The following is a 144179-nucleotide window of genomic DNA, read 5'->3' as shown; positions in this document are numbered from 1 at the left end:
TGGAGTAGCGGATGGTTGGTGGACAGGCCACCCTGTCATGTTTTGGGCCGTAATCATGGGACGAGAGCTGGTCGGCCCCTTTAGGGTACCAGAAGGTGTAAAGATGACCTCTGCAAAGTATGTGGAGTTTCTGACTGACCACCTTCTTCCCAGTACAGAAGGAAGAAAATCATCTTCATGCATGACAATGCACCATCTCATGCTGCAAAGATGGCTTCTATAGGGATAAAAGGAGAGAAAGTCATGGTGTGGCCTCCACCCTCCCCGACCTCAATCCTATTGAGAACCTTTGGAGTATCCTCAAGTAAAAGATCTATGAGGGTGGGAGGCAGTTTACGTCCAAAAAGCAGCTCTGGGAGACAGCTAGTATATAAAGACAGCTAGTAAGTATATATATATATATATATATATATATATATATATATATATATATATACACACACACACACACACACACACACACACACACATATATATATATAAATATATATATATATATATATATCTTGAAGTGACATAAGTCAGAAGTATTCATTGGAGGTTGGGGGATGCTGCTGACATATACCTCGAATACTTAAAATAAACACAGGATGAGCATAATTTTAAATACCACAGTCAATAATAAAGTGGACACCTATGGGTGCAAAAAAGAGCATAAATAGGACGTCAAGAAGCAAATATGTTACCAAATTTTTTTTGTAGTGTTTTAAGCTGACTGAAAAGTATCTCTTATGTTCGTCTTATTTGCCTTTTTCATGGTAAAGATGGACAACTGTATTGGCAACCAAAACCTCAGGTCAGAACAGAGGATCCATTTTGGAGACAGGCTTCATCTACAGAGGTGGAAATGACATCTTATGTGCTCCTGTCTCTGCTCTCAGCACCTACTAAAAACCTGGTCTATGCAGCAGAAATTGTGAACTGGTTGAGCAAGCAACAAAATGCTTTTGGAAGCTTCTCATCAACTCAGGTACTAAAGTAGTTTTTCATATTCTTTTAAAGACATTATTAAAGTGTTCATTAATATAATTTTGACACATCTGAGCGTTGAGACACATCTCGACCAATTACTAGAACAAGCTGCAAGAGGTTATTTCTCTCGCCACTCTCTGTCTATGGGTCCAAGGTGTTTTTAGGTCACCACATTAGTCACATGGTTTAGAGCCAAAGGAGAACACTTTTTAGGACATACCTCTTCCAAATCTATCTATTTATCAGTTGGAGTTTTTTGTTGTCATAATGTCTATTTATCTTATGTCTGCGCTTTAGATTTGAAGCTCTGTATTATAAAAATGAAACAACATAGAATATATAGGATGATTTGAGTATTAAGATTTGTAAGAAACCCAGGGTTCAACTTATTCACCTGTTTACTTAAATTTAAAGGGGTATTTCAACCTTAGACATCATATCCCCTATCCAAAGGACAGGGGATAAGATGTCTGATCGAAGGCCATCACACCCCCTCCCATAGACATGAATGGAGGGGGGCGTGGTGTAACATCACAAGGGGGCGTGGCGGGATGTCACATCTTCATCTTGGAAAACCAGTGTTTCCGAGACTGAAGCAGCTCCCGGCACAGAATGCCGGGTGCTTCACTGAGATCATGGGGGTCCCAGCGGCAGGACCCCCACAATCAGACATCTTATCCCCTATCCTTTTTGATAGGGGATAAAATGTCTAAGGCTAGAATACCATGCAAAAAGAGGCCTGCATTTTTCAGAAACAGCTTAACTCTTTTCCATGACTAGTATGTGGTAGTACACATTCACTTGAATGGGGATGACCCCCAATACACAGCTATTGGGGCTCTGTTTCTGTAAACAACTCATTTTTTGTAGTCTTCAAAAAAACTTTTTCTAGACACTAATCATTTTTGGTTTTGCAAAGGACACTATTGTGGCTCTTCAGGCCTTGGCTTTATATGCAGAGGCCACGTTCAGTGACAAGGCAGATGCAACGGTAACCGTGACTTCAACCAGGGGATTTCGAGAAGAGTTTAGTATGAACAAGGACAACCGACTTCTGCTTCAGAGAACATCACTACCAGATGTGCCTGGAGAGTACACAATAACATCAAGTGGGAGTAGTTGTGTCTATGTACAGGTCAGTGAAATGTCAATAATTATATATCCATTTTGAATGCAATTATACCTTTTACATATAGACATAATCTACATAAATGTTAAGTAACATTACATTACTTTTACATTTCCTTTTTATATTGAATAGCAGTATTATCATGAACTTACCCTACCCAGTTCCAGCATCTCCCTGGTGCGCTGTCAGATTCCTCCCAAGTTGTCCTTGACGACTGGTTTTGCTCTGCACAAGATCGCTCGTCACTGTGAGGGACAATCTCCTTATTGTGAGGTTGGAGCGCCAGACCATTTAGTGGCAGTGCTGGCACTCACACCTTCTGGTGCAGGGAAATTTAAACTGGGCAGCTGTTCAGTTCTATGCCGTGATTATGGTTTATCCCTTCACCAGTATTTCTGATTTTGTTCTGTGGCTTAACCTGACTTGACCTCTGTTTGTGACCTGACCTTGCCTTTGCCTGTGGATCTTTTTTTTTTTTAAGTTTGACTCTTGCCTTTCCTGACTTCTGATTATTTAATATGCTCCCCTGTAGGTTTTCACTCTCTGGCTTGTCCATGATAAACCCCTTGTTTGCTAATTTGGTACCTTTATTGCCTGTCTTCTTTGATGCCCCTGTGGTGTCCCGGTACCATATCCTATCCGGTACCTGCGTGTGGGTCCCCTTAGCCAGAGTCCCTAGGACGTCGGAGTCCCCATTGTCTAGTTCACCCCTTGTCACCTCTCATCCAGATAGTTATTGCGCTAGTAGTTTATTTAAGCATGTAAATATGATATCAATGTCTATAAATAGTTAATTACCGGTCTATAGCGTAGCAGAACCTGCGGGTCACGTGGTCAGGTGAACTCTATGGTATTTCTGCTTAAGGACCTTTGGAGGTCCCTGTGACGTAGTCAATCCCATCACACTGTGTAACAGTGAATGACAGATGTTCAGACCAATCAGATTCGCCCCGCCCCTGCCCATATAAGGGAGCGGCGGCCAACGTTCTTTCTCTTGTTCCCGGGCTGTCAAACAAGCAGGATCTGCGCAGCTGTCTATCGCAGTGAGTTAGGCCCGAGCCTTGCGGCAATGGCTGATATATTCAGGATCGTGAGTGTATCAATCCCTAAGCACTCTGCAGGATCACCGGACCTTATCTGTCCCCTAAATCCGGACGGAACTGCAATAATTACCCTAAATTCAGAGACTTTAATTTCATTCAAGGTCCGCAACAGTTGTCAGTCATTGAGATATATAGAGACTGTTTGCCTGAGACTGTTATTGTTCATTGGATGTACCGCAAGCATCTAAGTAAAGTTCTTCAAGTTAAAGTTCAACTACTCTTTGGATCTTCAGTCATTTTCTTACATGCACCTATCGTTACTGGGAAGGGCGGCGATAGGCCGGAGAATTACCTCAGTTACCTCAGAATCACAATTCCTCAAAGCTGAAATCCACTTGCACTCCTTACTCAGTGTGCACTAACTCTGAGTTCACTGTGGTTATAGCCTAGGAAGTAAAGTATTTACCTCAGGCTCCACATCATAATAGAAAGATGGGCATTAGAGAGGTAACTTTTTTCTCTTTCTTTTTTATGCAGAATACAAATGAAATTGCTTTTCCTTTTAATAATAGATTTGTTGACGCATTCCAATACCAAACCCACAGAATTTTTTACAGCAGCTCTCGATTATGGACACTGTATAACAGAAAGAATATTACCATCTATTTATCTATATATTTATCTGTTCAAGGCTCAATATTAATATCAAACAGAAAAAAAAGCAGAAACATATGTTAAAAAGCCGCTCCCTAGGAAATGTGTTTCTATGTTATGAACCTCTATGCCATAGCAATGGCACTGCCGCTGTTTCTGTAATAAACCAGGTAGTCCTGTGTAAGCAAAATAAATAAGAAACCAAGAAAATTAAGAAAATGTTTCCAGTCCTGGGGTCCAGAAAGATAGCTGTTACCTACATTTACAGTATGCCAGAAGTAGGACGTAACAACTTTTATCCACATAAAATAAACAATAGTTTTTTTCTATTCACTGATTCACTAAATATTGCAATTGGGAAGTAAAAAATAATAATTTAGAAAGTTGTGTAAAATTTTATCATATAGAGAAAACTTTTTTTTAAAATAAGACAGGAAAACTCTTTTTAAATGACTTTCTTTTATTCATGTGTCTGTTTCCTTCTCTTTATGCAATTGCTAATTCAGCCCATTATTCCGCAGGCACTCCTGAGATATAATGTTCCCCCTCAGAGGAGTGATGCTGCCTTCATGATCCGATTGGAAGAGAGAACTATTCAGTGCACCAGAGGCAAACCCACCAAGCTTCAAATCAACATTTTTGTAAGGTGAGCCTGAATGAAAAACGTTATTACAATAACCCAAGACAGGGTACCCCATGATGTTAAATGCACTATAACCATTAATGGAACTTCCTCATCTTAACCTGGAATGGCTCATCCCTACGATGTAGTACGGTATCTCTTGGTGATCAACTACAGGAACCGCACTGATGTGCATGAACTACAGTGGAAGTGAAGAAGTTGAGCTACATAACCTGCAAAGAGCCAAGATGTGGTAATTTAGAAGGAAAAGTAGGGGTTTACAAACCACTGTAGCTCCATTACTTTAGCAAACAATGGGGGGGGGGGGGGGGTCCCAGTAAGCAGACCCCCCCCTAACCTGCTCAATAGGGAGAAAAGAAGAGATTCAACTGTCACCTTTGAAATTTTGACCTACAGTGCCCCCTGTGTATTTTGAGCATTAAAGGGGTTGTCCAGTGAAAAATATTTTATCTCCTATCCACAGGATAAGTTTCTGACCACTAGGACCCCACTCGATCTCCAGAATGGGGACCCGGGTCTCCTAGAGAGAGCGTGTGCTGTAGACACAACACGCTTTATTCATTTGTGTGCCAGAGATGCCCGAGTACAGCACTGACTTTGTGAAAAACATAATTTGTGTTGGTTAGCGCTGTGAAATAAGGGATAAGATATTTTTTGTTGGACAGCCTATTAAACTACAACCATTTGCCAGTGTATGAGAAATGGGTTACCATGGTGCAAAATGTTATAATTGACAAGGGTTCTCTACTGAAAAGCTGCAGACTGGGTCTATTAAACCCATTGGAGATAATCTGCATGCTGATCCGTGGTAAAATCCGAATTTCACCCATAAATTATCCAAAGTGTATTCTCGTGGTTCAAATCCTGATCATGTACACATACATACAGTCATGTCAAAAAGTTTTGAGATTGATACAAATATTGGTTTTAACAAAGTTTACTGCTTCAGTGTTTTTAGATGATTACGTCAGATGTTTCTTTGGCTACTGAAGTACAATTATAATCATTTTTTTTTTTTTTTTTTACTTCTACCAACAAATACATCAAGTTTATGCAAAGACTGGATATTTTCAGTGTAGACGCTTCTTTTTCAAGACTTCTGCAATTCGCCCTGCCATGCTGGATATCAGCTTCTGGACCAAATTCTGTTTGGCTATATGGTTTTTGAGGATTGACCATGCGTTATTAATGGGAGAGAGATCTGGAAAGTTTTCTGGTCATGTACCTAATATTTTAATGTTTTGTTCAATAGCATTGTATATCACCAAATTGCTCCTGACGTGATGGGAGAACTTGCTCTTAGAGGATGTTTAAATATCATTGTTTATTCATGACAGTGTTTTTAGATGAATTATGAGTTATCCCACTCCCTTGGATTTACGGAACTCTACACTTGAATGGTCTTAGAATGCTTAAATGTCGGGATGACACAGGACTCATGGTAACTCTCACCAGATGTCCCAAATAGTCTGGAGGGGGCTTTATCAGTGAACTCTGCAGTCCCTGCACTTTCTGCTGAATGTCAGTCTGTCCCTGAAGTTTTTCTTGAAGATTATTGTCTTCTTTGCCGATCTTGACACCATGTCAGTCTTCCAACGTCTTTGCTTCACTGTGTATCTAGATGCACTCACACCTGCCTGCTGCAGTAGCATTGAACCATTCCAGTAGCTGAATCCTCTTTAGTAGACAGTCCTGGCACTTGCTCAACTTTCATAGGTGCCCGGATACTTGATTTTTTGCCACATTTGAACCTCTCTTTCTAAATTTCAGATTTGTGAACATTACAAAGGTTGGGCTTGGCAGGTTCCCCAAACTTCATCAATAGCCCTAAAATTCATACATAACATAATGTCTAAGAGCCCTAAAAAACATAACTGTGTCAGGTCACCTAGGAGTGTATCTTTATACTTTTCAGCTGTCTTTGAAGCAAAGTTGGTGCCAGAATTACAGCAACATGTATGACTATGGGTACCCAGTGGTAACTAACAGGTTGTTTAAAAACACACTGCACTAGCAGATTTTTTGACGCTTTTCAAAAAAAAAAAGAAATGCTCCAAATACTATCCCTTTTTGGTGGCAGATGCCTAATGCACATAAAGGTATCAGAAGAAGTAAGCAATCTTTCCAAGTGGTCCAATTTTTTTTCCTTTTTTAAAGCATTTTCACATCTGGAAAGCAAAGAAGCAGTGGCTTTTTTCAAGCTGTCAAAACCTTATTTCATTTTGGGGAGTAGCAATAGGATTGACTTCCTGGAAAGCAAGCAAAAGTCATACAGATCCCTCTGCTTTTTCACAACAATTATGATCATGATAAACATCCCTCTGCCCTTTATTTTTTTAGTGTTCTACCTTGATATTGCTCTGTATTTTCTGCTCAGCCACTGGTTAAAGTTTACAGACTGGGAAGGGGCGTTACCGAGCAGGCGTGGCATATGAAGCCATACAGGGGAGAACTTCCTCCCTCACTCCGTTACCAACTGCGAGTGTGCAGTTTAGTGTGAGAGGAGCTATGATTGGATAAAGCTAGACACATCCCCCTCTGCACTCCAGACTGTATTTCCTGTGTTTGGACTTCTGCCAGGCCAGCAGGAGTCCAAAGTCTGTTTAAAAGATGGGGGGAAATGTGCTCTGGGCAAGTAGGGAGACACCTAGTGGCAGCTTTTTTAAACACAAATAAAACATAGAAAACTTCATTTTTTAACCCCTTAAGGACTGAGCCCTTTTTCACCTTAAGGACTCGGCCATTTTTTGCAAATCTGACCACTGTCACTTTAAACATTAATAACTCTGGAATGCTTTTAGTTATCATTCTGATTCCGAGAATGTTTTTCGTGACATATTCTACTTTAACTTAGTGGTAAAATTTTTTGGTAACTTGCATCCTTTCTTGGTGAAAAATCCCCAAATTTGATGAAAAATTTGAAAATTTAGCATTTTTCTGACTTTGAAGCTCTCTGCTTGTAAGGAAAATGGATATTCCAAATATTTTTTTTTTATTCACATATACAATATGTCTACTTTATGTTTGCATCATAAAATTGATGAGTTTTTACTTTTGGAAGACACCAGAGGGCTTCAAAGTTCCGCAGCAATTTTCCAATTTTTCACAAAATTTTGAAACTCGCTTTTTTTCAGGGACCAGTTCATGTTTGAAGTGGATTTGAAGGGTCTTCATATTAGAAATACCCCATAAATGACCCAATTATAAAAACTGCAGCCCCCAAAGTATTCAAAATGACATTCAGTAAGCGTTTTAACCCTTTACGGGTTTCACAGGAATAGCAGCAAAGTGAAGGAGAAAATTCACAATCTTCATTTTTTACACTCGCATGTTCTTGTAGACCCAATTTTTGAATTTTTGCAAGGGGTAAAAAGGAGAAAATTTTTACTTGTATTTGAAACCCAATTTTTCTCGAGTAAGCACATACCTCATATGTCTATGTTAATTGTTCGGCGGACGCAGTAGAGGGCTCAGAAGGGAAGGAGCATCAAATGGATTTTGGGGGGCATGTCACCTTTAGGAAGCCCCTATGGTGCCAGAACAGCAAAAAACCCCACATGGCATACCATTTTGGAAACTAGACCCCTCGGGGAATGTAACAAGGGGTAATGTGAACCTTAATACCCCACAGGTGATTCACGACTTTTGCATATGTAAAAAAAAAAAAAATGTTTTACCTAAAATGCTTGGTTTCCCTAAAGTTTTACATTTTTAAAAAGGGTAATAGCAGAAAATACCCCACAAATTTGAAGCCCAATTTCTCCCGATTCAGAAAACACCCCATATGGGGGTGAAAAGTGCTCTGCTGGCGCGCTACAGGTCTCAGAAGAGAAGGAGTTACATTTGGCTTTTTTGAAGGAAATTTTGCTCTGGGGGCATGCCGCATTTAGGAAGACCCTATGGTGCCAGGACAGCAAAAAAAAAACACATGGCATACCATTTTGGAAACTAGACCCCTCGGGGAACGTAACAATGGGTAAAGTGAACCTTAATACCCTACAGGTGTTTCACGACTTTTGCATATGTACAAAAAAATTTTTTTACCTAAAATGCTTGGTTTCCCAAAAAATTTACATTTATACAAAGGGTTAAAGCAGAAAATACCCCCCAAAATTTTAAGCCCAATTTCTCCCGATTCAGAAAACACCCCATATGGGGGTGAAAAGTGCTCTGTTGGCGCACTACAGGTCTCAGAAGAGAAGGAGTCACATTTGGCTTTTTGAAAGCAAATTTTGCTCTGGGGGCATGCCGCATTTAGGAAGCCCCTATGGTGCCAGGACCGCAAAAAAAAAACACATGGCATACTATTTTGGAAACTAGAGCCCTCGGGGATTGTAACAAGGGGTTAAGTGAACCTTAATACCCCACAGGCGTTTCACGACTATTGCATATGTAAAAAAAATAAAAAAAAATTTACCTAAAATGCTTCTTTTCCCAAAAACTTTACATTTTTAAAAAGGGTAAAATCAGAAAATACCCCCAAAAATTTGTAACACAATTTCTCCCGAGTACGGCGATACCCCATATGTGACCCTTAACTGTTGCCTTGAAATACGACAGGGCTCCAAAGTGAAAGCGCCATGCGCATTTGAGGCCTAAATTAGGGATTGCATAGGGGTGGACATAGGGGTATTCTACGCCAGTGATTCCCAAACAGGGTGCCTCCAGCTGTTGTAAAACTCCCAGCATGCCTGGACAGTTTTAGTTTTGCAACAGCTGTAGGCACACTGGTTATGTATCACTGAGTTTGTGACCTTACTCAGTGTTTCAAAACCAGTGTGCCTCCAGCTGTTGCAAAACTACAACTCCCAGCATGTACGGTGCATGGTGTAAAGTGACTGCTGGAAGTTGTAGTTTGCAACAGCTGGAGGCACACCAGTCGTGAAACACTGAGTTAGGTAAAAAAAACAACTCTAAGTTTCACAACCAGTGTGCCTTCAGCTGTTGCAAAACTACAACTCTCAGCAGTCACCGACAGCCAACGGGCATGCTGGGAGTTGTAGTTATGCAACCAGCAGATGCACCACTACAACTCCCAGCATGCACTTTAGCTGTTTGTGCAAGCTGGGAGTTGTAGTTATACAACAGCTGAAGGTACACTTTTCCATAGAAAAAATGTGCCTCCAGCTGTTGCAAAACCATAAGTCCCAGCATGCCCATAAGGGAATGCTGGGAGTTGTGGTGGTCTGCCTCCTGCTGTTGCTTAACTACAGCTCCCAGCATGCCCTTTTTGCATGCTGGGAGCTGTTGCTAAGCAACAGCAGGAGGCTGTAACTCACCTCCTGCTGCTGCTCCATCGCAGGACTGTCCCTCGCCGCCGCCGTCGCTCCTGGGGCCCCGATCCCAACATGGACGCCGGGGATCGGGGTCCCCAGCACCCGGGGTCGTCTTCCAGCACCCGCTCACGCCCTCCGAAAGAGGGGCGGAGTGGGTGCGGGAGTGACACCCGCAGCAGGCGCCCTGATTGGTCGGCCGGTAATCCGGCCGACGAATCAGGGCGATCGTGAGGTGGCACCAGTGCCACCTCACCCCTGCAGGCTCTGGCTGTTCGGGGCCGTCAGAGACGGCCCCGAACAGCCAGTAATTCCGGGTCACTGGAGACCCGATTGACCCGGAATCGCCGCAGATCGCTGGACTGAATTGTCCAGCGATCTGCTGCGATCGCCGACATGGGGGGGCATAATGACCCCCCCTGGGCGATATGCCGGGATGCCTGCTGAACGATTTCAGCAGGCATCCGGCTCCGGTCCCCAACCGGCTAGCGGTGGGGACCGGAATTCCCACGGGCGTATGGATACGCCCTGCGTCCTTAAGGACTCTGAATGCAGGGTGTATCCATACGCCCTGCGTCCTTAAGAGGTTAAACAAAGTGCATTAGAAAGATTTTTATTTACCATAAGGAGTGCAATAGCAAAAATGAGTTTTAATGAGAGTGACCATTTAACATGCAATTACAGCCCGCAGAGGACCCCCCCGTCACATTCGGGACATCCCTGTGTCCCAAAAGATCTTTTCTGGACACAAGGATGTCCCGGTTACCTTTCTACAGCGGCCCCCGTGTTAACTTTAAAAACACAGGGGCTGCCGGGAAGTAGCGCACGCAGGGACGTCATTGACGTCCCGTGCGTGCGCCCATAGCAACGGATTCAAGAAAGAGGATGCGCGCGCCGGCCGGAATGGTAAGTGACCAACACGAGCTGGCAGCACGTCGTCTTAAGTGTTCCGACCACCGGTCCTCCAGTCCCGGGACCTACTGCTATGGTCTATAGGCCATAGCATTAGATCGTGACCCCGGACCGGAGGACCGGTGGTCGGAACACTGAAGTGGGGCAGTACACAGACATACAGCCTCCAGCCATACACTGTATATGGCTGAAGGCTGTATGTCTGTGGGGAAACTGTACTGCACCTAATGTGGGGAACTATACTGCACCTAATGTGGGGAGCTATACTGCACCTAATGTGGGGGAAATATACTGCACCTAATGTGGGGGAACTATACTGCACCTAATGTGGGGGAACTGTACTGTACCTAATGTGGGGGGCTATACTGTACCTAATGTGGAGAAAACTATACTGCACCTAATGTGGGGAGCTATACTGCACCTAATGTGGGGGGCTATACTGTACCTAATGTGGGGAAACTATACTGCACCTAATGTGGGGAACTATACTGCACCTAATGTGGGAAACTATACTGCACCTAATGTGGGGAACTATACTGCACCTAATGTGGGGAGCTATACTGCACCTAATGTGGGGGGACTATACTGCACCTAATGTAGGGGAACTGTACTGCACATAATGTGGGGAACTATACTACACCTAATGTGGGGGAACTGTACTGCACTTAATTTAGGGGAACTGTACTGGTGCAGTACAGTTCCCCCTCATTAGGTGCAGTACAGTTCCCCCTCATTAGGTGCAGTACAGTTCCCCCTCATTAGGTGCAGTACAGTTCCCCTTCATTAGGTGCAGTACAGTTCCCCAACATTAGGTAGCACATAATATGGGGGAACTGAACTGCACCTAATGTGGGGGAACTGTACTGCCAACCTAATGTGGGAGAACTGTACTGCCAACCTAATGTGGGGGAACTGTACTGCAAACCTAATGTGGTGGGACTTATACTGCACCTAATGTGGGGGAACTATACTGCACCTAATGTGGCGGGACTTATACTGCACCTAATGTGGGGGAACTGTACTGCACCTAATGTGGCAGGACTTATACTGCACCTAATGTGGGGGAACTATACTGCACCTAATGTGGGGGAACTATACTGCACCTAATGTGGGGGATCTATACTAACTGTGTGTATGTGTGCGTATATATATACATATATATATATATATGCACGCGTGCGGCGTGAGTTTGTGCTTTAGGGTGCACACCCTAATGCAATAGGCTGCGCACGCCTATGCATGCAATGATAAAGAACACTCTCTGCAATGCTGCTTTAACTGCAGTTATTATATAGTGTGATCCTTAATCTATCTGTGTTATTCACTGCTCACTGTAGCTCAAAGAGATCCTTTCCTAATGGCAGCTTTCTCTAAAATGGCTGCAAAAGGTATGTACATAGCCTTTTATAGTGGCATTGACATCACCTGTATACTGCTTCCTGATTAACTAGGAGAGCTATTTGCAAGGCATTATGAACCACCCAGAGGTCATTTGATTCTTCTTCCTTTTCCTTTCTACCATATGGTTGAAGCTATTTTAGCAGATTTGGATGAAACAACATGCCCAAGATTTGAGTTTGCTCTTAACCAAACTTTTAGAAAAGTTTGGACTGAACCCACCAAACCCAAATTTTTCAGGTTTGGTTCTCTCATCTCTATTCTTGATGATCTGATATATGGTTGATTTAGGGCAATCTTACAGGAAGCAATGCCCTTGCCTGTAAAGTCTTTTTGATGAAAGCAATGATAACCGCATGTGTTTCCTTGAAAGTAACTGTGGTAAACAAACAAAAAAAGACAATGATTTCAAGGACCATCCCCGTATAAAAACAACCAATCAGTTATAATTCAATCATCATGACAGAGTATTATCAGCTGCCTTGTCCTCAATAACACTTTTTTCCCTAAGGTTGCGATAAGATCAACACAATGATGTTAGTAGGGGTTGTTGTTTCTGAAATTAAGTGGAAATATGATTTTTGTGGTTAAGTTATTTCTGATAGCATGGAAGGACTTTGCTATTTATTACAATTCATAGGATCACTCTTCATAGCAATCTAAAGATGATGCAAATTGCCACTATAAAAACTGAAGGAGCAAAGTTTGTGAAAACTAAAATTTGTGTCAGTGTCAAAACAATTTGGCTATGACTATACTAACTACAGGTTCCCACTATGCTGCTATATTACAGGTTCACACATGACATAAATCATTGTTAATCCAGCCTAAAAACACACACAAAATATTTGAAAATATCTGCATGTACTAAATGATTTAGCCCCAAATTTCAACAATTGCTTTGCATATAGGGCATTAAAGAAAAATAGGAAAATGTACTTATGTTTCCAGACTTAAAGCCCACTGACTTATTGCCGTATTACACGGTGTGGCATTCTTTATTACTGATCTCTGTGTGCTAATCTTGTAGATCAGAGCTCATTTAAAGAGCCTATTCAAAGGTTTGCTGGTTCGTTGGGTGGTTTATGGCCCTATTACACAGGACAATATCAGCCTGAGTGGGTGATAATTGTTTCATCTAATAGGGCCCTTAGCTTGTACTGTTGAATTTGGTTGTGAATTCAATAAATATTGTAAGGTGTTACCAGGCCTGAGGACCTGACAGAATCAAAATTATTTCCTAACATAAGTAGATCTCACAAATGAAGAATCCTAATTATTACCTTTTTTTCTAGATATACTGGATCACGTCAGAAATCAAACATGGCTCTTATTGAAGTGAAGATGTTGTCAGGTTTTTTTCCACTTAAGAGCTCAATAGAACAGGTGAGATCTATTAAGGGAAAAGGGAGGACTAAGAAGCATCCTTTCTCTATTAGGCCAACCAAAGATGTATTGGTTTTCATAAACACCGGAGACAAGGCAAGAAAAACTTTGTTGGAGGTCCAGGTGCTGGGACCTTGTCAATCAATGAGTCTCCAGATATATCTGTAACAACTGTAATATGATTTCTGGAAAAAATCCTTCCTGATTACATTTAACGAGATCTGATCTAGTTTTGAGCTCTTAAAAGGGTATTCTTTTTCCACAGGATACTGCTGGTATCCCCCGATCTCTAAAACAAGGACGGTCGAGCATGTGCACCCCTGATCCATTTTATTCTCTATGTGAACTGAAAAGTACTTCAGTTTAATTTATGGAAAATAAAGTAGAGTAGAGATGTCAAGATCACAGGGGAATAGATAGATAGATATGAGATAGATATGAGATAGATAGATATGAGATAGATAGATAGATAGATAGATAGATAGATATGAGATAGATAGATAGATAGATAGATATGAGATAGATAGATAGATTTGAGATAGATATGAGACAGAGAGGTAGATAATAGATATGTAGGTATGTGATAGATAGATAGATAGATGATAGATATATAGATATGAGATAGATAGATATGAGATAGATAGATATGAGATAGGTATGAGATAGATATGAGATAGATGTGAGATATATATGAGATACATATGAGAAAGATATGAGATAGATATGAGAGAGATAGATAATAGATAGATAATTATGTGATAGATAGATAGATAGATATGAGATAGATAGATAGATAGATAGATAGATAGGGGCAGTTTTTCATTCAGTTTTTTGAGCAAAAGCCAGGAGTGGGTTCAAATAAATAAAAAAATAAAATAAAAGCATATACTTTTAGGTTATGTAATCAAAAACTGTCTAATAACAAAAATGTCATAACAACCGGTCACAATGCAGCGATCGGCTGCCACAACAGTTGTGTTATTGTTTAGAAGAAAGTGTGACAGGTTTTGATTATCTCCCCCAGAAACTATCCTAATATTGTTTCATAACAAAATCGTATTTAAGACCAAAATAATTCAAATGAATGTCTATGATTTGTTGTTTGTTTTGGACACTTCAATGTATTTCTCCTTTTGTTTGATTAAAGGGCTATTCCGGGATTTAAAGCTCAGTTTAATAGTTTATTATACAAAGTAAAAATCCCCAGTATATAGTAATGAAATCTTTTTAGTAGTTTGTCACATGACCATCGCTTACTGGACTAAAATGTGTTTTAGCTCATTACCTGGGGTAACAACCTGAAGTTTAGCTTTAGCTTGCCAATCAGACACGCAGATCTCCGGTATACCACTTTAACTTACTATTTGTTAATACTTCCTTTTTTTTTACATAGTTAAAGGCTTACGGCATAATTAAGAGGGCAGAAGAAGAGGATGATACATTGACGCTCTACATGGATGAGGTCTGACCTAAAGTACTTTATACTAGTGTATATTAGGAAACAGTAGAACCATGTCATAGTATCATTGCTGTTTTTTAAAATCAGAGCTTTATAAATTGTTCTATTTAGTAATCTGCTATATTGACAAAACAGAAACCAATATTATACACATATTATACATGCAGATTTGATACAGTTCCTATACTGTGGCCTTACTTGGAGGTGTTAGCCAGCCATCTCCCAGAGAACCTGTACTCTAATGGTATGTTTACAAAGCTGAATTTCCGCAATTCCATAGAAATTTCGATCAGCAAAGCTTGATAGAACATGTATTTACGGAGAAATTTCCGTTAGAATTCTTCAGCGGAATTCCGCACAGAAATTTTGCCATGTGTACATATCCTAATACAGTGGCTCTTAACCTGGGTTCGATCGAACCCCAGGGGTTCGGTGAGTCAGTCCCAGGGGTTCGGCAGGGGAGGTCACAACAGGATAGGCAAACCAAGCAATTGCTTGGGGCCCCGAGCTGGCCCGGGGCCCCGAGCAGAGCCGGTGTTTGCCCGTCCTGTAGCGACGGGGCAATTCCCACCATCACTTTTAACTTCCTGCAGCCCCGCGTCAAGTTTAAAGACGCTGGGCCGCCGGGACATAGCGCACGCCGGGACGTCACTGACGTCCCGTGCGTGCGCCCATGGAAATGAAGGCGCCGAGGACCTGAGGATAGAGAAGGAGGAAGACGCACGCTGGCCAGCTTGGTAAGGGACCAGCGGCACGTCATCTTCGGTGCTCCAACCACCGGTCCCGAGACCTACTGCTATAGCCGGAGCAGTGGTCGGAGCACTGAAGTGGGCAGTACACAGGCATACAGCCTCCAGCCATACACTGTATATGGCTGGAGGCTGTATGTCTGTGGGAGAACACTGCCTGCATCAGTGGTCTTCAACCTGTGGACCTCCAGATGTTGCAAAACTACAACTCCCAGCATGCCCGGACAGCCAACGGCTGTCCGGGCATGCTGGGAGTTGTAGTTTTGCAACATCTGGAAGTCCACAGGTTGAAGACCACTGGCCTGCCTAATGTGGGGGGCAACTCTACTTGCCTAATGTGGGGGGGAACTCTGCCATTGTTGCGAAAATGACATGAGAGTGGCACTTGCCAAGGTAAAGCCGTGCATTTCTGAACTGGTCTCTGAAAGACAACAGCAGAAGTCACACTGATTTGCAGTAAATATTCATTATGTTTTTGTGTGAAAATCATGTTTTCATGGTTTTGTTCTTTGTTCTTAATGGTTTTGTTCATTTTGTGCACCTATGTATAAATATATACTTAAATATATACCTCCTATGTTTTGAATTTGAAAAAATCCTATTTTAATTTTCCAATTAAGAGGGGTTTGGTGAATGCGCATAGAAAACTGGTGGGGTTCAGTACCTCCAACAAGGTTAAGAACCACTGTCCTAATAGATTCCACCAGGAAACACTCATTAAAGGGGTACTCCACCCCTAGACATCTTATCCCCTATCCAAAGGATAGGGGATAAGATGTCAGTTCACCGCGGTGCCGCTGCTGGGGAGCCCTGGGATCCCCGCTGCGGCACTGCGCTATCATTACAGCACAGAGCGAGTTCGCTCTGTGCGTAATGATGGACGATACAGGGGACAGAGCAGTGTGATGTCATGGCTCCGCCCCTCGTGACATCACGGCCCGTCCCCTTAATGCAAGTCTATGGCAGGGTGGCGTGACGAGGGTCGGGCCGTGACGTCACGAGGGGCGTAGCCGTGCCGTAACGATGCTCCGGCCCCTGTATTGCGTGTCATTACGTGGAGAGCGAACTCGCTCTGTGCTGTAATGATAGCGGGGTGCTGCAGAGGCGATCCCAGGGCTCCCCAGCAGCGGCACCGCGGCGATCTGACATCTTATCCCTATCCTTTGGATAGGGGATAAGATGTCTAGGGGCGGAGTACCCCTTTAAGATTCCACAACTATAAAATCTTGTCTTTCTCTAATATAAACCCAAATCCAATGTCTGACATTTTTAATCACATCACAATAACCAAAACTAAAGAACATATGATTGTCTAGTTATTATCTATAGTAATTCTTACATCTTCTTGTCCAACTTCCTCTTCTTTCCCTATATTTCCTGCAATCCTTAGCTTGGACACACAGTCACCAGTTTTGCATTATTAGTTGAGCAGGAATATCCAGTGAAGAACTTAAAGCCAGCAGCTATAAAGATCTATGATTACTATGAGAACGGTAAGTGTGTCTATTTGATCCCATTGGAGTACCTACTATAGAGATTTGGTACACAGCTGCATTGGGGCCTGTGGTGGAAGGGGGTCTGACACTTTACTGAAGGTACAGCCTACCGCATAGATATTTATACAGCTGCCATTGAAAGCAGCAAATATTACATTATTAATTAAAGCAGAAAAGAAGAGATACCCTATGCATATATATTATAAAATTAGACATTATTAGTAAACCTATAAATAGGCAATGCACTGGAGAGGAGGTGGAATGGCTGGCGAGAGACAAAGGCAGACAGAGAGAATCAATTAAAGTGCCTAGTAAGTGTTATAACTCACCCAGTGCTGGATTCAGAACTTACACTGCTTATCACTGCTCTATAATGTCTTTCATGCTGCTGTCACGCTGGAAGATGTGCTGTAGAGATAAAGGGGAGTAGGGTCCCCTCTTCTGTGTGTATTGTGTATGAAAACTATCACATGACCTACCCTACAAAACCCAAGCTCAAAGATAACTGAAACTTTGAGATGGAGCCTGCAGAAGAGAAACCTGATGAAAAATGCTTATAAAAAGTTATACATGGCCAGAAATAATGCTTCTACTCATGTACACACAAAATAGTTTATCCTGGCATTCTTTCAGGAGCTAGCCTTTTTTGCATTAAAGATTGAAAAATAATTAAATTTTTGCAGTGACATATTTATAGCACTATTACATTTTCTGTCAACATAGCCATACAAGGGCTCCTTTTTTTGCAGAGGGGGTTGTATTCTTTAATTGAACCATTTTTCTGATCATGTGTGATTTAAAGGGGTTATCCAGGAAAAAGCTTTTTTTATATATCAACTGGCTCCAGAAAGTTAAACAGATTTGTAAATTACTTCTATTAAAAAATCGTAATCCTTTCAGTACTTATGAGCTGCTGAAGTTGAATAGTTTTTTCTGTCTAAGTGCTCTCTAATGACACGTGTCTCGGGAGCTGCCCAGAGTAGAAGCAAATTCCCATAGGAACTGCACAGAGCAGAATAGGTTTGCTATGGGAACTTGCTTCTACGCTGGACAGCTCCCGAGACACGTGTCATAGCACTTAGACAGAAGAGAACAACTCAACTTCAGCAGCTGATAATTATTGGAAGGATTAAGATTTTTTAATAGAAGTAAGTTACAAATCTGTTTAACTTTCTGGAGCCAGTTGATCTAAAAAAAAAAAAAAAAAAAAGAAGTTTTTCCTGGAATACCCCTTTAATGAAGCAACTTACTAAGATAATGTTATTAGCCATAGTGCGAAGATCTTCCATATCAGCTATGCTCTTTTTCTTGTAAGCTGTGATGTTACACCACAAGCTCTGAATGCAGAGAGCACCCATCCCTCCTGCCGTCTCCCCTTCTGTCAGCTCAGGAGGAGACTTGTGATGTGAAGGTGGAAGCTGGTATTACTGCTTATTAGATTTATGAACATTAGACTATTAGATAAGGCAGCAGGTAGCCTGTTCTGATGGAAACTACTGTGACTGCACTACTGGTGCCTTACCTAATGAGTCATTAATCTAATGGGCAGTAATAACAGATTCCTCCTTCACATCTTGTGCCATGCTGACAGAAGGGGAGGGGGAAGGAGTGATGGGATCTAGAGCACAGCTGACAGAGCACAGCTGATATAGAAGATCTGTGCAGGATGGATAATAACATTATATTAGTAAGTTCCTTTATTAAATATTTTGACACCACACACTGACTTTCTTTTGCTGGACAATCCTTTAACATTTTTTTAGCCTTTCTAGAGGACTTCTAAATGCAATCTCCTGATAATTTATATAAATCTTCTGTATACTCTGCATAGAAAAAAGCATTATTGCCCATCCGTAATAATCTTACAGGTAATCTTGTAAGGTTGTCGCTGAGGATGATGGGTTCCCCCTTGAAGAATTATCCACAGTTAATATTAACTATTAAACACTGAATTTGATACAGAAAATTACCTCCTTACAAACTATGACCTTTGGCAGAGCTGAAAAGGCACATCACCGTGAGTGGTCTGGGAATCTTTATTAGGCCCCCTGCTGTCATGGCGTATCCTCCCTTTATCTAACCACATGTTTGCCATAGTTGTTATGGTCAGGATTTTACCATTCATGCTCATTACAAGAACTCAGCTGTTAACAGACAGACACCTACTGCTGATCACTTGGGCACACCATGAGTCCATGGGCACACCATGAGTCCATGGGCACACCATGAGTCCATGGGCACACCATGACGGCTTAAGGGTGTATTCACACATACAGTATCCTGCCCAAATTTATTGCTGCAGATTTTATTCTGCACAATTTAATGTAAACTAAATGACTGAACACAGCTTCAAACATGCAAAATTTAAGGTTTATCCAGGAATAGAAAAACAGAGCTAATTTCTTTCAAAAACAGTTCCACGTCTGTCCCCAAGTTGGACGTGATATTACAAATTGGCTCCATTCACTTCAATGGAACTGAGCTTAAGAACCACACCAACCTGGAGACAAATGAGGAAAGTTTTTTTTTTTAAAGAAATTAGCTCTCTTATTCTATTCCTGGATAACCACTTTAAATATACAGGATACTGCTGGTTTGAAGGAGTGGGGCCCATTCTCAGTTTTTCTATATGGTATAATAATTATATGGCCCTATGATTTCTGTGTACTTGTCACTTCTGAGCTATAAATGTTGATTTGTTAATAGATGATAAAGTATTTGCTCAGAGATAATGCTTTCAACCATTATACATTTTCATTTCAGATGAACAAGCCACTGCAGAATACAACTCACCCTGTACTTGGTGAGAAATTTGAGAAATCTTTTTAACTCTTTAAACGATTATCTCTTAATTGCTGTGATAATTTTAAATAACAAACCTCCCACCATGAGGTCACAGTTAAATTTGACTATTTTTGTTTCAAATTTTTAGTTTAAAGTTAAAAAGAAAGTATTTATAAGACATTAGGATATGTGCACACTACATTTATTTCTGTACACTTGGGGTGTATATTTGCACCCTGTCAAAAAAGGTTATCAACGTATCGTGCAGCCTACTCCAGACAGGTCAATTGAGTGACGTAGTTTACTGATTATAATTAGTTTACTATAGAGCATTTTCTGCATGGAAAAGTTAATTTTTGTGTGACTCAATAGCATGGCCTGCTACAGAACTGAGTTACATAAAATTAAAAGAAATGGAGATCAGTCCCTTAAACTGTAGGAGTTCAATTGAGAGTGAGCTGTGGTATACGGCAGGCATTGTTTTTGACAAGTTGCTAACGTATATCCTAAATATATAAGAAAAGCAAGATATGCATATGGGGAAGCTGGGGAAATTTCATTTAAGATGTCAGGGAAGGGCAATGTTCCAAATAAGGACAGATAAGCTGAGGCATAAGGCTTACAAAAATTCTTCTAGGGGATGACTTACACAAGGGGATCTGGGATTTTACGGTGACTAACACTAAGGACATTTTGGATAGCTTTTAGGAGGCACAGTGTAGCTAAAACATTATGTGATGCCCTATGGCTGGTGCTTTATACCCCTTGTATATAGGTCCACACGTAGGTAACTTCTCCCCTCCCCCTGTAAATGGTTACTTTCCCCTAGTTTACCACCCCTTCCACCATAGGTAGTCCTCCCCCTGGAAATAGGTCCCTCCTATAGGTAGTTTATCCACCATATAGGTCCTTATGTAGGTAGTTTGTCTGCATTGTAAGTAGTCACCTCCATATAGGAAGTTTGTCCCCCTGTATATTGGTATTTTCCCCCATACGTAGTTCCTCCCTGTATATAGGTCCCAGTATATGTACAGTGGGGATCAAAAGTTTGGGGACCCCAGGTAAAAATTTGTATTAATGTGCATAAAGAAGCCAAGGAAAGATGGAAAAATCTCCAAAAGGCATCAACTTACAGATTAGACATTCCTATAATATGTCAACAAAAGTTAGATTTTATTTCCATCATTTACTCTTTTAAAATAACAGAAAACAAAAAAATTGTGTCTGCAAAAGTTTGGGCACCCTGCAAATTTAATATCTTGTACTGCCCCCTTTGGCAAGTATCACAGCTTGTAAACGCTTTTTGTAGCCAGCCAAGAGTCTTTCAATTCTTGTTTTAGGTATCTTTGCCCATTCTTCCTTACAAAAGTCTTCCAGTTCTTTGAGATTTCTGGGCTGTCTGTCACGCACTGCTCTTTTAAGGTCTATCCATAGATTTTCAATTATGTTGAGGTCAGGAGATTGCCATGGCAAAACCTTAAGTTTACGCCTCTTGATGTAATCCCCCGTGGATTTCGAGGTGTGTTTAGGATCATTATCCATTTGTAGAAGCCATCCTCTCTTTGACTTCAGCTTTTTCACAGATGGCATCAAGTTAGCATCCAAAATTTGCTAAAATGTTACTGAATCCATTTTTCCTTCTACTCGTGATATGTTCCCTGTGCCACTGGCTGCAACCCCAAAGCATAATTGATCCACCCCCATGCTTAACAGTTGGACAAAGGTTCTTTTCATTAAATTCTCTTCCCTTCTTCTCCAAATGTACCTTTGCTCGTTCCGGCCAAAAAGTTCAATTTTAACCTCATCGGTCCACAGAACTTGTTTCCAAAAGGCATCAGGCTTGTCTATATGTTCATTTGCAAAGTTCAAACGCTGATTTTTGTGGTGAGGACGTAGAAGAGGTTTTCTTCTGATGACTCTTCCATGAAGACCATATTTGTACAAGTATCTCTTTATAGTGGAATAGTGTACCACAACTCCAGTGTCTGCCAGATCTTTCTGGAGGGATTGTGCAGTCAAACGTGGGTTTTGAATTGTTTTTCTCACAATCCTGTGAGCTGTTCTGTCTGATATTTTTCTTGGTCTTCCAGATCTTGCTTTAACTTCCACTATTCCTGATAACTGCCATTTCTTAATTATATTCCGAACAGAGGATATTGACATTTGAAAACATTTTGCTATCTTCTTATAGCCTTCTCCAGCTTTGTGAGCGTCAACTATTTTCAGTTTCAGATTTCTAGACAACTGCTTAGAAGAACCCATGGTGCTGATTGTTGGGGCAAGGTCAGATGAGTCTGGGCATTTAAAACCTTTGAGATTGACATCACCTGGTCTTCCCAGATGATGATTGAGAACAATCCATGACACTGGCAGGTCTCAGCATTGCAAAGTGGGCAGTGCATGCTATCAATTCTGCAAGGTGCCCAAACTTTTGCAGACGCCATTTTTTTGTTTTCTGTTATTTTGAAAGTGTAAATGATGGAAATAAAATCTAACTTTTGTTGACATGTTATAAGAATGTCTAATCTTTAATTTGATGCCTTTTTGAGATTTTTCCATCTTTCCATTAATATTTTTTTTTTACCTGGGGTGCCCAAACTTTTGATCCCCACTGTAGTTTCTCCCCTCCTGTAGGTAATCCCCCCCATGTAAACTAAACATTCCAAAGGGCTAGAAGTGAAGGGATCGGGTAAAGTGGTGTGGAAGTTTTTTTTTTTCTTAGACCACCCATTTCATTGTGAGTAATTTTCCCAGGTACATTCTATGCGCTCACCTATGTCTGTTTTAACACCTGACACAGCCCATTGACCACAGTGACTGTTTTTTCAAACAACCAATTTTTTAGGAATTACACGTGCCAGCTGACATGTTTATAACCAGGTCAGTGGCACCCAAGGCAGACTGCACTCTTGGTCCCTCCATAAGTACGCCATCTATCTATAAAACATTATATCTCATTTTCTTTAGGATTTGAAAGACGATTGAAGAAGGATTTGCTAAATGTTAACTTCAGATTCCGGCCGACAGAATAAATGTTCCACATATTGAAAATGTTTATCTATAAATTATTCTTAAGCTTGTAATGATAATAAACACATTTAATCTCAAGATGTTTCATTCCTTGTGATTATATTACAGCTAATGCAGATCGCACACATTAGAATAAGGGAGGTAATCCATGTTTTATAATGACAATGAGGGAGATTTATAAAAATTTTAAAAAAAAACTGTGCAGAGAAAGAGTGGTGCAGTTGCCCATAGCAACCGGTTTGCTACTTTTAATTTTTAAAAAGGCCTCTGAAAAATGAAAGACGCAATCTGATTGGTTGCTATTGGCAACTGCACTACTTTTCCTCTACACAAGTTTTCATAAATCTTCCCCATGGTGAATATTTCTGGGAAATAGCTTTGTATGGGAATTAGGTGCCCTGTTTGCTGGGTAGAGTGTAGCTAGAATCAGGTTGGTAAACATTAAACCAGGTGTTGGGTGCTCAGGGAGGGTGCACCATCAAGATGCTTGATCAGGGTATATCGATATAGAACTGGGGTAAGGAACTGAACTTTCATGTATAACAGCTTTTATGGACAGTAGGTGAGCGAAGATGGGTGAAATCTATAGAACAAAACGTCAACATTCTTATAACCATAAGCAAAAAAGAAAGGTTTGTCGGAGTGATATATGTGGTTCCTTTATCTGGATGAAGCAGCTCCTCCTACACGCCGGACCTCCCGATGTAGATGGCAGCATCTCTGCTTTCTTCAGCAGTACTCTAGGAGTGCTGAACATCTTTAGAGGGAAACTACACATGAACACATTTTAACATTATAAATTCATGCTCAAACTGTATTAAAACTGTCTTACACTTTAAATTCACTCCTTAGTTCTAAAGTGCAGACACCTATCACCGGCCTCTGTGCCGAAGACTTGATCTCCTTATTCAAAGCTAAAATAGATAGCATCCATCAGGTGATCATCTCCCAGTCCCCTAGTAATATTGATCACATTCTCTACCACAGTTCCTCTTCATCATTCTAGCTCTCTCGCTCCTATCATCGCCTTCATTCATCTCTTCCTCTAGCCCTACTATCTGCACTGGTGACCGTATGCCATCACACCTTATCCAGTCTCTCTTTCACACTAACACCAATCTCTTAACTAAATATTTTAACCTCTCCCTTTCCTTTGGTATCTTTCCCTCCTTCCTTGTCTCTGGATCCATCCTGTGCAAATATTGACCAGTCTCTAATCTCCCTTTCACCTCCAAACTCCTAGAACATTTGGTCTATTTCTGCCTAATCTATTATCTCTACGAACTCGTTCTTTGACCCCTTACAGTCTGTTTTTTGCCCACTACACTCCACAAAACCTGCCCTTACCAACAGGGCCGGCATCTGGGCGGGGCAACCTGGGCAATTGCCCAGGGCCCCCATCCAAAAGAGGTCCCACTGAACATATTTACCTCTATACTAGTGTATAATAGTGTATTTCGCTGCGATTTGCACAAAAGCGCATTCAAATCGACAAATTTTTACCACGATTTTGCGCAAATCGCGGCAAAATACAGTCAGGGCCGGATTTGTAATTTTTCAGGCCCTGGCAGGGCCAATTACAACCCTGACTGGCAGCAGCTATGGGACCCATGGCTGCTCTTACATGCCTATGCTTTATGGCCAAAAGGCTGGTTTAGACCTGCAGGAGCACGTTGATGACATCACAGGTCCGACGCAGGCAGCAGGATGTAACCAGTTCATTGCACCATCTGTGTCAGATCTCAGAGGTCATCAGCATAGGCGTGCACACGGTGTGTGCCGGGTGTGCATGGGCACATAGTAATCAAGCCCAGGGGGGATCCGCGGCCACCACTGAGTGGCCCACAGGGGGCCCCCGTCACATTCTGGACATCCCTGTGTCCCGAAAGATCTTATCGGGACACAAGGATGTCTGGGTTACCGTTCTGCGGCGGCCCCCGTGTTAACTTTAAAAATGCAGGGGCCGCCGGGAGGTAGTGCACGCAGTGACATCACTGACGTCCAGTGCGTGCAACCATAGCAAAGGAGGAGCGGAGCATCGACGAGGAGGATACGCGCCGGCCGGCAACATGTCATCTTCCGTATTCCGACCACCGCTCCTCCGGTCCCGAGCGGTGGTCGGAACACTGAAGTGGGGCAGTACGCAGACATACAGCCTCCAGCCATACACTGTATATGGCTGAAGGCTGTATGTCTGTGGGGGAACTATACTGCACCTAATGTGGGGAACTATACTGCACCTAATGTGGGGAGCTAAAGTGCACCTAATGTGGGGGAACTATACTGCACCTAATGTGGGGAGCTATACTGCACCTAATCTGGAGAACTATACTGCACCTTATGTGGGGGAACCGTACTGCACCTAATGTGGGGGAACTATACTGCACCTAATGTGGGGAGCTATACTGCACCTAATGTGGGGGAACTATACTGCACCTAATGTGGGGAGCTATACTGCACCTAATGTGGGGAGCTATACTGCACCTAATGTGAGGAGCTATACTGCACCTAATGTGAGGAGCTATACTGCACCTAATGTGGGGGAACTATACTGCGCCTAATGTGGGGAACTATACTACACCTAATGTTGGGAAACTATACTGCACCTAATGTGGGGAACTATACTGCACCTAAGGTGGGGAGCTATACTGCACCTAATGTGGGGGAACTATACTGCACCTAATGTGGGGGAACTATATTGCACCTAATATGGGGAACTATACTGTACCTAATGTGGGGGAACTATACTGCACCTAGTGTGGGGGAACTATACTGCACCTAGTGTGGGGGAACTATACTGCACCTAATGTGGGGGAACTATACTGCACCTAATGTGGGGGAACTATACTGCACCTAATGGGGAGAACTATACTGCACCTAATGTGGGGAGCTACACTGCGCCTAATGTGGGGAACTATACTGCACCTAATGTGGGGAACTATACTGCACCTAATGTGGGGGAACTATACTGCACCTAATGTGGGGGAACTATACTGCACCTAATGTGGGGGAACTATACTGCACCTAATGTGGGGGAACTATGCTTCACCTAATGTGGGGGAACTATACTGCGCCTAATATGGAGAACTATACTGCACCTAATGTGGAGGAACTATACTGCACCTAATGTGTGGGAACTATACTGCACCTAATGTGGGGGAACTATACTGCACCTAATGTGGGGGAACTATGCTTCACCTAATGTGGGGGAACTATACTGCGCCTAATATGGAGAACTATACTGCACCTAATGTGGAGGAACTATACTGCACCTAATGTGTGGGAACTATACTGCACCACATTTGGTGAAGTATAGTTCCCCCACTTTAGGTGCAGTATAGTTCCTCCGCATTAGGTGAAGTACAGTTCCCCCACATTAGGTCCAATACAGTTCCACCACATTAGGTGCAGTACAGTTCCCCCACATTAGGTGCAGTACAGTTCCACCACATTAGGTGCAGTACAGTTCCCCCATATTAGGTGCAGTACAGTTCCCCCATATTAGGTGGCAGCTAATGTCGCAGGTGGGGAGTTTGACTGGGGCAGCACACCTGTCAAACCGTAATGCAGGTGTCCTAAGGTGTCCTCCCGTGGAGCAGAAGGGCATCTCCATAGCACCCATCTCCAGTGATGCGACCCAGTGCTGTAGAATTACATTATGTTGGTTCTCATCACTGGTGATGGGTTCTATAGAGACGCAGTGGTAACCTCTTGTTACACGGCACATCAATACACAGCTGAAAGCATCCAGGAGAAATCTTACTGTTTGGCTTTTTTGGCACTGATTTTAAAATAAATCATATTTAGACAAATGAGTATGAGACACAGTGCTGCATCATAGCCGTATGTGAAAAGAACTCTAGAGATACATTTTACCACTCTGAAATGCAAAGTTAACTTGTGGCTCTGCTGCGCTTTAACTTCTGTGGGATTAAAAGTCTCAGCATTACCCACTTTGCTTCTGTGAGAATTAAAGGGGTACTCCACTGCCCCAGCGTCTGGAACATTTTGTTCCGAACGCTGGGTGTGGGCTACGAGGGTCGTGACATCATGCACACGCCCCCTAGTTACGTCACACCATGCCCCCTCAATGCAAGTCTATGGGAGGGGGCGTGACAGCCACCACGCCCCCTCCCATAGACTTGCATTGAGGGGGCGTGGCCATGAAGGCGGTTTGGGGTGGAGTGAGAAGATGGGAAAAGAAAATAACTCCTGAGGGGTATTAACACTAACAGTATCCTGCACATATTTGATCCATATAATTTGAAGCTTCAGATTTTATGCTGCAGATTTCAATGTAAACTAATTGAACACCGCTTCAAATGTGAATAGACCCTAACAGAGAAGATTATTCTGCCTCTGAATTTGTCTGATCAGAAAGATATTCATTTATACAGGCCAACATGTGCTATCTGTGTATGTGTATCAAGTCTCAGTATGGTGGCAATATTGGTATTCCTACAGTTGTTTTTACCCGAATCACTGAATGGTGGCATTATTTACTCATGGCATGGTGGTGTTATATAGTCTTGGTGTAATGTATATGGAGCACAGGGGGCTTAAAGGGATTATCCAGATGTAGAGTTTTGTTTTTCTAGAAGCATGCCCATTCTATGTTATATATGAAAAAAATAAACTTTTACATACCTCCAGCGCTCCTGCGGTACCTCCGATATCCCACTCCGGTCCCCGGCTGCAACCCTCTTGCTAAGTATACTAGTATGAGTGGTGTTAATATTGGTCTCAGTATACAGGATTCAGACAGTGTGTGTATATATATATATATATATATATATATATATATATATATATATATACACAAAAAAGAAGCCAGTGGCTGCAGAGCTGGTTTGCAATTATTTCCAGGTCTGGTTTTTATTCCCAGTCCAACTCTGAATACAGTAGTGAGAATATAGCCCGAAACCTGTCCAGGCTACACAGAGCCAATAGACAGCACAGACACTTAATTTGGATCGTCAAGGGGCCTTTGGTGATGTCATCAGGACTCTAAGCCAATAGGAGCCATCCCAGGTCTTGGAAGATACATAGTAAGTCTGTGTATGCTGACTATGGGTTTAACAAACATAGGAGAGTAGAAGGTAACAGGGGAAAGGATGGGGGGGGGGGGGTGCCATAGGGAGCAGTGTATAGATACACCTTAGAAATGGGGAGTGGGGGGGGGGGTGATTTAATATTTTAACCATTCAGGACACAGCCGGGTTTTATTTTTGCATTATCGATTTTTCCTCCTCATCTTCTGAGAGTCATTTCCCAGAGGCACAGACCCATATGAGGCTTGTTTTTTTGCGTGACCAATTGTACTATGTAATGACATCACTCATTTTACAACAAAATGTACAGCAAACCCAAAAAATTATTATTTTGTGGGGAAATAAAAAAAAATACCACAATTTTGCAGCTTTTGGGGGGTATAATTTTTAAGCAGTACAATTTACTTTAAAAAGTCCCTATTTTCTTTATTATGTAGGTCAATATGATAAAAATTATACCCATGGTTACATGCTTTACTATTATTTTACTGGTTTAAAAAAACTAAATCAGTAAGTAAACTTGCCCTATTCTGACCCCTGTCAGTTTCCCTTTTGTGTATATGTGACTTTTTGATCGCTTTTTATTTTATTTTCTGAAATAAATGATGTGACCAAAAAGCAGCAATTTGAGGTTGTTTGTTTCTTTTTACGTATACAACATTCACTGTACGGGATCATTAACATTATATATAATTTAATCGAGCACCAATAGCCAGAAGAACATCAGGACCGGAGGCTGGACCACTACATCGGAGCCACGGTTCTCCCAGGCCGCTTTATGGTGGCAAAGCATATGTTGACGCAGGGCCATGGTGCCAACATTGGGACCCTGTCCACGCTTCATCTTCTGCCGAAATATCTTGCATGTGGCTATGTGAACCTCCTCCGTATGCTTGATGAAAAACTGCCACACCGCCGAGTAGCTGATTTTCCTACCAACAGTCTGCACTAATAGACTGCTACTGCCGTCGTGTTCAGGAACCCTTGTTCCACTACGTCCCAGGAAGGTAGGCTTCCGCGAAGCAGGTGGTCTCCCCTGGGCACGTTTGGCTCCAGAATTTCCACTTTTGTCTCTATTCTGACTGCCAACCATGCTACCACCTTGCTGGCTCTGCTGCTGCCTCACGGGCAACCTGCAACTCTCTTCTCCTGATGACTCTCTGGGGTAGAGGTGGGGGAGGATAGTGGGACAGAGGTGCAGGACAGTCAGGCAGTTAGCTGGGTTACAGTTAGAAAACAGGGTAGAGGGAAAAGTTTCAGGGAGGCTAGTCCTGATCTGGCACACTCCAAGAAGTTTGCCCGGTTGGCAGATGAGGGGATGCCATTTCAGAGCTAGCAGTACTGCAGCGGGACTCTGCTTCTGACTGACAGGGGGGTGTCTGCTCCAGTAAGGAGGGAAGGAGTAGTGCAGGGCAGGCCAGACAGGTACTGGTAGTGGGGGACTCAATTATTTGGGGGACAGACAGGGCGATCTTTCACAAAAACTGGGATCGCCGAACAGTGTGTTGTCTTCCTGGCGCTCGAGTTCGGCACACCGCGGATCAGGTTGACAGGTTGTTGGGTAGGGCTGGAGAGGAACCAGCAGTCATGGTACATATTGGCATCGATGACAAAGTGAGAGGTAGGTGGAGTGTCCTTAAAAATGATTTCAGGGACTTAGGCCACAAGTTTAAGGCAAGGACCTCCAAGGTAATCTTTTCTGAAATATTACCTGTACCACGAGCCACACCAGAGAGGCAGCGGGAGATTAGGGAGGTAAACAAGTGGCTCAGCTGTGCTTGGGGAGAAGATGGCTAGAAGGCTGGAGGAGTGTTTAAACTAGGGACTGGGGGAGGGAACCTACAACATAGAGGGGGAAGATAGTGTAGATAGAGAGGGGGGACTTATTAATGTACCTTGGGGGTGGAGTGGAGGGAGGGGTTATAATAGTTAATAAGGATAGGCGTCATAGGGAAAAAAAAAACATACACCATTGAATTGCATGTTCACTTATGCCAGAAGTCTGACCAATAAAACTGACGAACTGGAGTTGAAAATGTCTGAGGAGGATTATGACATAGTCGGTATAACAGATACTTGGTTGGGCGATAGCTATGACTGGGCGATCAACATTCAGGGTTATAGTCTATTCAGGAAGGATCGGACAAAACAGAAAGGGGGAGGAGTCTGTCTTTATGTAAAGTCCAGTCTGAAGGCCGTACTGCGGGAGGATATATGGGAGGGAAATGATAATGTGGAGTGATTATGGGTAGAAATATATGTAGATAAAAATAAAAAAAATTCTGATAGGGGTTTGTTATAAGCCACCAAACATAAAGGAAAAGCCAGAAGATCAATTACTGAGGCAAATAAACAAGGCAGCAAATCAGAATGAGGTGATAATAATGGGGGACTTTAACCATCCGGATATGAACTGGGAGACTGAGACCTGTGAATCTCATAAAGGAAACAGGTTTCTGACTATAACTGAAGACAATTATCTGTCCCAAATGGTGCAGAGCCCGACCAGAGGGGGCACCCTACTAGACTTAATATTAACCAACAGACCTGACAGAGTAACTAATGTGCAAGTAGAAGGACACCTAGGAAATAGTGACAATAATATAATACATTATAACTTGTTCTTCAATAAGGGAATCTCTCGAGGGACCACAAAAACAATGAACTTTAGGAAGGCAAAGTTCGATCAACTCAGAGAAGCCCTTAACAATATAAATTGGGATAATGTCCCCAAAAACAAGAATACTGACACTAAATGGGAGACTTTTAAAAATATCTTAAATTCTCTTATGGGAATCTTCACCTTATGGGAATCATCACCTTATGGGAATAAAAGAGTCAGGAATAAAAGAAAACAAATATGGATGAATAAAAATGTTAAGGGGGCAATAAATGACAAAAATAAAACATTTAAACTACTAAAACAGGACGGCAGTGAAGAAGCATTAAAAAGCTATAGAGAAAAATGTAAAATATGTAAAAAACAGATAAAAGCTGCAAAAATAGAGACAGAAAGACTCATTGCCAAAGAGAGTAAAACTAACCCCAAAATGTTCTTTAACTATATAAATAGCAAAAAGGTCAAAAATGAAAGTGTAGGCTCTTTCAAAAATGATGAGGAAGAAATGATAAACGGCATCAGGAAAAAGCAAATATATTAAACAAATTCTTCTCCACTGTATTCACCGAGGAAAATGAAATGCCAGGTGAAATACAGTGTGATAAGGTAAACTCCCCTTTACAGGTCACCTGTCTAACCCAGGAAGAAGTATAGTGCCACCTACAAAAAATCAAAATAGACAAATCACCAGGTCCAGATGGCATTCACCCCCGTGGTCTAAAGAAATGAAGTAATGTAATAGACAGACCCCTATTCCAGGCAAAACCTTTATATATATATATATATATATATATATATATATATATATATATATATATCAACTGGCTCCGGAAAGTTAAACAGATTTGTAAATTATTTCTATTAAAAAATCTTAATCCTTCCAATAGTTATTAGCTTCTGAAGTTTTCTGTCTAACTGCTCAATGATGATGTCACGTCCCGGGAGCTGTGCATGATGGGAGAATATCCCCATAGGAACTGCACAGCTCCCGTGACGTGAGTCATCAGAGAGCAGTTAGACAGAAAACAACAACTCAACTTCAGAAACTAATAACTGTTGGAAGGATTAAGATTTTTTAATAGAAGTAATTTACAAATCTGTTTAACTTTCCGGAGCCAGTTGATGTATATAAAAAAGTTTTGGCCTGGAATACCCCTTTAAAAATCTTTGTTGTATGTAAATTGTTTGAGGGGTTTCTAAGAGATGCTATTTTGGAGTATATTGATAAAAATACCGTATTTATCGGGGTATACCACGCACCAGCCTATAACATGCACCCTCATTTTACCACGGATATTTGGGTAAAAAAAGTTTTTTACCCAAATATCCATGAAAAAATGAGGGTGCGTGTGTGCGCGTGTATACCCCGATACACCCCCAGGAAAGGCAGGGGGAGAGAGGCCGTCGCTGCCCGCTTCTCTCCCCCTGCATTTCCTGGGGTCTAGAGCGCTGCTGTCGGCCCTTCTCACCCCCTGGTTATGCGTCCCCAGCGTCGTTGCTATGCACGGCGCGGCGCTCTGACGTCATGCGCCGCGCCGTTCAGCGCATAGCAATGACGCCGGGGACGCACGACGGAGGCGCGGAGCAGCGCGGACCGGACTCAGGTAATTATGCCACCGGGGATGGGGGGAGGCAACGGGGCAGCGGCGCCGGCAATGGGTGCCGCTGCCCCTTCTCTCCCCCTGGCTGTCGGCGCCGCTTCTCTCTCCCTGGCTATCGGCGCCGGCACCGATAGTCAGGGGGACAGAACGGGCAGCGGCGCCGATAACCAGGGGGTGAAAAGGGCCGACAGCAGCGCTCTAGACCCCAGGAAAGGCAGGGGGAGAGAAGCGGGCAGCGACGGCCTCTCTCCCCCTGCCTTTCCTGGGGGTGTATCGGCGTATAACACGCACACAGACTTTAGGCTAAAAATTTTAGCCTAAAAAGTGCGTGTTATACGCCGATAAATACGGTAAATGTAGGACTCCATATCAGCATGGCTTTATGAGGGATCGGTCCTGTCAAAATAACCTGATCAGCTTTTATGAGGAGGTGAGCTCCAGACTGGACCAAGGGCTATCCCTGGATGTCGCATATCTGGATTTTTCAAAAGCATTTGATACGGTTCCACATAAAAGGTTGGTTCATAAAATGAGAAGGATTGGGCTGGGGGAGAATGTGTGTAAGTGGGTAAGTAACTGGCTCAGTGATAGGAAACAGAGGGTGGTTATTAATGGTACTTATTTTGATTGGGTGACTGTTACTAGTGGGGTACCACAGGGGTCCGTCTTGGGTCCTGTTCTATTTAATATATTCCTTAATGACCTTGTAGATGGGTTGAATAGTAAAGTAGCAATCTTTGCAGATGATACTAAACTCTGTAAAGCGGTAAACACAATAGAGGACAGTGAACTGTTACAAATGGATCTGGATAGGTTGAAGGTTTGGGCTGGGAAGTGGCAGATGAGGTTCAACACTGATAAATGTAAGGTAATGCACATGGGGAGGAAAAATCCAGGCTTGGATTATGTATTAAATGGGAGAACACTTGGGACGACTGACATGGAAAAGTACTTAGGAGTCTTAGTCAATAGTAAATTTAGCTTTAGTGACCAGTGTCGGGCAGCTGCTGCCAAGGCAAATAAAATCATGGGGTGCATCAATAGGGGCATAGATGCCCATGAGAAGGAAATAATTATACCGCTGTACAAATCACTAGAACACTGTGTACAGTACTGGGCACCAGTGTACAAGAAAGATATAGTGGAGCTGGAGAGGGTTCAAAGACGGGCGACCAGGATAATACGGGGAATGGGAGGACTACAGTACCCAGAAAGATTATCAGAATTAGGGTTATTTAGTTTAGAAAAAAGAAAGCTTATGGGAGACCTAATAACTATGTATAAATATATCAAGGGACCATGAAGATCTCTCCCATGACCTATTTATACCCAGGACCTTATCTATAACAAGGAGGCATCCTCTGTGTTTAGAGGAAAGTAGGTTTCTACACCAGCACAGACGGGGATTCTTTACTGTTTGAGCAGGGAGACTGTGGAATTCTCTGCCCGAGGAGGTGGTCATGGTAAACTCTGTAAAAGAGTTCAAAAAGGGGCTGGATGAATTTTTGGAGAGTAATAACATCGCTGGTTATAGGGACAGAACGTTGATCCGTGGATTTATTCTGATGCCATATTTGGAGTCGGGAAGGAATTTTTACCTCTAGTATGAGGGTTTTTTGCCTTCCTCTGGATCAGCTCAGTAGGGACTCATTAGGGATATAGGTTGAACTTGATGGACTCTGGTCTTTTTTCAACCTTATGAACTATATTACTATGGTATGTATTATATCGTCTACAGACTAGTATAACCAGCAGACCATTTGTGGTTGAACAAACAGGGCAGAAAAATAAGCTACAGTACGCTTAAAAAAACATATATCCAGCCGGTGATTACTTTTGTCCTTTCACAGTATGTAGGCCCTTGACAGATTAACAGACACAAAATAGTACACCACTTAGATGTAGATATGTGGTATGCACTTATGAGGGAAGAAAAATGCGCAACAGTATGGTAAAAAAAAAAAAAAAGTCATTGTGTACTAAACCCAAAATTGCAAAAAGACTCTCTCTCAAATACTATTAGGAATGGACTGCTGGGTGTGGATTATACTGTCTACAGACTTGTTTAACCAGCAGACCAGTTGTTGTGAAACAAAGACATAGATTTACCCTAAATAATTATTTCTCCCTCATGTGAAAACATTTCTGCAGCTGAGGCAACACAAAGGTCTCCGCCCCTCTCTGTAATACAATGCTGTTAACAGTGACTGAGAGGTTAATCGCTGCAGTAAGAATTAATTTCTGTGCAAAAACGCTCTGTGCTCTGTGTCCAACAGAAGGCTGATGTGACTAAGAGGTGAAACACTGCTGCAACAAGCTTTTCTGTGTAACACACACAGCGATGTCCGTTCTATCTTTATGCAGTGTAATGAATGAAATGACGAGCTGGAAAATGGCTGCCGAATATACAGGGCTGTTACATCACAGGGGTGACTGGCTGGTGATAGGCTGCATCCTGCATTTGATTCAGGGTCATCCCACCTACCTGCCTTCCCAACTTGCCTTCCCAGCGTCCCTTACCCCGTGTACTGACATGTGCATCCGCCATTTGCTCATCTCTAAAAATGAGGTAAACTCTCCAGTACATGTCACCTGTCTAACCCAGAAAAAAGTACAGTGCTGCCTAAAAATATTAAAATCACCAGGTCCAGATGGCATTCATCCGTGTGTTCTAAGGGAGTTAAGTAATGTTATAGACAGACTCTTTTTTCTAATATTTAAGTGGCAGGATATGTTCCCCAGGACTGGCACATATATTCATATATATTCATATATTCAAGTGAACCTGGGAATTATAGGCCTGTTGGTTTATCCTCAATTGTTTGAGGATTTTATTAGAGATGCTATAGTGGCTTAACCCCCACAGGATGTAATCAGATACTGGTTCTGTGGTATCAATCAAATCACAACAGGACTTTATGCAACATTTTCCAGATTCTCAGCTTAATGCGGACCTGTAAGCAGAGAAACAGGAGTGTAAATAAACTCATGGCTACAAAGGACTGCTGTTAACGACTTCAGACATATCCGCATGGTCCTTTCCAGTGCCAATATATAAGCCTTTTTGTTATTGTGCAGTGTTTTCCAGCACAGCAAGAGCCCAGGTATGTCCAACTCATGTCATCTTTATTGCTCCCACTGGCCAGTTTGCATCCGTTTACCCCACTGGCATCCATTAGATAAAGAGGACATAGGCCATACATACCTGGACTCTTGCTGTGCTTGGGAACACCCCCTGGGATCATAAGCTTCATTTGCACAATAACAAAAAAGTTATATCTCAGCATCTGAGAGAAAAAAAGGTATGCCTGGAATTCTGATGACTAGCCCTTCCTAGCCTTCGGCTTCTTCAAACTTATGTTTGAATAAAAAGAACAATGAAGACCATCAGAACTTGGAATTGTATATTGTTGATACAAACGGACCAGCCCTCTGGGGTCGAGAGTGGCTAAGAAAGCTGAAGTTAGATTGAAACTTCATAAATAGTCTTCAAGATAAGTCCTCAATATCTAAATCTTTTGAAATGGACTAAAACAATTGTAGGATAAGTTAGAAAATGTGTTTAAAAATAGTTTTGGGAAGCTAAAAGATATCAAAGGCTGTATAGTCCTACAAAGGAACATCATTTGCAAATTTCATAATGATAGTGTGGTATCCCAGTGTGGAACACACCTGTCTTCCTGACCTGTCAGGTGGATGTCACCTATCATGTCTGCTCTGGGCCCACTACTTAGATTTAAATGTACAATTTATTGCACTGTAATATACTGTCAATGCACTTTTATGTTTTATTATGGTTAATTTGTTTGTGCAGGAGGATGCTGAAGGGATCACATGCTTGCTTCAGCCAATCAGGGCTGCTGCCCTGCTTCCCCCCCTAAGTCTGCTAGACTGGGGGGAGCTAGTTAGTCTGAAAAGAGAGAGAGAGTGGAGGTCACCTCTAGACCTCTGCTGTGGACCAGTTCCTCACCACATGAGGACAGACCAAAGGAAACCCAGTTGCTGCATTCATCCTTCACAGGATCCCGCTGACCAGGTCATCCATTCCAACCAGAAGCAAGTCTGCAGTGGGGAGAAGAGCTCAAGGACCACATTCGCAAAGAAGAGGATAACAGGAGATAGAAAGCCTCAGGCAACTTCTGTCTTTATTTCTACAGTCCAAAGAGTCAATGTTTGTCAGCTCCTAAGTCTTTTATAAGCCACACAGGCAAGTTTAAACCTGTCCAAAGTAAATATCAGCAAGCAAGAAGCTAGTCAGTCAGCAAGGACTACAAGTCCCATAGTGCCTAGAAGCCACTGTGATCCCTAAAGCAAACTCCAGCGAACTTTGCACTGCAAGTTCCTGAGTAAAACGGAGTAGTTTTCATAACCCTGCATCTGTGGTCGTTATTGCCTCAGAGCTTGGCACAGGAAGCCACTACCCTTGGAGTGTGGAGGTCAACACTACCCTGGCATCACAAACTTTATTTCATCACAGCACCCCACCAGTTTAACATACACACCATCACCCCAGTTAGCCACCACACTAGGCCTGTTCAATATTCTATCCATGGTTAAAAACAGTTGGATAAAATGAAGTCTGAATATTTTATTTTCAAAGATGACCGGAGTCTATGGGCAACTCCTGTTTTTCAAAGTGTAATACATAGGAGTCTGCACCCCTGTCTATTCTAAAAACCGTGTTCTTCCAACTGCTATTCTGAAGGCATAGTTATCAGCTGCTTTTAGGAGACTGAATGAAGAGGTGGCTGTACATATGCAAGTCTCTTTCCACTAAAGTCTACAGTATCCTGCTGAATATGCCATAAATATCTAAGGTGAGAAAACTCCTTGAATTTTAATCACTAGACAAGTATTTTTCTTTAGGGGTGTGACTGTAACGTGTAACGTGTAATGCTGGCCGTGAGCGCTCTCCTCTCATGTCTCTGCTGCCGGCGGGGCTGGGATTTGCTTCGCGGGACGTGCCCGCATGCGAGTCCCAGTCCGTCACTTACCTCCCTGGTCTTCCGTGTTCTCAGTCCAGGGGCCTGCCAAGATGGCTCTTCTGACTCTTTGTTGCCCAATACAATCCCTACAGTGAATCATGGTGGTAACAGCATTATTCTGTGGGGGTGTTATTCAGTGTCTGGCACAGGGAGGCTGCTCAGGGTTGAGGGAAAGTGGAATGCGGCAATTGGTAGCAAAATAAATGGGTATCAAAATCAGCTGCAGAAAATATGCAGCAGATCCTGTATATGTGAACGTACCCTAAAAGTAATTTACAGAGATTTTAGAAAAGACTTGTAATGTCTAACAAGTAAAAGGACCTCCCAATATACCCACTGTATAACCACTGGTGCAATATTACTTTGGAAAGTCATGTAGAAGAATGTCAGAGGTGTAGCTTGGAGCTTCTGGGCCCCAATGGAAAATCTGCAACAGGGCCCCATATGCCAATTATATTACTGATCTCTTATGGGGCAGATGAGCTTTGGGGCCCCCTTAGGCACCAGGGCCCCTATGCGACTGCTACCTCTATAGCTATGCCCCTGATGAATGCTCTGGTCATCTCATAGCTATAGCAATATGGAGCACAGCTAAAAATTGGACACCTACTTTAATCATTGTAAAATATATATACATAAAAAAAAGAAAAACTGCCTTCAAAATTTAGATTTGCCAACAACACGAGTAAAAGGAGTTTATCTATTTCCTCAATATGGAACCACCCTTTCTGGACCAAACAGAGCAAATAATAATCCTATGTTTACTGATGTGCACATCGACCTCTTCACCCATCCCACTACAAACCTTGAAGAGGTCACCAAATATTTGTAGTGCTGTGGCACAAGTCCAGTCCGTGAGCAGGAAGGTGGATATTGGACTTAGAATAGTACTCTAGAGAACACTAAGTGACGGGATCTTATGAGCAATGCTGTCGCTCAGCTGGTTCACAGGGCTGATTATAGCCATTTTCTATGGATTTTGCGATGCCAACCTGTAAGTACTGCTCATGTATACTATCAGTATATAGATGACTCTATTGTAGGTGCTGATCATTGGGTGAAATGTTTGCAATTGATATAAATCTAAAATGTCCTTTCTGTTGATGCCATTTTACCAGATGACCAGGGAGCACACTTGTACACAGATGAGATCCATTGCCAATGCATCAGTTCTTTAATCTTCGTAAGGTTTTGCTCCGTAATAACCAGGTGTTTTTTTTAATGATTTCATATGGTTATACATGTGGTGGTTACACACAGGCACCCATGTAAATTATACAATATATGGGCCTCATGTACTATTTTTCTCCCACCTGCATTTTTTGTCCCTTTTCATAGTAAATGTTTTTTTTTCATTTTTCCTTCATATGAATGAATGTGTTTATACTTCTCGGAAAACTTTCACGTCACACCCCCTCAATTTACATCTCTATGTACTAGCCATCCCGCCTCCTCCCATAGACATGAATAGAGGGGCATAAATGTAAGCAATTCACACTCAAAAGAAAGTATATAATGGTTTTCTCTATTTGTTTTGGTAATTTTGATATGTAATGTGTATTGTTCTAGGTGACTGAGCTAATTATGAGTTCAGTTTAGTTTTGCAATAGCATTGTGTGTGTTATTAATTTTACTTATTTTTTGATTTATTTATTGATTGATATGTTACACATATTAACACAGCTATGTATACATACCATGTATTGGACCAAAGATCAAATAAACCAAAAAAAAAAAGTACCAGTACAAAACTTATCATCAAAAATTAGTAGACTTTATTGAAGTAAATGAACATACATTTAAAAAAGATATAAAATAAATAATTATAGGCACTATAATGAGAAATACAGAAGATAAGGTGTCGGTAGCAGATATATACTCATAGGGGGACATTTACTAATCTAGTCTATTCTGTGGTAGTCTCCTGTCTATTGTGCTCCTAATTTATCAAAGGTCTCACAGCCCTTGATAAATTCTGTGCTCAGACTTCAGGGTCTACAGCTTAAACTGCATTTAGACCTGCTCCAACATGGTCTGACATTTCAGCGTATTTTAAGCAGATGCGACTTGTCGCACAAAAGTCACACATATTTAGTCTGCGACTTTCTGTGCGACAAATTTAGACAGGAAAAACCAGTCTAAATCGTTTGATAAATCTCCCCCATAGACTACAGGCGCCCCCAATGCGAAACGCGCATTGGGGATGTAGGTGACTCAGTATCTGCTAGGGTACATGGCAGGTATACTTTGATATTTTTGCATAGGTTTGAGTTAAAGCGGTACTCCGTTCCTAGCATCTTATCCCCTATACAGGGGCCGTAGCATTGTGACACCACGGTCCGCCCCCTCAATACAAGTCTATGGGAGGGGACGTGATGGCCGCCACGCCCCCTCCCATAGACTTGTATTGTGGGGGCGGAGCCGTGATGTCACGATGCTCCGTCCCCTGTATCGCCGGTCATTATGCACAGAGCGAGTTTGCTCTGTGCAGTAATGATAGCGGGGTGTTGCAGCGGAGATCCCGGGGGTCCAAAGCGGCAGGACCCCCGCGATCTGACATCTTATCCCCTATCCTTTGGATAGGGGATAAAATGCTAGGGATGGAGTACCCCTTTAAGCTTTTTACACTGTTCATAGGTTGATGTATAGTCCCTGGTATTATGCACATGCTCTGAACATTACTTTATGCTGCTATATATATGTGTCATGTGTTGCTACTGTTACATTGGACTTGTGCAATATATTATTTTTACAGCTTTTTTTTACAGTATTCCATTACTACCTATCTTGTACTGACACCTTATCTTTTCAATTTCTCATTATAGTGCTTATAATTCTTTATTTTATATTGTTTTTAAATGTACAGCAATAAATAATTTTCATTATTTTAATTATTTACTTAGTTATTTATTTTAACAGAGCAATTTCTACACGATAAGGGCTTATTCACATTGCCGCTATGCCCCCCTAGTCCATCAAAAGGACGAGAGTTGAGCGTAGAAAAAAATTATACATGTCCTTTTTTTTTTCTTCGCTCAACTTGGGCAAACCTCATTTAAGTTAATGGTATCTGTTACGCCGAGCGCTCCGGGTCCCTGCTCCTCCCCGGAGCGCTCGCGGTGTTCCTCTCTCTGCAGCGCCCCGGTCAAACCCGCTGACCGGGAGCGCTGCACTGACACTGCCGGCGGGGATGCGATTCGCATAGCGGGATGTGCCCGCTCGCGAATCACAGCCCAAGTTTCTCACCTGTCCCGGTCCCCGCCTGTCACGTCCTGGCGCGCGCGGCTCCGCTCCTTGGGGTGCACGCGCGCCAGCTCTCTAAGATTTTAAGGGCCTGGCCCAATCAGTCTAACTAGCTTCCACCTGCTCCCTGTCTATATAACCTCACTTCTCCTTCCCTTCCTTGCCGGATCTTGTTGCCTTGTGCCAGAGAAAGTGTTTAGTGTTGTCCAAAGCCTGTGTTCCAGATCTTCTGCTATCGCCATTGACTACGAACCTTGCCGCCTGCCCCGACCTTCTGCTACATCTGACCTTGCCTCTGTCTAGTCCTTCTGTCCCACGCCTTCTCAGCAGTCAGCGAGGTTGAGCCGTTGCCGGTGGATATGACCTGGTTGCTACCGCCGCAGCAAGACCATCCCGCTTTGCGGCGGGCTCTGGTGAATACCAGTAGCAACCTAGAACCGGTCCACCGACACGGTCCACGCCAATCCCTTGCTGACACAGAGGATCCACATCCAGCTAGCTGAATCGTAACAGTAGATCCGGCCATGGATCCCGCTGAGGTGCCGCTGCCAAGTCTCGCTGACCTACCCACGGTGGTCGCCCAGCAATCGCAGCAAATTGCCCAACAAGGACAGCAGCTGTCGCAGTTGACCGCCATGTTACAGCAACATCTGCCACTGCTACAGCAGCAACCCTCTCCTCCGCCAGCTCCTGCACTTCTTCCGCAGCGAGTGGCCGCTCCTAGCCTCCGCTTGTCCCTGCCGGACAAATTTGATGGGGACTCTAGACTCTGCCGTGGTTTCCTGTCTCAATGTTCCCTACATATGGAGATGTTGTCGGACCAATTTCCTACAGAACGATCTAAGGTGGCGTTCGTAGTTAGTCTTTTGTCTGGAAAGGCCTTGTCTTGGGCCACACCGCTCTGGGACCGCAATGATCCTGCCACAGCCACAGTCCAGTCCTTCTTCGCTGAAGTCCGTAGTGTCTTCGAGGAACCAGCCCGAGCTTCTTCTGCCGAGACTGCCCTGCTGAACCTGGTCCAGGGTAATTCTTCAGTAGGCGAGTATGCCATCCAATTTCGTACTCTCGCCTCCGAATTATCTTGGAATAACGAGGCCCTCTGCGCGACCTTTAAAAAAGGCCTATCCAGTAACATCAAGGATGTGCTGGCCGCACGAGAGATTCCTGCCAACCTGCATGAACTTATCCATTTGGCCACCCGCATTGACATGCGTTTTTCTGAAAGACACCAGAAGCTCCGCCAGGAAAAAGACCTTGATCTCTGGGCACCTCTCTCACAGTATCCTTTGCAATCTACCCCTGTGCCTCCCGCCGAGGAGGCTATGCAAGTGGATCGGTCTCGTCTGACCCATGAAGAGAGGAATCGCCGTAGGGATAAAAATTTATGTCTGTACTGAGCTAGTACCGAACATTTCTTGGTGGATTGCCCTATTCGTCCTCCACGTCTGGGAAACGCACGCACACACCCAGCTCACGTGGGTGTGGTGTCTCTTGGTACGAAGTCTGCTTCTCCACGTAACACTGTGCCCATGCGGATTTCTCCTTCTGCCAACTCCTCCTTCTCAGCCGTGGCCTTCTTGGACTCTGGTTCTTCTGGAAATTTTATTCTGGACTCTTTGGTTAATAGGTTCTGCATCCCGGTGACCAGTCTCGTCAAGCCGCTCTACATTTCTTCGGTCAACGGTGTGAAGTTGGACTGCACTGTGCGTTACCGCACAGAGCCCTTGCTTATTAGCATTGGACTGCATCACGAGAAAATTGAATTTTTTGTCCTGCCCAACTGCACCTCTGAAGTCCTCCTCGGTCTGCCATGGCTCCAGCGTCATTCTCCCACCCTTGACTGGACCACCAGGGAGATCAAGAATTGGGGTCCTGCTTGCCACAAAAAATGCCTCACGTCTGCTCCTAGTCCCGTCAGGCCAGCCTCAGTGCCTCCTCCTACACCTGGTCTCCCCAAGGCCTATCAGGACTATGCTTTGCCTCCTCATAGCCCCCGTCCTGGTAATACTCTGCCCCGTGCCAAGCTTCACCTACTGCCCCCCCTCCCCGTTCCCACTCCTTCTGAACTGCCTGCCTTTGATGAGGACTTCTCTGTCTTCCAGAAGGAAACTCTACAATCGCTCCCAATGTCCTCGTCCCACGTGAAGCAACTACCGGACAAAAAGAGGGGGAGACCTAAGGTTACTGTTACGCCGAGCGCTCCGGGTCCCTGCTCCTCCCCGGAGCGCTCGCGGCATTCCTCTCTCTGCAGCGCCCCGGTCAGATCCGCTGACTGGGAGCGCTGCACTGACACTGCTGGCGGGGAAGCGATTCGCATAGCGGGACGCGCCCGCTTGCGAATCGCATCCCAAGTCACTGACCTGTCCCGGTCCCTGGCTGTCACGTCCTGGCGTGCGCGGCTCCGCTCCTTAGGGCACGTACGCGCCAGCTCTTTAAGATTTAAAGGGCCAGTGCACCAATGACTGGTGCCTGGCCCAATCAGTCTAACTAGCTTCCACCTGCTCCCTGGCTATATCACCTCCCTTCCCCTTCCCTTCCTGGCCGGATCTTGTTGCCTTGTGCCAGAGAAAGCGTTTAGTGTTGTCCAAAGCCTGTGTTCCAGATCTTCTGCTATCGCCATTGACTACGAACCTTGCCGCCTGCCCCAACCTTCTGCTACGTCTGACCTTGCCTCTGTCTAGTCCTTCTGTCCCACGCCTTCTCAGCAGTCAGCGGGGTTGAGCCATTGCCGGTGGATACGACCTGGTTGCTACCGCCGCAGCAAGACCATCTCGCTTTGCGGCAGGCTCTGGTGAATACCAGTAGCAACCTAGAACCGGTCCACCGACACGGTCCACGCCAATCCCTCGCTGACACAGAGGATCCACATCCAGCTAGCCGAATCGTAACAGTATCCTTCGGGACACGACGGTGTTAGTTGAGCTCTGACCCCTTCAGGGTCTGTTCGGTGCAAAAAAAAAGGCTGAAAGGGAAGAAGCACAATGGCAGTGTGACCTAGCCTAACTGGGGCATCAAAAACATGTACATAGAAAGAGACTTGATCTAGGTCCATGCTGAGGACACTTAGCATCAAACGTACCTTCTATTAAGCCCTTCTCATGGTAGCACCAAAAGATCTCAGTTAGACTTCCTAAGTTTGTGGGTCATGTATACTTATTCACCACATATCAGTCCTCTATTTCCATACTAATAATTTTCCTTTTCTTATACAGGCGTTATGCTGTTGTTTTTCCCTCAGAGATGTATTCAAAGCGATCTGAACTTGTCTGTCTACATTTGGAGGGCATGCTGGGCGAAACAAATGTGCAATTGGTTTTAGAAAGCACAAACAGTAATGTAACAATCTTTGAGCAGAAACTTCAGGAAAGCTCCTACTTCAACTGCATTCCTTTCCAGGTACAGTAATATTATTCAGAAACAATCATATATGTAAGGCTTTGTTTTCAGTGGTGGTTTCCTTTAGGCTTTTCAGTATTTTTTGACAAGGAGGACAGCACAGTCTGCAGCACTACCCTCTTTACAAAAAATAAAATAAAAAAAAAGATCCTTAAAGGGGTTATCCAGGGAAATACTTTTTTTTTTTTTATATATCAACTTGCTCCAGAAAGTTAAACAGATTTGTAAATTACTTCTATTAAAAAATCTTAATCCTTTCAGTACTTATGAGCTTCTGAAGTTAAGGTTGTTCTTTTCTGGCTAAGTGCTCTCTGATGACACGTGTCTTGGGAACCACCCAGTTTAGAAGAGGTTTGCTATGGGGATTTGCTTCAAAACTGGGCGGTTCCCAAGACACGTGTCATCAGAGAGCACTTAGACAGAAAATAACAACCTTAACTTCAGAAGCTCATAAGTACTGAAAGGATTAAGATTTTTTAATAGAAGTAATTTACAAATCTGTTTAACTTTCTGGAGCCAGTTGATATATATATATATATATATATATATATATATATATATATATATATATATATATATAAAGTTTTTTCCTGGATAACCCCTTTAATGGTTCTCCTTGTATGTAGTGTTCATAAGAATTTTTTCTTTATCCATTCAAAAACTGATCCAGCATAGCAGATACGACTCATGTGTTCATAAATCTGCACTAAACTAAAGGAGTTGTTTATAGTCTGTAACAATGGAAACACATAGGTCTGTACTGTATGCATAAACAGTGGAGGTGACATATAAAGTGAATTCTTTTTTTTATTTTAAATGGGCACTGTAAGACCCAAAAAAATGTTGTTACTGATGAAAATTGAAGACCTTTTTTAATATGGTTGTTTTGAATATTTAATAAAGAAAAAGGCTTTTTGAAATCCTACCACTAGAGGTCCCCATACCTACTGGGACACTAACCAGTCCTGCAGTCCCATCAGGCTCATCCATGTGTTATGGACAAGAGATGAGTCATGGACAAGGCTGCATGAGCAGACGCACCAATCACCTCCCACCACCACAAGAGAGGGTCACACCCCGCTCCCCTGAGAGGATTTCTAACACTGTGAGCTAATGAAAAGAGGGATTTTTATAATAAATATAAAGATAGAGGCATAAAATTAAATGCACATGGTCAGGATTAGATATACTGTATTATTTATTTATTTATTTTTTGTGGGATCTGATAGGTACGCTTTAAATACATTGTAAATGTGAAGGTGGCCATATTCTTTAAACTTGTGTTTTATGAAACACAAAAAAACTTTCTGCTTAGAGACAAATGTCACTTAAAAACCCATTTCAAAGCTCAAGTAAAGCAGTGTAGTCCTGAAGCCTTTAAAATTTGTCTACAATTTCTACAACTGGTAGTGTGGACCAACCATTACAAAAAACAATGACTGCATCTGTAATGTCTGTAATGTATGGACTGTTTGCAGGTTCCTGAGCCCAAAGATGGTAATGAAGAAGTCGCTATGATGTGCACTACAATTCACCATGCTGGCAATTTAATTTATCGAAAAAGTAAACTTCTTCTAAGGGGCGAACGCACAGCAACCTTTATCCAGACAGACAAAGCCATCTATAAACCCGGGCAGACTGGTAATGTAGATTCAGCAGGGGTGTGGAAATTTTATAAAAAACTACTTGTCCACGGGACTAAAATGGAGCAAAATCTACTTGTCCCTCCTGACGATCCACTTGTCCGGGCCAATTTTCGCTTTTACGCTCTGATTTTTTCCTCCTCGCCCTATAATAGCCATAGCTACCTACTATAAGGATACCTTTTCATTTTTCAATAACATATTCTCTGAACCAAAAAATATATATATTTAGGGAAGTGAAATTGAAATAGTAAAAGATAATTTTGCAGATTTGGTGGTTTTTCTTTTCTGCGCCATTTACCTTGTGGTTGAGGTAACATGTTAGTTTTATACTTTAGGCGCCTGATTACAGCAATACCAGATTTGTATAATTTACGTCATGTTTTACTAATTCTGGACTTTTTCAAATTTTTTTAATTGCCATTTTTTAACCCCTGTAGCTTTATTTTTTTTCCGAATACCAGGCTGTATGAGGGCAATTTTTTTGCGCCATATCTGGTTTTTTGTATCGGTACCATTTTGGTATTGATCTAACTTTTTAATCGTTTTTTTTTTCTGGGATATTATAAAAATTGCAAATCTGTGGTTTGGTATTTTTTTTACATTTACCATACGGGATACATAATGTTATATTTTAATAGTTTGTACAATTACGCACAAAGCGATACCAAATATGTTTATTTTTATTATGTTCACATGTTTTTATATAGGAAAAGGGGGTGATTTTAACTTTTAACATGGAAGGGGTTAATGCAGCGGTCTTCAAACTGTGGTCCTCCAGGTGTTGCAAAACTACAACTCCCAGCATGCCCGGACAGCCAACGGCTGTCCTGGCATGCTGGGAATTGTAGTTTTGTAACATCTGGAGGGGCACAGTTTGAAGACCACTGGGTTAATGTGTGTCTTTCAAACTTTTATTAAAACTTTTTTTTTTTTAACACTTTATTACACTTATATTAGGAATCATTAGATTCCTCAGACAGATGAATAGAGTTCTATTGAACTCTATTAATCTGTGAGCTCTGTGATCCATTGATAGAGCCTAGTCCAGCCAGGATCTATCAATGACAGAGCCGGGACAGGAGGAAGCAGAGGTAAGCCCTCCGGCTACCACCATAGTGGATCTCCCCCCGCGATCACGCTGTGGGGGGGGGGGGGGGGGCGCGATCCACCCCACTAGCCCACTAGGGAGCATACACATGTCCATTAAGATGCCACTGTGAGCTTTGACAGCGGCGATCTAAAGGGTTAATAGCCAGCCGCGGCGATCGCCGAATGCTGACTATTAGCGGCGGCCCCAGGCTACTGAGAACAGCCGGGGGCAGCAGAGTATGGAGCGGGCAGGAGTCCGGAGCCCGCTCCATACATACTGCAGAGCGCCGCATGCATCTCCCCATGCAGACGCGCCTCCTCCCCTGAGCTCTTCGAAGCTACAGCTGGGGGGATTGAAGGCAGAGGACGCAGGTCTGCACGGGGAGCAAAAAGCCACGCCCCCTCATCTCCCCCCACACGTCTGCAGAGCAGGGGAGAGAAGACAAATACACAGCTTCTCATCTCCCCTGCTCTGCTTCGGAGGACACAGGTTTTTACAGCCAGGGGCTGCAGAGTATGGAGTGGGCAGGAGTCGGCAGCCTGCTCCATACAGACTGCAGAGGTCCGGGCGACTTGTCAGGTCCGGCCCTGCTTGCCTGAAGCCGAGCTAAGGGCCGGACAAATTCACCTGCCCAGGGCCGGATTAAAAGCATCATGGGCCTGGTGCTGAAAATTGTGATGGGCCTTTTTATCAAAGTATATAAAATGAAAACGCAACACAAAGCAATTTTTTCACGTTTTATGCACATTAAATTACCAGGATAGGTAGCATGTTCCCCACATTAGGTAGGTAGCATGTTCCCCACATTAGGTAGGTAGCATGTTCCCCACATTAGGTAGGTAGCAGTTTCCCCACATTAGGTAGAAGCAGGTTCCCCATATTAGGCAGTAGCAGGCTCCCCACATTAGGCAGTAGCAGGTTCTCTACATTAGGCAGCGGCAGGCTCCCACATTAGGTAGTAGTAGGTTCCCTACATTAGGTAGAAGCAGGTTCCCCACATTAGGCAGTAGCAGGTTCCCTACATTAGGCAGCAGCAGGCTCCCACATTAGGTAGTAGTAGGTTCCCTACATTAGGTAGTGGCAGGCTCCCCACATTAGGCAGTAGCAGGTTCCCCACATTAGGTAGTAGCAGGCTCCTCACATTAGGTAAGTGGCAGGCTCCCCACATTAGGTAAGTAGCAGGCTCCCCACATAAGGCAGTAGCAGGCTCCCCACATTAGGCAGTAGCAGGCTCCCCACATTAGGCAGAAGCAGTTTCCCCACATTAGGTAGTAGCAGGCTCCCCACATTAGGTAGTAGCAGGCTCCCCACATTAGGTAGTAGCAGGCTCCCCACATTAGGTAGTAGCAGGCTCCGCACATTAGGTAGTAGCAGGCTCCCCACATTAGGTAGTAGCAGGTTCCCCACATTAGGTAGTAGCAGGTTCCCCACATTAGGTAGTAGCAGGTTCCCCACATTAGGTAATAGCAGGCTCCCCACGTTAGGCAATAGCAGGCTCCCCACGTTAGGCAATAGCAGGCTCCCCACGTTAGGCAATAGCAGGCTCCCCACGTTAGGCAGTAGCAGGCTCCCCACATAAGGCAGTAGCAGGCTCCCCACATTAGGTAAGTAGCAGGCTCCCCAAATTAGGTAGTAGCAGGCTCCCCACATTAGGTAGTAGCAGGCTCCCCACATTAGGTAGTAGCAGGCTCCCCACATTAGGTAGTAGCAGGCTCCCCACATTAGGTAGTAGAAGGCTCCCCACATTAGGTAGTAGCAGGCTCCCCACATTAGGTAGTAGCAGGTTCCCCCCATTAGGTAGCATTGTCGTTGTCCCCACATATATACACACACACACACAGACAGACACACACACGAGGCGGCTCTAGACTTTGTGAGGCCTTAGGCGAAACTTGAGCTTGAGGCCCCCACAAACACAAGATATGCACACGATAATAAAATGAATTATATACAAAACACAATTGGTATAGTATCCTTAGCACTGTGATGTCACTGTGCATATTACCCCTGTACTATGACATCACTGTGCACATTACCCCTGTACTATGACATCACTGTACACATTACCCCTGTACTATGATATCACTGTGCACATTACCCCTGTACTATGATATCACTGTGCACATTACCCCTGTACTATGATATCACTGGGCACATTACCCCTGTACTATGATATCACTGTGCACATTACCCCTGTACTATGATATCACTGTGCACATTACCCTTGTACTATGACATTACTGTGTATTTTTCCTGTACTGTGACATCCCTGTGTGTATTATCCATGTACTGTGACATCCCTGTGTGTATTATCCCCGTACTGTGACATCCCTGTGTGTATTATCCATGTACTGTGACATCACTGTGTGTATTATCCCTGTACTGTGACATCACTGTGTATTATCCATGTACTGTGACATCATTGTGTGTATTATCCCTGTACTGTGACATCACTGTGTATTATCTGTCAGGATCCGGGTACTGTGAGGATACTGGTGGTGGATCCTCTGTGTCAGTGGGGTGATGATGTGGGCCGTACCAGGGGAACGGAGTCTAATGGGTTACTGGTTTTCACCAGAGCCCGCCGCAAAGCGGGATGGACTTGCTGCGGCAGGTAACCCCCAGGTCGTTCCACCAGATAGCGACTCAACCCCAACTGACGGCTGAGATAGGCGCGGTACAAGGGATTAGGCAAGAGCAAGGTCGGACGTAGCAGAAGGTCAGGGCAGGCAGCAAGGATCGTAGTCAGGGGCAACGGCAGAAGGTCTGGAACACTGGCTTGGGACATACAAGGAAACGCTTTCACTGGCACAAGGGCAACAAGATCCGGCGATGTTGGGAAGGGGAAGTGAGGTAATATAGGCTAGGGCACAGGTGTATGCACTAATTGGGCCAGGCCGCGCGCGCAGGGACCGAACAGACGGGTAAGAAGACTGGGATGCGAAACGCGAGCGGGCGCGTCCCGCATCGCGGGTAGCAACCCCGCCAGAGACACTAACGCAGCGCTCCCGGTCAGCGGGTCTGACCGGGGCGCTGCGACAAGGTGAACGCTGCGAGCGCTCCGGGGAGGAGCAGGGACCCGGAGCGCTCGACGTAACATTATCCATGTACTGTGACATCATTGTGTGTATTATCCCTGTACTGTGACATCACTGTGTATTATCCATGTACTGTGACATCATTGTGTGTATTATCCATGTACTGTGACATCACTGTGTATCATCCCTGTACTGTGACATCATTGTGTGTATTATCCCTGTACTGTGACATCACAGTGTATTATCCCTGTACTGTGACATCACTGTGTGTATTATCCCTGTATTGTGACATCACTGTGTATTATCCCTGTACTGTGACATCACTGTGTATTATCCCTGTACTGTGACATCACAGTGTATTATCCCTGTACTGTGACATCACTGTGTATTATAACTGTACTGTGACATCACAGTGTATATTATCCCTGTACTGTGACATCACAGTGTATTATACCGTACTGTGACATCACTGTGTGTTTTATCCCTGTACTGTGACATCACTGTATATTATCGCTGTACTGTGACATCACTGTGTATTATCCCTGTACTGTGACATCACTGAGTATTATCCCTGTAATGTGACATCACTGTGTATTATCCCTGTACTGTGACATCACTGAGTATTATCCCTATACTGTGACATCACTGAGTATTATCCCTGTACTGTGACATCACTGTGTATTATCCCTGTACTGTGAGATCACTGTGTGTATTATCTCTGTACTGTGACATCACTGTGTATTATCTCTGTACTGTGACATCACTGCGTGTATTTTCTCTGTACTGTGACTTCACTGTGTATTATACCTGTACTGTGACATCACTGCGTGTATTATCCCTGTACTGTGACATCACTGTGTGTATTATCTCTGTACTGTGACATCACTGTGTGTATTATCTCTGTACTGTGACTTCACTGTGTATTATCTTTGTACTGTGACATCACTGTGTATTATCCCTGTACTGTGATATCACTGTGTGCATTATCCCTGTACTGTGACATCACTGTGTATATAATCCCTGTACTGTGACATCACTGTGTGTATTATCCCTGTACTGTGACATTACTGTGTGTATTATCCCTGTACTGTGACACCACTGTGTATATTATCCCTGTACTGTGACATCACTGTGTATTATCCCTGTACTGTGACATCATTGTGCATATCGACCCTGTATTCACTCAAAGAACAAGGTTATTATTAAAAGTGACATCACAGTACAGGGTTAATATGCATATGAACAGTGATGTCACACTAGAGGGTTAATGTGCACACAGTGCCGTCAGGGTACAGTGATAATACACACAGTGATGTCACAGTACAGGGATAATACACAGTGATGTCACAGTACAGGGATAATACACACAGTGATGTCACAGTACAGGGATAATACACAATGATGTCACAGAACAGGGATAATATACACAGTGATGTCACAGTACAGGGATAATACACAGTGACGTCACAGTACAGGGATAATACACAGTCATGTCACATAACAGAGATAACGACCACAGTGATGTCACAGTACAGGGATAATACACAGTGATGTCACAGTACAGGGATAATACACAGTGATGTCACAGTATGGGGATAATACACACAGTGATGTCACAGTACAGGTATAATACACAGTGATGTCACAGTACAGGGATAATACACAATGATGTCACAGAACAGGGATAATACACACAGTGATGTCACAGTACAAGGATAATACACAGTGATGTCACAGTACAGGGATAATACACACAGTGATGTCACAGTACAGGGATAATACACAATGATGTCACAGAACAGGGATAATATACACAGTGATTATACACAGTGATGTCACAGTACAGGAATAATACACAGTGATGTCACAGTACAGGGATAATACACAGTCATGTCACATAACAGAGATAACGACCACAGTGATGTCACAGTACAGGAATAATACACAGTGATGTCACAGTACAGGGATAATACACAGTGATGTCACAGTACAGGGATAATACACACAGTGATGTCACAGTACAGGGATAATACACAATGATGTCACAGAACAGGGATAATATACACAGTGATGTCACAGTACAGGGATAATACACAGTGACGTCACAGTACAGGGATAATACACAGTCATGTCACATAACAGAGATAACGACCACAGTGATGTCACAGTACAGGGATAATACACAGTGATGTCACAGTACAGGGATAATACACAGTGATGCCACAGTATGGGGATAATACACACAGTGATGTCACAGTACAGGGATAATACACAGTGATGTCACAGTACAGGGATAATACACACAGTGATGTCACAGTACAGGGATAATACACACAGTGATGTCACAGTATGAGGATAATACACACAGTGATGTCACAGTACAGGTATAATACACACAGTGATGTCACAGTGCAGGGATAATACACACAGTGATGTCACAGTACGGGGATAATACACACAGCGATGTCACAGTACAGGGATAATACACACAGTGATGTCACAGTACAGGGATAATACACACAGTGATGTCACAGTACGGGGATAATACACACAGTGATGTCTTAGTACAGGGATAATACACACAGTGATGTCACAGTACAGGGATAATACACACAGTGATGTCACAGTACAAGGATAATACACAGTGATGTCACAGTACAGGGATAATACACACAGTGATGTCACAGTACTGTATTATCTCTGTACTGTGACATCACTGTGTGTATTATCTCTGTACTGTGACTTCACTGTGTATTATCTTTGTACTGTGACATCACTGTGTATTATCCCTGTACTGTGATATCACTGTGTGCATTATCCCTGTACTGTGACATCACTGTGTATATAATCCCTGTACTGTGACATCACTGTGTGTATTATCCCTGTACTGTGACATTACTGTGTGTATTATCCCTGTACTGTGACACCACTGTGTATATTATCCCTGTACTGTGACATCACTGTGTATTATCCCTATACTGTGACATCATTGTGCATATCGACCCTGTACTCACTCAAAGAAATGGGTTATTATTAAAAGTGACATCACAGTACAGGGTTAATATGCATATGAACAGTGATGTCACACTAGAGGGTTAATGTGCACACAGTGCCGTCAGGGTACAGTGATAATACACACAGTGATGTCACAGTACAGGGATAATACACAGTGATGTCACAGTACAGGGATAATACACACAGTGATGTCACAGTACAGGGATAATACACAATGATGTCACAGAACAGGGATAATATACACAGTGATGTCACAGTACAGGGATAATACACAGTGACGTCACAGTACAGGGATAATACACAGTCATGTCACATAACAGAGATAACGACCACAGTGATGTCACAGTACAGGGACAATACACAGTGATGTCACAGTACAGGGATAATACACAGTGATGTCACAGTATGGGGATAATACACACAGTGATGTCACAGTACAGGTATAATACACAGTGATGTCACAGTACAGGGATAATACACAATGATGTCACAGAACAGGGATAATATACACAGTGATGTCACAGTACAGGGATAATACACAGTGACGTCACAGTACAGGGATAATACACAGTCATGTCACATAACAGAGATAACGACCACAGTGATGTCACAGTACAGGGATAATACACAGTGATGTCACAGTATGGGGATAATACACACAGTGATGTCACAGTACAGGGATAATACACAGTGATGTCAAAGTACAGGGATAATACACACAGTGATGTCACAGTATGAGGATAATACACACAGTGATGTCACAGTACAGGGATAATACACACAGTGATGTCACAGTGCAGGGATAATACACACAGTGATGTCACAGTACGGGGATAATACACACAGCGGTGTCACAGTACAGGGATAATACACACAGTGATGTCACAGTACAGGGATAATACACGCAGTGATGTCACAGTACACGGATAATACACACAGTGATGTCACAGTACGGGGATAATACACACAGTGATGTCACAGTACAGGGATAATACACACAGTGATGTCACAGTACAGGGATAATACACACAGTGATGTCACAGTACAAGGATAATACACAGTGATGTCACAGTACAGGGATAATACACACAGTGATGTCACAGTACAGGGATAATACACAATGATGTCACAGAACAGGGATAATATACACAGTGATGTCACAGTACAGGGATAATACACAGTGATGTCACAGTACAGGGATAATACACAGTCATGTCACATAACAGAGATAACGACCACAGTGATGTCACAGTACAGGAATAATACACAGTGATGTCACAGTACAGGGATAATACACAGTGATGTCACAGTACAGGGATAATACACACAGTGATGTCACAGTACAGGGATAATACACAATGATGTCACAGAACAGGGATAATATACACAGTGATGTCACAGTACAGGGATAATACACAGTGACGTCACAGTACAGGGATAATACACAGTCATGTCACATAACAGAGATAACGACCACAGTGATGTCACAGTACAGGGATAATACACAGTGATGTCACAGTACAGGGATAATACACAGTGATGTCACAGTATGGGGATAATACACACAGTGATGTCACAGTACAGAGATAATACACAGTGATGTCACAGTACAGGGATAATACACACAAGGATGTCACAGTATGAGGATAATACACACAGTGATGTCACAGTACAGGTATAATACACACAGTGATGTCACAGTGCAGGGATAATACACACAGTGATGTCACAGTACGGGGATAATACACACAGCGATGTCACAGTACAGGGATAATACACACAGTGATGTCACAGTACAGGGATAATACACGCAGTGATGTCACAGTACGGGGATAATACACACAGTGATGTCACAGTACGGGGATAATACACACAGTGATGTCACAGTACAGGGATAATACACACAGTGATGTCACAGTACAGGGATAATACACACAGTGATGTCACAGTACAAGGATAATACACAGTGATGTCACAGTACAGGGATAATACACACAGTGATGTCACAGTACAGGGATAATACACAGTCATGTCACATAACAGAGATAACAACCACAGTGATGTCACAGTACAGAAATAATACACAGTGATGTCCCAGTATGGGGATAATACACACAGTGATGTCACAGTACAGGGATAATACACAGTGATGTCACAGTACAGGGATAATACACACAGTGATGTCACAGAATGGGGATAATACACACAGTGATGTCACAGTACAAGGATTATACACAGTGATGTCACAGTACAGGGATAATACACACAGTGATGTCCCAGTACAGGGATAATACACACAGTGATGTCACAGTACAGGGATAATACACACAGTGATGTCACAGTACAGGCATAATACACACAGTGATGTCACAGTACAGGGATAATACACACAGTGATGTCACAGTACAGGGATAATACACACAGTGATGTCACAGTACAGGTATAATACACAGTGATGTCACAGTACAGGAATAATACAGAGTGATGTCACAGTACAGGGATAATATAGAGTGATGTCACAGTACAGGGATAATACACAGTGATGTCACAGTACAGGCATAATACTCAGTGATGTCACAGTACAGGGATAAAATACACAATGATGTCACAGTACAGGGATAATACACACAGGGATGTCACAGTACAGGCATAATATACACAGTGATGTCACAGTACAGGGATAATACATAGTGATGTCACAGTACAGGGATAATACATAGTGATGTCACAGTACAGGGATAATACACACAGTGATGTCACAGTACAGGGATATTACACACAGTGATGTCACAGTACAGGGATAATACACACAGTGATGTCACAGTACAGGGATAATATACACAGCGATGTCACAGTACAGGGATAATACACAGTGATGTCACAGTACAGAGATAATATACACAGTGATGTCACAGTACAGGGATAATACACACAGTGATGTCACAGTACAGGGATAATACACAGTGATGTCACAGTACAGGGATAATACACAGTGATGTCACAGTACAGGGATAATACACAGTGATGTCACAGTACAGGGATAATACACACAGTGATGTCACAGTACAGGGATAATACACAGTGATGTCACAGTACAGGGATAATACACAGTGATGTCACAGTACAGGGATAATACACAGTGATGTCACAGTACAGGGATAATACACACAGTGATGTCACAGTACAGGGATAATACACACAGTGATGTCACAGTACAGGGATAATACACAGTGATGTCACAGTACAGGGATAATACACAGTGATGTCACAGTACAGGGATAATACACAGTGATGTCACAGTACAGGGATAATGCACACAGTGATGTCACAGTACAGGGATAATACACAGTGATGTCACAGTACAGGGATAATACACAGTGATGTCACAGTACAGGGATAATACACAGTGATGTCACAGTACAGGGATAATACACACAGTGATGTCACAGTACAGGGATAATACACACAGTGATGTCACAGTACAGGGATAATACACAGTGATGTCACAGTACAGGGTGTACTAGTACTGTGATGCCACTGTGCATATGGGGGATAATAGGGCATAGCATTCACAAGCTTTTGTATTTTAGTTAAATCCAAATCCATGGTGGCTTAAACATGAGGCCCTGGCTGATGAACTGTTATGGCGTTGCATGGGTGGGCAGCACCCAGTCCACCCCCACCCACAAGGTGAATGTGATACGCACAGTGGGGGAGATTTATTAAAATCTGTGTAGCGGAAAAGTTGTCCAGTTGCCCATAGCAACAAATCAGATCGCTACTTTCAATTTGCAGAGGCCTTGTTAAAAATGAAAGAAGTGAGCTGATTGGTTTCTATGGGCAACTGGGCAAATTTTCCTCTGCACAGGTTTTGCTAAATCTCCCCCAGTGTGTGTATCGCTGTTGTCTTAAATTCACCTTGGGGGTGGGGGTGGACTGGGTGCTGCCCACCCATGCAACGCCATAACAGTTCATCAGCAAGGGCCTCATGTTTAAGCCACCTTGGGATTTTCTCAAGGATTGGGGTTTACTAGCACACTGTACACAGATTAGGATCACCAATATCACCACTATTACAAATATTTGAGCCACACTATGACCACTCCCATTACCACTATATAGTGACAGGATAATACTACAGACCAATATCCCACATGTAGATCCCATATTAGTATTTCCCAAGCAGGGTGCCTACAGCTGTTGCAAAACTACAACTCCCAGCATGCCCGGACAGCAAGTTGTAGTTTTGCACCAGCTTGAGGCTCCCTGGTTGGAAAACACTGGTCCATATAATGGTGACCCCCAGGTCTACACAGGCTCTGCAGGTTTCTGTCAAGGTGCCTGGAATATTACTAGACAAAATAGCCCTGTATGCAGTGATGGAGGCCGCAATGCAAGAGTAAACCCAGCCTGGCAATTACAGTACGATGGATAACTAAAAAGACAAATACATACACACATCCATCCATATGTTTATATACATACACACCTATACACAAGTGTACATACCCTAACTATAAATGCACATACCCTAACTATAAGTGCACATACCATAACTTTCTGAGATGCTGACAGGATCCTCATATGGCTTCCAGTGCTGGGGGTCAGGAGTCAAGACCTCTGACCTCAGGATTACGTCATGTGGAGGAGGGGCACAGACAGTTCTCCTCCTACTTTGCTCTCATGTTTCATGCTAGCAGGCTGCTGTGCTCTGAGGTTCCTTCCCCTGCTTTAGGACCCGACAGCAGGACGGCGCTTGTAGAGCATGTGCAGCATAATAAGATAAGTAATGCTGTGATTCCTACAATCTATGTGCCAGGCTGGGCAGCCAAAAAGCACTGACAATGTAGGCAGTGCCACTACATGCCCCCCATTCACTCTCCTAGTTACCTCACACAGAGGCCATCTACTCCCCCAGTTCTTCTTCCTCCTTACTCCTGGACGATCACCATCAGTGAAAGGGTGGGGGCCAGAGGGAGGCCCCCAACAGTGCGAGGCCTTAGGCGGTGGCGGTGGCCGCCTCTGACAGACACACACACATAGACACATTACCTGTCCGCTTCTCCTCTACAGCGGCGGCCTGACGAGTGACGACGTCCTGCGCGGGTCTGCGGAGGGACGTCACATGCGCAACGTCCCTCATCAGACTCAGGCCGGCCAACCGGAGACGCAGAGGAGGGCGGGGTAAGTAAAGTCTTCCAGCATTTAGCGCTATTCGCCTGAAGCACTAAATGCCTGCATGTCTGGGAGCGTCGGGCAATACGTCAAAAGTTATACGCCGGTCGGTCTGTGCGGGCCGTTTGTGCGGGCCGCCGGGCCTATTTTAACGCAGGGGCCTGGAGCTGCCGCTCCATCCGCCCCTACATTAATCCGGCCCTGCACCTGCTCGGCGCCCGAAACTGCTTGTCCCGGGCGTTGGGCGATAGGAATTCCACATCCCTGTTCAGTATAGAGAATTTCTAATGTTATCACTTAAAAGTTCAACTTTAATTGTTCTCTACTAGATTCTCCTTCAGTTTTGATTATTATGGTACAAGAACAATCTGCACCAAAACTTGTCTAATGTTTCAAACATATTACATGAATTATTTTATACTGGTCCTGAATTAGACGGTAGACCTGGGCCCATAGAACCAGAAAATCCTCCTGTGGGCCTAAGCCATAATTCAGTCAGAAATTCTGAATAAAGGTCAAGCATCAAGCATCCTCATGTGGAGTTGGCTTTAGAGACACTACGGTCTATTTCTTTATTTATTACATTCATAAATAATTTATGTGCATGTTGATGCTGCGGCCTCACAGACAAACACGTACTGCTGTACAGCACCAAATGTCGACTCCAGCCATATACCAGCAACAAACCAACATCCTAGTGCAGCAATAAACACTTCTCCGCCAGTGGAAAACCAACATAACAGTGCAGCAATAAATACTTCTCCACCAGTAGAAAACCAACATAACAGTGCAGCAATAAATACATCTCCGTCAGTGGTAAACCAACATAACAGTGCAGCAATAAATACCTTTCCACCATAAAAAGTCATCACCACAGGGCAGCAATATACTATATACTTACGCACCATTGAAAAGCCACAGTCCAGTAATATATACTTCTCCACCTGTAGTAAGCCAACATCCAAGTGCAGCAATAAATACTTCTTCACCTGCAGTACGAAAAAGTCATCCAGAAAAAAGCATTTATGGAGCTCCATTGACAGACAAATTAAAATCTTAGGCTATGCTCATACCATGCTACTCTAATTGTCGGAGGTAAATGGTGGGAGTATTCCTCCATAATATCACAATATCTATATAGTGGGATAGGCAAATAGCCATTTGCAAAAAATGGTGTATAAAACACTTTAAAAAAGCTCAGTCTGTTGTGCATTCCCATACAGCACACAAATAGGTATAGCGGTGCATACCCTCCTTGAGAGGCCTAAAAGACACACAGGTGAATTGGAACCTATAGCTATATTTCCATATATATATATATACTTTCCTGATGCATAAGTCAAATGTGTTCACATAAGTGCAATGTGAACGTAAACTTATGGAAACAAACAAAAAACATTGCTTGGTCAATATGGCCCAAAATAAGCTGGTCACAAAGGGGTTAATGGGGTACTCCGGCCCTAAGACATCTTATTCCCTATCCAAAGGATAGGGGAGAAGATGTCTGACCATGGGGGTTCCCCATAGACTTGCATAGCAGGAGGGGAGGGTGTGATGTCACACGGGGGCAGAGTCGTGACATCACGATACTTTGGCCCCGTGGTCGTCACAGGCAGATTATGAGCTGGCAGCGCAGCGTGCAGCTCCCCGAGGTGGGTGCTGAATGCAAGATTGCAGGGGTCCCGCCGCTGCAGCTGGATCCCCGTGGTCAGATATTTTATCTCCTATCCTTTGGATAGGGGATAAGATGTCTTAGGGCTGGAGTACCCCTTTAAGAATAGACAAGATGGAGATAGTGTTAGGCTGGGTTCACAACGTGTTTTTCCTTTCCGCTACAGGTATCCTTCAGCATCCCGTCGAGAACGTAATGCCAACATATACTGTGGCGGACAGCAGCTGGTGACATTCATTTCAAGGGCCCAAACTGAGTCACCTAGTGAATCTGTTCCCTTTCAGTATATCCTAATGTATTGGGACAGGCAGGTGGAAGTGTCAGGAGACAGACCCCCACTACAGACCCCCACTAATCTGTTATTGATGGTGCATCCTAAGCATAAGCCATCAACATAATAGCCACTATTAACCCCACGAGTAACTTTTCTATGATGTATACAAAGTGTATAACAACTTTTGATCCAAGGATTGATAATCACCATGTTGTGACATCTGTAGTGATTATACAATTTGTGGGCGAACCGTCCACCTGAAAAATATATTGAGAATTCTAAAAAGTTACTTTGAATATTCTGATGCTTTCTATTTGCTTTGGATTTTTTTTTTTCTAACAGTGAAATTGCGAGTTGTTTCCCTCAATGAGAATTTCCAAGCAGGAAAGACCCAGGTAAGAGAGAATATGGAGTAGATTACCATGAGCGGGAAACGTTAGATGTTTTTAGCACCTCCTGTAGAATGTTTTATAATTCCTTTTGTCTCAGCTTTTACTAACACTTTTCATTTTATCTTTCACTGCAGTTACCAGCTGTAGAGTTACAGGTAGGTCTTTCTACATTAAATGAAAGAGTTCATGAATGATGCCACAGGCTGGTAAGCAGAGTTCTAATCCAAGTCTTTATATATGGGATGACATTTCTTCAAAGGAAGAATAACATTGAATTCAACATAGTGTGATGTCCTGTGGGAGACTACAATAATGGTTTCTTCAATGTTTTTCTTGGATGCACATTACAAGGAATAGTACTATTTCATTGTCCGCTATTTCGCCTTTAATTCTGTCCCTATGCTCAACATGGGGGTTTGACTCAACTGGAAGCCCGAGGGCCTCTGTCTGTATGAATATGAAGAAATGTATGTACCTCTATAGGAGCCCTATTATGTCTCCATATAAATGAAGACACCAAACATGCAAAACACCACACAAAAAAGGGGACAAAGCCCATATACAGGACAAAAGTAAGGATGGTGAACAGCCGTGCTGGTATATCACCACAATGCAGCCCCTATTTATATACATATATATATATATATATATATATATATATATATATATATTTAGATAAACAAGTGCATAATATAATATAAACATTTTTGAAAAGGAGGAATCAGCAGGAAAATGGCGGCATCTCTTGGGCTATATGGTAATATAAAACTAATATAAGTTCTAGAAAAAAGTACAGTTGGATGGTATGTATCTATAATATGTAGGTAGTGGCCTGTCCCATTGGTTGGAATCGCTGGTTAGTATTTTGTCTACATATTCACATCTCTATGCTTGTATATGCTCTCACTTGCATGCATTGCATTGCTTATAGATATCAGGGCATAGGTTGAGCCATAGGTTGGAGATCACTCGTCATGATGGATTTGATTTTCTTTGTATCAGGATCCAGAGAAGAACCTAATCGGTCAGTGGCTGAATGTGAGTCTGAGACAGGGAATTGCTGAGCTCTCGCTTCCTCTCTCCTCTGAGCCTCAGCTGGGAGAATATTCAGTCCGAGTGAAGGACACAGTGGAAACATTCAGTGTGGAAGAATATGGTAAAGAAGGATATTCTAAAAAAAAATAATAATAAATAAAAAAGTTAAATGTTTATTAATTATGATGATTGAATTCCCCTAAATTCTCTGTTGTATGTATCCCCAGTTCTGCCAAAATTTGAAGTAACTCTTAATTTTCCTAAAGTTATTGTGATCACTGATGAGAGATTCACATTACAAGTGTGTGGCAGGTAAGATACCTAGGAATCATATTGTAATATTTAATAATAGAAAAACGATAATATCACCTAACATCTAATATTGCAATTACTCCTTACCCCAGAAAAACCGCTCTTAGGTCGAGGCCACCGGCTGCCTCACTGCCCTGCAATTTGCTGTTCACTGCATGTTGTTAGGCTTAGTTTGTCTCTAGTAACAGCTAGATCAGACTGAGCTTAGTTACTGCTACAATCCGGAGAGAGTGAGAGAGTCTGAGAAAGCCTGCTTTGTGTACTTGTAGAAAAGAGAGAAAAGAAGACTGGCGGGGGGGCCTCCTGTATTACCACTTAGACCCTGTGGGGAATAGGGTGGAAGAATAGGCTTTGCTAGCCCTTAAGTAATGGCGCTCACCTGGAGCGAATAGAAATTTGCATATAACCAAACAAAGTGGGTAACTGAGGAAGCCAGGAACTGCTGCTGTGCCCAGGGTTACAGGAGAAGGGATGATCCAATCCTGAAGAGAGTAGGTAAAAGCAGAGGAAAATAACCCTTTGGATGGCGCTGCTGTTCCAATAAGAAGTGACGTCCAGACCAGAAATATTTCAAAATACTGAGGTGGTTTATTGAAATAAAAAAATAATAAAACCAATGTCCAATAAAAGATGACGCATTTCGGGAGAGCCACCCCTTCCTCAGATCAGTGGAAGGGGGTGGCTCCCCCCCAAACACGTCATCTCTTATTGTACATTGGTTTTATTATTTTTTTTACTTCAATAAACCACTCCAGTATTTTGAAAAATTTCTGGTCTGGACGTACCTTCTTATTGGAACAGCAGCGCCATCCAAAGGGTTATTTTCCTCTGCCGTTACCTGCTTTGTGTACTTGCATGCTGAGCCAGCCTGTCTTCTGAAGATGATCCACACTGTTCTTGAAAAGTAAATCAATGCTTTCCTCTCATTTCTCACCACCCTTAGGGTACGTTCACACGAGGGGATCCTCAGTGCATATTATGCTGTGGATCCGCCGCTGAAGGACCGCTGTATGCGGCCTTTATAGGTGCCTGCTTGGAGCGGCAATACGCTGCTACAAGCAGACACACTGCGATGTGCGATTTGCACATCGCGGCAGCTCTCGGCCTAGCTCATAGAGCAGGGGGAGCGGGCGCCATGTGTGCGAGTACACCGTGCATGCGCAGCAACTTGCACATCGCTTCAGTGTGTCTGCTTGTAATGGCGTATTGCCGCTCCGAGCAGGCACCTGTAGAGGCAGCATACAGCGGTCCTTCAGTGGCGGATCCGCATCATAATACGCACTGGGGATCCGCTCGTCTGAACGTACCCTTAGGCTAAGTTTCCACTTGTTTTTTTTTCTGGCAGTTTTTTGAATACTGTCACTGCAATTTTTGAGCCAAAGTCAGAAGTGGATCCATAAGGGAGGAGAAGTGTAAGTCCTTCCTTTATATGTCCTATTCCTTTTGATTACATTTCTGGCTTTGGTTCAAAAGCTGCAGTGGCAGATATCCAAAAACCGCCAGAAAAAAACCAAGTGGAAACTTAGCCTTAGAGCTCAGACATCTGTTCCGCGTGTAAATATCAGGACACCTACTGCTCTGTGTCCACAGTGCTGCAGGGTAATCTCCTCTTCCCGCTCCCTTAAAGGGGTATTCCAGGCCAAAACTTTTTTTTATTTATCAACTGGCTCCGGAAAGTTAAACCGATTTGTAAATTACTTCTATTAAAAAATCTTAATCCTTCCAATAGTTATTATCTTCAGAAGTTTTCTGTCTAACTGCTCAATGATGATGTCACGTCCCGGGAGCTGTGCATGATGGGAGAATATCCCCATAGGAACTGCACAGCTCCTGGGACGTGAGTCATCAGAAAGCAGTTAGACAGAAAACTTCTGAAGATAATAACTATTGGAAGGATTAAGATTTTTTTAATAGAAGTCATTTACAAATCTGTTTAACTTTCCGGAGCCAGTTGATATATAAAAAAAAGTTTTTGCCTGGAATACCCCTTTAAGCTTATCAGCAGCAGTTCAATGGCCCACATTTATCATTGTCTTTAGACAGTTTTTGTGTCTAAAAAAGGGGCAAAAAAGGCGCAAGCAGGGTTTTTTGCGCCTTTTTTTGCCCCTTTTTGTTTACACATTTCTGCTGATTTTGAGTTGCAATCCACTGATTTTGAGTTGCAATCCACTGATTTTGAGTTGCAATCCACTGATTTTGGCAATAGACATGATATGGAAGGGATTTATCATTGCGCCTTTTTGTAAAAAGGAGCAAAAAAAGGCGCAAAGCCACTGAAATGTCTCTAAAACTACACCAGCCCAGACATGGTGTAGCTTTTTGGTGTATGTGTAGACAGAAATTTCAGAAAATGTGACCTGCGCAAAATTTATCAAAGCTCTTTTACCTTTTAATAAATTTATTGCTCCTACACATTATCAGCACACAAAAAAAGGTGTAAAAAAAATGCTTCACTTGCACTGCAATGATAAATGTGGGCCAATGTGTTTATTGCTTAGTGTAAACATCTATCTTGCTATGCAGCAGTTTTTGCGCACATAGCACTTTACAAAGCTAGTGCATTAGTAACCCCTTCTTCCTCCACATGCCATGTATAGTATTGTACTGAATAAATCAACTAGCACAGTGTTAGCCTGTTCAGCGCACTTTCACAGTCACTATGTTATGGCAAAGCAGTAAGGAGTAGGTACAGTGCTGTGATTGGCCAGAATAGTAACGAAAAGAGAGAACTGAGTGTGTACTACTGGCAAACAGCCCCGCTATGGTCCTGTCCCCTGATATGAAGAGAATTAGAAATAGCTTTGCATCATAGAAGGCTTGATATAACAGGTATGTGGTAGGCAGAGGATGAAGGATAGTGTAGCTGGTGGGTAGTAGTGTGGTATAAACAGATGTGTGTGGTGTCAGTTCAGATAATGGAGAGATTAAAGGAAAACTGTCAGCTTGCTCCCCCTGCACTAACCAGCGGTACTGGCTGATAGTGCGGGGGACGCTGATCAATTTGATGCTTACTGTGCCCGGATCCGCCTGGCTGTTCTGCCGATATCTCCATTGAAAGACTCTTGGCTGGCTACAAAAAGCGTTTACAAGCTGTGATACTTGCCAAAGGCAAAGGGGGCAGTACAAGATATTGGCCCTCATTTACTATTGCAAACCTGACATGTTTTGTCGGGACGTGCGCCATTTTCGGGCGCATTGCGCCTGAAATTCTGACTGCGCCCGAATTTGCGCCTGAAATTCTGTCTGCACCTGAATTTGCGCCTGAAATTGCGCCTGAAATAAAAAAAAAACTAACTCTCCATTTTGCAAAGAAAACCCGAAAAAGGGGGTGTGGCCGCTGGTAAAAGGGGCGTGTTCCCGACATTTTCACAAAATCCGAACATATTTACTAAAGTTTTCGCAGAAAACTGATAACCTCAGTGTGACTGATAACCTCTACACCACAGAAAATATCTATAAGTATCACTGTACCAAATAAAAACTCTTTAATACAATTATTCCTTTTCCAAACTTCGACTTATCAGAATTTTCTTGAAAATAAATCTACAAGTGGATGTATTGAGGTGGGTTACTATTCCACCACTGGCCTGTTCCTGCTATTCCCTGATCTTTCCAAAGTTCTTCATTTCCTTTGCCCTTTACAAAGATAATCAAACTTAAAGGGGTTATTCAACGAACGGAATAAAAACAACAACAACTCAAATCAGCATAGGACATTAACCTTGCATCTATTATTCTACTGTGACCTTTGTATCTCCTGTATGCGGCTCTTATACACCTTTCTGCCCTCCTACTTGTTCCCTTCACCACACGCTGTCTATAAACTACAGGTCCCAGCATCCTTTGCTGAAGCTCTGTGCTCACTTCCTCCTAACTGCCATTTTCAGCCCCAGTCACCTGACCAACCCCAGAAGCAACCATTCCAATCCTGCTTTCATCTGCTCTACTATATAGCAATGATGCACAAAATGGGGGCCTCCATCTGTTGCAAAACTACAACTCCCAGCATTCCCAAAAAGTCAAAGTCCATCTGTGCATGCATGGAGTTGAAGTATTAAAGTTTTTAAACAGCTAAGTGCACCCTTTTTGGGAAACACTGCTACATAGTATAAATAAATAAATAAAGATAGATAGATTGACAGAGATATATCCCCCTAATAAACCGGTACAAAAAAATTATTTATATAGGTTGTATATATACATTACATACTATATACACACATATATAATATATATAGGTCGTATATATACATTACATATTGTATACACACATATAATATATATAGGTCATATGTATACATTACATACTGTATACACACATATATATAGGTCATATGTATACATTACATACTGTATACACACATATATAATATAGGTCGTATATATATATACATTACATACTGTATACACATATATTTATAGGTCATATATATATACATTACATACTGTTAACACACACACATATATATATATATACATATTTTTTTCATACAAGTAATTGTGCGAATAGATATCTTTTATATATATATATATATTTATGTATATATATATATTTGTATATTTGTATTTGTATATTATTTATAATCAGTGTTTCCTAACCAGGGTGCCTCTAGCTGTTGCAAAACTAAAACTCCCAGTATGCCTAGGCAACCAGAGGTTGTCCGGGCATGCTGGGATTTGTAGTTTTGCAACAGGTAGAGGCACCCTGGTTGGGAGTCACGTCATAAAGGAGGCCTGGCGTACCAGAGAGATGCTGCAGTAAGCCAGGCCCCAGAGCAAGTTGCAGGCTCCGAGGTCCCAGCCTCAGAGGTAGTATGATCCAGGCCTCGGAAGTAACATTGCTGACTACAGCTTTGCTTGATAAGAGAAAGAAACACACACACACAGCTCTGCTTCATGAGACAGACACACACACCTCTGCTTCATAAGAGACACGGTTGTCTCATCACACATCAAGATCTCTCCTGCTTCCCCCACATTTGACACTTCCTCCACACACAGCGTCCTCTTCTGTCTCTCCCCCGCTCAGCTAAAGATTTCTGCAGCCAAGTCCTGGCCTCTAAACTCCCTCAGAGTTATCAGATCTTTCTTCTGTGCAGATGCTTCTACCGACTCAGAGACAGAAATGCAAACCAGGCCCCACAGGCAGCAAAAAAGTCACATGATCTCTGTCTCCCAGGGTGGGGGCCAGAGGCAGTTAGGGGAAGAAAGCCGAGACAGAGTGGACACAGGACTGCGCATTTTGCTGCATTTTGCCTGATTTGGGCTTTATAAAGCTCTGAAATGGTGCATTACTTATAAATACTTGCTTGGGAAGTTATATTTATCAGTACATGAGGAATTGAACGGCTGAGCGGATCCGGGCAAAGTAGGCATCAAACTGATCAGCGTAATGCAGGGGGATCAAGCTGACAGTTTACCTTTAACTGGACTACCCCTTTAATCCTTATTTGTGTCTCCACTCCATTAGGTACACTTATGGAAAACCAGTAAAAGGAGATTACAAGGTCCAAATATGTAAAAAGCAGGAAAACCGCTATGACTTCAATCGGCAAGACAGGCTGGAGGATCTATGTGTAGACTTAACAGGCAAGGTAAGTTGTAGAGAGAAAATAGCAAAGTGTACACCTTCCTTAGTGAATGTGAAGTGAGCCCCATTCACCACCATTCACCATTACCCTTACCCTTACGGGTGCCACCTCACGATCACGTGATTGATTGATCGGTCGGAACGACCGATCAATCATTGTCCTGCTGGGCAGTGATCGGGGCAGAGATTGGGGTCGGCGAGGGTCTCCTACCTTTCCCTGGTCCGGCTGGGGTCCCCTCAAGTGATGCGGCGGCGGTCCAGGTGGCAGGAGCAGCGATGGTCCCGGCGGCAGCAGCAGCGGCGATGGTCCCGATGGTGCAGGCGGCAAGACACAGCAGGAGGTGAGGCCTAATCACCTCCTGCTGTTGCTTATCAACAACTCTCAGCATGCAAAGGGCATGCTGGGACTTGTAGTTTTGTAACAGCTGTAGTTCCAACTACAACTCCCAACATGCCCTTTGGTAGGCTGTGCATGCTTTTTCTATGAAAAAGTGTGCATCCAGCTGTTGCATAACTACAACTCCCAACACTCAGCATGCATTGACAGTCGAAGGGCATGCTGAGAGTTGTAGTTTTGAAACAGCTGGAAGCACACTGCTACAACTCCCAGAATGCCCTTCGACTGTCAATGCATGCTGAGTGTTGCAGTTTTGCAACAGCTGGAGACACATTGGTTGTGAAACAGAGTTTGTGTCTCCTCCTGTGTCAAAAATACAACTCCCAGCATGCACTGAGAGACTGTATATGCTGGGAGTTCTAGTTTTGCAACAGGTTGAGGCACACTAGTTGCAAAACACTGAGTTAAGTAACAAACTCTCAGTGTTGCGCAACCAATGTTCCTCCAGCTGTTGCATAACTACAACTCCCAGCATGTATGGTCTGTCAGTGCATGCTGGGAGTTGTAGTTTTGCAACAGCTGGAGGGTACAGGGTACATTCACACGGGCAAGTTTTCTGCTGCAAGTTTGAGATGCGGCAAATTTTCCGCTGCAGCTCAAACCCCCAGCGAGAAACTCACTTAAACCCGACCGTGTGAATGCACCCTAAAAACACTACACTACACAAAAAAAAGAGTAAAACACTACACATACATATACCCCTACACAGTCCCCCCCAATAAAAAAAAAAACTCTTGTACGGCACTGTTTCCAAAATAGAGCCTCCAGCTGTTGAAAAACAACAACTCCCAGTATTGCCGGAAAGCCATTGACTGTCAAGGCATGCTTGAAGTTTTTACACAGCTGGAGACACCCTTTTTGGGAAACACTGCCGTAGGGTATTTTGGTGGCGGATGCAAATCCAAATCCCCAAAATAGGCCTCAAATGCTCATGTCGCTCTCTCGCTTTGGAGCCCTGTCGTATTTCAAGGAAATAGTTTAGGGCCACATATGGGGTATTTCCGTACTCGGGAGAAATTGTGTTACAAATTTTGGGGGTCTTTTTTTCCTTTTACCCCTTATGAAAAGGTAAAGTTGGGGTCTACACCAGCATGTTAGTGTAAAAAAATCTTTAATGCAATTTCTCTTGAGTACGGAAATACCCCATATGATGGTGTCAAGTGATCTGCGGGCACACAACAAGGCTCTGGAGTGAGAGCACACTATGTACATTTGAGGTCTAAATTGGGGATTAAATTGGGGGTGGCTGATTTTACAGTCGTTCTGACATAAACGAAAAACAATAAATACCCACATGTGACCCCATTTTGGAAACTACACCCCTCACGGAATGTAACAAGGGGTCCAGTGAGCCGTAACACCCCACAGGTGTTTAACGAATTTTCGTTAAATGTGGATGTGAAAATAAAAATAAAAAAAATTCACAAAAATGCGGGTGCTACCCTAAATTTTTCATTTTCACAAGGGAGAATAGGAAAAAAAAGCCCCCCAAAATTTGTAACCCCATATCTTCTGAGTAAGAACATACCCCATATGTGCTCTGCGGGCGCACTACAATGCTCAGAAGAGAAGGCGCGCCATTGGGATTTTGGAGAGAAAATGTGTCCGAAATTGAAGGCCATGTGTGTTTACAAAGCCCCCAAAGTGCCAGAACAGTGACCACCCACATGTGACCCCATTTTGGAAACTACACCTCTCACAGAATGTAATAAGGGGTACAGTGAGCCTTTACACCCCACAGGTGTCTGACAGATTTTTGGAACAGTGGTCCGTGAAAATGAAAAATGTAATTTTTCATTTGCACAGCCCACTGTTCCAAAGATCAGTCAAACGCCAGTGGGATGTAAATTCTCCTATTACCACTTGTAAAAACTCTAAATTTGGGGGAAAACTAGCATTTTAGTGAAAAAAATAAATAAATAACTTACACATCCAACTTTAACGAAAGTTAAAGGGGTTTGCTGTTCTGGCACTCCTTCCCTTCTGAGCCTTCAAATCCACTTCAAAACTGAACTGGTCCCTGAAAAATTTAGGTTTTAAAAATGTTGTGAAAAATTGGAAAATTGTTGCTGAACTTTGAAGCCCTCTGATGTCTTCCAAAAGTAAAAACATGTCAACTTTATGATGCAAATCTTATGATGCAAAGTAGACATATTGTATATGTGAATCAATATATAATTTATTTGGAATATCCATTTTCCTTATAAGCATAGAGCTTGAAAGAAAAAAAAAATGCAAAATTTTAAATTTTTTCACCAAATTTTAGAATTTTTCACCAAGAAATGATGCAAGTATCGATGAAATTTTACCACTGACATAAAGTAGAATATGTCACCAAAAAACAATCTTGGAATCAGAATGAAAAGTAAAAGCATCCCAGAGTTATTAATGCTTGAAGTGACAGTGGTCAGATGTGCAAAAAAATGGCTGTGTCCTACAGTGAAAATTGACTGGGTCCTTAAGGGGTTAAAGGGTACCTATAATCATCTCATCTGTCCCTAATCCCCCCCCCCCCCCCCCAACTGTTCCTGACTCTTTCTTACTCTAACCCTACCTTTTTTTTTATTTCTAAAACCCCTTTTCCTACATTTATAAATATATTTTTCTGCGAGAAAGGCTGCGAGTGGCCCAGCTGCTTGCTAATGTCAGCTCCCAGGGATTAGAGCGACATCAGTCGCATGCGGCTGGTCATGACAGGCGCTGCGGAGGGGGGACTCTGCCATAGCGCTGCGGCCGGTAATCAAGGAGGGTTGCGGGTGCTAGAGGTGGTTGTCTATCTTGTATTCACGGGGGTGGGGGGGGTGTTGTTGTTACTTGGCTATATTGCTGGCGAGGTCCTGCTTGTAATCCCCAGGGGGGGGGGGGGGGGATTGATTGCTTGGGGGAAGGCGTCGCTGTGGGATGAGCACAGCGCTTGCTCCCGTTTGTCCGAAATCACTAAAAATGCTTTTGGCCAGGACTGCTAGGGAGACCCCTAGTGGAGGATTTTTCAAAGTAAAAATATACGTGAAAAGAAGCAAAATGTTTAAATAAAATCAATCAGAAAATTGTTCATTAGAGTTTGATCTGTCATACATAAAAAGTTTTTCATGAGAGGTGCACTTTAAAATTATGCAACTGTTCTAGTATTCACCTGTTCAAGAGATTTTACCTATTGCATGTGAGTGTTACCATCTGGGAAACTGTACAGTGCCTGAAAGCCTGAAGCTTGTTGTGCCACTCTGTGAAAAATAAAAATAAAGTGTTGTTACTGAGTATGGGGGTTCCCATGAGCAATGTTGACATATCTTGATTGAATACCTCATGATGTGCTTTTACTTCTACTATCTATGTTTTTTTTTTTTTTACTGTTATTGAGATATCTGTTAAACACCTTGAAACCTGTGTGATATCCTATGTCCACCCCTCACATTTTTGTAAATATTTTATTATATTTTTTAAGTGACAAAACTGAAAACATGACACTTGTCTACAATGTAAAGTAGTGAGTGCACAGCCTGTATGAGGCTGCCTTCACACTACATTTGTAATGTACGGCAGCCGGATCCGGCTGAGGAGGGGAAAACCGTCCACTCCCGTACCTCAGCTGGACCGGCGCCGAACTCCAATGACTTTAATGAGCCCACTGGAGTCAAACGCTGACTCCGGCCAGCTCATTTTTGCCCCGTATCTAGTTTTCTGACTGGACCTAAAACAGTAGTAAACTCTGTCTCTGGACTGATTCATTGAAATGAATGGGGTTCGGGCCAGATCCTGCTGGGATACGGGAGCTGCCGGTTTTTGCTCCTCCCAAGCTGGATCCGGCACCTGTACACTACAAACATAGTGTGAAGGCAGCCTTACAGAGTGTAATGTTGTGTTTCCCCTTAAAATAACTTAGCACAGCCATTAAACCTTAACAACAAAAGTGAGTACAACCCTAAATAAAAATGTCCAAATTGGGCCAAACGTGTCAATATTTTGATTGGGGTTCACCAGAGCTTCACAGTTTTCCACTGGAGACCTCTTCCACTCCTCCATGATAACATCACAGAGCTGGTGGATGTTAGAGACCTTGCACTCTTCCACTTTTCATTTGAGGATGCCCCACAGATGATCAGTAGGGTTTAGGTCTGGATACATGTTTAGCCAGACCACCACTTTTAAACTCAGCTTGTTTAACAAGGTAGTGGTAGTCTTGGAGATGTGTTTGAGGTTGTTATCATGTTGGAAAACTGCCCTGAGGCCCGGTCTTAAAAAGGAGGGGATCATGCTTTGCTTCAATAGGTCACAGTGTGGTAGCTTGGGGGTGTAGGGTGTAGGTGGTGTAGCTGTGCAGTGATGAAAAGGTGTTGGATTAACCCCTAACTGTCATGACGCAAGGGTGCGGGTTCTTCCTCAGTATATATATATCCTACCGCCACCCGTCCCAGGAACGATAGGGAGGAATAAAGGATTGTCCACAACCGGAGGTTTAGTAAACTGTAGATAACTTTACTGCAGCTTTTATGCAGGTTGATAATGGCAAACAGTCTATATAGAAGAGTAGTCTGTAAGTTCCTCACAGTTGGTTGGGACCTTGAAGTATATAAGCTCTGAGTCTGGAATTACGCTGTTCCGCTGGATTTAGGGGAATTATTTAGGTCCAGCAGTCACGCAGGATTAACGGGATTTAGATTTGGTAGACTCACGTTTAGTAAGCTGCTGAATTGGAAGGCTTCAGGCCTAGTTTTGTCTTGTAGGTTTGCACGGATCTCCTCTCTCTCTGCTAGTCCGGAACCCAAGATAGTGAGGATTGGTTAACAGCCCCCTTATATGGAGAGGGGCAGGCTTAGAGCTTATTGGTTCCCATCAGCTGTCAGTCCTTTCACAAAGCATTATGGTAGATCATGTGACCACGTGATTTTGGGGACTTAGCACACAAGGTACGGTACAAGGTACGGTACCGGGACACCTCAACAGTACAAGTTGGCATTTGTGGTTCCGCAGGATAGGGTATAAGTGTCTGATCGTGGGGGTGTCAGACTGCTGGGACCCCCTGCGATCTCCCTTATGGGACCCAGCATTACAGCGGCTCTGCGCAGCTTATGCACGTGTCTTTGACCTCACTGAGGTCGACCACACCCCCCCTCCTTACAGCTCTATGCATGAGACGGGGATGCCTGAACGTTGCATCTCCACCGCTCTCATAGAGATACATAGAGGGGGCATGTCAGCAGAGCCCGAGCCCGTACAGGAGATCGTTGGGGTCCCAGTGTTTGGAACCCCTGTGATCCTGCGGATAGGAGATAAGTGTCTCTGGCTACAGATTTCCTTTAATCCTTCCAGTACTTATCAGCTGCTGTGTGCTCCAGAGGAAGTTGAGTTGTTCTTTTCTGTCTGACCACAGTGCTCTCTGCAGACACCTCTGCCCAGGAACTGTTCAGAGTAGAAGAGGTTTGCTATGGGGATTTTCTTCTACTCTGGACAGCTCCTGACATGGACAGAGGTGTCAGCAGAGAGCACTGTGGTCAAACAGAAAATAACTATCCATTGCGGTACCTTCCAAAACTGGCCTTACCAGTAGTGTTGCTCGCGAATATTCGCAATTCCAATTTTATTTGCGAATATCGCAAATTCGCGAACATTGTGAATATAGCACTATATATTCGCAATTACAAATATTCGTTTTTTTTTCCTTTTGTTCACACATCACAGTGATCACTGATCATCCCTCTCTGCTCTTCACATATGCGCAAATTCGCGAATATTGAGCCCTCCGTTCTTTAATGGTATAGGGAACTAATGGGCTACTAGTGCTTTAACTCTGTGATTTTTTGCCCATTGAAGCTAATAGGCTCATTGTGGGCTATGGGGATCTCACGGTATGTTAAACTGTAAGATAAGCAGGAGGGTCTCGGCAGTACAGTGGATGGGAGACCATGCGGTGGATTGAGTCCCGGGGTGTTACAGTGTTGTGGTTTAACTTTTTTTCTCGTGATTGACAAATGTAGGTCAAATGGTAATTAAGAAAGCCTTTGAACTGTGGGAAGTAGGCCAATTGAACCGTGGGAACTAGGTTAAATGGGTACCAAATATGGGTATTGGGGTTAATTGAAACTGGATGTAATGTGTAAGGCTGGGTATGAATGAATGAATGGGAGGTTAAGGAACATAATGGGATATTTATCAATACCTGTGCAGAGTAAAAGTTGCCCATTTGCCCATAGCGACAAATCAGATTGCTTCTTTCATTTTTCAGAGGCCTTGTGAAAAATGAAAGAAGCAATCTGATTGGTTGCTATGGGCAACTCAGCAGTTTTTCCAGGAAAGTTAAACCACAACCCCGGGACTCAAACCACCGCATGGTCTCCCATCCACTGTACTGCCAAGACCCTCCTGCTTATCTTACATACCGTGAGATCACCATAGACCACAATGGGCCTATTGGTTTCAATGGGCAAAAAAACACAGAATTAATGCACTAGCCCATTAGTTCCCTATACCATTACAGGGATGCGAATATTGCATATGCGCATACATTTTCACATATGCGCATACATTTATGCGCATAAAAAACTATTATAACGAATATGCAAATTTCGTGAATATATGAGGAATATTCGTCCATATATTCGCAAAATATTGCAAATTCGAATATGCCCTATACCGCTCATCACTACTTACCAGATGCTTGTCCAGAAGTATATACTACCCTGTCTCCAACCTGTGCCTCCAGGCAGTGGTCTATATCCCCACCAACTGTTTGCAATGTTTTAGTGGGGAGTAGCCACTTAGGACCTTGTTGAGAACATATTCTTGTTGCTTTCTCAAGTCTTATAAGTAATATAGTCTAATACAGCAAGTGCATTACAACTGTATGTTTCACATGATTCTAATGCTTCATAACCTCTGCTAAAAGACATTTTGCTTCCATTTTCCGTGGCAATGTTACATTTTTTGTTTAGTGATAACCTGCATCTTTGGTTACTTGGCGAGCCTATATAGTATATACAACAAGAACCTTAATGCTGTATTTGTTCTTGTCTTACTAGTTGGATACCTCAGGATGTTCGACACTGGAGGTGCCATGTGAAACATTTCAGATAAGGAAAAAAAATAGGGAAATGAAATTGTTTGGGACAGCATCCGTTACGGAAGAGGGGACAGGTAAATGAGGATTTTATTTTACCACCTTTACAAAACTTGCTGTATATGGACTAAAATAACAAATATGCCCATACATAGACTCCAGCTTACAATTATTGAACTGTGAGTGTTAGTTGGAAAAAACTGGAAAAATCTTGTCAATGATCTTAAAGGGGTACTCCGCCCATAGACATCTTAACCCCTAGCCAAAGGATAGGCGATAAGATGTCTGATCACGGGGGTCCCGTCACAATCTCCCTGCTGCAGCTGGCGTTCGTTTAGAGCGTCGGGTGCAGCGCCGGAGGCTTGTGACGTCACGGCTGCACCCCACTCGTGATGTCATTGCCATGCCCCCTCAATGCAAGTCTATAGGACTGCAGTCATGCCCCCTCCCATAGACTTGCATTGAGTGGGGCGCGGCCGCGATTTCACGAGCCTCTGCCCCGCTTCGCCAGTCATGAAGCACAGAGCAAAGTTGGCTCCGTGCACCGGATGTGTGGGATGCCGCAGCCAAGATCATGGGGGTCCCCAGTGGGGGACCCCAGCGATCAGACATTGTATCCCCCATCCTTTGCCTCTTCAATGCAAGAACCATCTACCTCAGTCAGATCTCCTTCGCTTGGTTCTTTTTACGCCAACCTCTTTTAGATGATGACTTGCTCTATATGCCATCTTGCTACTAGGAATGTCACTTGACAGTTGTCTGAACAGTTCTTGATATACATTTGAGTGTTTCTTCTTCACATAGGAATTGAGTTATCAACTAAAAGTGACACTCGTATCTCAGATGTTCTCACTAAAGTGGATATTATTGGCCCTGATACTTACAAGCCTGGGATCCCACTAAGAATTCAGGTGATATAAAATACATTTTCTTTACTTGTGATCCTCCGTCATTGTCTTGGTCAATGTGCTGCTCACCATCTCTGTTCTTCAAAATATAGGTTAAAGTCACAGATTCCAGTTCAGCTACAATCCCAGGGATAACAGTCTACCTCTCCTATAAACTGCAGTCTGATACAATAATGAAAACCCTGCTGACTGGACCAGATGGAATAGCTACCTACTATGTAGACAATACTACTGACTGGCAGACAAAAGTTACATTTACAGTATGCACCATTTTTTTTCTTTTATATTTGTATCGTTGACCCATCAGGTAATTTCATAGCTATTTTAAAGCCTGTAGTTGCCAATGGCAGCAGTTATGTCCTGGCTATAGAAAAATTATTCTCTCCAACCTTCCCTTGGTTGTGTAGCACTATTTATTTTTCATATTTTCTTGTTTTTTGTATATTCCACCACCACTACCCACTTAAAGGGTTTTGTGTTGTATTAATTTCCATCTCACCATCTACATGGTCAATTCTTGCAGTTTTCAGCTTGCAGCTCACCCCCATCCCACGTTATCACTTCAATGCAGAAGCCCTTTGTTCTGCTACTTTAACCGAACAATGACTGCTGGTAGCAGACATGCCAAGCACAGGCACATCTGCTTAAAGACCTTGGCCAGTGACTTAAGCTTAATGTTCTCCTACCTGCCTACAGCTGCTAGGTAACTTTGGTGGGGGCTACACAGGGGAGCTGCTAGTGCCATGGGTGGTATGTGGTTGAGATGCAAAATTTGTGATGCCAGGGCAACGTTAACCTACATATTCCGAGGTTGAGATAGTTCTCCTGGGCCAGGTGCAGGGACAATGATGGCCACGATGCAAGGTTACGAAAAACTATCTTTTACGAAAAACTATCTGAGGCAGATATGTTGTTACAGCCTTCACAGTACAGATTAATGCAGAGTAAAGTGCAGAGTGAGCCCGGGAAACCTGCCACCCTGCTGGGACTTGTAGTTGCTGAAACTGCAGACTTGAGATTAATGACAGCCCACCCTGAATAAGAGACTATAGACTGACTGACTGAAGACTTTTTTCCCCCTAGAGCATTGTGCTTACCCCAGGCTTAAACTTCACCTGAGTGATGGGGTTTTCCTGAGATTTGCATGGCTGCAGAATTTGGATTTCTTCTCCTTAGGCCTCCTCTGACTCCGTCACACACTTCTCCACACTGCACCTCAGCTCACAACTGAACTTGAGCTGGACTTAGACGCCACTCTCCTCACAACTCCTGACTAGACTGGACTGGCTTGAACTGCTCCGCCCCCCCCCCCCCCCCCCCACACTACATAAAGGCCAATGCCAACCAGTCCTAATTGATTTGCTTGGCCAATCAACCCCAAAGAAGTAGGCACCAAACAACAAAAATTAATACAATCTTTTATGCACAAACATAATTACATAAAACGTAAATAAAATATGCATTGGAGAAGTAATAGGGAAGCAATGGTACACAATAGAAGGTGGAGGGGCAAATAAACAATGGCCAAACAGTGTGGGGCACAAAAATCAGCAAAGATGCCAAATAGAGCTGCACATTAAACACAAGGCAGGCACAGATTGTACGGCATATATCAGAAAAAAGTGCTGCAAACTACAGCTAGTAACTGAACCGAGGCCCAAACTAGAACACAAAAGGTCTACACAGAAAGAAAGATACCAGTCATGTATAATGCTGAGTCACCTACAGCATACGAACTCCTACAAACGTTTCACTTCCTTGTTGCTTCGTCAGGGGATGTTACTAGATATATTTTGCTACAGTTTTTCTTGTATGCAGTACAATCTGTATATGCCTTATGTTTATTTAGCACCTCTATTTGCCATCTTTACTGGTTTGTTTTTGTGCACCACACTGTTTCATCACACACACACACACACACACACACTATTTCTACTGAGTGTACCATAGTGTCCCTATTACTTCTCTTATGCATATTCTATGTTTTTATGTACATGCCTGTGCAATAAAGAGATTGTATTTCTTTTTATAATTTTTGTTTAGTGTCTTCTATTTTGAGGGCTAATTACATACAGTAAGGCTGCTAATACCTACAGAGGGCCTGCTTACAGGGGCTACACCTATATTAAGATATAGAAATGGGAGCTACTACCTACTGCACCTAAAGGGGCTGCTACTACTTACAAGGGGGATACTACTGCCTATTACAGGTAGAGCAATGTTTGGCCACTCCCTGTCATAGATGATTATGTGTTAATTTTGTCTTAAAGGGAACATTTCATCCAGATTTTTTTTTTTACTGATTAATGTCAGATACTGAAAAACATTTTTTTCTAATCTGTTTATATTTTATGATTTTTTTTTATTCCATTATTTTCTATTTTTTGCATAATAATATGAGGGTAGCCATCTTGCCCGAGTTTTTTTTAATAGCATTTAGAGATATGCTTTCAAGAAAGGCCCATGTGCATAGACAACAATAGGAGCTTTCTCATTGACATGAATGTCAAGGTGATTTTGCAGGGAAGGGGAGTCTGAGTTGTGAGCTTTATCTATTGTCTACTCTATCTACTGGTGTCTCCTTTCATTGTAATGCAGTACAAATCACTTTTCAGCAGTCTCTTCATTGACATAACAGACAGAACAGGACGTTTCAGTTTCATTTTAGGCTTAGTGGTGAGAATGAAAACTATAAGATTTCAGGATTATTTTACAATTTAGTAAAATGAAAAGTTAGAAACAAAATCACCACATTCTTTTTTAAATATGTTTAACATAAAACTTGTCTTAAACAGTAGTTCATTTTGTGATGACACATCCCCTTTAAGGAACCTTAAAGTTAGATCTACAAGCGTATCATGACACCAATGTAACACTTATCAATTCTATTTCTTTTCTCACAGGCATCAATAAACCAAACGCAGCACAGCCCCCCTGCGGAGTCTGACTACAGAGTGCCCACCCATTTGTCTGCATACCTGCATTTACAACCTTTTAGATCACGAAGCAAGAGTTATATTATGATCCATCCTCAAGATAATGTCTTCCCGTGCGAAGGGCAGCAAGAAATCAAAGTGCATTATATTATTAAAGGAAGTGAACTAAGGGAAGGAGTCAGTCATCTTCACTTACATTACTTGGTGCGTAACAAGGAGGGATGATGGGTACTGGAATAATGATATACAGGGCAGGGCTGTTTATTATTATTTTTTTATTTATTATTTTGCTATTACTGTACCAGCTTTATCAGGAGGGAAAAGTGATTCCCCCACCTACAATATCATTTGTTATTGATGCCAAAGCTAAAGTACCTATCCAAAAAAAAATTATATATACATTTGCTATGAGTCAAAAACATGCAAATTGCTAGAATATGGCCACTCAATTCTATCTTGGAGACAAGTGCTTCTTAAGAGTCATGTACAATGCAATAAAGTACAGGTAGAGGGCTGTCCAATGATAGAGAGCAGTGCAGTACATTCGGAGAGTAATACAGTGCATTCAGTACAAGTAGAGAGCTGTCCAATGATAGAGAGCAGTGCAGTACATTCGCAGAGTAATACACTGCATTCAGTACAAGTAGAGAGCTGTCCAATGCATGTAGTACAGTGCATCTAATACATGTAAAAAGCAGTATGGGAAATGCAGTAATGTAGCAAACATAACATTACATGTAGAACAGGTAGAAGGCAGTGCAGTACATATAGCACAAGTAGAGAACAGTACAGTACATTTAGAGGGCGATATAGTGGATTCATTACAGATAGCAATACAATGCATGTAGAACCGGTAGAGAGCAGGATAGTACAAGTAAAGAACAGTACAGTACAGGTAGAGAGAAGTACAAGATATTTATTACAAGTAAAGAGCAGATACTGTGCCACCATGTAGTAAAGCCACCTCTGTGCTTCCATATAGTATAGGCCCCCACACTGCCTCCATACAGTATACCCCCCTTTGTGCCTCAATACAGTATACCCCCCTTTGTGCCTCAATACAGTATACATTTCTACACTGTGCCCCCATATAGTATATTCCCCCTGTGCCCCCATATAGTATAGGCCCCCACACTGTGCCCTCATATATTAAAGGGCCCCACACTGTGCCCCGATAAAGTAAAGCCCCCCCTCTCTGCCCCTATACAGTACAGGATTCCTCTGTGCCTCCATATAGTAGTAAGACACACATGTGAGGAAAAATTACTTACTTGTCACATTGCTCCCCTGCATCTCTTCTCCATCCTTCCAGTGTTCCGGTCCCCCACAAGTCCATTGCTCTTTGACCTTCTGGCACTGGCAGTGTGGTACATACCTGCGTTGGAAGTCTCAGACTCTCACAATTGGGCGCTGGGTGGGTACTTATAAACTGCAATCGAAGCAGTGCTTGTTTATAAGAGCCTGCTCAGCACCCCCTTCTTCCTCTGTTCCCCTGACACCTATTAAACAACAGTCTTAGTAAATTCCCTTTCACTAATCGAAGAGAAATTCCCAAAATCTGCAGCGGATCCACATGCTAAAGACCTTTTTCACACAGAAATTTGACCTGTTGTGTAGATTTTTAAATCTGCAATATGTTGATTTCTGTTGCAGATTTTCATGGTCTCTTTTAATGTAAAGGGGTGAAATAATTGGTAAAATGTGTCCCAGATCAGTAGCAAAATCTATGTTATACATTTTACAGTTACAGTTAATTTGTGAATTTGTGGCGTAGTACGCAGATGGACTTTTTAAAATAATTTAATGATCTGTTCCAATTTTTAGATAGTTTCTAGATTTTCAATAAAATACTCTGGACAGATGGAAATACCAATAAGAAGTACAGATAAAGGTAGGTGTTAATATTACTTCCATGTCTTTAATATTTCTTTCATAGTTTGTGTTATTACAACTATATGGTGCCCCAGTTGATGAGACATACCAAGTTTGGATGGAATATAAATGACATTTTCTCAAAAAGTTGATGGAAACCTGAGAAGATTGATAAGATTTTTGAGAAAAGAAGCTGGAACCGGCGCTGGAGCCGATGCCGGGAGCTTGTGACGTCATAGCCCTGCCCCATCATGATGTTACGCCTCGCCCCCTCAATGCAATGCAAGGAGGGGGCGTGATTTGCATTGAGGGGGCGGGTCGTGATGCCATGAGGGGGCAGTGCTATGATGTTACGGGCTCCCGGCGCCAGCTCCAGCATTCAGAACAGTTTGTTCCAAATGCTGAGCAGTGGAGTACCCCTTTAAGACTCCTTGATCACACACCTTTTACAGTTTCTTCATACACCCTCCCGTTCCTGATATATGTCAGTTTAAAATTTGTCTGGCAATTCAGGGAATCCATCAGATGGGAAGGAACTTAATCTTAAAAAATGGGAGTGACTACCAGGTCTTGGGTGGGATTATACAGCCAGGGGGTGTGTATTAAGCATACACGCCCCTCAATGAACAACATTCACACCCTGTGACTGTATAATCCCGCCCATCATTTGATAGACACTCCTATTATTAAAATTAAAGGGGTATTTCAGCATTTTATATTAGTTGACTATACTACAGGGGCTGTAAAGTTAGTGTAGTTCATAATATAGTGTTTGTACCTGTGTTTAATGGTGATCTCACAATTCTTCTGTGATTTTTGACCCTACATTTATTTTTAACAGCATACAAAAATCATCTTAGGTCTTAGGCAGTGCAGCCGAGACATTACATCACTAGTCAGGTGATCAGATGGAGCCTGTTTTTGCTTAAATGGGTGGGGCAACTGCTGGCTGGAAGATCATACTGCAAAAATTTCCAACAGCTGGAGGCACCCTAGTCAGAAAAACACTAGTCTATCGCACTGAAGGCAGCACAGGTGAGTTTCAATGTATGGGGTGGCTGATGTGTGGGAGGAAGAAAAGGGACCTCCCACTTACAAACAAGGAACTATTGGATATGTAGTTTGAGAGAACGAACTCCACCAGGAAATAGTAGCCACAGCCTTATGGTAATCTCACAACATAGCCATTTAACCCCAAGACAAGCACAGATCCTTTCTAAGCATTTCCATTACTAAAATTACTTTATGGTGGATAAACCCTTTAAGGTAACTTTCAACTGACTGATTCCCTCAAATTATCAGAAAAAAATATAAACCCTTTATATTGCAGGAACAGGAGGACATATCAAGAAACTGTAAAAATGTGTGTAATCTTAGTTAGCCACTTTAACTCCTTAAATAAGTACTCTGGGATATGAAAACTTATCATAAGTTTCAGATTGCAGGGGGTCCAAATGCTAGGACTCCCCGCGATTCCCCATACAGGTCCCCAACAGCCCACAGGAAGGGGGTATGTCGACCACCACATGAAGCGGCGGCTGACATGCCCCCCCCCCCCCCAATACAACTATATGAGAGAGCCGGAGCGTTGAAATCGGTGGGGGCATTGGTGGGGGCGTGTCGGCCGCTGCTTTGTAGACACATGCTATTTGGCTGGAGAGATGGGGCCCCATACGGGAGATTGCGGGGGCCCCAGCCATTGGATCCCACGCGATCTGTAACTTATCCCCTATGCTTAGGATAGGAGCTACATTTTCATATCCCGGAGTACTCCTTTAAGGACACAGCCAATTATAATTTTAGCATTTTCATTTTTTCTTCCTCACCTTCCAGGAGCCATAACCTTTTTATTTTTCCATCCATAGACCCACATAGGGGCTTGTTTTTTGCACATACTTTGTAATGACACCTTTTATTTTACCATAAATTGTACGGTGAAATAAAATATAATATTTTACGTTTTGTTTTTGTATGTTTTGTTTTTGTATGTCCCCTCGACCTCCTGGGGAAGTTGGCCCATAAGAATCTTTTCTTCACTAAGATGGCTCAACGAGTTTATATGAAGCTAGATACATTATCCAGTGGTATAAAAATAATAATGAGGAGCACCACTGCCCAATGTTTCGCCACCAGTAGGCTTCTTCCGGAAGAAGCCTACTGGTGGCGAAACGTTGGGCAGTGGCGCTCCTCATTATTATTTTTATACCACTGGGTAATGTATCTAACTGTACTTTGAGCTTACATTGATGGCTGTTTTTTACTCACCTGAGTGATTCTCATACTATTTACCTGTTCCCTATTTTGGGCTCTCTTTTCTGAGGTAGTGTCAATTCTGTGCAGTCTTTTATTGTGTGTCCAGTATGTAATTTTATATGTTTGTCGCTGTATTGGCCTTTGGCCTCTACTGTTGTAGTTTTATACTCGGTGTGTATTAATAAAGTAATCATTGATCTGTATTCACGCTTTCTGCCTCTTTTTTTACTTAAGTTTGCATATGCGTGGGATCCTCATCATATTGTGGGAATTTCTGTGATATTTATTACGTATATATGAAGGTCACGTCACAATTCTATATATGTAACTGTTTTTTTTTTTATACAAGAAGTCTTATCTTTCAGACATTTTATACCTTCTTCTTCCTATTTGTTATTTCTAATTTTCTTCTTCACTTGTCCAGATGAACGTGGTGACACTGTTCTCAACTTTCCCTTGACCACCGACATGATTCCATCTTTTAGAATCCTCAGCTACATTTTGCTTCCTAATGGAGATGCTGTAGCAGATTCCGTTAAGTTCAACACAGAGAAGTGTTTCCGGAATAAAGTGAGTCCAGTCATACACACTGTAAATAAAGACGTATAGGAAATAGCATTTCAGCAGAGCAAGTCATAAAAATCCTATAGAATAGATTATCCATAATATGGAGCTACACAGGATCAACCGTGCAACACATGGCACTGAATCATTAACACCTAGAACCATACAATGTACCGTGTAGATATTTTCTTTAAAGAGGTACTCTGCTCCAAGACATCTTATCCTCTATCCAGTGCTGGGACAACCGCAATCTCTGTGCAGCACCCAGCATTCATTTAGTTGACTGGTTGCAGGCGGTGGGGGTCGGGATGTCACTGCCATGCCCCTTGTGACATCATGTCATGCCCCTCCTCAATGCAAGTATATGGGAGGGGGCGTGGCAACCACCACGCCCCCTCCCATAGACTTGCATTGAGGGGGCATGGTGTGACAGCCCAAGGGGCATTTGTAACAAAATGTTCCGAACGCTGGGGCAGTGGAGTACCCCTTTAAAGGAATAACCAACCTTGAGCAGATTTTTATAAAAATAATAGACCTTCAGCCTCAGGGCAGGTTATGAGGTTGCTGTAATGTGAGGACTTCTTGTGGATCTTAGCATCAATGTAGGGAGGTTGGTACATACACCTTGTCTATACAAGGTGTTTATAAAGGTGTGTATATAATATATATTTCTCGTGTCAGGTATCCGTAGGATTTTTCCCAGGTGAAGTTCTTCCGAGATCAGACGTGTCTCTCGAGGTCCAGGCTGCTCCTGGGTCTCTCTGTGGTCTGCGGGTGGTGGATAAGAGCGTGGTCCTGATGAAACCAGAGAAGGAGCTGACTGCTGACAAAGTAATTCAAGTATTCCATGTACAGTCTGTTGGCAGATATAGGCATGTCTGCGGCATTTCATTGACTAATATGGAGCTCATCTCAATATTTCCATTCCCAAGGTTTTTGACCTTTTCCCAATGACCAGTTCCCATACATATAACAAGAAGGTTGTGGATGAAATTAGCTGTAAACCAAGAAGATATTACCTTCACAACTACAGACTTTTTAGTCGAACCAACAGAGATGAAATTGATGTGTGCACCTATTTTGAGGTACATTTAGATTTATTTTTTATTAAATTGCATTATAACAAACAGCAAAATAACTTTATTTTTTGTACATTACCCCAAACCCTTACTCCCTAATAAACTGTACAAATCTTTATGGATGGACATGTAGACAGAATCTAAAGATGGTCATACAAATTATTCAGCTGGCTCTCCCCAATTCTTCAGAAACATGGACATTTGGTGGCTATTAGTGTTGCTCGTGAATATTCGCAATTCGAATATTATTCGCGAATATCGCATATTCGCGAATTCGCGAATTTCGCGAATATAGCGCTATATATTCGTAATTACGAATATTCGTTTATTTTAATTTTTTTTTCTTCACAGCACACATCACAGTGATCATCCCTCTCTGCTTCCAGCTTGTGTGGTGTAAAGAAGGCTCTAATACTACTGTGTGAGACTGCCGGACGAAAATTCGCATATGCGAAAAGTAGCATATGTTCATTTTCGCATATGCGAATGTTTGTGTATGCTAATTTTAAATCTGCTAATTTTCGTATATGTTAATTTTCGCATACGCGAATGTTCGCATATGCGAAAATAAAACGAGATTATTACGAATATGCGAATATTCGCGAATATATGACGAATATTCGTCCATATATTCGCGAATATTCGCGAATTCGAATATGGCCTATGCCGCTCAACACTAGTGGCTATATATCAATTCTCGTTGAGGAAAGCTATTTGTGTAGATTGTTATAGATTTTTTGCAGTGTTTTTTGGCGTCTTTGTGCACAGCCTTTGTTAACTTTGACGCAAATAAAATCTCTCAGGTTTGTGATTTTTAAAGCTGAAATTTGCTCTTGAAATTTGTGACTTTTAGAAAGGTTGCATATAGTAAATTTGTTACCAATGCAAAGAAGACTTTGAATTTTGATCTATTTTTGTTTGTCACATAAAAAGGTGCAAAAAATGACTGTGCAAAATAAATGAACAAAAAAAAAACGTAAAAAAAAAAACGTAAAAAACCCGTCCAAACAGCGTGATAAAGTCCCCCCTTGGTTTGGCTGTATGCGCCTATTTATATCAATAGAAGGTGGGGTGAACAGACCATCGTCCAAACCTTCTAAGATGATGGGTTTAGACAACTATTGATGTGTTTGGCCAGGTTGTGGGGAAAAGCATATTAATGGCCTCCTCTCATGATAATCCATCAGTGTATGATCAGTGAGTGTCTGTCTGACATTGTCCTAACTAATCATCACTCTCGATAACTACAGCAACAGTGAGAAATTTGTGACGTGAGGTCATGTGGGGGCAGGGCTATGACGTCACGAGCTCCCGGCACCGGCTTAAGCGTTCGTAACAGTTTGTTCCAAACACTGAGCAGCGGAGTACCCCTTTAAGCTAGCCAAATGCCTCATCATCTAATAAGTGTTGCATGTGAAAATCCCTACACCTTGGCCCTTATTTACTAAGAGTGTTGTGTAGGTTTCTTTTGGGGTTTTAATTCCTTAAAAAAAAAATCCTAACGGCCACGCCCATTTTTCGGGTTTTCTTAGTAAAATGGAGAGTTAGTCTGTTTTTTTCAATTCTGGTGCAGACATGTCGGGTTTGCAATAGTAAATGAGGGCCCTTGTCTTTACTCCTGCTGTCGTCTGTTATGACGCTTTAAGTGATCATTGTGCCATGAAGAAGTAAAGCTTTTTTAAGAAAATGGTGAATGCCCCAGCTTTATTTTTCTTTTGTGTTGGATGCAACATGCAGTAATACTTTCCTAGGCACCTAAGAAGGAATTCCTTAGGAGACCTTAAAAAATGGGTTTGCTATGGCGCTTTGACCAGTTCGTGGAAAGGAGCAACCATGGACCACGATAAAATAAAAAAAAATATTTATTGTGATAAAGATATCGGACGACGCATTTCGAGAAGTTTCCAGTTCTCTTCAACAGGTTTATTTTAATTCAGCACAGAGCCATATCTATACTTGCAGTTTACCAGTCACATAACATAGTGCACCCAATACCAAAGCAGACTCCAGTGTTCTCATAAGGGCCAACACAGTATTCCTATGAATATCAGTTACATGACCGGAGCCTGGAAATATTTTGTTATATAAACATGTGTCCTTATTGAATTTATGTGATGCATTTATCATTGTTGGCTTTAAAAAGTGTGTTTTGAAGTCATTTCATTTAGCTTTTCTTTTGCTTACATGTGACATATTGATCATACTATTGCAGGGGGGTTGATAAATTTAGTGCACGTAAGCAAAAAAAATGAATCAGTCATCTCACCTCTATGACTCTTCTGCATACAAAGCCACAATTTATATGGACTGGTCAGAAAAAAAAAGTAAAGGACTTCATTTTTCTACCTTGAGACAACATAGAACTCCTTATCTAGAAAGTTTCAAATAACTCCGTAAATTGTACATTTTAGACATGAAAAAAAAATGTTTCTTTCTCTCTTACAGGACGTGAGCCTAAAAATAATTACAAGTGCTAATATTAAAAGTTCACGAAAAGAATCACGAAGATTTAGACTCTCAAGACCATCATTTTCCAGAAAAAAAACATTTTCTGTTAGAGGTACAGTATTATTCTTTACTGTCGTGTGTGTACGCTCCATAACAGAACAGGCAACAGTGCCCATATAACAAACCAAGCTACAATGCCCCCATAACAGAGCAGTCCACAGTGCCTTAAAGGGGTACTCCACTGCTAGACATCTTATCCCCTATCGAAAGGATAGGGGATTATATGTCTGATCTCAGGGGTCCCGCTGCTGGTGTTCTAAACAAACACCAGGTTCCCCCAGCAATGGTCGTGATGTCATGACCACGCCCCCTCGTGATGTCACACCACTCCCCTCCATTCATGTGTATGGGAGGGGGCATGTCGGCAGACACCCCCCCCCCCCCCATAGACATGAATGGAGGGGCGTGACGTGACGTCATGATCACGGCCTCTGGCTCCAAGCATTCTGAACAAAATGTTCAGAACGCTGGAGCACCGGAGTACCCCTTTAAGAGCAGAGCAAGGTACAATGCCCCCATAACAGAGAAGACCACAGTGCATACATAAGAGCTACTTCACACATGTAGAACCCGCAGATTTTTTGACATGTTGATTTCTGCATTCCAAAACTGCATAGTTTTATCTTATAAACCATCTTCCACTGATTTCAAGAGGAGACATCCATAAAAAATGTGGTTTCCAATAATGTTGCATGGAATAAAGAAGCGACGTGTCACTTCTGCCACAAAAACAGCATCAATATCTACAGAGGATTCTGCACCACTTTTTATGTTGAATTTTCAGCTTAGTTTTAGCCCATATGCTCTAACAGATCTGGTCACAGCGCCCCTCGGAAGTGTTAGCCACATGACAGGAGCCTAGAATATATTATTACTGTTTACTCTTTACTAGAACAGGGGAAGAAATGGGTTGACCAGTATTGTGTTCCCCTGTTTAACTTAAAAAAGGTAAAACTTAATAATTAAAAGGATGTTATTGTTGTGTTGGTGATATGCTTGACACTAAAGTTGTAGTACAGGGTTAAGATGCGGTAGTTGTCAAGCTTGTGATACCAGAAAAAGGGTTGTGTATATAGAGAGTAGTATAGCAGTATAATAAGGGTTTGTAGTATTATGCTGCTATTTCATTAAAGCTGTAATCTGTTCACAAGGCCCCAGGAAATAAAACCTCAAAAGCCAGAGTTTATGGAAAACAGCTTGTACTTTACTCCTGGTGCAGATCAGTACAGTAACATGAATACTTCAGAGAGGCAGCACAGTTCTTTAGGATACACTTTTAGTTCAGGAGCACATGGTAAAGTGTCACTAGTAACTGTCCACAAGATTTTTGCTCATATTTACTTCTGCTTTAGTTGCTGATTGTACTCCACTACCCCAGCGTTCAGAACATTTAGTTCTGAACGCTGGGTGTGAGCTGCTGGGATCGTGATTTATCGGCCACGCCCCCTCAATGCAAGACTATGGGAGGGGGCATGGCTGAGATGTAGACTTGCATTGTGGGGACTGCAGCCGGCACCCAGAGTTCGGAACTAAATGTTCCGAACGCTGGGGCAGCGAAGTACCTGACCCGAGTTCCCGAGCATATGCAGAAGGCGATCCCCAGACATTAGTCTGCTGCTAACGACTCCAGGTCCTGAGGGGAAAAAAACACACCTAGTTTTTCTTTGCAATAAGGCCCATTGCATATGTTTTTTGTTTCTCTGTGGCGGGACATGCTAGGCAGGAAAACTTGTCAGGACCAGTGCTGGTGATGTAAGCCATCTCTCTCATAGGGGGAAAGCTGCAGAGCCTGAGAGCCCTTCTTGACTGGAATTAGTCTTTACTAACACCAGACTGACTAGAATCTAGGTTTTGCGCTCCCTATCCTGGGAGTAGGGGTGGAATAGACAGTAGCATTTATTAGACAAGGGTTTAGACATGTGACACAGTGCCACTGCTCTTACATTGTCAAGTAGACTTATGGGTATGAATTATAAACCCCTTACACTTTGTATGAGACTCAATACATGCTTATAATACAGAAAAACACACAAAACACATATGTATTATAATAAACTCAGAGATGTAGGTCTCAGCATTTTAGAGACAAACTGTGACTAGGAAACCTTGTATAACTACATCCACCCAAACTATATTCAGTGTAGCACCTGGTACCTCTGCGCTGGGCAACCACAGTTGCATTTTAGACATGATAAAAAGCTGAGTTTACATGAATTTGACCAGTAAAGTGCCATATCAGTTCATAGATAAGAATAGGAGTACAGTGAAACCCATTGATTGGACAAGGCCCTGTACGGTATTCGAGGTCTTGTCCAATCAGTGAGTTTCACTGTTAAAGGATTCATTGTGAATCTATTATGTGATCTGTTTCAACCACTAACCTCTTTTTTAAATCCCTTAGGTTTTGTGATGGAGGAAGAAGAAGAAGACGATGGTGATATGTTAGTCATGAATGCATTATCAGAGGACGTTCATCTAAAAGAGCAGCAGACAGTACAGAAGTCAGTGACAAGACATTACTTCCCTGAAACATGGATATGGAAGCTGGAGGCTGTTGGGTAAGACTCCATTGCATTCTGCATGTGGCTATTGTAGGGTAGAACTTCATAGTCTGCATATACCAATACACCATATGCTTGTGTGAACTACTGTGCAATACGTAAACAGCACAGAATCCCATTGTTTACAATATAACCTTTACTATATTGGTTTAACCCCTTAAGAACATGTGCCGTAAATGTACGGTGCTGCAACAAGTAACTTTGCTCACAGCGCCGTACATTTACGACGCGGCTATGAAGCGAGTACACAAGCTGTCCTGACTACATAGCAGGTGAGCTCCAGGTGCTATTAGCAGCCAGGGCCTCAACAATGATCGGGGACAACAGCGATCGGCCTGATGTCCACATTAACCCTATAGATGTTGGTGGTCTTATCACACCCCTCCTGTGCAATCTCGTGGGTATGATCAGCACAGATTGCCACGGGAGGTCTCTTATGCCCCTCTAGCATCAGTATAGCCTCGTTTCTGGCATCAGGATGGCAGCCTGGAGAGCCAGGGCTATACAAGAAGATCTGCGATAGTACTGAGCAGTACTGTGACATTACATAGCACTGAACAGTACATAGCAATCTAACGATTGCTATTAAAAGTCTCCTATGGGGGCTTAAAAAGTCTAAATAAATAAATAAATTAAAAATTATTTTAAAAATATAAATAGCCCCCCCCCCCCAATAAAATATAAATTATTCCTTTTTCCCATAAAAATTATTTTAAAAAAAGTTACAAAAATAAATAAACACTACATATCTGGTATCACCTCGTGTATAAATGTCCGATCTATTAAAATATGATGTTTATTATCCCACAGGTGAACAACATGAACATTAGAATAAAATATAAACCCCAGAATTGCTTATTTTTGGTCCCATCACATCAGAAAAAAAATCATAAAAAGTTCCAAGAAAACTAAGAGTCCTTATACAGCCCTTTAACCCTGTATACAGAAACATAAACGTAAGAGTACAGCGTTAAAATGAAACCCTCCAAAAGTAGCAAAATAGCAGTTTTCATTTTAAGTTCCCCATACAAACAATATTTTTTGATTGCATCAAATAATTGTTACGCCTCTTAGAACGCGAGCAGGAAAAAAACAATAATGCAAAAATGAAAAAAATTGTCTGTGTCCTTAAGGTCAAAAAGGTTAAAATGGGTCTTACTTCCTTTATTGTTTACAAATTTTAATCGCGAATATCGAATATTTGCGAATTCGCGAATATTCGTGAATATAGCACTATAAATTCGCAATAACGAATATTCGTTTTTTTTTTTTTTTTTTTTTTTTCACAGTACACATCACAGTGATCATCCCTCTCTGCTTCCAGCTTGTGTGGTGTAAAGAAGGCTCTAATACTACTGTGTGAGACTGGCGTACAAATTTTCGCATATGGTAATTTTGGCATATGCTAATTTTTGTTTATGCTAATTTTTGCATATGCTATTTTTAGCATATGCGAATTTTCCAATATGCAAAAATAAAACGCAAATATTAAGAATATGCGAATTTAGCGAATATATGACAAATATTCGTCCATATATTCGCAAAATATTGCGAATTCGAATATGGCCTATGCCGCTCAACACTACTTAAGAGGTTAAAATCAATATATGTCAACATATATACATAATGTAATCACTACATGAATCGTTTGCTATGATTTCTTTCTAATTTGCTTGGATTAGGGATTCTGGGATTGCCGTTCTCCATGATACAGCTCCTGACACCATCACAGACTGGCGCGGTGGGGCTTTCTGTATGGGTCCTGCTGGATTTGGGCTTTCTCCAGCTGCATCTTTTCGTGTTTTCCAGCCTTTCTTTGTGGACATTACTTTGCCATATTCTGTCATCAGAGGAGAAACATTCACCCTTAAAGCCACAGTTTTTAATTACTTGAAACAGTGTATAAAGGTAAAGACAATTTATTGGTAGGAGTAAGAGATGATACGATAAATCCATGGAAAATAGTAATATAAATACACAGCACTCTCAAGGAGTCCTTTTTAATACACTTTATTCCATTTAATTGTTGATCATATATATAAAAGGGATCAATGTGCTTCCAATATGGCATTCAATTTGTATTCACCTTACTAGATCTTTGATGTGATGATCTTACTAGATCTTATGATCTTTCTCAGCTGCATCAAAAAAAGAAATGATACAAATATTAGGATTGTCTAACAATATATGTATAAATACTGCTGTGTGTATATACAACTAAAACATCAACAGAGTCAATCACAAATACAAAATTGAATATATGATAACACAGGTTTATAATCAGTACAGGGATAATACACACAGTGATGTCACAGTACAGGGATAATACACACAGTGATGTCACAGTACAGGAATAATACACACAGTGATGTCACAGTACAGGGATAATATACAATAATGTTGCAGTACAGGGATAATACACACAGTGATGTCACAGTACAGGAAAAATATACACAGTGATGTCACACTACAGGGATAATATACACAGTGATGTCACAGTACAGGAAAAATATGCACAGTGATGTCACAGTACAGGGATAATGCACACAGTGATGTCACAGTACAGGGATAATATACAATAATGTTACAGTACAGACATAATACACACAGTGATGTCACAGTATAGGGTTAATACACAAATGATGTCACAGTCCAGGCATAATAAACACAGTGATGTCACAGTACAAAGATAATATACAATAATGTCGCAGTACAGATATAATCCATACAGGGATGTCACAGTACAAGGATAATACACACAGTGATGTCACAGTACAGGAATAATACACACAGTCATGTCACAGTACAGGGATAATACACACAGTGATGTCACAGTACAAGGATAATACACACAGTGATGTCACAGTACAGGATAATAAACACAGTGATGTCACAGTACAGGGATAATACACACAGTGATGTCACAGTACAGGGATAATACACACAGTGATGTCACAGTACAGGGGTAAAATACACATTGATGTCACAGTACAGGGGTAATATACACAGGGATGTCACAGTATAGGGGTAATATACACAGGGATGTCACAGTACAGGGGTAATATACACAGTGATGTCACAGTACAGGAATAATACACACAGTGATGTTACAGTACAGGAATAATATACACAGTGATGTCACAGTACAGGGATAATACACAGTGATGTCACAGTACAAGGATAATACACAGTGATGTCACAGTAGAGGCATAATACACACAGTGATGTCACAGTACAGGATAATACACACAGTGATGTCACAGTACAGGGGTAATACACACAGTGATGTCACAGTACAGGGGTAATATACACAGTGATGTCACAGTACAGGGATAATACACACAGGGATGTCACAGTACAGGAATAATACACACAGTGATGTCACAGTACAGGAATAATACACACAGTGATGTCACAGTACAGGATAATAAACACAGTGATGTCACAGTACAGGGGTAATATACACAGTGATGTCACAGTACAGGAAAAATATACACAGTGATGTCACAGTACAGGAAAAATATGCACAGTGATGTCACAGTACAGGGATAATGCACACAGTGATGTCACAGTACAGGGATAATATACAATAATGTTACAGTACAGACATAATACACACAGTGATGTCACAGTATAGGGTTAAAACACAAATGATGTCACAGTCCAGGCATAATAAACACAGTGATGTCACAGTACAAAGATAATATACAATAATGTCGCAGTACAGATATAATCCATACAGGGATGTCACAGTACAAGGATAATACACACAGTGATGTCACAGTACAGGAATAATACACACAGTGATGTCACAGTACAGGGATAATACACACAGTGATGTCACAGTACAAGGATAATACACACAGTGATGTCACAGTACAGCATAATAAACACAGTGATGTCACAGTACAGGGATAATACACACAGTGATGTCACCTTACAGGATAATAAACACAGTGATGTCACAGTACAGGGGTAATATACGCAGTGATGTCACAGTACAGGGGTAAAATACACAGTGATGTCACAGTACAGGGGTAATATACACAGTGATGTCACAGTACAGGGGTAATATACACAGGGATGTCACAGTACAGGGGTAATATACACAGTGATGTCACAGTACAGGAATAATACACACAGTGATGTCACAGTACAGGAATAATACACAGTGATGTCACAGTACAGGGATAATACACACAGTGATGTCACAGTACAAGGATAATACACACAGTGATGTCACAGTACAGCATAATAAACACAGTGATGTCACAGTACAGGGATAATACACACAGTGATGTCACCTTACAGGATAATAAACACAGTGATGTCACAGTACAGGGGTAATATACGCAGTGATGTCACAGTACAGGGGTAAAATACACAGTGATGTCACAGTACAGGGGTAATATACACAGTGATGTCACAGTACAGGGGTAATATACACAGGGATGTCACAGTACAGGGGTAATATACACAGTGATGTCACAGTACAGGAATAATACACACAGTGATGTCACAGTACAGGAATAATACACAGTGATGTCACAGTACAGGGATAATACACACAGTGATGTCACAGTACAGGGATAATACACGCAGTGATGTCACAGTACAGAGATAATACACGCAGTGATGTCACAGTACAGAGATAATACAAAGTGAAATCACAGTACAGGGGTAATACACACAGTGATGTCACAGTACAGGGATAATACACACAGTGATGTCACAGTACAGGAATAATACACACAGTGATGTCACAGTACAGGGATAATACACACAGTGATGTCACAGTACAGGATAATAAACACAGTGATGTCACAGTACAGGGGTAATATACACAGGGATGTCACAGTACAGGGGTAATATACACAGTGATGTCACAGTACAGGAATAATACACACAGTGATATCACAGTACAGGAATAATACACACAGTGATGTCACAATACAGCATAATAAACACAGTGATGTCACAGTACAGGGATAATACTCACAGTGATGTCACAGTACAGGGATAATACACACAGTGATGTCACAGTACAGGGATAATACACAGTGATGTCACAGTACAGGGGTAATATACACAGTGATGTCACAGTACAGGGATAATACACACAGTAATGTCACAGTACAGGGGTAATATACACAGTGATGTCACAGTACAGGATAATAAACACAGTGATGTCACAGTACAGGGGTAATATACACAGTGATGTCACAGTACAGGGGTAATATACACAGTGATGTCACAGTACAGGGATAATACACACAGTGATGTCACAGTACAGGGATAATACACACAGTGATGTCACAGTACAGGGATAATACACACAGTGATGTCACAGTACAGGGATAATACACACAGTGATGTCACAGTACAGGGATAATATACACAGTGATGTCACAGTACAGAGATAATACACACAGTGATGTCACAGTACAGAGGTAATATACACAGTGATGTCACAGTACAGAGATAATACACACAGTGATGTCACAGTACAGGGGTAATATACACAGTGATGTCACAGTACAGGGATAATACACACAGTGATGTCACAGTACAGGGATAATATACACAGTGATGTCACAGTACAGGGGTAATATACACAGTGATGTCACAGTACAGGATAATACACAGTGATGTCACAGTACAGGTGATTTTACAATGCAGGAATTACAGATGATTAATACATTTTGTTTACTGATAACTGGAACTATGTATCATTTTTAATACTCTTCCAAACACTAAAAAGTAACATAATAAACTATTTGTAGAGTAATATCATTTACATTTTCCTATTGGACAGGTTAGGACTTTACTTCATCCATCCGTAGAGTTGGAAGATAGACCATGTCCTGACTGTCAGTATAGCAGCTGCCTCTGTGTAGACGAGAGCAAAACCTTCTACTGGAACCTGAAAGCCTCCAAACTGGGTAATACCCTATAGTGCCTATTATATAATGCCTGGGACTTGTAAATATAAGCACAGAACTTAAGAAAAAAAAGAGATAATCCTGTTGGCTTATTTTCACCGTATCATAAAAAGACAGCCGACTAGAATAAAGCCTCTGAATGACAAAGGCCAATAGACGGTCATTAGAGGAGTAATCCCATCTGGGACATTTGTAGCATATCCACAGAATATGCCATAGATGTCTGATAGATGCAGGTCCCACCTCTGGGGGCCCCACTTATCTCCTCAGCCCCATTGGACCTGTTTGTAGTAGCCAGAGGTGTTGGGAAGCCCAAAAAAGCCAACCTGGCTGCCTCAGGCAATTTGTGTAACTCCCTATTGACAATAATGGGAGTTGTGCAAATGGCGTAACACTTAGAGTTATGTAAACAGTGTAGCTCGTGGAGTTATGTCATTTACTCAACTCCCATTAACACCAATGGAAAGTTACAAAAATTGCATAAGGCAGCCAGGTTGGTATTTTTGGGCTTCCTGACCACCACCAGCTGCTGAAAACAGGCTGGAGGGGGCTGTGGACTAGTGAAACAATTCTGCTTCTCCTGAGTCTAATCCTGTACTATGGAAACTGTACTACTAAAGTTGTAAATATCCAAGCAAAATTATTAAGTATCTGTATTACTGATCGGCCTCGGAGTTAAAGGGAAACTCTGGTGGGAAACAAGTGGAAAAGAAATGTTTCCAAATCAGCTGGTGCCAGAAAGTTAACCAGATTTGTAAATTACTTCTATTTAATAATCGTAACCCTTCCTGTACTTATCAGCTGCTGTATGCTCCACAGTAAGATGTGTAGCTCATTCCTGTTTGACCACAGTGCTCTCTGCTGACACCTCTGTCCGTGTCAGGAACTGTCCAGAGTAGGAGCAAATCCCCATAACAAACCTCTCCTGCTCTGGAATGTTCCTGACACGGACAGAGGTGTCAGCAGAGAGCACTGTGGTCAAACGGGAAAGAATTACACAACTTCCTCTGGAACATACAACAGCTGATAAGTACTGGAAGGATAAAGATTTTTAAATAGAAGCAATTTACAAATCTGTATAACTTTTTGCCACCAGTTGATTTGAATACATTTTTTTTCACCAGAGTTCCTCTTTAAAGGGGTACTCCGGCGCTAAGACATCTTATCCCCTATCCAAAGGGTAGGGGATAAGATGCCTGATTGCGGGGGTCCCGCCGCTGGGGACCCCCGTGATCTCCAAAGCAGCACCCCGTTAGAATAAGCCCCCCGGAGCGTGCTTGCTCTGGGTCTGATTACGAGCGATCCCAGGGACAGAGCATAGCGACATCACAGCTCTGCCCCTGTGTGACATCACGCCCCGCCCCCTCAATACAAGTCTATTGGAGGGCTGTGACAGTTGTCACGCCCCCTCCATAGGCTTGCATTGAGGGGGCGGAGCATGACGTCACATGGGGGCAGAGCCGTGACATCACTATGCTCCGTCCCCATGATCGCTAGTAATCAGACCCAGAGCGAGCACGCTTCGGGGGCTGATTCTAACGGGGTGCGGCGTGGAAGATCACAGGATGTCTTAGCGCTGGAGTACCCCTTTAAGTAAAGTTTACAGTTGTTAACTGAAACAGTGGCTGTGCAGGGTTGTTGACTGAAACTCCACCTTTTCTTGGGCTTTGTGTAAAGCAGTGTTGCAAAACTTCACCTCCCGGACAGCCAACGGCCAGGAGACGAAGTTTTGCGACATCTGGAAAGCCTCAGTCTGAGACCACAGCCTACTTGGGGACATTGTGGGCTCACGGAAGGACTCTGGGTTACACCACTCAAGCCACTTGGCATATCAGGGACTACTACACTCACCACTTCATCACCACATACAACTTCCCTGTGTGGCTCCATATATACATGGTGCTCAATGGGCTCCATTAATACAATGAGTGGAAAGGCAGGGACTGTAGTAAATAAAACAGCTCTTCTTTCTCTGTGATTTATCAAAACCTGTGTAGAGAAAAAGTTGCCCATAGCGCCAATCAGTCTATTTCTTTCCTTTTTGAGAGGCCCTTATAAAAATGAAAGAAGCGATCTGAATGGTTGCTATGGGCAACTGGGCAACATTTCCTCTGATTCAGAGAGGAATATACACTGTGCCGCACTGCTGCTGGCAACTATGTAGGGGGATTTATCAAAAGTTTTTCCCGTCTAAAATTTTCGCACACAAAGGCGCAGTCTAAACATGTACGACTTTTTCAGTTTTCTGTACATTTTCTGTACTTTTTAGTACATGATGCATTCTAGGCTATTTTAGATGGAAAAATGCATTGGTGCTGAATTTATCAGTTGCGACTTTTTGGTGAAAATTCGCATCAGGCAAAAATACGCTGGAATGTCAGACCATGCTGGAGCAGGTTTAAATACAGTCTAAACCATAGATCCTGAAGTCCATGCACAGAATGTATCAAGAGCCGTGCGACTTCTGATAAATTAGGCGCACAATAGACCGGACTAACCCTCTGTAGTTTGGTCTATATTGATGTGGGACATAGACAGCTTTGATAAATCCCCCCGTGTGTTTATTTAAACATCTAGCACTGTTTAATGAGCACAATCTTTTCTGCATATAAGTATTTGTATAGTATTATAATTTCTCGACTATAGGATCATGTAGAAGAGCTGCAAGGTACTTTCCAGATCGACACTTACTGTATGAATTTTCCTCTTTTCTTTTTAATGTTTTGTTTATTACTATATCCAGGGCAGGTGAATGTTACTGTAACAACAGAAGCTCTGGATACACAGGAATTATGCCACAATGAGGCGCCTATCGTCCCCAAACAGGGAAACATCGATACAGTGGTTAAGCCTTTGCTTGTCCAGGTGAGTTTGTTAGTTCTCGCTGGAGCTCGTGTATATATTAATATTACAAACAAAGGGGGATTTATCAAAGTTGTCTATTTCCTGCATTAATATAGACCAAACTACAGAGGGTTAAGGCCGGTCTATTGTGCGCCCAATTTATCAAAAGTCCCACAGCTCTTGATAAATTCTGTGCACGGACTTCGGGATCTACAGTTTAGACTGTATTTAAACCTGCTCCAGCATGGTCTGACATTTCAGCGAATTTTCGCTTTTTAAGTCGCAATTGATAAATTCAGCACCAATGCATTTTTCCGTCTAAAATAGCCTTGAATGCATCATGTTCTAAAAATCCTCTAAATCAAAAGCCGTGAAAAAGTCGCACATATTTAGACAGCGAATTTCTGTGCGACAATCTTAGATGGGAAAAACCAGTCTAAATCCTTTGATAAATCCCCCCCCCCCCCCACCCCAAAGGATCTGAAGGAGACACACAGAGAAAGAGGGAGATTTAAAAAGCTATTGAAGATTTTATTGTATTTCTTTTTTTTGCTTACATTTGCCACTTAAACTGTTCATTTGCGCCTAAGCACTTTTCTGTGTGACTTTTCTGTTGTTTACGTGTAAGGCAAATTGTGCAAACTCACTTTCTTAAAGGGGTACTCCAGTGGAAAACAAATGTTTTCAAATCAACCGATGCCACAACGTTAAGCACATTTGTAAATTACTTCTATTTAAAAATCTTAACCCTTCCAGTACTTATCAGCTGCTGTATGATCCACAGGGTGTTGTGTAGTTCTTTCCAGTCTGACCACAGTGCTCTCTGGTGACACCTCTGTTCATGTCAGGAACTGTCCAGAGCAGGAGAGGTTTTCTATGGGGATTTGCTACTCTTCACAGTTCCTGACATAGAGGTGTCAGCAGAGAGCAGACTGGTCAGACTGGAAAGAACTACACAACTTCCTCTGGAGCATTCAGCAGCTCATAAGTACTGTAAGGATTACGATTTTTAAATAGAAGTCATTTACAAATCTGTATAACTTTCTGGCACCAGTTTAAAAATAAATTTGCTTTCCACAGGAGTACCTCTTTAAGTAATTTAGTTTTTCAACTTGCAGAGGTAAAGTATTTATGAGCTGCAAATGTCGCACAAAATGTCGCAAACCCCTCCGAAGAGTCACAAACCTAAGCAAGGTCAGACCAGTTTTACAAAACTGCCTTTGGAAAGTACTTTTAAAAAGGTGCACAAAAAAGATGAAAGAGGATGAATCATACAAAATTGTGTCCTCAAGTTATTTGCTTACATGCACCAAATTTTGAAGGGAGGGGCAACTTTTTTTTTTTTATAAATCTAAGAGAAAAAAAGCAAAAAAAAAAAAAAATAACTTAAAAATAACTTACCAAAAGACAACCTTTATAAATCTCCCCCTACATCTCTGAATGTGTACCATTTGAGGTACTATTATATGAACCCCAAGAACCAGAACCTCCGTAATACAATAGAATCTCCCAATAGCAGACACTCACAGGGAATAAAAAAGTGCCCCCTATTGGGAAAAAATCCTCAAAAATATTTCTAAATGACCAAATACTGTACCGTACTCACTCCAGAGTGTTATTTACCTATAAAACATGATAAAAAGCAATATTACAGTAGTATCTCCCAGTGTTGTTTAATCACCCCTTATCCCCCCCTCCCCGTATCATTTCATCCCCCATTACACCCTGTGCCACATCATTTACACTTGATCCCCCTGTGCCATTTCATTCCTTGTGGAAATGTATCACCCCCCACCTTATGAAGTGGCAAACAGGGATAAGGGGGAATAAAACAATGGCAAAGGGGGGTGAAGGAGGAATGAATGGGCACCGGGGGGATCAAGAGGAAATGATGTGGCACAGGGGATAAAAAAGGGGATGATTTGGCAAAGAGTAAATAAAGTGGCAGGGAAGAAGGGGGGTGAATGATGTTGCTGTTGGAAGTACAGAAGCAGGAGACCACTGTTTAAAGGGTAACTCTCATTAAAACTATTTTTTGCTATTGCACTCCTTATGGTAAATAAAAAATATTTCTAATATACTTTGTTTAAAAAAAAAAAAAGTTTTCTATGTTTTATTTGTGCTTAGAAAAGATCAAGAGCACATTTCCCCCCATCCTTTACACAGACTTTGGACCGAAGCCCAAACACAGGAAGTGCAGCCTGGAGTGCTGAGGGGGTGTGTCCAACCAACAGCATATGGCAGTTAAGTGTTAGAGGAGCTATGATTGGATGAGTTTGGACATACCCCCCCCCCCCCCTCAGCACTCCAGGCTGGGCCCTCTCTTTTTTCTTTATTCACAGGTCCCTAAAAATTTGGTAATTTTTATCTGCACCGCACAGATCTGTCATATGACCATGTGTTTCAACCTTAAATGCTTCCACCAGTGGAATTCCGCTGCAGAAATCTGCTTGCAGCAAAATATCATTGTTTTCAATTGGATTCTTCAGCTTTGTTTAGACTGCAGATTCATCTCAGCAGAATTCCACCGGGGGAAAGTATGTCCACCCAAACAATGAACTTGCATTGCCTTCTATGAGAAGGCGCATGTCTGTGTAGTCCTACCACCGAAAATTGTGGCGGAGCCTACTGCAAACGGACATGCGCCCTAAAAGTGGCATATCCTCAATACAAAGACATGTCCTATGCACCTTGTTATTATTTGCTGTATATCTCTGTTTTTTGTTCTGTTCAGCCAGGTGGGTTGTTGGAGGAGAAATCATACAGCGCTCTACTGTGCAGTCAAGGGGAAGGTAAGAAATATTCTTACATGAATGACATTACAGCCATGTAGGAAAGGGGCAAATATGTTTTTTCCACCTATCTGTACACAATATATGGCAGCATATGAAAGCCGTGCCACTCCCAAATATAGATCTACACAGCTACTGTGTGCTGTCATGCTCTGCTGCACCCGGCGTTTGTTCAGAGCGTCGGGTGCAGTGCCGGAGGCTCGTGACGTCACAAGCGGGCGTGTGCCATGTCCCTTCAATGCAAATATATTGGAGGGGGCGTGACGGCCATCACGTCCCCTCCTATAGACTTGCATTGAGGGGGTGTGGCCGTGACATCACAAGTGGGGAGTGGCCATGACTTAATGAGCCTCCGCCCCACATCGCCAGTCATTGCTCCATGCATCGGATGTCTGGGGGTGCTGCAGCCGAGATCGCGGGGGGTCCCACCACTGGGGATAAGATGTCTAGGGGCGGAGTACCCCTTTAATGATTGCAGAACATGCCCAGTGGTACTAACACTTGTGTGTTTCAGAACTTATTTGTTATATTTACTTCCCAGCAGGCCTTTACTAAGGCTGTGCGATAATTCACAGGTCCACCAAATGTCAATGTGTGTCATTATATCAGGGGGGACCCCCAACACTTATCCCCTATCCTGTGGGGATCTCCTATCTCACTAGATATACTCCTCACATGTAACTGCCTCACATGAAACTGCTCTCTCTTTTCTTTGTCTTAGATGATTCTAAAGTAGAAGAAATCTCACTAAAGATTCCTGAAAACATTCTGGAGGATTCCGAAAGAGCCCATATTGTAGTGATTGGTAAAATAGAATTTTAATACCGGTAAAATATTTATAGTTTGTTCAGTGAATTTGTATTTATTGTGAGGCACAGAGAGGGAAGACATCCTGTTTGGGCCTTTTGGGTGGCAAAAACATATGCAGGACTCACCTTTTCAGAGAGATTAGAAACTATAGAGGTGAGGGATTTTCCATTGTTTACAGAAAAAATCAGTACATGGAAATGTTTATCTGCACCACACGGATCTGTCATATGACCATGTGTTTCAACCTTAAAGGCTTCCGTCGGTGGAATTCCGCTGCAGAAATCTGCTTGCAGGAAAATGTCATTGTTTTCAATTGGATTCTTCAGCTTTGTTTAGACTGCAGAATCACCTCAGCAGAATTCCACCGGGGGAAAGTATGTCCACCCAAACAATGAACATGCATTGCCTTCTATGAGACGGCGCATGTCTGTGTAGTCCTACCACCGAAAATTGTGGTGGAGCCTGCTGCAAAGGAACATGCGCCCTAACAGTGGCATATCCTCAATACAAAGACATGTCCTATGCACCTTATTATGTGCTGTATATCTCAGTTTTTCACAGAAAAGGGATAGAGGGAAAGACGAACACTGTCTTTTTCAGTCTTGGCGAGAAAACTCGTCATTATAATGCAGGTCCAGTTTGATCTTTCTTTGTGCCCACCCAACCCCAGCCCCTCAGCTGGTGCAACAATTTTTGCCACCCTAGGTGAAAGCTAATTATGCTGTCCCTTGACCTCATCCATTGGCTCTGCCCTTTGAAACACCCCACCTTACTACTGGGGTGACACACTCTAACAAACCTCCTCCTCATGCTATCCCCTTACTACTGTGGTGTCACACATTGTAACAAACCTCCTCCTCATGTTATCACCTTACTACTGGGGTGACACACTGTAACAAACCCCTTCCTCACGCGACAGCAGTTCTAGCTGGGCGGGTGCTTCGGATGAGTGGCAGGTACTTCAGATGCTGACTGGTTACTAACTTTCTTGCAGCAGGCAGAAAGGTGCCCCATCAAGAGGGCGCTCTAAGCAGCTGTCTATTTTGCCTGTATGCAGAACCAGCCTTGGCCTGCACCCCTTAAAGATGCAAGATCCAAATCGGGAAACTTTTCTGGCTGGGTAGCATGCCAGAGGTGTAACCAGTGCCTAAACATCTGAAGGCATTTTTAGAATTTGTACATATTTTAAGAAGGCATTTAAAGTCATGTAGGCCATGCAATGCTCGTGTAAGGGTCCTCATTGCCTCCTCAGTGTTTGTCTGCACTCAACCTTGCAATTGTTGTACTCTGCATAGTGGTGGTGCAGCAGTCATGCACTTTAGTAATATAGGTGTTTTACCAGTGAAATGCCTATTCTGATTGGTCAGTCCTTCCAGCCAATGACACATATCGCAGATCTGGACTGTATGTAGCATTGTATGTGGAGTAGAGTTTCAATGGTTCAGAAAACACCATTATATGATGAAAGTATTGTAACCTGAGAGCATTGTAAGTTGGAGGACAACTGTATATATATATATATATATATATATATATATATATATATTAAGTTGGAGAACCCTTTAACACCAGTTCAATTCCAACAGGAGATCTGATGGGCACGGCAATGCAAAATTTGGACCGTCTTCTGGCCATGCCATATGGATGTGGAGAACAGAACATGGTCCTATTTTCCCCCAATATTTTTATCCTTCAGTATCTGGAGAAGACGCATCAACTGAATAGTGAGATTAAAAATAAAGCCACTAAATTCCTGGAAAGCGGTGAGTATTGTTTTTATGTATTTTGCATTATATTATGTATACAGTACATGAAGGCATTTTGCCCTAGTCTTACACAGAGTCACAGTTTTGCTATGTTTGTGTCCTACTTTACTTGTTGAATAAACCCTGTACAGTATTTTAAAGGCTCGAATGGAGCAACTACGTGTTATGATTTCTTTTTGTGACCTTGTGTTTTATTAATATGGAGCACACACCTCTTTTGCTATGTTGCAGTTTAACATCTTGGGCTTAACTATGTATCAAAAACTCCATTATTTAGTTGTCCTTTCCCCTTAGCAAAAAAACAACCTCAAAGCATAATGTTTGCACCTCCATGTTTGACAGTAGGGATGGTGTTCTGGGATCATGGGTGTACTGGGGTCCTGAAAAATGCTGGGTCCTGACGGATCCTATTAACTTGAATGGGGTATGTCAGGTGTATTGTATTTTGCAAAAGTTAAGCAAAAATAGAAAATAGTAAATGCACTAGTTTCCTTTCTGCTAAACTCTCATCCTACCAACAAACTAGCCAAGGGAGCAATGTGTAATGTGAACAAGCCCTGAGACTATAATCAAACTCTTTGGCATGAACTCAACTCAACGTGTTTGATGGAGGAGGAATGCTGCAGTGTCAGGTGTGCTCTGACCTATTCTAAGTCCATTCAGCACAAAACAAAAAGAGCTGATGGAGAACGGACAAAGAAACTTGTGGGCACTGCAGGATTTCAGCCCTTCATGGTGTAGTGTTACCAATTGTTTTTTTGGTAACTATGGTCCCAGCTTTCTATGTTTTGCATGTCTGTGCAAAATGTATCAACCGGGAGCAAGCTTGTTGATAATTTTTTTTTTTTTATTATTAAAATTTTTGATTCTTTGCTTAGAAAAATACATACAAAATTGTAGTGAAAAAGAATAGGAAGCAGGTTTAAGGAGTGGTGGTCTTTTATTTCCACTGAAATCCTAACCCCAAGATATTTAAAAAGTTCACTCTTACCCAGGATTTTCAGATCTGGACAACACCACTGGGGAGAAGGGGAGATTTCGCCCAGTTAATTTCCAACCCGGCAAATGCCCCATATTCTTTAATAGTTTTTATAGTCTCATGTAGATCCACTTCTCTTCTCAGAAAAACCAAGACGTCATCCGCGTACAGTGCAAGCTTGCCCTCTATTCCTCTATCTTCTCTGATTTTCACTGCCAACAGCTCCATACTTAGGGAAAAGAGCAAGGGGGAGAGAGGACAGCCCTGCCTGGTCCCTCTTGACAAACTGAACTGTTCTGACCTGCCACCTCCCACTGAAACCCTTGCCACTGGGTCAGAATACAGTAAACTTTTCATATTTATAAATCGATTCCCCAAACCAAAAGCCCTTAATGTTTCCCACAGAAATCCCCACTCCACACTGTCAAATGCTTTGGATGCATCTAATGACAGGATGGAGTGGGAGACCTTCCCCAAGTTAGCCCCCAGTTCTATATTCGCCAGAACCCTAAAGATGTTATGACAGGCCATTCTGCCTGGAATAAATCCACACTGGTCCCAGTGTACCAGGCCTCCAATTACCCCCTGTAGCCTAAGTGCCAAAGCCTTGGCATAGATTTTAATATCGGTGTTGAGCAAGGAGATGGGCCTATACGAGCCCATCTCCTCCTCACTCTTCCCTTCCTTCAACAATAAAATTATGATGGACTCCCTCATGGAGGGCGGCAACCCTAGTCCATCCCCGCTAGAAGACAGAACTGTCTTTTTAAGGCCATGTTCTAGTTCCCCCACACTCACTGGGTTTTCCACTTCCTCCACAACCTCTCTCGGGATCTGAGGGAGCCCTATAGCTTCTAAGTATTTTTTTATTTCTTCTTTTCCTTCATCTACTTCTGATGTACTTCCTTGTAATATTCCCCAAAGAACCTATTTCTTTCCCATACATTCCTTACCTTCCCTACCTATAATTTTCTGAGGCCCTGGAGAGGCTCCCTGCTGCCTCACCAATGACATCAGAAACTTATTCGAGGTGCCCGCCTCTACCAATCTCTGGTGTCCCTGAAAGAGGAACCTATTCTTTCTTTTACTTAGCAGATAACCATCCAGGGCATCCTGACACACCTGCCATTCTCTTTTACCTTCTTCCGTGGGGTTCCGTACTTGCTGTTCTTCTGCCTTCACACAATTCCTCCTCAACTCTTCCTCCCTACTCCTAAACTCCCGCTTCTTTCTTTTAATTGCTCTAATTAACTCTCCCCTTAGGAACACCTTCCCTGCTTCCCATACCATCTGATCACTCGCTGACCACCAGTTATTCCTGAAATACTCTTCGAGGCTCTTTAATATCCCTGCATTATCTATAAGTGTCAACCAGTGTGCATTAATTTTCAATAGCCCCTCCCATGGCATCCCTCCCGTGACAATATTTATCTCTATCGCTGCATGATCAGACAAGCAGCGGGTGAGATAACGGATCTGGCTTATTTCATCCCAGCTTTGGGGGTTACCAATGTATGTATCTATTCTGGACAGAGTTCGGCTGTTCGGCTTGGAACAACAAGAGTAGTTTCTAGCTTCCGGATTTTGCATCCTCCAGATATCCATCCAGCCGAACTCTGCGCAGATTTTAGCCAATGGGGACACCCCCGTGCTTCTGGCTACTCCCTGCATGCGGAGTCGGTCCAGGTCTTCTGAGCTTACACAATTCATTGGACAGTCCTTCCCTGCGCAAAAAATCTAAAAGCTTAATGAAAATATCTGAGGAAAAAGGGGGGGGGGGATGTAAACAAAGGCCAAGACGCAAATCAAACCACCCAAATTACCATGTAAAAAAATAAATCGCCCATACACGTCCACCCTCTTCCCAAGTAATTCCCATTTTATGAGCCTATGAAAAAGAACCGAAACTCCCCTAGAATGTGAAGAAAAAAAGAGTGATAGCTACTACCCCACCAATTTCTTCCCAGGAGGTGCACCGTGTCCCCCGTAAGATGTGTCTCAAGCAACCCCACCACACTCGGGAGGTGATTTTTTACTACCCCCATTACTGCCATCCTCTTAATATTGTCCCCTAATCCCCTAACGTTCCATGTGAGAATCTTAATTTTATTGACCTTATTCTGTAACACCACAGAGGAGATAAAAGAAAAAAAAATGCACCTAAGCATCCTAAACGATGGGAAAAAAAGAGAGGAAAATACCACACCCTCACCGTCACTTCTGGACTCCCCCCCCCCCCTCCCCCCATCCACCTCCCCTTACCACCCCCCCCCCTCACCCACTCCACCCCCCCTACCCCTGGCGACTTGCCCAAAGAGGGCAACTCTCTTTCCTAGCATGGTGCCATCCCCAGGCCCTTTCTACCAACTACTTTCTCATGCCCTTAGAGTCCATCCACTCCACCGCCTCCCCTGGTCTATCAAAGAAGAGAGTCTCATTGTTGTGCAAGACCCTCAATCTGGCTGGAAAAATCTATGAGAATTTGATTCCATTAGACCACAATCTCTTCTTTGCTTCCCTAAAGGTGAGTCTTAATTTTTGTGTGTCCGCTGCATAGTCCGGAAAAGCCATGATCTTACTCCCGTTAAATTGCACTTCCTTTTTTTTCCTGAATGCCATTAAGACATTGTCACGATCCCTGTCATTCAAAAATTTCAAAATAATCGTCCGAAGCCTACTGCCCTCCGGTAGCAGTCTGGATGGAATTCTATGTGCCCGGACTATGCCGAATTGCGGCAAGAGATTCTCTCTACCGCACTGTAATGTGAACCATTCCTGCAGAAAAGTCACAGTGTCCTTTCCCTCGGTGCCCTCTGGCATCCCAATGATTCTCAAATTCCCTCTTCTTGTTCGATCTTCCAGCTCATTTTGTTTTAAGGAGAGGGACCTATTTTCCCCCGCTATCCTCTGCACCTCCTTTTTGAGTATGTTCACCTCGTCGTCCACCCCTGACACCCTTGTTTCCACTTCTGTGCATCTCTCGCGGACTTTTTTCATATCTTCTCTTATTAATTTTATATCTACCCCAATTACACCAATTTGGTTAGATAAAGCATCTATGGAGTTGTTGCACTTATTAACGGCTGCTAGTTTTTTCTCCAGTGCCGGGGAGGGTGTTTCTCCCTCTCCTGGAGAGGGGTCAGAACCCTGGTCCCCCAGGTTAGATTTATTTTGGCTTCTTTTTGCAGACACCCCCGGGGAAGACAGGTACCTGTCCAGCCGACCCAAGCTTTTCTGGTCCTTTCCAGGGCTGTTGGACTTATTCAATTTGGGTGCCATTTTTCAGATAAACTTGTTTACAAAAAAAACCCCAGTGTCCCCACTCCAATGTCAATAGCAAGCAGAGTACAAGAATTCCTCCAAGCACTCACAATGCCTTGGTCAGCAAAGTCCAATTAGTGCCTGAATCCATTCAATACTCTACAATTCTATATAATGCCAAAGAGATATTTCGTCAACTTTAATGCGCTGGCCTGATCAGATCAATGAATCTTTGGGGTACAAAGGCAATTCTTCTGCTTTAAAGCGCTTTAAGGCGCTATCACAAATGGTGCAAGGTGACCTGCTATCCGAGATATTACCACAGTCAAATATCAGTTGCAAACACAGTCCACTTCTAATATGGAGTAGGGGACAGAGGTACCAGGACACAGTTCACCATTCCTCCACTTCAATACATAAGCACCATATATAATGAATGGACTGTGCTTCAGTGTAGGATCACTTACAATATCACTAAAGAGGGGGAGGGTGTCAGGGGAGGTAACACAACCACTCCGATGCACTGGCACTCTCACTGCCACCTCTTGCGGGAGCTTTAGAAAAGGACCAGCAACGAACGGTCCCCTGTCTTAATATACTAGCACAGTCATTGTTGAAAAAACAAGCAAGTAGGAAAGTTCTCACCCCGTTTTGCGCTGATGTCCCTTAGTGGCCGTCCGGTCCTCCACATGGGCTTATCACTGGAGGCAGCCTCTCACTCTGCCTCCTCTGCCCTCTCAGTGCGCGTGCATCTCCACTGGCTCTCCGCTGCCACACTCCTCAGTAATCTTCCAGTGAAGCGATGGCGTGCAACGACGTCCCACGTGGTACAGCGTCGCTTCGTCTCTCACCCAGAAGTCTGCTGTCCAAGCCTCTCTCTCGTCTTCGCTCTCCTGGAGCTCCGGCCACACTGCTCCCCCGAACTCCAACTCCCTCCTCCGGGGGATCGCCAAACAGACAGTCCACAGCCACCTCAGCAAACACCTCAGGCAACAGGTATGTACTAGCTAAGGCTTAAGCGCTTTGCTGTGGTATAAGTGTCCAAGTCTAGTGCGTCTAAGGAGCCAGCACTGAGCGTCTCTCAGGGTTTATCCGGTGGTAGGCAAACAGATCTCCTCCCAGCATGCTTCCTTCCTTCTCTTTCCCTCAGTTCTTCCTCTTCCCCAAGCCTGTTGATAAATTTTACTCAAACATAGACATTCCTTCATGTTTCTACCGTCTGACACATTCATACGTGCACTTCTCATTGTTCTATATTTGTGCAAAATCTGTTGCCTTTGTGCAAAGTTTTAATATCTAAACAAAAAATGTGCAACAGTAAATTAGTGTGTAAAGCATTTTTCTTTCTATGGTACACGAGCACGTAGAGAACATCAGAAAATATTCTATAAAAAAAGATGCACAAAAAAGACGCAATGAAAGTCACTGCGCAAATTTTTGCACAAAATAAGGGGTAAACTCAATTATAAATGTCCCCCTAGATGGTTAAGTGACCCTACCTAAAATGGCAGGAATTGCCAACATTCATTTAAAGTATATGGCTATCTTTATACTTAGGATACTTTAAAGGTTTTTTTTTTGTTTGTTTATTTGTTTTATGCAATTCTATTTAGGATATCAAAGAGAACTGACTTATAAACGTGATGATGGATCATATAGTGCTTTTGGGAAAAGTGACCCAAGTGGAAACACCTGGTAAGTTATTGACTCTTGGTATAGGTGGTGGTCAAAATAATGTATTATGTATTGTGTTACAATGACATTGTATTAATTAAGTATTCTGTGTTATTTTCTAAGGGTTTGGTGAGTATTCTATTTCTATTCTAATATATTTTTTTTACATAGAGTGATACATTGGAAAGCAGTGTCAAATGTAGAGTGAATTGCACATGTCTAGAGTGAACTTGTGAATGACCCATGGGAAGATATACACGTGATGTTAGTTTTCTATCTGCGCCATGTCTATAGTTGGCAGTAGCAGTCAGTAGGGGGTATCATTTATTACAGAGGACTATCACAATGGTGAAACAAACTATACAGTGATTGGGGAAGAACAGCATAGAAAAATCCAGTCTCCATTTCTATATCATTAGGGCTTTATTGAGGGAGCTAAACTTACTGTACTGAAACTTCTAAGACATGGGACCGGACTACATGGGCCTCCATAACTAGTCTTCACTATGTGTATTTCCTTTGCAGGTTGACTGCCTTTGTAGTGAAATCCTTCAGTAAGGCGCGGCCATACATCTTTATAGATGAAAACCACCTGAACCATTCTTTCTCCTGGTTGAAGGAAAACCAACAACCCAATGGCTGCTTTAGGAGCGTGGGAAGACTTTTTAATAATGCTATGAAGGTACAATGTGTAGAGATATGTGTGCTTATGTGGGGTGTATTTCCAAGCAATATGAGCAAGTGCAAATGGTGAAACCTCTCCAAAAGACTACCCAAAACAAAAAAAAATTAAGGAAAACTGTCATATGTTTTGTCCCGCACTATCCACGGGTACCTGTGGCTAGTGTAGGAGACGCTGAACATTTTGAATCCTACCTTGCCCGCATCCACTGCGCCGTTATAGCTGGTTTTCGGTATATTCAAATTAGCTGCTAACTTGCACGGGCGGGGTTACTGCCTTCAACTGACACTGTGACGTAACTGCCGCCCGGAACAGGAACTGTTCAGAGCAGGAGAGATTTCCTATGGGAATTTGTTCCTACTCTGGACAGTTCCCGACATGGACAGAGGTGTCAGCAGAGAGCACTGTGGTCAGACTGAAAAGAACTACACAACTTTCTCTGTAGTATATACAGGTGGGTGCTGAAGGTGAGATAGCGGAGTCCCCCGCGGCAGGACTCCCGCGATCAGACATATTATCCCCTATCCTTAGGGATAATATGTCTTAGGGCCGGCGTACCCCTTTAAGAGCTCTGGTAAAGTGAAAGCTGAGCTGTGATTGGTTGCTGGAGGCAAAATCTCTCCAGTTTTACGTGGATAAATAAGTGATACAGTTTATATCTAAATCCCCACCAAATACTCTAGTTCAGGGACACCGTAATATCGTCTTAAGTTTGCTGGTAATTGTGGTTTAATGCAAAATATTCTGTTTTCTCTCAGGGGGGAGTAACAGATGAAATCTCTCTATCCACATATGTCACCATAGCTCTGCTGGAGGCCGGAGTATCTATAGAGGTAAGACATCCATATCATTTGATATTATTACAGATGAATTGGAGGTAAATTTGGAAGGTATTCAGTACTAGTTCACTGTTCACAAGTGACATGATCTGATCTCATAACCCAATTAAGGACCAATATATGGAGGGTTGTTTTAAACCCAATTAACCAAAAGATCACCAAGGAGGTGATCCACTAATCCCCTATATTTCCCATATATTAAAATACTATAATCTTTATTGAACACAAAAACACCAAAAAACTAATGGGTTAAAAGTATCAGGGTATTTCTCTTCCCATAGTATTAGTTATTAGAGTGCCATTCTGGCGTCACTGTATCTCCATCTGTCCGTGCGCATCTGCAGTATGCGCACTATAAGGGAAGAGTGTGCACTGTATTTAAAACCTACTCGCGGCCCCCCTCGACATGTTTCGCCGTACTATACGGCTTTGTCCAGAGGTTTTAGGGCACTGGTCTGATCTCACCTTTGTATCTACTGATCTTCACATATGCAAACTAATAGCAAGAGAAATGTTTCCCATTGTTCTTTAAAATGCTGCTTACTATCCATATATGGAATATTGAATTGTAAATAAATAGGATACATTGGGCTCGCAGACACTCCCATTGCTAGGAGCCCCAGCCAATATACATTTATGGAATATAGGCTATAAATGTCTAAATTAGGAAAGTCTCCTAGATCTAAACAGTACTTTCTGCAATGTTGACAGTTGAAAATTATTATTACTCCTATGAGGGTAAAGACATTAACCTATCAGATACCGATGGCATATCCTTTGGATATGTCTTACACGCCTCCTATACACCCTTTACACTTATATTATCAATATATCATGATAAGCAAGTACAAACTTTTATTCAAGGTAGCAGGGCGTCCAGAGATACTTGACAACATATAATAAAAGTTATACAGTCACATACAGTTGTTGATAAGGTTAAAACAAATAGTAAAGAATCCACCAAGTTCAACCTATATCCCTACTGTTTCCCTACTGTGTTGATCCTGAGAAAGGCCAATAAAACCTTACGAGGCTGTTGTCAATTGCCCCATAACAGAGGCAAATTTCCCATCAGAATAAATCCCTGGATCAATGTTCCATCTCCAGAGATCTAGTATCCTTAATTTCTAATATTATATTTTTCAATAAAAAGGCATCCAGCCCCCCTTGAACTTATTCAATGACTCAACCATCACAGCATTGTACTGCTTATACAGTAAATAATCCCAGTAGATGATGATGGTAAAACTTTATTTCCTTTAGACGTAGAGGGTGTCGTGGTTAGTGGCCTGGGTGTAAAAAGATCACTGGAATGATCTCTGTACTGTCCATTCTTATACTTTTACATTTTAATAACCTTTGATAACCTGGTACTGTACTCCTCCCATACCATTAATTCTCTTTGCCATTCCCCAGATCTCTCTGTAGTGTTATATTATTAGCCTTTGTGGTGTTTTTCCTTACAGAGTTTAGTACCATCTGCAAATATTTTAATTATTCTAATCTCTGAATACCTTATACAGCGCTGCGGGACCAGGCAGCGGGGGCAGCAGATCTCCTGTCCGATGCTGGAACTCACAAGGTACACAAGGACAGTGCTACTCCGCTCTCCATCAGGCAGCTCTGAGTGTGATAAGGGGCTGCCTTTTCTGACATACCTCGCTCCCGCCATGCTACAGAGAGGAACAGGCAGCTCATCTGAGAGGCAGCATCACTTGACGCCCCTGCAGCTGCCTCCATCAGAGCCCCTGAACAGCGCCGTGCAGACTGCCATGCTGTCCCAGAACTGCTGAGATAGCTTCCATCTGCACCCCCTGACCCAGCTTCTTATGGACCGCTACCTAAACAAAGGGTCTCAATGTGCGGGTCCCCCAGATATGGCACCCCCCACTGTACCTTCACTCCAACCAACCCCAGCTTCTCACCCAGTTCCCTCTAAGGGAGCGCAGCTACAACCTATTGCTATGGACACCGCCAGCAGCCAGCTGTCGTTCACTCCTGTGGAGGGTGCCCAGACGACACCCGTACCCATTCAGCCCCTTCCCTTGGTGGGTGCCTCGGAAGTCTCTTTTACTTCCCCCATGGATTTTCAGACCTTGACAGCAACTCTGGTCAAGCTGATTACTCCTACTATACAGACAGCCCTTGAAAACACCTTGCGCTCAACGTTAACACAACTTCAAACAGATTTGGGTGCTCAAGTGGGTCGTCTGGATGAAGCAGAACAGCGCATCATCGTGCTAGAAGATGAAAACAGTGGCCTTGCTACTAGGCTACGTTAAACTGAAACAGACCTCTGTTATGCCAGTGAAAAGCTGGAAGATCTGGAAAACAGATCCCACCGTAACAATTTACTTATAGTGGGGATTAGTAAAGCCCGTTATTAATAACAGACGTTATTTTGTGACGGGCGAATGAACGGAGGAAATAGTGCATGCACTATTTCTCCCGTTACTATTGCCCATCACAAAATAACATCCGTTATTAACAACAGGCTATAACGGGTTAAAACTGGCAATGTAAAAATCCCATAGACTATAATGAGATTTTCTAATGGCCGTTAGGGATTTTGTAACGGCCGTTTAACAGACGATTTTCAGGGTTTTTATAATGGACGTTTATAACGGATGAATTTTTATGGTGTGAAAGCAGCCTTAGCGGGGAGGCGCAGCAGGAGCAGAAGCAGCCAATCATCCTCCCCAGACCTATCACCTATGTGACTGTCTTTTCCTATTTTCCTAATAGGGGGACTGTGCTACTCTTGAATGGTTTCAGTTAATGTTGGCTCAAGGGGCAGCTCTGGCTCATGTCCTGGGTTTCAGTGTATCCTGAGGGCTCTCCTCTTTATATATCCCCATTTAGTTATAGCTGATGTCTGCTTCCCCTGGAGGCCCCTCTTTACTTGTATGTATTTCTATTGACTCCTAGTCCAGTTGATTGGTTATGTAGGGGGTCCGGGGTGGGAGTTCTGGTCGCCCACATGTCCGAAAAAAGTGGAGTCCTTTACCCAATTTATGGCCACCCTTATTCTATCCTGGGGATTGGCCTGTTCGGTGGTCTCAATGTTTCTGTTCTTGCCTTTTTTTTAGGTTGTCTTTGTTTCTATTTGTGTTTTTGCCTCCCTTCTCCCCCCTTCTGTATTTCTCAGGTTGCAACCTTCACTTCTGTTTTTGCTCCCTGGGTTCTCTGATACCACTCACTATCTCCTCCTCACCTTCTCCCACCTTAGGTCCTCTTGTACATCTTGCTTCCCTCTCCCTCACAGTTATTGTCCGCTCAATGTGTGGTCTAGTATTCCTGTTGATCTCTCTTAATATGCCATGTGTAAGTTGGTGACATGGAATGTTAAGGGGCCACACGCACTTCTCACACGTACATGGTTCTTGGTCTCGCATTGATTATTTCCTAGTCAGTTCCCTAGTGTGCTCTTGCTTGGGAGCGGTGGACATATGGGACCTGGTCATTTTGGATCATGCACCGGTGGTTTTGGAACTCCTGCCATCATGTCCCAAGGGTTCTGAAATCTTGTGGCGGTTTCCGTCTCAATTAACGAAGGATGAATCTTTTCTATGTCTTCTCAATGGGTGGTGTCTGGAATTCCAAACAGACAACATCTCTCAGAGTGACAATCCCTCCCTATACTGGGAAGCTGCTAAATCGGTGATTAGGGGTAAAATTATGTCCTATAGTAACTCAGTTAAATGGAAAACTCTGGAAGGTCATGCAATAGCGAGTGCAGCCTTAACAGCAGCTTATTCCCACTTTCTGGAATCCCCCACCACAGATCATAAACTCAAATGGCAGGAAGCGAAATCCTCATATGATTTCTGGCTAGATAGGAAAAAGAGAATATATGGGTCTCATTTTGAAGTAGATCTCTTCTTGCAGGGCAATAAGGCGGAACATTTGCTAGTGCATATAGCGAAGGGGTCACACATGTACTGATAATGCGTGACGCATCAGGGCAAGTTACACATGAGCCGCACTCCATTAACAACGTCTTGGGCTCGTATTATGCTGCTCTTTATTCTTCTCCCCCCACTCCAACTGACGAAGGGGCGCTGGAGGGACTCACCCATCATTGTCTACCAGACAGCAGCTGGAGCTCAACGCGGATGTTACAGCGGAAGAAGTAGCAGCTGTTATCCACGCTTTAGCGAATGGGAAAGCACCAGGGCCAGATGGCTATCCTGGTGAGTTTTACAAACCCCTGATGGACCAGGTTGTCCCCACCCTTAACGGCATATTTTAACAAAATATAATGTACAGGCCTACTCTCCCCAGCTGCGAAACTTTCTCCCCAAACCGGGTAACGGTCTTTTAGACCCTGGCTCCTATCTCCCCATATCTCTGATAAACCAAGATGTGAAGTTACTATCTAAGATCCTGGCAGGTCGCCAAATTTTTACCTTCCCTGGTTGGTGACCGCCAAGTAGGTTTCATGAAGACCTGCTTGGCAGTCACGAATATTAGAAACGTACTGGCAGTGCTAGACAGTGTTCGGGGCCAACCCGCATTATTCACTCTTGATGCTTTTGATAATGTCCGTTGGGACTGGCTGTGACTGGTCCTGTCAAAGTTTGGGATTATAGGTCGATCCAGCTCCTCCTAAGACGGGCTACCCCAGGCATCTTGTCCACTCCCCTCCAGTGAGTGAAAGGCACGTGTCAGTGTTGTCCATTATCGCCTTTATTGTTCGATCTGGTGATTGAACCTCTGGCTCGCTACCTGATCTCCTCTGATAGCTACAGGGATAAAACTGTGGGTACACAGGAAATCAAATTGTCAGTGTTTGCCGATGATGTATTTCATTCTTTACCTAACTAACCTATACCTAAAATTATAACCTTTCTATATTATGTGGGCAGTTTCATGGGCTATAGAGTCAATGCTGCCAGGAGCATGCTGTTGCCTTTGGGTGCAACCCCTTTGGGGGCCCCAGGGGGCTTCGTGATGCGAATGTGCTGGGTGTTATGGTTGCTTCTTCCTTCACAACATATTTAGGCATTCGTATAGGGAAAACTCCCGACACGCTGTTTTGGCTCAACTACACACCACTCTTTCAGCGTATCTTGGCACAATTGAAGCGTTTGGAGCCCTTGCTCTTATCTTTCCTAGGTAGATGCAATCTCGTTAAAATGATTAGTTTCCCTTGCTTATTGTACCCCTTCCAAATGCTACCACTTCTGCTTCGGCATTAAGATACCTCAACGCAGCCTTTCAACGATTCCTGTGGCAGGGCAAGCGCCCGCGCATAGCGTTACAGAAACTCATGGTTAGCAAGGTAGAGGGGGGAGTTAATTTCCCCAACATCAGGGGCTATAATTTGGCTTGTTTGTTTCACCAAGCGCTCGATTGGCTGCATTCCTCCGATTACTTCTGGAAGCAGTGCTGGCCACCCCATGGTCACTACCGGTGCTGCTGCACACTTCCTATGCTAAACTTCTGGCAGAGATCAAGGGCTCAGTACTGCTGCGAGATACTAAGTGCAGAAGGTTTTTGGCCTTCCGTTTCTTTTATCCAAATGCTTGACCATCCAGAGTTCACGCCGGGTAAATCCTCTTCATGGTTGCAAATATGGGTTTCTAGAGTGGTTCGAACAGTGGGGGGACTGATTCATAGCAATGACCGCAGATGGCTCACTTTGAGAGAAATGTTCCGTACGTTTGACCTCCACCTGTCACATACTTTATATGTCAATCAGGTCTATGCCTGTTGTTCCTCTAGATCACATAATCTGTCAAAGGAAGTCCCGACCCACATTTTAGACAACATCATTGGCAATGAGCCCCAGAGTACGCAGCCTTCCGTAACCGCTTCCTCAAACTTGAGCCCAAGCGTGTGTTCCGGACTTGGGAAAGATGAACTGGGGACACAGACATCACTGACGTAGTGTTGAAAAGGTGGACCACTGTACGGAATTTTTTTTATCAATGAGCGATGGAGGGAGACATACTTCAAGTTCGCTCACGCAGCCTTATATGGCTTTAATATATTGCCCTCTCTGACTTTCCCGGATAGGATTACTCACTGCCCTAAATGTAAAGCCCCACATACAAACATGTACCATAGGATCTGGAAGTGCTCACACTCTGAGGCGTACTGACGCCTCATACAGTCATATATATGGGACCATTGGAAGGTGCGGGTCCCTTTTTCACCACAATCACTCATATTTCACCAATTCCATCCACCAGAGGGAGGAGGGGAGGGGGAGGAGAGGTTTCCTCAGTTTGTCCATATGGTCCTTTTAGTTGCAATGCATTGTCTATTTGCTAAATGGTTGGATACTCCCACTCTAGATTTTCCTATGCTGATAACCCAATTGAAAGCATATCTGGAGATAGACTGCTTAGATACTGAGCGACACTCCGAAACTGGCACTAAGCGGTTTTTCAAAAAAATGGAAATCTTTTATTGTTACTCACTATGACTCCCTGGGGATTATCGAGATTGTAAGACCATTTAGATATACCACTTGGTATAGTGTGGAATCGCTGAGAGGCTCTCTGGGGAGTGTTGACATTACCGGATACGTAATGCTGCACATAGCTTGTCCATTTATTTGGACCACTATAGCTGTCTGTTGGGATCCCCAGGGAGCAAGAGAAGCACCCGCAGGCAGGGCCGGATTAACGTAGGGGCAGATGGAGCGGCAGCTCCAGGCCCCTGCGTTAAAATAGGCCTGGCGGCCCGCACAAATGGCACCGACCTGCGTATAACTTGTAATGCCCGACGTTCCAGGCGCCGGCCCGGACAGGTGGTTTCTTCATGCATTTAGCGCTTCATGCGAGCAGCGCTAAATGCTGAAGGACTTCACTTACCCCGCCATCCTCCGCGTCTCCAGTTGGTCGGCCCGAGTCTGATGAGGGAAGCGCATGGGACTTCCCTCCGCAGACCCGCGCAGGACGTCAGTGACGTCACTCGTCAGGCAGCCGCCATAGAGGAGAAGCGCAGCGCAGGACAGGTAAGTGTGTCTATATGTGTGTGTGTGTATCTGTCTGTGTGTCTGTCAGAGGCGGCCACCGCCTAAGGCCTCGCACTGTTGGGGGCCTTACTCTGGCCCCCACCCTTTCACTGGTGGTGATCGTCCAGGAGTAAGGAGGAAGAAGAACTGGGGGAGTAGATGGCCTCTGTGTAAGGTAACTAAGAGAGTGAATGGGGGGCATGTAGTGGCACTGCCTACATTGTCAGTGCTTTTTGGCTGCCCAGCCTGGCACATAGATTGTAGGAATCACAGCATTACTTATCTTATTATGCTGCACATGCTCTAAGCGCCGTCCTGCTCTCGGGTCCTAAAGCAGGGTAAGGATCCTCAGAGCACAGCAGCCTGCTAGCATGAAACATGAGAGCAAAGTAGGAGGAGAACTGTCTGTGCCCCCTCCTCCACATGACTTCATCCTGAGGTCAGAGGTCTTGAGGTCAGAGGTATTGAGGTCAGAGGTCTTGACTCCTGACCCCCCAGCACTGGAAACCGTATGAGGATCCTGTCAGGATCTCAGAAAGTTAGGGTATGTGCATTTATAGTTAGTGTATGTACACTTGTGTATAGGTGTGTTTGTATATATACATATGGATGTGTATATATATTTATCTTTTTAGGTATCCATGGTACTGTAATTGCCAGGCTGGGTTTACTCTTGCATTGAGGCCTCCATCACTGCATACAGGGCTATTTTGTCTAGTAATATTCCAGTCACCTTGCCAGAAACGTGCAGAGCCTGTGTAGACCTGGGGGTCACCATTATATGGACCAGTGTTTTCCGACCAGGGTGCCTCAAGCTGGTGCAAAACTACAACTTGCTGTCCGGGCATGCTGGGAGTTGTAGTTTTGCAACAGCTGGAGGCACCCTGCTTGGGAAATACTAATATGGGATCTACATGTGGGATATTGGTCTGTAGTATTATCCTGTCACTATATAGTGGTAATGGGAGTGGTCATAGTGTGGCTCAAATATTTGTAATAGTGGTGATATTGGTGATCCTAATCTGTGTACAGTGTGCTAGTAAACCCCAATCCTTGAGAAAATCCCTCTGCATCCTCCCTTGTGAATGGCGATACACACACTGGGGGAGATTTATCAAAACCTGTGCAAAGGAAAAGTTGCCCAGTTGCCCATAGCAACCAATCAAATAGCTTCTTTCATTTTGCAGAGGCCTTGTTAAAAATGAAAGAAGCAATCTGATTGGTTGCTATGGGCAACTGGGCAACGTTTCCTCTGGACAGGTTTTGATAAATCTCCCCTACTGTGCGTATCACTGTTGTCTTACATTCACCTTGGGGGTGGGGGTGGACTGGGTGCTGCCCACCCATGCAACGCCATAACAGTTCATCAGCAAGGGCCTCATGTTTAAGCCACCATGGATTTGGATTTAACTAAAATACAAAAGCTTGTGAATGCTCTGCCCTATTATCCCCCATATGCACAGTGGCATCACAGTACTAGTACACCCTGTACTGTGACATCACTGTGTATTATCCCTGTACTGTGACATGACTGTGTGTATTATCCATGTACTGTGACATCACTGTGTGTATTATCCCTGTACTGTGACATCACTGTGTATTATCCCTGTACTGTGACATCACTGTGTGTATTATCCCTGTACTGTGACATCACTGTGAGTATTATCCCTGTACTGTGACATCACTGTGTGCATTATCCCTGTACTGTGACATCACTGTGTGCATTATCCCTGTACTGTGACATCACTGTGTGTATTATCCCTGTACTGTGACATCACTGTGTGTATTATCACTGTATGTATTATCCCTGTACTGTGACATCACTGTGTGCATTATCCCCGTACTGTGACATCACTGTGGTCGTTATCTGTTATGTGACATCACTGTATATTATCCCTCTACTATGATGTCACTGTGCACATTAACACTGTACTGTGACATCACTGTGTGTATTATCCCTGTACTGTGACATCACTGTGTGTATTATCCCTGTACTGTGACATCACCGTGTGTATTATCCCTGTACTGTGACATCACTGTGTGTATTATCCCTGTACTGTGACATCACTGTGTATTATGACTGTACTGTGAAATCACTGTGTGTATTATCCCTTTACTATGAGGTCTCTGTGTATATTATCCCTGTACTGTGACATCACTGTGTACAGTATTATCCCTTTACTATGAGGTCTCTGTGTATATTATCCCTGTACTGTGACATCACTGTGTACAGTATTATCCCTTTACTATGAGGTCTCTGTGTATATTATCCCTGTACTGTGACAACACTATATGTATTACTATTATCCCTGTACTGTGACATCACTATATGTATTATCCCTGTACTGTGACATCACTGTGTATTATCCCTGTACCGTGACGGCACTGTGTATATTATCCCTGTATTGTGACATCACTGTGTATATTATCCCTGTACTGTGACATCACTGTGTGGATTATCACTGTACCGTGACGGCACTGTGTGCACATTAACCCTCTAGAGTGACATCACTGTTCATATGCATATCAACCCTGTACTGTGACATCACTGTGCATATTAACCCTGTACTGTGATGTCACTGTGCATAATAACCCTGTTCTTTGAGTGAGTACAGGGTTGATATTCACAGTGATGTCACAGTACAGGGATAATACACAGTGATGTCACAGTACAGGAATAATACACAGTGATGTCACAGTACAGGGATAATACACACAGTGATGTCACAGTACAGGGATAATACACGCAGTGATGTCACAGTACAGAGATAATACACACAGTGATGTCACAGTACAGGTATAATACAAAGTGATGTCACAGTACAGGAATAATACACACAGTGATGTCACAGTACAGGAATAATACACACAGTGATGTCACAGTACAGGGATAATACACACAGTGATGTCAAAGTACAGGAATAATACACGCAGTGATGTCACAGTACAGGGATAATACACGCTGTGATGTCACAGTACAGGGATAATACACGCAGTGATGTCACAGTACAGAGATAATACACAGTGATGTCACAGTACAGAGATAATACACACAGTGATGTCACAGTACAGGAATAATACACAGTGATGTCACAGTACAGGGATAATACACACAGTGATGTCACAGTACAGGAATAATACACGCAGTGATGTCACAGTACAGGTATAATACAAATTGAAATCACAGTACAGGGATAATACACACAGTGATGTCACAGTACAGGGATAATATATGCAGTGATGTCACAGTACAGAGATAATACACAGTGATGTCACAGTACAGGGATAATACACACAGTGATGTCACAGTACAGGAATAATACACAGTGATGTCACAGTACAGGGATAATACACACAGTGATGTCACAGTACAGGGATAATACACGCAGTGATGTCACAGTACAGAGAATACACACAGTGATGTCACAGTACAGGTATAATACAAAGTGAAATCACAGTACAGGGATAATACACACAGTGATGTCACAGTACATGGATAATACACACAGTGATGTCAAAGTACAGGGATAATACACGCAGTGATGTCACAGTACAGGGATAATACACGCAGTGATGTCACAGTACAGGGATAATACACGCAGTGATGTCACAGTACAGAGATAATACACAGTGAAATCACAGTACAGAGATAATACACACAGTGATGTCACAGTACAGGAATAATACACAGTGATGTCACAGTACAGGGATAATACACACAGTGATGTCACAGTACAGGAATAATACACACAGTGATGTCACAGTAAAGGTATAATACAAATTGAAATCACAGTACAGGGATAATACACACAGTGATGTCACAGTACAGGGATAATATACGCAGTGATGTCACAGTACAGAGATAATACACAGTGATGTCACAGTACAGAGATAATACATGCAGTGATGTCACAGTACAGGTATAATACAAAGTGAAATCACAGTACAGGGATAATACACACAGTGATGTCACAGTACAGAGATAATACACGCAGTGATGTCACAGTACAGAGATAATACACAGTGATGTCACAGTACAGGGATAATACACGCAGTGATGTCACAGTACAGAGATAATACACAGTGAAATCACAGTACAGAGATAATACACACAGTGATGTCACAGTACAGAGATAATACATGCAGTGATGTCACAGTACAGGTATAATACAAAGTGAAATCACAGTACAGGGATAATACACACAGTGATGTCACAGTACAGGGATAATACACGCAGTGATGTCACAGTACAGAGATAATACACAGTGAAATCACAGTACAGAGATAATACACACAGTGATGTCACAGTACAGAGATAAAACACGCAGTGATGTCACAGTACAGAGATAATACACAGTGATGTCACAGTACAGGGATAATACACACAGTGATGTCACAGTACAGGGATAATACACGCAGTGATGTCACAGTACAGAGATAATACACAGTGAAATCACAGTACAGAGATAATACACACAGTGATGTCACAGTACAGAGATAAAACACGCAGTGATGTCACAGTAGAGGGATAATACACACAGTGATGTCACAGTACAGGGATAATACACACAATGATGTCACAGTACATGGATAATACACACAATGATGTCACAGTACATGGATAATACACACAGGGATGTCACAGTGCAGGAAAAATACACAGTAATGTCGTAGTACAAGGGTAATGTGCACAGTGATATCATAGTACAGGGGTAATGTGCACAGTGACATCACAGTCCTAAGGATACTATACCAATTTTGTTTTGTATATAATTCATTTTATTATCGCGTGCATATCTTGTGTCCGTGGGGGCCTCAAGCTCAAGTTTCGCCTAAGGCCTCACAAAGTCTAGAGCCGCCTCGTGTCTGTGTGTGTCTGTCTGTCTGTGTGTGTGTGGGGACGACGACAATGCTACCTAATGTGGGGAACCTGCTTCTACCTAATGTAGGGAGCCTGCTACTACCTAATGGCGGGAACCTGCTACTACCTAATGGGGGGAACCTGCTACTACCTAATGTGGGGAGCCTGCTACTACCTAATGTGGGGAGCCTGCTACTACCTAATGTACCGAACCTGCTACTATCTAATGTGGGGAACCTGCTACTACCTAATGTTGGGAACCTGCTACTACCTAATGTGGGGAACCTGCTACTACCTATTGTGGGGAACCTGCTACTACCTAATGTGGGGAACCTGCTACTACCTAATGTGGGGAACCTGCTACTACCTAATGTGGGGAATCTGCTACTACCTAATGTGGGGAGCCTGCTACTACCTAATGTGGGGAGCCTGCTACTACCTAATGTACCGAACCTGCTACTGCCTAATGTGGGGAGCCTGCTGCTACCTAATGTTGGGAACCTGCTACTACCTAATGTGGGGAACCTGCTACTACCTATTGTGGGGAACCTGCTACTACCTAATGTGGGGAACCTGCTACTACCTAATGTGGGGAATCTGCTACTACCTAATGTGGGGAGCCTGCTACTACCTAATGTGGGGAGCCTGCTACTACCTAATGTGGGGAACCTGCTACTGCCTAATGTGGGGAGCCTGCTGCTACCTAATGTGGGGAGCCTGCTACTACCTAATGTGGGGAACCTGCTACTACCTAATGTGGGGAGCCTGCTACTACCTAATGTGGGGAATCTGCTACTACCTAATGTGGGGAACCTGCTACTACCTAATGTGGGGAGCCTGCTACTGCCTAATGTGGGGAGCCTGCCACTACCTAATGTGGGGAGCCTGCTACTGCCTAATGTGGGGAGCCTGCTGCTACCTAATGTGGGGAGCCTGCTACTACCTAATGTGGGGAGCCTGCTACTGCCTAATGTGGGGAACCTGCTACTACCTAATGTGGGGAGCCTGCTGCTACCTAATGTGGGGGCCTGCTACTGCCTAATGTGGGGGATCTGCTACTGCCTAATCTGGGGGCCTGCTACTGCCTAATGTGGGGGGCCTGCTACTGCCTAATCTGGGGAAACTGCTGCCTACCTAATGTGGGGAACATGCTACCTATTCTGGTAATTTAATGTGCATAAAACATGTGACAAAATTGCTTTGTGTTGCGTTTTCATTTTATATGCTTTGATAAAAAGGCCCATCACAATTTTCAGCACCAGGCCCATGATGATCTTAATCCGGCCCTGCCCGCAGGAGTCGAGTGGGGTCCCCGAAGTGAGGGGCTGCACTGTATTCCCGTCTGTATGGTTTGGGGCCAGGTGAGATCTACTGTATCTCCATCTCTCCATCGACAACAAATACATTTAATCAGCTGATTGCTTTGTGGTGGCGGAGGACACTTTCTCTTGAGATACCTTTAAGCACATGTCATGGACGTTGCAAGACCAGATTATTTTCTTCTCTTTCGTATGGGGAAAGGGGAGAGGAGTTTTTATTATGGGAGTTGTTTTACGTGCCATGCGTGCAGAAATTTAATTTCACTTTTTTATGATGCAGTGTTCTACTGCATCTTGATACTATGTATTATTTTGATTTCTGCCTAATGTTTCTTAAAAATTGTTTAATAAAAATATATTTAAGAAAAAAAAAAAAGAAAAGGACACAATACTGACCCCTGTGGTCCCCACTTGTAACTGTTCTATCAATAACCACCCTCTGTATTCCATTACATTTACTTAATAATAATAATAGTTAAGCTTATTTTGAATGAAATGGACAGTATAACCAGTTGTTTTACGTATAAAATGCACTTTTGGTCTTTAAAAGTTGTTATAATGGAGTCATAGTGAGATATCAATGTATCTTTCAGGATCCTCTGGTCAGAAATGCTGTGTCCTGCCTAAGGATGGAGGCTGGCAGTGTTATTAATGTATACAGCCAGGCTCTGTTGGTCTATGCCTTTACTTTATCTGGAGACAAGGAGCTCAGAGAGGCTTTGATGGACAAACTTGAGGCACAAGTTGTGAGAGGAAGTAAGTGATGTTTATCTATCAACGTGTTCAGACTTAGGCTGCTTTCACACTATGAATTTCTCCGTTTAGGAACTTCCGTCAGAAGTTCCGTCACTACAGCTGCGAAACCAGGCCGTTACGAAACCCCTGACGGCTGTGACTAAATTGCATTGCAGCCTATGGGGTTTTGTAACTGCCCGTTTGCACCCGCATATGCCCGTAATTCATTACGGGCGTTACATAGTGAAGGGACATCGTGGCGGAAAAATTACTGCATGCACGATGTCCCGTCACTATATAACGCCCGTAATGAATTACGGGTATATACGGGTCCAAACGGGCAGTTACTTAGCTAAAGAAATCTCAGCTGCAAACAGATAAAGGGCCACAATAAAGGGGTGTCCTCACCTACTGAAGCAGGATATCTCTATGTTTGAAATCTAGGACCCCTTGTGTTCATGAGATTAAAGGGGGCACAGTGCTGGTGTTTGCTTGAATCGGGTCATGCTGTAATTCCCTGCATAGCCAGGTCGCCGGGGTGATGCAACTCTAAACCAGCACTGGGCCCCCTTCATTCCCACAATCAGTAGGGATCTCACAGGTTGAAACCCTACTGATTACTAAAGGGGTACTCTGCTGGAAAACATTTTTTTTAATCAACTGGTGCCAGAAAGTTGAACAGATTTGTAAATTAAAGTCAAAATAATAGCTTATACCTCAAGGGCCTCACCATCCAAGGTGCATAATGGTTTGAGTGGAAATAAATGTAATTACAACAGCGTCAATATAAAAAATGTAATTAGATATAAAATAAGTTAATAACATTACACATAAACTGGCACTTTATAGAATAATCCCACTGGGCCCTAGTGGGATATCAAATAATATATTATGAAAAAGCTAAAAAAAATCAGAATATGATCCGATAATCCAGTATAGTGGATACAGTCCATTAGTCCGGTAACTATATGAAAGTCCTGTTAGATGGCAAAAATATATGCACTTGATAGAAATAATGCTGAGTCAATATCCAGATAGATGGTATAAACAAATGATTAGGATGGTATTTCTCATCCTAATCATGCTGCTGCTCTGGGCAGTTCCTGATATGGACAGAGGTGTCAGCAGAGAGCACTGTGGTCAGACAGAAAAGAAATTCAAAAAGAAAAGAACTTCCTCTGGATCATACAGCAGCTTATAAGTTCTGGAAAGATTAAGATTTTTTAATGGAAGCAATTTATAAATCTATTTAACTTTCTGGCACCAGTTGATGCATGTATTTCAGTGGAGTACTCCTTTAAGTTATAGCATATCCTATCGAAATGCCAACCCTTTAGGAGATGGCAATACCCAGTAACCATTAGCAGACACCTGAGTCCTAGCCAAGCTTTTCATCACATGGGGAACATTTTTACTTTTTGGCCTTGTTGTGCATATAAATGCACTGACCAAGGAAGACTCTTAGGGCCCCTCAGACCCAACCCCCTACCTAGATTTCTCCACAAATCATTCTTAGCTATATTTATTGCCATATACAAATGTACCCTAAATTGCAAAATGTAGGCTACACCCCAATACAAACCCCATTGTTGTATGCAGAGGTTAGTCTGAGTTTAGTTTCCTTATGCATGTATTGATTAAAGTGTTACTCCGCTGGGGACCCCCGTGATCTTGCATGCCGCGCCCCGTTAAAATCAGTCCGCGGAGCGTGTTCGCTCCGTGTCTGATTACTATCGATCACGAGGTCGGAGCGTTGTGACATCACGGCTCCGCCCCCGTGTGACATCACGCTCCGCCCCCTCAATGCAAGCCTATGGGAGGGGGCGTGGTGACCGCCACGCCCCCTCCCATAGACTTGCATTGAGGGGTGGGGCGTGACGTCACACGGGGGCGGAGTCATGATGTCACGCTCTTTCGCTTACGTGGTCGGGATCCGAAGCTTCCAGCGTTGCCGGAAGCCGTTGAGGTGGGTGCTGCAGCCGAGATCCCTTTGGATAGGGGATAAGATGTCTAGGGGCGGAGTACCCCTTTAAGCATATATTTTGTTCACATACTGTATTTATCTACTATGACCAGATAGAGAACTACACTGGGAACGCTCATCCAAACCTCAATCTGAAGACTCCTACTGGTCCCGAGCTCCCTCAGCAGAAGTGGAGATGACGTCCTATGTGCTCCTAGCTCTGCTTTCTGGTCCATCTCAAGACTTGACCAAAGCTTCAGAGATTGTGAATTGGATGAGCAAACAGCAGAATCCATATGGAGGATTTTCTTCAACACAGGTAAAAAAGTCACATGGGGGAGTTAGATACAAACTAGTTTTATAAATTAGCATTTTTAGACACTGTAAACTTTTAAAACTTTACTATACATTTATTATAACTAACACTTATAAATAAAGCACACGTCTTTATGCTCCACCAACTCCGGCGAGATATTATACCATCAAACAGTCCTGCAAAATCTTTAAAGGGGTACTCCGCTCCTAGACTTCTTATCCAAAGGATAGGGGATAAGATGTCTTATCGTGGGGGTCCCGCCGCTGGGGACCCCTGGGATCTCGGCTGCGGCACCCACCTGTTGCGGCTTCCGGCAGCGCTGGAAGCTCTCATCCTAACGCTTCTCGACCACGGTGACGGGAGATCGTGACGTCACGACTCCGCCCCCATGTGATGTCACGCCTCGTCCCCTCAATGCAAGTCTATGGGAGGGGGCGTGGCGGCTGTCACGCCCCCTCCCATAGACTTTCATTGAGGGGCGGGAGCCGAAGCCTCCAGCTTTTCCGGAAGCCGCAACAGGTAGGTGCTGCAGCCGAGATCCCGGGGGTCCCCAGCAGCCTAGTCTAGTGGCAGAGTACCCTTTTAAGTGACTGCTTGCAGTGACTTGTAAATCAGAGGCAAACAGCACTACAAAAGAAAACACAAAGAAATAACAACATCCAAAACAGAACAATAGCTAGCAAGAGGGAGGGAGGGCAGACTGGGGGAATGCCGCTGCAGCTGGTACAAGGAGGGGTTACCAAACTACAGAAAGCTCGCCCCGACTGGGATAAGTGATGCTACACTTGGCTCTCTCATGAGTGGAACCAGTCATTTACAAATCTGTTTAACTTTCTGGCACCAGTTGACTTAAAAAAAATTTTTTCCACCGGAGTACCCCTTTAATGCACTGGCAAATTGTTCTTCACCATAAGTTATTTGACTTGATACCAACTTAAAGGGGTGCTCCGGTGGAAAACTTAATTTGTTTTCCAATCAACTGGTACCAGAAAGTTAAACAGATTTGTAAATTGCTTCTATTATTGCTGCTGAATACTACAGAAGAAATTATTTTCTTTTTGGAACACTGAGCTCTCTGCTGACGTCACGAGCACAGTGCTCTCTGCTGACACCTCTGTCCATTTTAGGAAATGTCCAGAGCAGCATATGTTTACTATGGGGATTTTCTCCTACTCTGGACAGTTCCTATAATGGACAGAGATGTCAGCAGAGAGCACTGTGCTCGTGATGTCAGCAGAGAGCTCTGTGTTCCAAAAAGAAAATAATTTCTTCTGTAGTATTCAGCAGCTAATAAGTACTGGAAGGATTTAGTTTTATTTTATTTTTTTTAATAGAAGTCATTTACAAATTTGTTTAACTTTCTGGCACCAGTTTATTTAAAAAAAAAAAAAAAAAAGTTTTCCACCGGAGTACCCCTTTAACACACTTTTTTCCTCAGGACACGGTGGTGGCTCTTCAAGCTTTGGCCAAGTATGCAGAGGTCACATTCAGTGACAAAGGAGATGTAACGGTGACAGTAGCTTCCAGGACCGAATTTACTAAACAGTTCCATGTAAATAACAATAACCGGCTCCTTCTGCAAAGTGAATCACTACTGACTGTACCTGGAGAGTATATAGTGAGATCTTCAGGGAGCGGTTGTGTCTACGTGCAAGTAAGTTAACGTTTCCCCTCATCTTTCTTTACTGATCTACCATCTATAGCAGTGGTCTTCAACTGGGCTCAAGTCCTGCAGGAACGCATGGGAACGGAGTTCCTGCACTTTTTCCACAGCAGGAACCCTGTTCCCATTAGCAGGAGTCCTGCAGGACCAGCCCTTAAAGGGGTACTCCGGCGCTAAGACATCTTATCCCCTATCCAAAGAATAGGGGATAAGATGCCTGATCGCGGGGGGCCTCCGCTGGGGACCCCCGGTGATCTTGCACGAGGCACCCCGTTAGAATCAGTCCCCGGAGCGTGTTCGCTCCAGGTCTGATTACTGGTGATCATGGGGATGGAGCATATTGACGTCACAGCTCCGCCCGTGTGTGACGTCATGCTCCGCCCACTCAATGCAAGCCTATGGGAGGGGGCATGACAGCTGTCACACCCCTCCAATAGACTTGCATTGAGGGGGTGGATGCGTGACGTCACACGGGGGCGGAGCCGTGACGTCACTATGCTCCGTCCTCGTGGTCGAAATGGACTCAAGCTGAGGACCTCCAGCGGATCCGGAAGCCGCTAAAGGCGGGTGCTGCATGGTAGATCCCGGGGGTCCCCAGCAGCCGGACCCCAGCGATCTGACATCTTATCCATTATCCTTTGGATAGGGGATAAGATGTCTAGGGGCGGAGTACCCCTTTAAGTGGAAATCTTAAGTGAGTTCCCACACTTTTTTTCCCGAGGACTTGACCCCTGGTCTTCAACCTGCGGACCTCCAGATGTTGCAAAACTACAGCTCTCAGCATGCCCGGACAGCCAACGGCTGTCCGGGCATGCTGGGAGTTGTAGTTTTGCAACATCTGGAGGTCTGCAGGTTGAAGACCACTGATCTATAGTCTTTTTTTTTTTGTATCTGAACCCATTTTCCTAATCTAACAGACAGTCCTGAGATACAATGTTCCTCCACCGAGACAAGAAGAAACCTTTGCAATTAAAGTGGAGGCTCAATCGAGTGGATGTGTAGAAGACCCAGTGACAAAGCTGGAGATCCAAATCACTGCTCAGTGCGTATCCCCCGCTGTCCTATACATGTCTACGCTATATCATACAATCTACTGTATATGTGAATGTTTTTCTATTCCTATGTCAATTTGTCCTGTTGTAAAATAAGGGCGACTTTTTGGTATTTTTACTTAGATATAAAGGTTCTCGGGAAATATCCAACATGGTTGTTATAGATGTGAAGATGCTGTCGGGATACATTCCAATAAAGAGCACAGTGAGAAAAGTAAGTTCCTGGTTTACCCCCTAATTGTCATATACCATAATATAGTGGTCCCTCAAGTTACAATATTTATTGGTTCCAGGACGACCATTGTATGTTGAAACCATTGTATGTTGAGATCAGAACGCTATGGAAACCTGGTAATTGGTTCTGAAGCCCCCAAAATGTCATCCAAAAATAGGAAAAAGTGAGGATTAAAGAAAAATAAGTAGATAACTAATATAGATAAAGCAAATCCTTACATATAATAGTAGGAAAGATCTGCTGGGAGCTGTAAATCACTGTCTATGTCAGTGCTTCCCAAGCAGGGAGCCTCCAGCTGTTGCAAAACTACAACTCCCAGCATGCCCGGACAGCCAAAGGCAACAGCTGGGGGCACCCTGCTTGGGAAACACTGGTTTATGTAGAGGACAGGAGCTTCTTCAGGGTCCTGTACAGTACATGCAATATCCTAAAAGTAACATGGAGTCGCCCCTACCTGTTTTCCAAAGGAGCAGGTAACCCTGGTACAGGTAAAGAGTAGTAAAGAACATGTAGTACCTCCCTGTACTGTAGGGGGCGCTACCAGACATCAGTCAGTGCATACGCTTCAGTAATACAGGTGTTTTACCAGTAAATTGCCCATTCAGATTGGTTGGTTCTTCCAGCCATTGACATGTTTCGCAGATCTGGACTGTCTGTACATGTTGAGTCTGGTTTCAACTTACAATGGTCTAGAAAAGACCATTATATGTTGAATCTATTGTATGTTGAGGCCATTGTAGGTTGAGGGATCACTGTATACGTCATATTTCTAGAGCACATAGCCTTGGCAGCTCCTTTACTACCACGCCATATAGACTTCACTGCTGTAAAGGCTCAATTAGACTTCATATACAGTGAGATATTTTCTCCTTGCAGCAATGCTTTTAGGGAGAATATATCTTTACCTATGGGGTTCAATAGGGTATCCCACCATAGGACCTAAATAAAAATGGTATGGCTCATGGCTGTGTACGTGAACACTCGTGAAGACTTTCCTTCTAAATTACAGCTTAAAGGGGTACTCCCGTGGAAAACAACTGGTGCCAGAAAGTTAAACAGATTTGTAAATTACTTCTATTAAAAAATCTTAATCCTTCCAGGACTTATAAGCTGCTGAATACTACAGAGGAAATGGTTTTCTTTTTGGAACATAGAGCTCTCTGCTGACACCTCTGTCCATTATAGGAACTGTCCAGATTGAAGAAAATCTCCATAGCAAACATATGCTGCTCTGGACAGTTCCTAAAATGGACAGAGATGTCAGCAGAGAGCACTGTGGTCATGATGTCAGCGGAGAGCTCTGTGTTCCAAAAAGAAAAGAATTTCCTCTGTAGTATTCAGCAGCTAATAAGTACTGGAAGGATTAAGATTTTTTAATAGAAGCAATTTACAAATCTGTTTAACTTTCTGGCAACAGTTGATTTGAAAAAAAAAAAGTTTTCCACGGGTGTACCCCTTTAACTCCTTAAGGACGTAGGGCGTACCTGTATGCCCTACCCCCGGTCCCGGTGTTTAAAACGGGTTCATGCCGTGACCCCGCATCACACCGGGTCGGTCCAGCGTGTGGCATCGATCGTTGTGCCGCGTGCTGTTAACCCTTCAGACGCGGCGATCAAAGTTGACCGCCGCATCTGAAAACGAAAGTAAACGCTTCCCGGATGCTCAGTCAGTCAGATAAAATCGCGATGTTCCGATCAGATGGGACGCAGGCGGAGGTCTACTTACCTGTCTCCGCGGCGTCCGATCGTCGATTGATTGCTCCAAGCCTGAGCTACAGACTTGAGCAATCAAGCCCCTATCTCACTGATCCGTGCAAAGCTATGGCTCTGCAGGGATCAGCATAGGAGATCAGTGTTTGCAGTGTTATAGGTCCCTATGGGAGCTATAACACTGCAAAAAAAAAGTGAAAAAAAAAAAATAAAGTTAACAAAGGTCATTTAGCCCCTAATAAAAGTTTGAATCACCCCCCTTTTTCCATAAAAAAAACCGTGTAAATAAAAATAAACATATGTGGTATCGCCGCGTGCAAAAATGTCCGAACTATAAAAATATATTGATAATTAAATCGCACGGTCAATGGCGTACGCGCAAAAAAATTCCAAAGTCCAAAATAGTGTATTTTTGGTCACTTTTTATATCATGAAAAAATGAATAAAAAGTGATCAAAAAGTCTGATCAATACAACAATGGTACCAATAAAACCTTCAGAAAACGGCGCAAAAAATGAGTCCTCATACCGGCCCATACACAGAAAAATAAAAAAGTTATAGGGGTTAGAATGAGAATTTTTAACATATACATTTTCCTGCATGTAGTTGTGATTTTTTCCCGAAGTACGACAAAATCCAACCTACATAAGTAGGGGATCATTTTAATCGTATGGAGCTACAGAATAATGATAAGGTGTTATGTTTACCGAAAAATGCACTGCGCAGAAACGGAAGCCCCCAAAAGTTCCACAATTACATTTTTTCTTAAATTTTGTCGCACAATTAATTTTTTTTCCATTTCGCCGTGGATTTTTGGGTAAAATGAGTAATATCACTGCAAAGTAGAATTGGTGGCGCAAAAAATAAGCCATAATATGGAATTTTATGTGCAAAATTGAAAGCGTTGTGATGAGGAAAAAATGAAAATGCAAAAACAGAAAAACCCTGCGTCCTTAAGGGGTTAAAGGGCTACTCCGCTGAAAACATTTTATCCCCGCGAACTCAGGGCCGGCAGCAGTGTGCCCCCTCCCATAGACATGAGTTGAGGGGGTGTGGCAGCTGGCATCACCAGTCAGGGCACCAAATGACAGGGGTGCTGCAGCGGAGATTGCGGGAGTCCCCAGCGGCAGGGGATAAGATGTTTTCAGCGGAGTACCACTTTAATACAGAGAATGCCACAAAAAAATGTGTATGACTATATGTATATACTGTAAAATCAGAGGCATAAGGAAGAACAGTTAAGGAACTTTTCAGAGCAGGAGAGATTTGCTATGGGGATTTGCTTGTACTCTGGACAGTTCCTCATATGGACAGAGGTGTCAGCAGAGAGCACAAACTAAAAAGAATTCCAGAAAGAAATTCAACTTCCTGTGGAGCATACAGCAGCTGATAAGTACTGGAAGGTTTAAGATTTTTAAATAGAAGTAATTTACAAATCTGTTTAATTTGGTGGCACCAGTTGATTTAAAAAAAAAAAAAAAGAGTACCCCTTTAAGTTGTAATAGTCTCCAGTGATATCATTCTAGAGTTGAGATGGATGACTAAGTTGAAGACTTGCAGTAAGTCAGGGCGATTATTTTATAGACTCGAGAATAGGGATCGACCGATATCGGCCCCATTGCCTCCCCCATCCCCGGTTTAATAATTACCGGGCCCGGGGTCCACTCTACATCTGGCTCCGGTGGCGTCCTCCTGAGCTGTCACTGTGCGCACTGACGGTGAAATCACGTCGCGTCACATCATTCGTCATTGCGCACAGCGTAACGCAGGACGCAGCAGGAGCCAGAAGTAGTGTGGACCTTGGCCCCCGGGAACAGGTAATTATAAAACCGGGGATGGGGGAGGCAATTGCCGATACCGATAATGTCCAAAATCGTGATTATCGGACGATAATATCGGCCAAACCAATAATCTGTCGATCCTTACTCGAGAATAATAGAATTTTTGAAGGTTTGCTCATCTCTAACTATAACCTGAACTTTGATCCTTTTTTCTTCACAGTTAGAAAAGGAGAAATTGATAAAAAGAAGTGAAATCCAGATTGACATGGTGACCTTGTATCTGCAGGAGGTGAGATCACATACATGACATTCACTAGAAGAGCAGCTGATAAGTACTGCTAATGCTTGTCTATATTATATATATATATTTGGAGAACCTCCACTGCAGTTTTTGAGCCAAAGCCAGAAGTGGATTCAAAAGGAATAGGACATATAAAGGAAGGACTTACAGTGACCCCCCCGATCTACTATGGCCCCGACATACGATCATTTCAACATACGATGGCCTCTCAGAGGCCATCACATGTTGAAGGCAGCATCAACATACGATGCTTTTGTATGTCGCGGCCATCACATAAACGGCTATCCGGCAGCGCAGACTGCTTCAGCTGCCACCGGATAGCCGTTTACAGTGCCCCATGTGGTCCGCTGACGATCACTTACCTGTCCTCAGGCTCCGGAGCGTCCTCTTCGGGATCCCCTGCATCGTCAGCGCTCTCCATCGACGTCATCACGTCGCTGCGCACGCCGTCCCGTCATCCAATAGGAGCGGCGTGCGTAGTGACGTGATAGCGGCGACGGAGAGCGAGGACGCCGGGGAAGCAGAGGCCTTGCCAGAGTGTCGGGGACACCCCGGGGACGCGGCAACAGCGATGGACGGCGACATCCGGGGCAGCGGTGACGAGCGGTGATGGTCCGGAGCTGTGGGGCCAGGTGAGTACAACTTCCTATACCAGTGGTCTTCAACCTGCGGACCTCCAGATGTTGCAAAACTGTTGTGGTGTTGTAGTTTTGCAACATCTGGAGGTCCGCAGGTTGTAGACCACTGTCCTATACTTTACATTGCACGGATCCCTCAACATACGATGGTTTCAACAAACGATGGTCCATTTGGAACGGATTACCGTCGTATTTTGTATTTTGAGGGACCACTGAATACTTCTCTGTTTTACTGGATCCACTTCTAGCTGAAAAAATGCAGTGGAAGTTATCCAAAAAACGCCATAAAAAAATCTGTGTAGAAACCTACCTTAAATGTGCTGTTATGCAACCATTTTCCCACCTTGAGGTATAGCTAACACAATGGATTTCTGACTCCAGATCAGCCATATTCACCAACTTTTTCTTTGTAGCTGGGACAAGACTCTGTCAATCTTTCATTCTTTGTTGAACAAGATAATAAAGTCGAGGACCTGAAACCAGCCATAGTGAAAATCTACGATTACTATGAGACAGGTAAGATGGGATTAGAAAACTGTAAGACAGTGGTCTCAAACTGTGGCCCTCCAGATGTTGCAAAACTTCAACTTCCAGCATGCCCGGACAGCCAACGGACAGCTCTCTGCTGACACCTCTGTCCATGTCAGGAACTGTCCAAAGCAGGAGAGGTTTGCTGTGGGGATTTGCTCCTACTCTGGACAGTTCCTAAAACGGACAGAGGTGTCAGCAGAGAGCACCTTGGTTAGACAAAAAAGAAATCCAAAGAGAAAAGAACTTCCTCTGGAGTATACAGCAGTACTGTAAGGATTAAGATTTTTAAATAGAAGTAATTTATAAATCGGTTTAACTTTCTGGCACCAGTTGATTTAAAAAAATATATATATATATTTTTTCCACTGGAGTACCCCTTTAAGCCAAACCCTTATAGCAGCAAAAAGTTGAATGTCCAAATGGGCTTTATATGGGCACCTCATTAAAACCAATCTTTGCTATTGCACTCCTTATGATAAATAAAAAAAATCTTTCTAAATCTTTTCTACATTGTTTAAAAAAAAAAAAATGAAGTTTTCTGTGTTTTATTTTGTGTTTAGAAAAGCTGCCACTAGGTGTCTCCATACTTGTCCAAAGCACATCCCCCCCCCCCCCTTCTCATGCACAAAGTTGGAACTTCTGTTGGCCTGACAGAAGTCAAAAATAAGAAAATGCTGTCTGGAATGCTGAGGGGGGTGTGTGTAGCCTTATCCAATCATAGCCCATCTCACACTGAACTGCTCTGGGCTGTGTGTAGCAGAGTGAGGGAGGAAGTTCTCCCCTGTATGGCTTCATATGATGTCACGCCTGCTGGGGAACGCCCCTTCCCAGTCTGTGAATCTGACTGAGACTGAGCAGAAAATACAGAGGAATATCAAGGTGGAAAACTAACAAATAATAAAAATAAAGGCAGGGGGTGGTTTATCATGATGGGGGCAGAGAACTGGGGGGATTATAAAATTTAACAAGATCGTGGGACATACTCTATAACTCGTGAAGAACGTTCAGAAGAACCCTTCAATTTCTTCTATTCATCTTGTTGGTTCTTGTACATTTCATGTGGATCCTTACATGGATAAACACTTTCTAGGCTCACACTGCCTGTTGTGCTCTGACTGGTTCAGGGTCTGCTCGGGTTTTTTTAATTTTATTTTTGCGTAAAATGGACCCTAAACGGGCCGGAGCACAACTGACACCGCCAGGTCCAGATTTAATCCCAGTAAGTAGAATGGGGTCCATCAGATGTACCGTATTTTTGGGGAGTTGAGCGGAATAAAAAGATTGGTCATGCAGTATTTTTTTCTCCACTAAACCCCCATCTTTCCAATGGAGCAACCCTTTAACTCCCTGTGAACTGAGTATACAGAAATATATGAGATCTATAGGTTTCCCAGCCTATGTGGCAAGTCACATTTAGCACAACCGCAGCAGGTTTCTCGCAGCCAAAATTCCACTTGCGTTTTTCCATGGAGGAAATTCTGCTTATGTAATTTCGCAAACAAAAAAATTTGCAAGCAAAATTTAAGCTACGGGAAACCTGCTGTGATGTGCTATGTGTGACCCTACCCTAAAGGAAAGCAAGCGTGTGTTATACAAAGTCCTACAGTGTCTTAGGCTATGTTCACACACTATGCCAGAAAAATGTCTGAAGGTTTCATACTCATATTTGCCTGTAAAAATTTACTTTTCCAAAGCCAAACGAGTCTCAAAATACTGTGTGTGCACATAGCCTTAAAGGGCAGACATATGTATACATGATATTAAAAACAAATTCTAGTTTGGTTCATCTAAGGGACCAAGAAATGGCAGAATTGTTTATTTTCTCTCGATTGCCCTTATAGTAAAAGTTCATTTTAATGAAATACTTGTGTGTATTGAAAAATGTCAGCAAAACATTTAATAAAGTTTTATATTTATGTAAAAATAAAAGATAAAATATTGGCAGTGAAAGGGTTAAATTAGTGGTAGTCTCACTGGTTCCTTGCTTAAAATTGGAAGAATAACAGGAAAATATATGTAATTTTTACAAAGGTACAAGTATGCCATATGTGAACCTCAGAGGTGTACGGTAATCTATTAGGATTTGAATGTACTTGAGGCATAAAGGGGCCTACACTGGTCATTGGGAATCCAAAGATGCCTTGTATATGTTGAGCATGAGCATCTTATAACCTCTGGGAAATCAGAGGGAGGAATCTTAAAGGGGTACTCCGGTGGAAAACTTTTTTTTTTTTTTTTTCTTTTTAAATCAACTGGTGCCAGAAAGTTAAACAAATTTGTAAATTACTTCTATTAAAAAAATCTTAATCCTTCCAGTACTTATTAGCTGCTGAATACTACAGAGGAAATTCTTTTCTTTTTGGAACACGGAGCTCTCTGCTGACATCATGTCCACAGTGTTCTCTGCTGACACCTCTGTCCATTTTAGGAACTGTCCAGAGCAGCATATGTTTTCTATGGGGATTTTCTCCTACTCTGGACAGTTCTTAAAATGGACAGAGATGTCAGCAGAGAGCACTGTGCTCGTGATGTCAGCAGAGAACTCTGTGTTTCAAAAAGAAAATAATTTCCTCTGTAGTATTCAGCAGCTAATAAGGACTGGAAGGATTAAGATTTAGTAATTTACAAATTTAAGAAGAAATGTGCAAAAAGCCAGCGGTATGTAGAACTTCACCTTTATTGTATTCCTAGATAAAACCTCAACATGGAAACATCTCAAATAACAATCGATAAAACCTCCTGGACAAGCAACATGACGCGTTTCAGGTCATGTGACCCTTCATCATGCATCTGATGAAGGGTCACATGACCTGAAACGCGTCATGTTGCTTGTCCAGGAGGTTTTATCGATTGTTATTTGAGATGTTTCCATGTAGAGGTTTTATCTTGGAATACAATAAAGGGGAAGTTTTGCATACCGCTGGCTTTTTGCACATTTCTTCTTACGTTGGAGGCTTCATATTGCCGTGCGGAGGATCGGGTGAGCTGACATCTCTCGTAATCACATAATTTACAAATCTGTTTAACTTTCTGGCACCAGTTAATAAAAAAAAAAAAAAAAAAAGTTTTCCATCGGAGCACCCCTTTAACATTTGACAATGGCTCACTGACTACTTTATTAGGTACACCTTGCTAGTCCCGGGTTGGAGCCCCTTTTGCCTTCATTCTTTATGGCATACTTTCTACAAGGTACTGGAAACATTCCTCAGAGATTTAGCTTCACACAGACAAGATGACATCACACATTGCTGCAGATTTGTTGGCTTTAAAGGGGTACTCCAGTGGAAACTAAATGTTTAAAATCAACTGGTGCCAAAACGTTAAACAGATTTGTAAATTACTTATATTTAAAAATCTTAATCCTTTCAGTACTTATCAGCTGCTGTATGCACCACAGGAAGTTCTTTTCTTTGCGAATTTCCTTTCTGTCTGACCACAGTGCTCTCTGCTGACACCTCTGTCCATGTTGGGAACTGTTTAGAGCTGGAGAGATTTGCTATGGGGAATTGCTTGTACTCTGGACAGTTCCTGACATGGACAGAGGTGTCAGCAGAGAGCACAGTGGTCAGACAGAAAATAACTATATAACTTCCTGTGGAGCATACAGCAGCTAATAAATAGAAGTAATTTACAAATCTGTTTATTTTTCTGGGACCAGTTGATTTAAAAAGAAAATTCGACCAAAGTGTACCCCTTTAATAAACGTAAGTTATTCATTTGTTTTCTTGTCTTTCAGATGAACATGCAGTTGCAGAATACAATTCCCCTTGCATTGGACAAAACTAATACAAATAAAGGTAACAAAAACAATCAAAACTCATTATATGTGCACGTTTGTTAGCATTTTTACTGGGCCAGTGTATCTAGAAAGAAAATGATGCAAAAAACGATGTAACTCTGGACAGTTCCTGACTGGACAGAGGTGTCAGCAGAGAGCACTGTGGTCAGACAGAAAAGAAATTCAAAAAGAAAAGAACTTGCTGTGGAGCATACAGCAGCTGATAGGTACTGGAAGGATTAAGATGTTTAAATAGAAGTATGAATTCGGGTAGAAAACAGACATGGTGCACATCTACAATCTTGTATAATTATCTGATTGCTTCTCAGCATAATATCAAAAACTAACAGGTTGTTAGTATACATTTTTGATCAAAAAGTACAACCACTGGCCACGTCAAGGCCACCTATCCAGAGTGGGTCCCTAACGTCCCTAGCATAAAATGGCGTAGTACTGGGCGGCAACCACCACCACCGCGACACCAGTGCCCACGGGGGGGAATGACCCACTGGCAAAGCGGCCCCAACGCCACTCCAACCAGTCTATAGGCCGCACCTCCCCGCAGACACGGCGCCACGGCAGCAACGGACACCGCACAGCACCACACCAATGGGAACAGGATGTTATAGCTCACTTACCATGCTCTCCCAGTCAGACTGGGAGGCTGCTAGGAAAGAAATGGCCCTTGTGTAGCTAACTACTACTTATATAGGGTTGGGCTGAGAGGGTGGGGAAGAGTGCAGACACATGTTCAAACAAAAAAATGAGGGGATAGAAAACACAGTGGTGCTGTGTCTGCGGGGAGGTGCGACCCATAGACTGGTTTGAGTGGCATTGGGGCCGCTCTTCCAGTGGGTCGTTCCCCCTGTGGGCACTGGTGTCGCAGCGGTGGTGGTCGCCGCCCAGTGCTACGACATTTTATGCTAGGGACGTTAGGGACCCACTCTAAATAGGTGGCCTTGACGTGGCGAGGGGGCTTTGTACTTTTTGATCAAAACGTATACTAACAACCTGTTAGTTTTGATATTATGCTGAGAAGCAATTGGATCATTGCACAAGATTGTAGATGTGCACCATGTCTGTTTTCTACCTGAGTACACTTTAAATAGAAGTAATTTACAAATCTGTTTAACTTTCTGGCACCAGTTGATTAAAAAAAAATGTTTTCCACTGGAGTTTTCCTTTAAGAACAGATGGGGAGAAGAATGTGTTTATGTGCTTCACTCCTCAGATTGCCGTGGTCTCTGGTCAGTTGCACTAGACAGGCTCCATAGACCAGTGTTTCTCAGCCAGGGTGCCTCCAGCTGTTGCAAAACAACAACTCCCAGCATGTCCTGACAGCCAAAGGTGTACTATAGTGGTACATGCACTTTATTGTGTTACTACCCCTTTTGCATTGCTGGTAGTTATCATTGCCTGCTGGGAGTTTTACTGCTGCCCCAGCTACAGAGCCACAGGTTGCATATTATTGATCTATAGCACAACCTGCTGGGAGATTTGGGTTAGTTTTGGTTTCAGTTTTCAGCACTTCCTAAATTTTCGGTTTCGGCCCAGAATTTTAATTTTGGGTGCACTACTACTCTTTATGTAACTCCAGTGCTGCTCGTGGGGCTATGCTGTATACATAATTCCCAATAAAGTCAATGAAGGTTACGCAAAATTATTGCTTTGGCTTTCCTGACCACCTCCAGTGGCTGCAGACCGGCCAGGGGTGGACAGAAAACCCAATTGATGAGATGGGAATATGCCTTTAAAGGGGTACTCTGCTGCTCAGTGTTGGGAACAAATTGTTCCGAATGCTTAGAGCCAGCGCCGGGAGCTCGTGACGTCATGGCCCCGCCCCTCATGACATCACACCTTGCTCCCTCAATGCAAGTATATAGGCTGTCACGCCCCCTCCCATAGACTTGCATTGAGGGGGCGGGGGGTGACGTCATGAGGGGTGGGGCTTTGACGTCACAAGCTCCCGGTGCCGACTCTAAGCATTCGGAACATTTTGTTCCAAACGCTGAGCAGCGGAGAACCCCTTTAATGTGTCTGAAAGACTGAGATGCTTTAGCCAATTCTCTATATACATTCATACATTGTATACCAGCTTGTCGGTCATCGTACCTTGCAGATATTGAGGTCATTCTAGGGTAAATAAAAAGTGTGAGAATTTGGGATGCAATGTGACAATGCTGAGGAAAAATGTTATGTTACTTAACATCTAAATCTTATATTATTTCCTCTTATTCCAGGTAACCGACTATATGTGCAATGTCGGCACGTCTACAGGCTTCAGAGCAGAAGTTCAATACCAGATTCATAAAAACCTAAATAAATAAAACATTTAGTTATATATGTAAAAGATGTCATGTCTTTTGTCTTACCTAAAACAATTCTTACTACACTCCAAAGGCGCTATAGTGTCCCTCCACAATATGTCATTAGATATGGCCACAAGTTAGAAAGTACAAAGGATGAAATATGAGGTTAGGATATGAGGACGGGATATGAGGACGGGATGTGAGGACGGGATGTGAGGACGGGATGTGAGGACGGGATGTGAGGACGGGATGTGAGGACTGGATGTGAGGACGGGATATGAGGACGGGATATGAGGACGGGATATGAGGACGGGATATGAGGACGGGATGTGAGGACGGGATGTGAGGACGGGATGTGAGGACGGGATGTGAGGACGGGATGTGAGGACGGGATATGAGGATGGGATATGAGGACGGGATATGAGGACAGGATATGAGGTTGAGATATGAGGACAGGATATGAGGACGGAATATGAAGACGGGATATGAGGATGGGATATGAGGATGGGATATGAGGACGGGATATGAGGATGAGATATGAGGACGGGATATGAGGTTGGGATATGAGGACGGGATATGAGGACGGGATATGTGGATGGGATATGAGGACGGGATATGAGGACGGGATATGAGGTTGAGATATGAGGACGGGATATGAGGACGGGATATGAGGTTGAGATATGAGGACGGGATATGAGGTTGAGATATGAGGACGGGATATGAGGACGGGATATGAGGACAGGTTATGAGGTTGAGATATGAGGACGGGATATGAGGACGGAATATGAAGACAGTATATGAGGATGGAATATGAGGTTGGGATATAAGGACGGGCTAGGAGGTCAAGAGCGGCTAGTAAAAAGCTGGAACTGAAGCTACATAACCTGATGCAGCTACAGTCAAGCTCAACTATGAGTAAATGCACTTTGGCTTTGACCCAAACAAAAAACATTGATACCCATAATGCAAAAAGTCTGCTTTTATTTTATATAAAGAAGAGACATCGCAAATACAAATTTATCTTAGGTCGGATTCATAATATTCTGGTCAGTATTTTTAGCCAAGACCAAGTGTAGAACCAATGCAGAAAAAACTAGAATGGGAAGATTGGCGCTTTTTTTGTATTTTGGATCCACTCCTAGTTTTGGTTATAAAGACTCACCAAAATACTGTGTGTGAACCCGGCCTATAGATGTGTGTAGACAAACTGAAGATTATGGAGGTGATGATGATGAAGGTCACGTGGATTACAATTACTTTTTGCTGTCTGTTTTGGTTTGTCTATTTATCTACGTAAAAATGGATATAGGAACAAAAAAATATAGTTCTAGACATAAGCTGTGGTTATTTCTCAGTATCCACGGATTATATTCCCTAACTACTCCTAACACCCCTCCTGCTCTTAAAAAAAATCCTGTGTTTTAAAAAGCTCTGCATCATACCTTTCCCCTTGCTCCCTTGCTCGGCGTCACTGAAGCTTGCGAGAGCTGTGCCTCGCCATACCCCGCATACACTTCCTGAGTTTGGTCTCCTGCCAGGCCGGGAGGAGACCAAACTAACTGTTTGACTTGCAGCAGGGAACAGAACAGAGCCACCTAGTGGCCGTTTATCAATCACACAAAAAAACATATAAAAGGTTGAGAATTTTAACAGCAAGTAAATAGCAAAGTGTCTTATAATTACATAAGGAACAATATATTAAAAGTTTTGTTTGGTGACAGGTTCTCTTTAACAAATATTAGTTTTAACAGTAGTTTTACAGGCCTGAGGATCGCCTAAACATGTGCACAAGATCAGAAGGTAAGGGACTCATAGGAAGAATCTACCAAGGCTTGCATGCCCGTTTTCTGGTGTAAAAAAAAAAGCAAGACATTTTGTGCAAGCAAACAATATTTGTTAAAAAAAAAGTGTGTGTTTTTTCTGTGTCTTTGCAAGATTTCGGGTGTAAGCATTGATAAATTCTCCCCCCCAAGAGGTGCTGTCTTTTTGTCATTTTAGTTGCTGATCAACTTTATATATAAAGTTCTTGCCCTCCAGGGAAAGTGCAGATAGTCACCCAAATAGTAAAATCCCTATATCTAGAGAATTGTGAAGTATAGTAACAAACTGGAAACAGCTTTATATTTGGGGCTCCCAAGGCTACAAACTCTTAGAAATAAATAGATTTTTGTAAACTGACCCTGAGACTTTTTTTAAGCAGGTAACACATGTAAGAAGGAACGGGTAATGTTTTCTATGAAAACTTGGTCTGAAAATCAATGTTATGTGAGTTTAGTGACCCCCGAATTAGACTACAGGAAAACTAAACTACATGCAGAAAAAAGGTTTAATGTACACATACAGTGGCGTTGCGACCCGGGTGCTGGGGGTGCAGCCCGCACCGGGTGACACCAACCTAATGGGGTGACACCAAGACGCTGCGCAGCACCCCCCCAGCCTTCACCTGCGCTGTGCGCCCGTCCGACAGCACTCCCCCCCCCCCCGGCATTCACCTGCGCTGTGCGCCCGTCAGCAACCCTCCCCCCCCGCCCTTCATCGCCGCTGTGCGCACGTCCGTCAGCTGCCCCCCCGGCCCTCATCGCCGCTGTGCGCCCGCATGGGACGTCAGTGACGTCACTCGCAGGGCGCCAGGAGAGAAGGAGTGCTGCGCTGGATGGGTGAGTGTGTGTGTCTGTCTCTCTGTCTGTCGCTGTCTCTGTCTGTGTGTGACTGTCTGTGTGTGACTGTGTGTGACTGTCTGTGTGTGACTGTCTGTGTGTGACTCTGTGTGTCTGTATGTATGTGACTGTGTGTGACTCTGTGTGTGTGTGTGTATGTATGTGACTGTGTGTGACTCTGTGTGTGTGTATGTATGTGACTGTGTGTGACTCTGTGTGTGTGTATGTATGTGACTGTGTGTGACTCTGTGTGTGTGTGTGTATGTATGTGACTGTGTGTGACTCTGTGTGTGTGTATGTATGTGACTGTGTGTGACTCTGTGTGTGTGTATGTATGTGACTGTGTGTGACTCTGTGTGTGTGTATGTATGTGACTGTGTGTGACTCTGTATGTGTATGTATGTGACTGTGTGTGACTCTGTGTGTGTGTATGTATGTGACTGTGTGTGACTGTGTGTGTGTGTATGTGACTGTGTGTGACTCTGTGTGTGTGTATGTATGTGACTGTGTGTGACTGTGTCTGTGTGTGTGTATGTATGTGACTGTGTGTGACTCTGTGTGTGTATGTATGTGACTGTGTGTG

At 43.0% G+C, this 144179-nt stretch overlaps 2 protein-coding genes and 1 long non-coding RNA gene across 14 annotated transcripts in view; 2 read left to right on the top strand and 1 right to left on the bottom strand.

Annotated features, from left to right (window-relative positions):
* The window catches only part of LOC130281664 (alpha-2-macroglobulin-like protein 1), a 123984-nt gene extending 100982 nt beyond the window's left edge, over positions 1–23002 (top strand). For 4 of the 5 annotated variants that reach the window (XM_056529123.1, XM_056529124.1, XM_056529122.1 and 1 more), the window contains 8 exons: positions 765–970; positions 1892–2107; positions 4320–4444; positions 13320–13410; positions 14804–14872; positions 17009–17111; positions 19878–19917; positions 22866–23002. In XM_056529123.1, coding sequence (XP_056385098.1) covers positions 765–970; positions 1892–2107; positions 4320–4444; positions 13320–13410; positions 14804–14872; positions 17009–17111; positions 19878–19917; positions 22866–22872 — 857 coding nt within the window. In that variant the 3' untranslated portion in view covers positions 22873–23002. Of the gene's footprint in view, positions 1–764; positions 971–1891; positions 2108–4319; positions 4445–13319; positions 13411–14803; positions 14873–15036; positions 15114–17008; positions 17112–19877; positions 19918–22865 lie in introns of those variants that run through there. The other variant, XR_008846069.1, reaches the window with a different exon arrangement.
* A 22312-nt stretch (positions 23003–45314) lies between these two features.
* Positions 45315–140980, top strand: LOC130281665 (alpha-2-macroglobulin-like). 7 transcript variants are annotated; one of them, XM_056529126.1, is made up of 34 exons: positions 45315–45465; positions 60077–60129; positions 60261–60281; positions 61129–61282; positions 61389–61473; positions 66944–67067; positions 74474–74588; positions 75316–75422; positions 75512–75679; positions 78323–78559; positions 80180–80246; positions 82905–83050; positions 83726–83875; positions 83977–84129; positions 86569–86683; positions 89033–89189; positions 90875–91100; positions 95008–95134; positions 97878–97999; positions 100713–100770; positions 101492–101575; positions 103167–103343; positions 109200–109281; positions 109786–109942; positions 110701–110775; positions 124522–124684; positions 126740–126945; positions 128381–128596; positions 129523–129647; positions 129781–129871; positions 133603–133671; positions 134735–134837; positions 138589–138649; positions 140871–140980. In XM_056529126.1, exons 1-33 carry the CDS (start codon positions 45339–45341, stop codon positions 138636–138638), a joined length of 4110 nt encoding a protein of 1369 aa, XP_056385101.1. In that variant the 5' UTR covers positions 45315–45338; the 3' UTR covers positions 138639–138649; positions 140871–140980. The 7 variants fall into 7 exon arrangements, with proteins under 7 accessions (XP_056385101.1, XP_056385103.1, XP_056385104.1 ...); XM_056529128.1 differs by lacking the exon at positions 45315–45465 and adding an exon at positions 57314–57399; XM_056529129.1 differs by lacking the exons at positions 45315–45465; positions 60077–60129; positions 60261–60281 and adding an exon at positions 60862–60883.
* LOC130281667 (uncharacterized) lies at positions 60787–65358 on the bottom strand. 2 transcript variants are annotated; one of them, XR_008846070.1, is made up of 2 exons: positions 65220–65358; positions 60787–61297 (listed from the first exon to the last, which is right to left on the bottom strand). It is a non-coding gene; the product is annotated as an uncharacterized LOC130281667 (long non-coding RNA). The 2 variants fall into 2 exon arrangements; XR_008846071.1 differs by having other exon boundaries at positions 65195–65330.
* Positions 140981–144179: the final 3199 nt, after the last annotated feature.

The sequence above is a fragment of the Hyla sarda genome, chromosome 7, assembly GCF_029499605.1.
Source record: "Hyla sarda isolate aHylSar1 chromosome 7, aHylSar1.hap1, whole genome shotgun sequence".
Lineage (NCBI taxonomy): Eukaryota > Metazoa > Chordata > Amphibia > Anura > Hylidae > Hyla > Hyla sarda.
Note: the sequence above shows the minus strand (reverse complement) of the source record. Positions and strands in the feature narration are given on the sequence as shown.

What these genes read in the sequence shown, in the direction of transcription:
- LOC130281665 (XM_056529126.1), top strand. Translation starts at nt 45,339, where the DNA reads ATGATGTGCACTACAATTCACCATGCTGGCAATTTAATTTATCGAAAA. An exon ending in AGGCCGGAGTATCTATAGAG is followed by an intron (nt 110,776 to 124,521) that starts GTAAGACATCCA and finishes TGTATCTTTCAG; the next exon opens with GATCCTCTGGTCAGAAATGC. An exon ending in CTACGATTACTATGAGACAG is followed by an intron (nt 134,838 to 138,588) that starts GTAAGATGGGAT and finishes CTTGTCTTTCAG; the next exon opens with ATGAACATGCAGTTGCAGAA.